General features: G+C 47.7%; 15 protein-coding genes and 1 long non-coding RNA gene across 29 annotated transcripts; 11 read left to right on the top strand and 5 right to left on the bottom strand.

Annotated features, from left to right (window-relative positions):
• Positions 1-20,360: 20,360 nt before the first annotated feature.
• LOC117837927 (uncharacterized) lies at positions 20,361-24,706 on the top strand. Its single transcript, XM_034717745.2, has 2 exons — positions 20,361-23,717; positions 23,953-24,706. Exons 1-2 carry the CDS (start codon positions 20,429-20,431, stop codon positions 24,318-24,320), a joined length of 3,657 nt encoding a protein of 1,218 aa, XP_034573636.1. The 5' UTR covers positions 20,361-20,428; the 3' UTR covers positions 24,321-24,706.
• Positions 24,707-27,118: 2,412 nt separating this feature from the next.
• LOC140221116 (putative transcriptional regulator tpeD) lies at positions 27,119-29,142 on the top strand. The gene is made up of 2 exons (XM_072290439.1): positions 27,119-28,367; positions 28,517-29,142. Exons 1-2 carry the CDS (start codon positions 27,119-27,121, stop codon positions 29,140-29,142), a joined length of 1,875 nt encoding a protein of 624 aa, XP_072146540.1.
• Positions 29,143-29,667: 525 nt separating this feature from the next.
• On the bottom strand, positions 29,668-31,341 carry LOC117837928 (uncharacterized). The gene has a single exon (XM_034717746.2). It carries the CDS (start codon positions 31,270-31,272, stop codon positions 29,884-29,886), a length of 1,389 nt encoding a protein of 462 aa, XP_034573637.1. The 5' UTR covers positions 31,273-31,341; the 3' UTR covers positions 29,668-29,883.
• An 8,864-nt stretch (positions 31,342-40,205) lies between these two features.
• LOC117835916 (uncharacterized) lies at positions 40,206-43,515 on the bottom strand. The gene is made up of 2 exons (XM_072291052.1): positions 41,511-43,515; positions 40,206-41,426 (listed from the first exon to the last, which is right to left on the bottom strand). Exons 1-2 carry the CDS (start codon positions 43,435-43,437, stop codon positions 40,321-40,323), a joined length of 3,033 nt encoding a protein of 1,010 aa, XP_072147153.1. The 5' UTR covers positions 43,438-43,515; the 3' UTR covers positions 40,206-40,320.
• Positions 43,516-48,362: 4,847 nt separating this feature from the next.
• Positions 48,363-51,212, top strand: LOC117836141 (protein NRT1/ PTR FAMILY 5.3). Its single transcript, XM_034715517.2, has 3 exons — positions 48,363-48,663; positions 48,780-48,997; positions 49,517-51,212. Exons 1-3 carry the CDS (start codon positions 48,531-48,533, stop codon positions 50,951-50,953), a joined length of 1,788 nt encoding a protein of 595 aa, XP_034571408.1. The 5' UTR covers positions 48,363-48,530; the 3' UTR covers positions 50,954-51,212.
• Positions 51,213-62,178: 10,966 nt separating this feature from the next.
• Positions 62,179-66,480, top strand: LOC117839010 (protein NRT1/ PTR FAMILY 5.2). Of its 4 annotated transcripts, none has more exons than XM_072290684.1 (4): positions 62,412-63,763; positions 63,866-64,129; positions 64,282-64,499; positions 64,901-66,480. In XM_072290684.1, exons 3-4 carry the CDS (start codon positions 64,302-64,304, stop codon positions 66,398-66,400), a joined length of 1,698 nt encoding a protein of 565 aa, XP_072146785.1. In that variant the 5' UTR covers positions 62,412-63,763; positions 63,866-64,129; positions 64,282-64,301; the 3' UTR covers positions 66,401-66,480. The 4 variants fall into 4 exon arrangements, with proteins under 4 accessions (XP_034575129.1, XP_034575131.1, XP_072146785.1 ...); XM_072290683.1 differs by having other exon boundaries at positions 63,858-64,129; XM_034719238.2 differs by lacking the exons at positions 62,412-63,763; positions 63,866-64,129 and adding an exon at positions 62,179-62,405.
• A 1,869-nt stretch (positions 66,481-68,349) lies between these two features.
• LOC117840650 (putative cyclin-dependent kinase F-2) lies at positions 68,350-69,333 on the top strand. The gene has a single exon (XM_034721165.2). It carries the CDS (start codon positions 68,350-68,352, stop codon positions 69,331-69,333), a length of 984 nt encoding a protein of 327 aa, XP_034577056.1.
• Positions 69,334-76,095: 6,762 nt separating this feature from the next.
• LOC117840421 (putative cyclin-dependent kinase F-2) lies at positions 76,096-77,082 on the top strand. Its single transcript, XM_034720927.2, has one exon. The coding sequence runs from the start codon at positions 76,096-76,098 to the stop codon at positions 77,080-77,082; it is 987 nt and encodes a 328-aa protein (XP_034576818.1).
• A 4,788-nt stretch (positions 77,083-81,870) lies between these two features.
• On the top strand, positions 81,871-86,165 carry LOC117838072 (uncharacterized). Of its 2 annotated transcripts, XR_011897012.1 has the most exons (4): positions 81,871-82,234; positions 82,393-83,643; positions 84,390-84,590; positions 85,887-86,165. XR_011897012.1 is itself a non-coding variant. In XM_072290651.1 (2 exons), exons 1-2 carry the CDS (start codon positions 82,013-82,015, stop codon positions 83,506-83,508), a joined length of 1,338 nt encoding a protein of 445 aa, XP_072146752.1. In that variant the 5' UTR covers positions 81,871-82,012; the 3' UTR covers positions 83,509-83,892. The 2 variants fall into 2 exon arrangements, 1 of the variants encoding a protein (XP_072146752.1); XM_072290651.1 differs by lacking the exons at positions 84,390-84,590; positions 85,887-86,165 and having other exon boundaries at positions 82,393-83,892.
• A 10,463-nt stretch (positions 86,166-96,628) lies between these two features.
• LOC117835371 (protein unc-13 homolog) lies at positions 96,629-100,005 on the top strand. Its single transcript, XM_034714733.2, has 5 exons — positions 96,629-97,132; positions 97,242-98,108; positions 98,219-98,683; positions 98,778-98,964; positions 99,062-100,005. The coding sequence occupies exons 1-5, from the start codon at positions 96,629-96,631 to the stop codon at positions 100,003-100,005; spliced, it is 2,967 nt and encodes a 988-aa protein (XP_034570624.2).
• A 2,101-nt stretch (positions 100,006-102,106) lies between these two features.
• On the bottom strand, positions 102,107-107,706 carry LOC117841046 (very-long-chain aldehyde decarbonylase GL1-5). The gene is made up of 9 exons (XM_034721612.2): positions 107,552-107,706; positions 106,621-107,077; positions 104,539-104,758; positions 104,007-104,382; positions 103,761-103,868; positions 103,083-103,283; positions 102,892-102,990; positions 102,590-102,766; positions 102,107-102,505 (listed from the first exon to the last, which is right to left on the bottom strand). Exons 1-9 carry the CDS (start codon positions 107,609-107,611, stop codon positions 102,344-102,346), a joined length of 1,860 nt encoding a protein of 619 aa, XP_034577503.1. The 5' UTR covers positions 107,612-107,706; the 3' UTR covers positions 102,107-102,343.
• Positions 107,707-114,699: 6,993 nt separating this feature from the next.
• On the top strand, positions 114,700-116,966 carry LOC117838119 (cyanate hydratase). The gene is made up of 4 exons (XM_034718012.2): positions 114,700-115,151; positions 115,837-115,908; positions 116,334-116,442; positions 116,662-116,966. The coding sequence occupies exons 1-4, from the start codon at positions 114,877-114,879 to the stop codon at positions 116,704-116,706; spliced, it is 501 nt and encodes a 166-aa protein (XP_034573903.1). The 5' UTR covers positions 114,700-114,876; the 3' UTR covers positions 116,707-116,966.
• Positions 116,967-117,460: 494 nt separating this feature from the next.
• Positions 117,461-118,255, bottom strand: LOC117838120 (uncharacterized). The gene has a single exon (XM_034718013.2). It carries the CDS (start codon positions 118,110-118,112, stop codon positions 117,615-117,617), a length of 498 nt encoding a protein of 165 aa, XP_034573904.1. The 5' UTR covers positions 118,113-118,255; the 3' UTR covers positions 117,461-117,614.
• Positions 118,256-118,378: 123 nt separating this feature from the next.
• Positions 118,379-121,959, top strand: LOC117838122 (uncharacterized). 9 transcript variants are annotated; one of them, XM_034718021.2, is made up of 6 exons: positions 118,379-118,794; positions 119,320-119,402; positions 119,618-119,647; positions 120,914-120,986; positions 121,084-121,125; positions 121,717-121,959. In XM_034718021.2, exons 1-4 carry the CDS (start codon positions 118,547-118,549, stop codon positions 120,982-120,984), a joined length of 432 nt encoding a protein of 143 aa, XP_034573912.1. In that variant the 5' UTR covers positions 118,379-118,546; the 3' UTR covers positions 120,985-120,986; positions 121,084-121,125; positions 121,717-121,959. The 9 variants fall into 9 exon arrangements, 6 of the variants coding, with proteins under 6 accessions (XP_034573912.1, XP_034573906.1, XP_072147156.1 ...); XM_034718015.2 differs by having other exon boundaries at positions 119,581-119,647; XM_072291055.1 differs by having other exon boundaries at positions 119,320-119,418.
• A 919-nt stretch (positions 121,960-122,878) lies between these two features.
• On the bottom strand, positions 122,879-131,951 carry LOC117839447 (DExH-box ATP-dependent RNA helicase DExH1). Of its 2 annotated transcripts, none has more exons than XM_034719783.2 (16): positions 131,608-131,951; positions 130,793-130,938; positions 130,486-130,585; positions 130,192-130,395; positions 129,974-130,069; positions 129,270-129,545; positions 128,527-128,730; positions 128,278-128,430; positions 127,958-128,050; positions 126,819-127,033; positions 126,021-126,180; positions 125,663-125,936; positions 125,370-125,562; positions 124,546-124,732; positions 123,610-123,978; positions 122,879-123,212 (listed from the first exon to the last, which is right to left on the bottom strand). In XM_034719783.2, the coding sequence occupies exons 1-16, from the start codon at positions 131,917-131,919 to the stop codon at positions 123,081-123,083; spliced, it is 3,114 nt and encodes a 1,037-aa protein (XP_034575674.1). In that variant the 5' UTR covers positions 131,920-131,951; the 3' UTR covers positions 122,879-123,080. The 2 variants fall into 2 exon arrangements, with proteins under 2 accessions (XP_034575674.1, XP_034575675.1); XM_034719784.2 differs by having other exon boundaries at positions 130,486-130,589; positions 131,608-131,950.
• Positions 131,952-132,175: 224 nt separating this feature from the next.
• Positions 132,176-133,838, top strand: LOC117839449 (uncharacterized). Its single transcript, XR_004636827.2, has 2 exons — positions 132,176-132,726; positions 133,302-133,838. It is a non-coding gene; the product is annotated as an uncharacterized lncRNA (long non-coding RNA).
• The last annotated feature ends 4,652 nt before the right edge of the window (positions 133,839-138,490 follow it).

The raw sequence follows: 138,490 nt of genomic DNA, 5'->3' as shown, positions 1-138,490 counted from the left end.
GATCCGACGGATGCTGAGTTGGCGGCGGACGCCAAGTCGTCGATAGCAGTGGTGGAATCGAAATCCACCGGCATGGTCCCGAAGCGAAGTTGGATCGGGTTGGTGAGGATGTCCTTCATGCTCTCGGGGAAGATGACGCCGGGGCGAGATGCCATCAAGCTCGCTGGGGAGGATCTCATAATCACCCCTACGTGGCGTGCCAACTATCGGATTTAGTAGCCTAGCAGTCCACCAGGGGTTACCCAAGTGGTTGATTTGTAAGCAAAGAGGATCGCGAGACAAGAACTTGAAGGTGATCACAAGAACATGAAGGTTTAGATAGATTTGGACCTCTAGATAGTAATACCCTACGTCTCTTATTCTGATGGGTTGTATTGCTTTGCGTGGGTGCGAAGTACAGATTGGATTGGATTGCCGTCGGGAGACGCCTTTGGCCGCCTTATATAGCTGACGACCTAAGGTTACAAATCGATTTAAATCTAATCTAGTCGGTTGTTACATGGGAAGCAATCCCACTCGGATTACAACAAGTATCCCGCACGGCCTCCTTAACTTATGCTCCAAGTATCTTTACGTTCTTAACCCACACATTCTGATCGGATGGACCACTTATCAGGACCGGCAAGTATCCTAGTCGGTGGGGACCCATGAGGTACCCATATCTCTCACACAGATTATGTGAGATTGACAGGACGTTGTTCGGTCATCTCTGACCTGAAGAACCACTCACTGGGTCTGTTACTCTGGCCTAACAGCTGCTTTGCACGAATTAAACTGCTGGGCATGGCGATCCATGCACACCGCATGAGATTTCTTTGTGCCTATACCCATGTCGATGAGCGTGGTAAGATGGCCGCACTTTAAAAAGATCATCATGGCCGGGCTGAATGGTGCTCTGCCTAACAAAGGGTGTGATTTGTGATTCCGGAGCGTCTAGCATGGAATGAACTGGGGATGCTGGAAATTGCCAAACCTTTTGCAGTCAGCTGTTTGCTTACTCTTTCGTCAGAGGCCTTTTAGTCCCAGCTGCTTGGTGTTTGCATGCGGATTTGCACGGTGGAAGCTGGAAATTGAGCGTGTGCTGGGATGGATGATGATGAGACGGCAACAGCCATGGAGTTATTTTGGAATTAGCATGGGCTGGGTTTGTGGCCCGTGTATCCTACTTTGCCCATGTAAAGGCCCATCTGGAAAAGCCGAGGCCTACTTTCGGTAGTGGTACCAATCCCAAAAGGAGAGAATGGCATTTTCCAGAGAAAGAGATTGGACAGTCAGATAGAAGCACTAAAAAGAAGATTAGTACCAATCATGTAATGCTCGGGATTTTTATTTTTGAATTCCACATGACTACTATAGATTCTACCTCAACAAATCTAATCAACTTAGGATGGGATTTTGACTCCAGCTGTCCTTCATGGGATTCCATGTGCAAGAGGTCGTTACTGAATGCTAACCATGCCTCTCCCTGTCCAGATTGTTCAGGCGCCCTGGGGTCTCTGGTCACACGGTGGCATGTGATTCCTAGGTTGCCGATCCTGTTTTCCTGGCGACCTGCTCGCCACCCTTTGAGTTTACTCGCCGCTATATATGATACCACTATACAACCAGTCACTGTTGACTGGCCGCGATCTCATCGATCGTCTTATATTCGTCGCCGCAGACCGAGGGCCAGGGGCCAGGGCCCATGGATTAGGGCCGAAGAAAGAGCCCTTGAAATTCTGTCCCGGCGATAGCTTCGGTTGCGTGCATGCCTGACTGCACACGGTACATAAGCATTTGCTGGCTGCCTGGCCTGACATCTATCCGAACATCCACGTCGATGCCCAGGACAGTCCACGTGAATACGTGATCTTGCTAGGAGTCAGTGTTTCATTGTGTTTTTTTTAAAATATTATTTTGGATGAGTCAGAATCGAGTGACTTTTCATCAAGTCTGGAGACATCAACGGAAGTGCTTCGGTTGTGGTGGGCTGCAGTGCTCAACAGGAACTCTGGATTTTCCATCGTCAGCTCAACCTGCATACCAGAACGTACCATGGGTGGTTGCAGAACGTACCATGGGTGGTTGCGGGGAGAGGTGATCGTCGTCATTGCCATTCAGAGGGGTGGCCGGATTGCAGCGCGGCCTTACCTCTGGGGACGCTTCACGTGGCTGTGGACGAGGACGGGGCTCCGATCTTGCTCGTCGTTCGGTGCGTCGACGTTGATAGCGTTCACGGCTGCGGCCACGCATGCCGCGCTCGTTGGGAGCCACAGCATCCTGGGAAGCTTGGTGGCTGCTACGATGCTCTAGGATGGGGCCGTTCTTGGCCTCGCCACCCTCGAGCAGGTGCCGACGTTCGCCTGCTGCATAGCTCCTGTCCTGGCGATGGCCCCTTCTCGATTCCGAGAGCTCCCGTTCCCGCTCCTTGGGAGCGCGCGAGAGGCTCCGGAACAGGTGGGAGCTCCAGCTTTCCTCCTTGCGTCCGCGGCGCTCGTTGTTGTCGTCGCTGTAGTCGTCATCGTCGCGGTGATGCTTCTCACGATGGTCACACGGAAGAGGGTCGTCGCGATCCCGTGGCACACGCTCGCCGTCGATGATCCCGTAGTGCCACTGTTAGTTTGATCTCATCTGACTCGGTCCAACGATCAAGTCAGACTCCTCGATTGCGCCCTGATCGGGAGCGCCCAACCAAACATGGTTAGCGGGTCTTCGTCATGCAGCGCTATAAAAAGAGAAGGTGGGGGCCGAGGGCATGCACGCCAAGGTTCGCCGTGCCTACCAGACCCACCGACCAAACCCTAGACCCGATCTAACTAGTACTGAAGCGGCGGGAAGCACCGCCGCCACCTCGCCACCACCATCTCCGCCCTTGCCGTCAACGCTGCCGTCACCGCCATGGCGAGCTCGTCCTTCAAGCCCGATGGTGGTGCCTCTACTCTCTCTACTCTCCCTCTCTCTCGGTCTTCTTTATTAGTCATAGTACACATTGTTTTAACCTAAGAATCAAGTTATTTACCCGCTAGATTCACACCTAGAGATCCTATATATCTATCAATGGCATCAGGAGCCTAACCTAGTGTGTAGATCTAGTCGGGGAAGTTTGCACCGAAGCAATTAGAAGGAGATATTTCGAATCAGAGGAAGAATTCTAACCCTAAGCAGAAAGGGGAAGTGAGAAAGAAAGAGGGTTGGGGGAGCTTACCTTCACCAGATCCACTCTGGGAACACAACAGAGCCGCTGCGCGGCAGGATGCCTAGGGCACCGTTGCTAGAACGTTCGACGGCGGCGCACTCACCCTAGGGTGAGCACGCGTGCCGACGAGGGGACCGGCGGTGGCGCCGCCACTCAAGCGCACCCGCCGGCGAGGGGACCGGATCTCCTCCGGGAAGGGGCCGCCATGAAAGGGGGCCGCTGGGCTCTGGTTTGCTGCACCACCGCCTTCACCTGCTCTGCTTGGCGCCGCCGGCTCACCCGCGCTCCGCTGCTCTCGCTCGGTTAGGGGCAGATGGAATGTGCTAGGGTTCCGGGGGAGATGGCGTGGGCGTCGGTTTTGATCCGGTCAAATCGTTGGACGGCCGTCCGATCAAGATGAACAACCAGCACTAGCCGGACCGGCTTTCGGCCCAGGTGGGTGACGAGTTTGCCGGCCCAGGCCCAGGTTGCGGCCTGGGGAAGCCTTCGCGCGCGTTAGCGCTGCTAGGCTGGGCCGCTTCCTCGTGTGGGCTGGTAGAACAGTAAGGTTTAGGCCCAAGCGGGTGCCAGGAAGGATGGGTCGTGTTTTCGCTGCCCTGCGCGCTGGCACATGCAGGCCGTTAGCTGGGCCATTTCCGCGAGTGGGCAAAAATCAGCCCAGGCGGAGGGAGGAGGCTGGGCCGGGTCGTATTCTCGGTCAGGCAACATGAACAGTAGAGATTGAGCCCTTTTCTTTTTTCTTTTTCCAGTGAGTTTTCAATTTTTTGAAAATTGAATTAAGGCTCAAATAAAATTAGTTTTAAGGAATTTTCCTATGGGTAAAATTCAAAATTAAGTCTAAGTCCCAGTAGCAACCTTTTGCTAATTTTTTAAGTATTTTTGCATCTATTTTTCTGATTAAATTGGAACCAACGTGAAAATTTAATTGGAAAATGGATTAAGAGTGAGATAAGATGAGAATAAGTAATGTTATTATCTGTCATATCTTTAAGTTCAGAAAATTATCCTAAGTTTCCGCTGTGTTAAGTTTGAGATAAGTTGGATTTTTGGCATTATTTGCCAATTTATGGATTAAGTTGAAGTTGTTGATAAGGTTATTATGGTAATAAGTTTTATTTTACCATTATTGATTATATTTCTGCCCAACGATGATATAGAATCAATATTAAGAAGTTTCATATTTTAATTTGACCAACATTGAATTAACTCAATTTTTTCTGAATTTTTATTTTCAGGCAATCCTTTGAGTTATATCTCATTGATAGAGCCCCTCAATGGAGGGAATTATGGCTCATGGCAAGAGAAGATTGAGATAGCGCTTGTGTTGTCGTACATTGTTCTAGCACTGACTGATCCCTGTCCTATTGCTCCTGAGGATCCCGTGAGGGGCGAAGAAGATTTCAAAACTCGAGTGCATGATTATGCACCAATTAGAATGAAGTACGATCTTGGTCGTGCGTAGTGGGATCAGTTAAACCAAAAGTGCATGATGGTGATTAAGAGCTCCATTGTGGAGGCAATAAGGGGAGCAATCCCAGAGTTTAACACTGCTAGAGAGTACCTCAGGAAGGTGGAGAGTCAGTTTACCGGCTCTTCAAAGGCTTATGTAAGCACTCTCATTAAGAGGCTTGTTACTGAGAAGTACACTAGTGGTGTAATAAGGGAGCACATAATGAGGATGAGTAACATGGCATCCAAGCTCAAGTGTGACATATCAAGTAATTAAGAACAAATCAAGAGCAATTAAGAAAGAGATTAGAGACAAATCAACATTTCTAAAGATCAAAGGCTAATCAAATGTTGCAAGTGTCAAAACACCCCTTAATGGTGCTCACTTGTGAAGTAATTAAAAACAGATTCTACATAAGAACTTAATTTTTGGCCAATATAAAGGTGGTAGATCTCTTCAAATTGAACAACTTTCATAATTGGCACTTTTTCTGATTTTGAGTGGAAGGTATTCAAAAACTGGGTTGAAGTTTGGCCAAAAATTCAAATTTAATTCATAACCGGTTTGGGCGATGTTCCACCAAAGTTCCCTCATAATTATCTCCAAATTCAGCAAGCTTTTCACCTATTGTCCTTTGTAGAAGTTGGAGCCTATAGTTTGGTCTCAAGCATTTGTATTTGAAGTTTCTCTCATGCAGTTCAAATTTTGAGAGAAAATCGGCACAAAAGATCCGCCCCTCGCACACCACATGGGAATGCCATGTGCGCTGAGTGCGGTCCGCACGCCGCGGTGAGTTCGATGGCACCACGTGGCGCCACATCTTTGCCACCGCCGCACTACCCAACTGCCAGCAAAACAGCAACAGCACTGGGCCAGCAGCTTGCCCACTCAGCGCGCGCATGATTCTCCCCTTGGCATGCCACATCCCCGCCGCCCAACCCACGACCGCGAAACACCGTGCGCCGGTGCAAGCCGCGCCACCGTTGGCTACTCACGCGTGCCCGCCCATTGCCGCCATCGCGTGGCCACTGCCTACCTCGCCAATGTGCGAAGACCCTCGCCATGGAGTCTCACTCCTCCTTCATCCCCTTTGCCGCTATAAAAGGGCCGCTGCCCAAACCGCCGGCCATCCTTCACACCTCCGCCGCCCGCCATTGACACCGCCTCATGGAGCCCTCCCCTCCGGCCACCACCGTCACCGTCCAAGCACCCGAGATACCTTCCCGACCCTCACTGCCCCTCCCTAGCCCCACAGCCGGGCACCACCGTCGCCACCCTCGCTGGAGTCTGAGCCGAAGTGGCATGCCTGCCACTGCTCCGCCGAGCACCGCCGTTGGCCACCCTCCGACCTCAAGCTTTGCACCGGCCAAGTCGCCGGTGAGCCCCTCATCACTGTCTCGCCCTTAGCCTGTGCCCTCGCGACCGGACCTCGCCAGAATAGCGTCGCCCGCGTCGCCGGCCAGCTCCAAGGGCCACATTGCGAGCTAAAGTTTTATCCCAGGATCTTTAGTGCACAAACGTAGGGGTCTCACTGTGAGATTTTAAAAAGCCTAAGGGGGTTCTGTAAAAGTGAAAACTCAAAGTTGAATAAAAGGCAATTAAATGGCTGCAAACTTCAAAAATGCATAGAAAATTGTAGAAAAATGATAAAAATGTGAAACTTATTTTTTTGAGTTCACGATGATGTTAGGTTATTTAAAAAATGTTTAGGTGCATGTCACTATTGCATATCTGATGCTATAATTTATTTTGTTCTGGACTTGTTAAATGCCTTACAAATCATGTGATGGTCTAAAAATTGTGAAATAGATTTTGTTAGTTTCCATTCAATATGTAGGTTCCAGATCTGCAACTTGTGTTAGTAGAATCTATGGTGTTTATACTATTTTTAATTTGAATACTTATTTGCTATCTTAATAATGTTATTTGCATGATAATTAGTGGAAAGTTGATAAAAATGCGAAATAAATTTTGCTAGCTACCTGATGCTAATATCTGACTAGTAAAAATACTTGTTCTTGATAAATAGGTGTTCCTTTGGCTTAAACAAAGTGCATGACAATTAATCTCCTTATTGTGGACTAAATAATCCTCATGCTCATAAAATCTTGAAAAGTTTACAGTAGCATATATTAGTGTTGAAAACCCTTCTATAAAATTTGTAGCACTAAACTGATGATAGAACTCTAGATGTAAATCATTCTTTATATCTGCAGAATAACCATATTTGATTTTTAGTTAATTTTCTAGTTGTCAAATCCATCTTAAATTTTTACGGTAGATTTCTTATCCAGAGGGAAAGATCCTGTAAAAATTCCATTTTCATTTTCTGAAATATTTATTCAGGATTGAAAGCTAGTTTAATTATTATTAATAATTACTATTAGAACTTGTAGGCTCACAAGTAGTTATTGTGCTTTTCATCAGTAACATGATCACTCCTAAAAAGGTTGCCAAACAGTACCAACATGACACCACCTATTATGTTTTGAATAATAAGTTTCTAAGAATTTTATATGTGTACACAATCACCATCAAAATAAAAGCTATATTTTCTTCCCAACCAACCTCGTTTTGTGAAGAAAAGAAATATTATAAACTTGTCCAAGTGAATGTGGCCAAAAGGAAAGAAAGGTTTATAAACTTGTCTAGGTGAATGTGACCAAAATATACCATATGCTTTTGTAATGATTAACGAGGTGAAACCTACGTCGGGAAAGATTATAAATGAAATCTTATGCATATGCATCTCGTGTAGAAGCTAACCTCGTGGACGGAACTTACGAGCTCGAAGAAGGACACTTTCCTATTGAGCTGAACTTGATCGAGGTGACTCAAGACCCGAATCAAGATTCGAAAGAGCCCTAGGCTAACCTAGGACAAGAAGGCAAGCCCTGGAGCATAACCCTAGTTTCCAAATTTAAACAATATTCTTGTTATTTATGTTTGTACATTAAGTTCATAGGAGTTGTATTGAAACCCTAGTTGCATGCTTCCTAGTACCCCTGTTTGGAATACTAGCATGTTAGGTCGCTTAGTTGCCATGCTAAATAGGGACATGGTAAAAGTTGAGTGATTTTCTATCACTCGCGAGCTATAGGAGTTGCCTGTGTACTTATGTTGGAATCATAAGGATGGCGGGCGGGGCTGGATGCAATGTTCCTGGATTGGTTGATGCCTCGTATGTATAGAGGAAATTGCTAAGGTCGAAACATGTTAGTTGATTCGGGTCTTGAGTCGCCTCGATCAGGTCCAGCTCAGCAGGAGAGTGTTCTTCTTCAGGTGCCGGGACGAGCTCATAAGTTCCGTCCGCAAGGTTAGCCTCTACACGAGATGCATATGCATAATATTTTATTTATAATCTTTCCTGACGTAGGTTTCACCTCGTTAATCATTACAAAAGCATATGGTGTATTTTCGGCCACATTCACCTAAACAAGTTTATAAACTTTTTTTTTCCTTTTGGCCACATTCACCTAGAATGGTTAATAACATTTCTTTTCTTCACAAAACGAGGTTGGTTGGGAAGGAAACATAGCGTTTATTTTCATGGTGATTGTGTACACATATAAAATTCTTAGAAACTTATTATTCAAAAGATAATAGTTGGTACTGTTTAGCAACCTTTATAGGAGTGATCATGTTACTGTTGAAAAGCACAATAATTACTTGTGAGCCTACAAGTTATAATAGTAATTATTATTAATGATTAAACTAGCTTTCAATCGTGAACAAATATTTTAGAAAGCATCCATTAATATATAAAAATGGAATTTTTATAGAAGCTTTCACTCTAAACAAGAAATCCACTGTAAAAATTTAAGATGGATTTGACAACTACAGAATTAACTAAAAATCGAATATGGTTATTTTGCAGATATAAAGAATGATTTACATCTAGTTTAGTGCTACAAATTTTACAGAAGGGTTTTCAACACCAACATATGCTACTGTAAACTTTTCAGGATTTTATGAGCATAAGGACTATTTATTCCACAATAAGGAGATTAATTGTCATGCACTTTGTTTAAGCAAAAGAAACACCTGTTTATCAAGAACAAGTATTTTTACTAGTCGGATATTAGCATCAGGAAGCTAGCAAGTATTATTTCGCATTTTATCAACTTTCCACTAATTATCATGCAAATAACATTATTAAGATAGCAAATAAGCTTTTAAATTAAAAACAACATGAACACCATAGATTCTACTAACACAAGTTGCAGATCTAGAACCTACATGTTGAATGGAAGCTAACAAAATGGGTTTTACAATTTTTAGACCATCACATGATTTATAAGGCATTTAACAAATCCAGGGCAAAATAAATTAGAGCATCAGATATGCAATAGTGACATGCACCTAAACACTTTTGAAATAACCTAGACATCATCAGGAACTCAACAAAACAAGCTTCACAGTTTTATCATTTTTCTACAATTTTTTATGCATTTTCTAAGTTTACAACCATTTAAATGCATTTTATTCAACTTTGCGTTTTTGCTTTTACAAAACCCCCTTAGACTTTTTAAAATCTCACAGCAAGGGCCCTACGTTTTTGCACTAAAGATCCTAGGACAAAACTTTAGCTTACAATGTGGCCCTTGGGGCCGGCCGGCGGCGCGGGCAGCACTATTCCAACGAGGTTCGGCCGCGGGGGCGCGAGCTAAGGGCAAGAAGGTGATGAGGGCTCACCAGCAACTTGGCCGTTGTAGAGCTTGAGGTCGGAGGGTGGCTGGCGACGGTGTTCGGTGGAGCAGTGGCAGGCGCGCCGCTTCGGCTTGGACTCCGGCGAGGGTGGCGGCGGTGGTGGCCGGCTGTGGGGCTAGGGAGGGGTAGTGAGGGTCAGGAAGGGCTCTGGGGTGCTTGGACGACGATGATGGTGGTAGGAGGGAAGGGCTCCACGAGGTGGTGTCAATGGTGGGCGGCGGTGGTGTGATGGGCGGCCGGCGGCGGTATGGGCAACGACCCTTTTATAGCGGCAAAGGGGAGGAAGGGGAAGTGAGACGCTAGGGCAGGGGTCTTCGTGCATTAGCAAGGCAGGCGATGGCCGGGTGATAGCGGCAGCGGGCAGGCGTGCGTGAGTGGCCGACAGTGGTGCGGCTTGTGCCAGCGTACAGTGTGTCGCAACTGTGGGTTGGGTGGCGGGATATGGCGTGCCCGGGGGAGGATTGTGTGCGCGCTGAGCGGGCAAGCTGCTAGCCCCGTTTTGTCATTGTTTTGCTGGCGGTTGGGTGGCACGGTGGTGGCAGGGCTGTGGCACCACGTGGCACCAGCGAACTCACCGCGGCGTGCGGACCACGCTCAGCGCACATGGCGTTCCCGTGTGGCGCACAAGGGACGGATCTTTTATGCCGATTTTCTCTCAAAATTTGAACTGCACGAGGAAAACTTCAAATACAAAAGTTTGAGATCAAATTATAGGCTTCAACTTCTACAAAGGCCAATAGGTGAAAAGCTTGATAGATTTGTAGATAATTTCGAGGGAACTTTGGTGGAACGCTGGCGATCCTGGTTTTGAATTAAATTTAAATTTTGGCTTAACTTCAACCAGTTTTTGAACATCTTCCACTCAAAATTAGAAAAAGTGCCAATTATGAACGTTGTTCAATTTGAAGAGATCTACCACCTTTATATTGGTCAAAAAATGAGTTCTTATATAGAATCTAATTTTAATTACTTCACAAGTGAGCACCATTAAGGGGTGTTTTAATACCTAGCAACATTTGATTAGCCTTTGATCTTTAGAAATGTTGATTTGTCTCTAATATCTTTCTTAATTGCCCTTGATTTGTTCTTAATTACTCGAGATATCACATCAAGCCTATGGACATGGAGCTCAAAGATGAGTTTGTAGTCCATTTTATATTTGCCTCCTACCCAAGGAGTTTGAAGCTTTTGTTGTTAATTACAACTCACAGCCAGACAAGTAGGGCATGAAAAGTTTATAGCCATGTGTGTGCAAGAATAGGAAAGAATTAAGGGCTCAAGTGATGATTCTATCAACTACGTGAGGCAAAATAAGAAGAGGAATTATCATAACAATAAGTCTAAGCCACAAGGGAAACCTTAGTGGGACAATACCTCCTCTTCTAAGGCACATGGAAAGGCTCCACAAAATGATTACCATTAGAGATCAAACCATGAAGAGGTGGTGGACAAGGACACTTGCAAGTGGTGCAAGAAGAAGGGACACTACCAGAAGGATTGTGTGGATTCCCTGAAGCATCTATGTAAAATAGGTGAGGAACTTTACATTCGTAGATGAGTCCTTGTATTTAAGTTATTCGAAATCTACTTGGTGGATTGATTCAGGTGCAACTGTTTATGTTGCAAATTCATTACAGGAATTCCATCCGAGGAGGACCCTGCAAAGAGGAGAAAGAAGGATTAAGGTAGCAAATGGCGTCGAAGCTGAAGTCGAAGCCATTGGAGAACTCCCATTAGAATTAGTTGATGGTTTTGTACTTCATCTAAGAGATGTTCTCTATGTACCCTCTTTGTGTAGAAATTTAATAAGTGTCTCGCACTTAGACAGTGATGGATTTGTTTGTCACTTTGGTGATAGACAATGTAAGATTAAGTTTAATAGCAAGTATGTTGGTCTTGCCTTCAGACAAGATGAACTTTATTTGCTATCACTTTGTGAGAATGTGAATGTTGTAAGCGTTGAGAACGTGAATGCCTCCTCGTCCATGAATGTAAGAAATAAGCAGAAAAGAATTGATGATGTATCTTCAAAATTATGGCACTGTTGTTTAGGTAATATTTCAAGGTGGAGAATTGAACGATTAATTAAGGAATCAATTCTTCCACCCTTAGAATTTTCAGATTGAGAGCAATGCATCGATTGCATTAAGGGAAAGTATGTTAAGAAAATTAAGAAAGACGTCAAAACAAGCACAAGAATTTTAGAAATAATTCACATAGATATCTATGGTCCGTTTCCTGTGACATCTGTGGATGGTTATGATTCCTTTATAACATTCGTAGATGATTATTCATGCTATGGCTATATTTATCCAATTAAGGAACGTTCAGAAGCGTTAGATAAATTTAAGATATTTAAGGCTGAAGTAGAAAATCAACATAATTTAAAGATTAAAATAGTAAGATCCGACAGTGGGGGGGAGTACTACGGTCGACGTACCCCATATGGCCAAGTTCCTGGACCTTTTGCAAGGTTTCTACAGGAAAATGGCATAGTTGCTCAGTACTCCACACCGGGTGAGCCTCAGCAGAATGGAGTAGCTAAAAGACACAACCGTCATTAATAGACATGGTAAGAAGTATGATAAGTTACTCCACTTTACCAGTCAATTTGTGGATGGAGGCATTAAAAACCACCATTCACATTCTTAATCGGGTTCCTAGTAAGTCGGTGTCTAAAACACCATATGAGTTATCGACTGGATGAGAGCCCTCACTAAATTATTTGCGTGTGTGGGGCTGTCCAGGTGAGGCTAAAGTATTTAACGCAAATATTGGTAAACTAGATCTTAAGATAGTCAGTTGCTATTTCATTGGCTATCCAGATAAGTCAAAAGGTTTTGTTTCTACTATCCTGACAGACATACTAAGTTTGTAGAAACGAGACACGCTGTCGTTTTGGAGGTTGAGATGATCAGGGGAGCATGGTAGCTCGAGAAGTAAGCCTTGAGGAGAAACGGGTATACGTAACCACTCTGATGATTCAGGAACCGTTTTTCTCGATACATGTTGCTGCTGCACCGACAGTGCAGGACATTATGGTAACAACACCTATTGTTAGTTCTCCCATGGCAACAACAAATGAAGATGAGGAACCTATCCTTCAGGATCCTATAGAACCTGTTGTCACACACGAGGAAGACCTGCAATAGCCCCATATGGAAGATGTGTCAAATGTTGAGGCCCCCAGAAGGTCTCAAAGAGTTAGAAAACCAGCTATTCCTGATGACTACGAAGTCTATATTAGCGAAGAAACTCAAATGGAGGGAGATACCACCTCGTTTGAAGAAGCCATAAGAAGCGCTCACTCATCAAAATGGCTTGATGCTATGGAAGATAAAACGAGATCTATGAGTAGCAATAAAGTCTAGGATTTAGAAGAAATTCCTAAAAAAGCCAAAACAATAGGCTGTAAATGGGTCTACAAAACTAACTGTGACTCCAAAGGGAATGTGGAAAGATATAAAGCGCGACTTATGGCAAAAGGCTTCACGCAAAGAGAAGGAATAGATTATAATGAGACATTTTCTCTAGTGTCATGTAACGATTCCTTTAGAATCATAATAGATTTAGTGGCGCACTATGACTTAGAATTATATCAGATGGATGTAAAGACAACATTTCTCAATGGGGATTTGGATGAAAATGTTTACATGGAACAACCCAAAGGTTTTGTCGTAGAAGGAAAAGAATGTATGGGATGCCGCCTGAAGAAATCCATTTACGGATTAAAACAAGCCTTTAGACAATGATATTTGAAGTTTGATGAAACAATAAGAAAATTTGATTTTAATGAGAATAAGGAGGACAATTGTGTTTATGCAAAGTTCAAGAATGAGAAATTCATTTTCCTCATCCTGTATGTAGATGACATCTTACTAGCTAGTAGTGATGTTAATCTGCTATTGGAGATGAAGAAGTTTTTGTTCTCGAATTTTGATATGAAAAATCTCGGTGAAGATTCATTCATTTTAGGAATTGAAATTCACCGAGATAGAAGAAAGGGAGTTTTAGGATTATCGCAAAAGGCATACTTGGAAAAGATTCTAAAAAAATATAGTATGCATGCGAGTAAACCTACGCCTGCTCCCATAGTCAAGGACGATAGATTTGGGAAATTTCAGAGTCCCAGGAACCAATACGAGATCGATCAAATGAAAGCGATTCCATATGCTTCAGTTGTCGGAAGCTTAATGTATGCTCAAGTATGTACACGCCCTGACTTAGCTTTTGTGACCGGGATACTTGGTAGATATCAGGATAATCTAGGAATAGATCACTAGAGAATGGTAAAGAAGATATTGCTTTATACCCAAGGCATGAAAGGCCTCATGTTAACATACAGAAGAACTGATTCCCTAGAAATAGAAGGGTACTCAGATTCAGATTTTGTGAGAGAAGTAGACAATAGAAAGTCCACGTCAGGTTATCTATTCACTCTCGCAGGTGGAGCCATATCTTGGAAAAGCTCCAAGCAAACCATCATTGCATCATCCATGATGTATGCCGAGTTTGTAGCATGTTATGAGGCCACGGGATAGGCAAAATGACTAAAGAAATTTGTACCCGAGTTGAAAGTGGTAGACAATATTCAACGGCCACTCAAGATGTACTGTGACAATGAGCCAGCAATGTTTTATGCTCATAACAATAAGTCAAGTGGTGCTGCCAAACACATTGACATCAAGTTTTATGTTGTGAAAGAGAAAATCCAGAATCATACCATTAGTCTATAGCATATAAGAACAGAGGAAATGCTCGCAGATCCGCTCATGAAAGGCTTACCGCCCAATGTGTTCAGAGAACACTTAGCCGGCATGGGTTTACGGGAAAGCCTATGAACCCTGGATACTAAGGGCCTAGAATAAGTTGAGAATCTATTTCATAATATAAAGGTGTATTGTAGCTGTTAAATCTGATAGTACGTAACCGGCTATTATGACGAGGCATGCTCTATACTCGGATCTGTAATGAAACGGGTGCTAAGTTAAGTATTCTAAGTTTGAGACTAAGTTTAAGTACAAGATGAAATCAAGGGGGAGAATGTTAGTTTGATCTCATCCGACTCGGTCCAACGACGGAGTCAAACTCCTTGATTGTGCCTTGATCGGGGGTGCCCAACCAAACATGGTTGGCGGGCCCCCATCACGCTGCGCTATAAAAAGAGAAGGTGGGGGCTGGGGGCACGCACGCAAGGTTCGCCGTGCCCACCAGACCCACCGACAAAATCCTAGACCCGATCTAACTAGCGCTGAAGCGGCGGGAAGCACCGCCACCACCTCGCCGCCGTCGTCTCCACCCTCGCCGTCAACATTGCCGTCACCGCCATGGCAAGCTCATCCTCCAAACCCGATGGTGGTGCCTCTACTCTCTCTCTCTCTCTCTCTCTCAGTCTTCTTGATTAGTCATAGTACACATTGTTTTAACCTAAGAATCAAGTTGTTTACCCGCAGAGATCCTAGATATCTATCAGCCACTTGTAGTCGTGGATGTCGGAGCGGCCATCCCTGTCCGCTGGGTCCTCCACAAGATCTAGGTGCACAATCACCCGGAAGGTGAGTCCACACTTGCTGCGACTGGATGCTACCGGCGGGGCCATCATGTACCATCACTGACCTGCCAGTGAGGGTAAGCCAGGTTACCTTGGGGATGTCCGAGGGGTTGCAGGTCTAGGCCCAGAGGTTGAGGGCCCTTGTGTCTTCCTTGTCCTTGAGTAGGGAGTCCAGGTCGTAGGTGGTGGCCAACACCCGCTTGGCGATGCTCTCGTTCTATGCGTGCAACAGAACCCCCTCCAAACAGAGGCGGACGTGGTACTTGAGGTTGCTGTTGTCTCCATGTGTGGGGAGCTGCCACTGCCGGATACGGATGTCGAGGTTGTCGTAGAGGAAGTTTCATTGATTGACAGTCGCATCCCAATGGTGGCGATGATTGAAGTCGATGAAGTAGTCTTCCGGGAAGTGCTTCACAACGGTGTGTCGTCTGGTCGCACAACGAAGTAGGAGCAAAAGGCTCGCTTGATGACATCAAGGCCCACAGTCGGCCGGTCCTTGCCAAGCCAGGCTAGCACCGCATAGGAGGACAGGCATGCCAGTTCGCGTTCCATGTCCCTCCGTGGATGACGCCACTGCAAATGCATCCATGTGGCGCGCCGACAGGTCGCCGTGCTGAACCATGGCTGAGGGCGAGAGGGGTGGGAAGTTGGTGTCGTCGAGGTGTGGTGGTGGGAGCGGCGAGGGCGGGGAACAAGGAAGAACAGCGGCAACGCTGTTTCTCTTGACGCACTAGTGCGCTTTATGGCTTGAGCGACCACAACAGGCACACTTCACTGGATCCCTGCAGTCCGCAGCAAAATGTCCAACGGCCAAGCAACGAAAGCATTTACCTCTCATGCTTACCAGGATTTTGCCGTTGCTTTGGATGTGCTGCGAAGGACTCCCGGTGGTTGGACGACTTGAAGATGGCGTATTGACTCCCTGTCTGCGTCGCCAGTCGCTCGACCTCACCTCTATCCACCCCTCCAGCTTGGCTAAGGGTACCTCTTGCTTGGAGTAGTGCGCTTCTGAAGCAGCAGGGGGATGGGCAGCTTCGGTTGCAGAGGGTGGAATTGAATGTCCCCCTGATATCTTAATAGGATGGGAGCCAGTCGAGTGGGGGAAGCCGCAGTCAATGCAGATATGAGGCAGGATTTGCTGGCTCCCGGATCTCTAGCGCTTGACTAGGAAGGATGCTCGGTGGTTGGAGAAGCAGTTAATTTGAACCGAACCTTCTTGATTGGCCCGGAATTGCAAGGGAGGACGATCGATTTGTGCGGGGGCGAGTGATCTGTGCGTGGTGATGGTGCCACCATGATGGATTTGAGGTGGGGCTTGGTAGGGCGCAATGGCTACTGGGGTGGGGATTAGAGCTAGATCTCGGAGGTGGGGGCAAGGTTTTAGGTCGGGATGGTACTGGGAAGGGAAACTGGGCATGGATCTGCAGGGTTTGGGAGCTTGGATGGGAAGTACGCCGGCAAGGAGTGGGGGATTCAGCGGTGGCGGCGGTCTTGGGCTCCGCCGCCGTGGGGGGCGACGCGAGAAATGGGGAAAGACGAGGCCATCACCTGTGCTGACGACGATCCTCCACCTACATTTACTGAGGAAGGCTTCCAAAGAGTTTCATATCAGGCATTGTTGAGAGGAACGAATTGCTGAGTCCTGGATTCGTTGATGCTGGATGACATCATTATTTTGGATGAGTCAGAATCGAGTTAGGCCATGTTTAGTTACCCCCACTTCTAACTTTGACACTATGCAAAAAGAAGATTCCCCATCACATCAAACTTGCGGTACATGCATGGAGTACTAAATGTAGACGAAATTAAAAACTAATTGCACAGTTTTGTTGTACTTTGCGAGACGAATCTTTTGAGCCTAATTAGTCAATATTTGGACAATAATTCACAAATACAAACGAAACGCTACAGTGTGCTACAGTGCTAGCATAGTAATTTTGCATCTCCCAATTTAGCCAACTAAACAAGGCCTTACTTTTCATCAAGTCAACGGAAGTCCCGGGGATGGGATTTATTTTGTTTGCTAGGCGACAAAGGAAAGGTGATGGGATCGTCGGACGAGGAGAGATTAGTTGGGGGGTTTGGAAGCAAAGTGAGCTCGAGATAGCGTTAAACAGTAGTAGATCAAAATCCGGCCGCCGCTAGCTTCGGAACCGTCCCGGCCGGACGCCCCCAGGCCCCAGCCGCGCTCGTGCCCGCGCGGCGCGGGGTGCGTGCGCCGAGACGACCGGTCACGGGCGCCGCCGCCACACCGCCGGGGTCCTCTGCATTCCCACTCCTCCGTACCCCTGCGCAAGTGCTGACCAGTCGTCCGCCCGCCAGGCGCCAGCAGCCACTCCTGTCGGCACGCCGCACGCGGCGCGGCCGGCTGCTGGCTGCTGCTGCCACACGTGTTGGGATCGGATCTTGCGTTGGCTGCATGCTGCGGTGCAGTGCAGGTCAGCAGCACTGGGGTCAGGACTCAGGAGAGGGACCCTCGGCACAAAACGTGGACCGTACCGTACCAGTACCATACGGTGTGCATACGGAGAAACGGAAACTACCCTATACATCGGCTATTTCTGTTTGTCACTCTCCTCCCCACTAACTTTTCAAATAAAAAAAACTCTCCTCCCCGCTAGTACGCACGTGCTCGCGCAGGTTTTTTTTTTAATTACGAATTTGGAATCACAAGTGCGGTCTTTCCTGGAATCAGATATATTTAGAAGTATAACCATGTTTTAAGGACTCCACCGAGAGAATCACCTGGTGTGGTTGCGCTATGTTTTTTAAAAAAAAAAATCAAGAGCTGCTGATTATATTAAAGAAAAATAAATTCAGATTGGTAGAGCAATAAATAACAGCACCGGTCGGTTGGATTGGGATATCAACGCAGCCTCACAACTCTATCGGACTACTCGGCTCAAATAATAACACCGCACGGTTATATTGGGACATCAATACGTGCCGCACCACACAAATCATCACTCTCGACACAAACAGAACTATCTCCGTCCAATTGGGTTGGGACTTCAACTATGGCACACAATGACTTCACTCAGCTGAGGCTCAACAACAACGTTGCCTCAGGATCTCTGTAGCATCACAGCTACCACTCCGCCAGAACACCTCACCTGCAGAGAGCCTGCACCACCAACGCCTTGTCGCCACCACAAGCTTTCTTTTTTCTCTTTCTTCTTCTTTTTTTCTTTTTCTTTAATCTTTTATTTCCTCTTCCTCATAGGTAGCAGTGGCCAGAAGGCAAGAACTTCCTGAGCGACGTCTCAAAGGAGGAGTATGACACTATTGGCGCCACCGTCGCTTGACTAGATGGTCTTGGTGTTTACCCAAGAAGCACGAGAAGCACAAGGCTAAAGGGGAGAAGGGAAAATTCGATAAACACTTCCAAGAAAGTAAACAGTGCCCAAAAGTACCGTCGTCATCGGCCTGTAGAACAAACAAGCTAATCCCACGTGCAGCCCGCCCTAGCAAAGCTATAAGAGCCACCGACCCTGCCGCCAAACGCCAGTGACGCACACATGTGTCCTTGCAGTCACCAAATGCCACCACGCACGCTGCAAGCAGCAGTAGTGGCAAAATCAAGTCATCAAGCATCACCGAAGCCGTGAGCAAAACCAGCCAGCAAGACCTCCTAGAGCACAAAGGCGGCCTAGCGCTGCCAGCAACGACTCCATGACGTCACTAGTGCGCCCTCGCTTGGCCGCCGCCCGCCACGCCACCATGGTGCCACTAGCGCACGCCCAAGCAGACTGCTGCCGGTCGTGCCACCTCGATGCCACCAACAAACCTCCACGCAAGGCCTCCTATCGCACAGACCAACTGACGCGTGGCGGCACATTGCCGCTGAGACGCAAACAACTCCGGCAACAGCGGAGGCAGGGAGAGAGGCCGGCGGGGGCTGGAGACGAGGGAGGAGGGGTGCCCGTGTCGCCCAGCTCGAGCGACGTGGGGCAGAAGGGGAGTAAGTGTTGCGCTGTGTTTCATCACCTGCAAAAATCGATGAGAAAGCCTTACACAAGCCATGCAACAAGCTTCGTCGGATGTGGTTTCATTTCGTAGCTAGGATTTTTCCTCCTAAAATGATTCGGGCTTTAGGTTATATATTTGAGGAATAGTGGTTGATTATTTTTATAGTTTTTCCAATTCCCATGCATATATAATAAACCCCACTTGGATCACTATTCCTTGGCAATTAAACAGTTGACCTGCACACATGCGGTATGATAGTCTTGCCTGGCCCGCGCCGTTTTTTTCGTTTGCTGCCATGTGCGAGTCCACCCGGAAGGCAGAAACAGGGCACTTGATTGGTACTCCTACTAACCACGAGCATGCACGTCAAGCTAGCAGGCCCAAGTTTTCTAGGCCGGTTTTGTCTTTTGTCGACGGTAGTGGTACATTATTACTGCCAGAGAACGACCAAAGCACATTTAATCATTCATCCCCCAAAAGTCAATTGGAATGAACAAACTACAGACTCCGTTCCAAATTATAGATCATTTTAACTTTTCTAGATTAATAAATATTATTATGCATCTAGACATAGAGTACATTTGAAATTTGAAATGAAGGGAGTACTATGTGTGCATATACATACATACATACATACATATATATATATATATATACACGTCGTATCATATATATATATATATATATATATATATATATATATATATATATATATATATATATATATATATATAGGGATACGACAGGATTTCTTTGTTTCGGTCAGGGATTAGTTCCCTGCTCACTCTGGCTATCGTGTAAAAGTGAGCACTCCGGCATTGTCTAGATTTCATGGGCGTGCTAGGACCGTTCAAGCTGGCTTTAGTTTGATGGACAGCCGCACTAGTTTAGTGCGGCACACCATTGTTTACCAGTTTATTATTTCAAGTCAAAGCATGGAATCAATTCACGGTGTTCTCTCTGTCCATCGGTGTACAAGTATTTTAGTAGAATAATGTCTTCAGGAAAAAATAATTTGACTTTTAACTCTTTTGGGTACGTTGTCAATCGATCACCTTAAAAGTTCCTTGAGTGCGAAAAAAACTGACGCCTTTTTATGCTGAATATATATTATCTTACTTTTTACTAAGTATAGAAGTTTTACGACCTCCAAATTAATCGACTTTTATTTATTTTTTTAATAACCGTAGAATAAGGGAATTACCCCCACATACATGTTTTCCTGTTTCTTGTCAAAACTTAGAAAATTTGTTTCTTCGAGATGGATGGATTGGCATCACAATTCAACAGTTTCACACAGGCTGTCACACTTGATGACCAAAAATGCAAGGCGCCCACGGCCCCTTCGCTTCCCATCCGCGAAGACAAATCCCATGTGCTCGCTAGTCAACCCACCCCGTTGACCGACGCTCCGTAAGCCACCCACCAGCCAGCCGTGAACGCCGCGAGCGAGCAAGCTCAAGACAAACCACGCGCTCCCTCCACCCCGCGTCCCCGCCCCGCCCCACCCCACCGCACGCACGGCCACGGCCACGGCCACGTCGCGCTCCGCTCTACCGCCTCCGCGCGGCCAATGCCGACGCCACCACCCGCCCCCGCGCGCCTCCTCCACCTCGCGGCCCCGCTCCTCGTCGTCCTCGCCCTCGCCGCCGGCGTCGCCAATGCCGCGACGCCGCCGTCCCCGGCCGACGCGCTACTGGCGTGGAAGTCGAGCCTGGGCGACCCGCCGGCGCTGTCCACCTGGGCGGACGCGGCCTCGCTCTGCACCGGCTGGCGCGGGGTCGCCTGCGACGCCGCCGGCCGCGTCACCTCCCTCCGGCTCCGCGGCCTCGGCCTCACCGGCGGCCTGGACGCGCTCAACGCCGCCGCGCTCCCGGGCCTCACCTCCCTCGACCTCAACGGCAACAACCTGGCCGGCCCCATCCCGGCGTCGCTCTCGCGGCTGCGCGCGCTGGCCGCGCTCGACCTGGGCAGCAACGGGCTCAACGGCACCATCCCGCCGCAGCTCGGCGACCTCTCCGGCCTCGTCGACCTCCGCCTCTACAACAACAACCTCGCCGGCGCCATCCCGCACCAGCTGAGTAAGCTCCCAAAGATCGTCCACTTCGACCTGGGCTCCAACTACCTGACCAACCCCGACAAGTTCGAGTCGATGCCCACCGTCTCGTTCCTCTCGCTCTACCTCAACTACCTCAACGGCAGCTTCCCGGAGTTCGTGCTCCGCAGCAGCAACGTCACCTATCTCGACCTGTCGCAGAACACCTTCTCCGGGCCGATCCCGGACTCGCTGCCGGAGAGGCTGCCGAACCTGCGGTGGCTCAACCTGTCAGCCAACGCGTTCTCCGGCAAGATCCCAGCGTCGGTCGCGAGGCTGACGAGGCTCCAGGACCTGCACATCGGCGGCAACAACCTCACCGGCGGCGTCCCGGAGTTCCTCGGGTCGATGTCGAAGCTGAGGGTTCTTGAGCTCGGCGGCACCCAACTCGGCGGGCGGCTCCCGCCGGTTCTTGGCCGGCTCAAGATGCTGCAGCGTCTCGACGTGAAGAACGCCGGTCTGGTCTCCACTCTGCCGCCGGAGCTCGGCAACCTCAGTAACCTCGACTTCGTCGACCTCTCCGGTAACCACCTCTCCGGGAGCTTGCCGGCGTCCTTCGTTGGGATGCGGAAGATGCGGGAGTTCGGCGTATCGTTCAACAACCTCACCGGCGAGATCCCAGGGGGGCTGTTCACGGGCTGGCCGGAGCTCATATCGTTCCAGGTGCAGAGCAACTCGCTTACGGGCAAGATCCCACCGGCGCTCGGCAAGGCGACGAAGCTGCGAATCTTGTTTCTCTTCAGCAACAAACTTACCGGCTCTATCCCGCCGGAGCTTGGAGAGCTAGCGAACCTGAACGAGCTGGATTTGTCAGTGAACTCCCTCACCGGGCCGATACCCAACTCATTCGGTAACCTCAAGCAGCTCACCCGGCTGGCGCTCTTCTTCAACGGGCTCACCGGCGAGATCCCGCCGGAGATCGGCAACATGACGGCGTTGCAAATCTTGGACGTCAACACCAACCACCTGGAAGGAGAGCTGCCTTCCACAATCTCATCGCTGAGGAACCTCCAGTACCTGGCATTGTTCGACAACAACTTGAGCGGCACCATCCCACCGGACCTCGGCGCAGGGCTGGCATTGACCGACGTGAGCTTCGCGAACAACAGTTTCTCCGGCGAGTTGCCACGGAACCTTTGCAACGGCTTCACGCTGCAGAACTTCACCGCGAACCACAACAAATTCAGTGGCAAGCTGCCGCCTTGCATGAAGAACTGCTCGGAGCTGTATCGGGTGCGGCTGGAGGGGAACCAATTCACCGGCGACATCTCGGAGGTGTTTGGGGTGCACCCCAACATGGACTACCTGGATGTCTCTGGGAACAAGCTGACCGGCCGACTGTCAGATGATTGGGGGCAATGCACCAATATCACGCGCCTGCACATGGATGGCAACCGCATATCAGGCGGCATTCCGGTGGCTTTTTGGAGCATGACAAGCTTGCAGGACCTCAGCTTGGCTGGGAATAACTTGACAGGAGTCATTCCACCTGAGCTTGGTTATCTCAGCGTGTTGTTCAATTTCAATCTGAGCCATAACTCCTTTTCTGGGCCGATTCCGACAAGTTTGGGCAACAATTCCAAACTGCAGAAGGTTGATTTCTCAGGGAACATGCTTAACGGGACCATACCGGTGGGCATTAGCAATCTTGGTTCACTAACCTATCTTGATTTGAGCAAGAATAAGTTGTCAGGGCAGATACCAAGTGAGCTCGGTAACCTGGTTCAGCTGCAGATTGTGCTTGATTTGAGCAGCAACTCACTGTCTGGTCCTATTCCTTCAAATCTTGTGAAGCTGATGAACCTACAGAAACTGAATTTGTCACGCAATGAGCTCAGCGGTTCGATTCCAGCAGGCTTCTCTCGCATGTCGAGCCTAGAGACGGTTGATTTCTCTTACAATCAGCTCACTGGTGAGATACCGTCAGGCAGTGCTTTCCAGAACTCTTCAGCTGCGGCTTACATTGGGAATCTGGGGCTTTGTGGCAATGTGCAAGGCATTCCTTCTTGCGACCGCAACGCCTCTTCAGGGCATCGCAAAAGAACAGTCATTGAAATAGTTCTCTCAGTAGTTGGAGCAGTGTTGTTGGCAGCCATTGTTGCTTGCCTCATCCTATCATGCTGCAGGAGACCCAGGGAACAGAAAGTGTTGGAAGCGAGCACAAGTGATCCTTATGAGTGCATGATATGGGAAAAGGAGGGCAAATTCACGTTCCTCGACATCGTGAATGCCACTGACAGTTTCAATGAATCCTTCTGCATTGGGAAAGGTGGGTTTGGGAGCGTGTACAAGGCCGAGCTCACCAGTGGGCAGGTCGTGGCGGTGAAGCGCTTCCATGTCGCTGAGACAGGAGACATATCGGAAGCGAGCAAAAAGAGCTTTGAGAATGAGATCAAGGCACTGACAGAGGTCCGTCACCGGAACATTGTCAAGCTCCATGGCTTCTGCACAAGTGGAGACTACATGTACCTAGTGTATGAGTACCTGGAAAGGGGCAGCTTGGGAAAGACATTGTATAGTGAGGAAGGCAAGAAGAAGTTTGACTGGGGCATGAGGGTGAAGGTGGTCCAAGGGGTTGCCCATGCCCTGGCCTACCTGCACCATGACTGCAACCCAGCAATTGTTCACCGGGACACCACTGTGAATAATATCTTGCTTGAGTCAGAATTTGAGCCGCGGTTATCTGATTTTGGCACGGCAAAGCTCCTTGGGTCAGCCTCTACAAACTGGACTTCTGTAGCAGGATCATATGGCTACATGGCTCCAGGTTAAACTTGCATCTGTTTTCCATGTAGCATACAATTTGTACATTAGATTTAAAAGTATTACATATGATCTGAACTATTAAGGACTTCAGCAACATAACATCCCTTCAAGTGCTGAAAAATAATGTCACACAAATCAAAATATCAGATATTTTCATTCTCATTCGGACACTTTGATAGATAATATTTTGTGATACAGCACACTGACTTGCGGCAGCTCTTATTGTACTCTTGCAGAATTGGCATACACAATGAGAGTCACAGAGAAATGTGATGTGTACAGCTTTGGAGTAGTTGCTCTAGAGGTGATGATGGGGAAGCATCCTGGTGACCTCTTAACCTCCCTGCCGGCTATCTCTGCTTCAAAAGAAGATGACCTGTTACTCCAGGACGTACTAGACCAGCGGTTGGATCCTCCAATGGGGGAGATTGCAGAGGAAATTGTGTTTGTCGTGAGAATTGCGCTTGCTTGCACACGGGCAAATCCTGAATCACGGCCTTCCATGCGATCAGTGGCTCAAGAGATATCAGCGCATACTCAGGCATGTCTTTCTGAACCGTTCCGACAGATCACAGTAAGCAAGCTAACAGATTACCAGAAGTGATGTTTGCCTGTGCAAAGATGTGCAGCTCAACAAGTGAAATCGGATGATGCACTCATGCACAAGTTGCACAGCAATTGTTTTTTGTAGAATGCTGTTTGAGAGGAGTAAGTTTCTCTCAGTTTTAATGCCAAAGACGAATTAGAAAAGCGTATTGGTTTAACTTGTTGATAGATAGTGAGCTTATTCTGAAGATAGTCAATGGCAAAATTCCGTATGTACTTGAAGTTAGCATACTTCAAATTCGTTGTGCTTTTGTTCTTTTTTCGCCCATGAAGGGCTAAAGCATGTAACTGTAAGATAGTAGAAAAGCAAGAACTGTAAGAGAAGTGTCCTTGAAATCAGTTTCAGTTTTCTTCTCCATGCGAATAAGAAGACTTTTCCCTGAATGGGTAACGACTCATATGTGCCACTGCTTGAATAGCTTCGAGTACATATTGCATCAACAATTCCATTGAAGTTAGAAAGAAATGCTGATGGATACAACGAAAGAATATTAATAGGAATTGTTGATGCATCTTAGTAATACGAACCACAAGTCCTAGTTGGGGGATTTCCTTGGTTTGCCCTGTTTTAGCCTCGCCTAGTGAATTTTCGCGAGACTTGCTCAGATTGATTTCGAGGAAAATTTAGAGTTTTTAGTTCCTAGGACATAGGGAACATCGCACATGACTATCTAGGCATGGTCCTCATTAAAAAAAAAAGGCATGATCCATCCCTCAACTTTTTTTTTCCTCACCTTCATAAGTCATAACATCTTCTGAAATGTGGCAAAAAATTTTTGAGGAAAATTGATTTGTTGGAATATGTTTGTTTTGGATGCCTGCAAGGTTTTACTGCATTTGGAGTTTATCTGATTTAAGTTTTGATCAACTTTGGAACTGGTCGGCTTTTGTCCGTGGCTTCACACAGACCAGGCCACACCGCGGGAATTAGAATTTTGGCTGCCTGGGTCTACTTCCACAAACTGGACTTCTGTAGAAGGATCATATGGCTAGTTGGCCACGATCCAGGTTAATCCTGCAGTTGCTTCTTAGTCATGCAGCACAACATTTTGCAATTAGGCTTACAGAGAATAATGTCTTCATGATATGAAAAAGCAATAGTTCAGAGATTTTCATTCTCATTCAGTCTCTTTGCTTGATAATAATGTCTCTCGACACAGCATTCTAACTTGTGGCAGCTCTCTGATTTTACTCTTGCATAATCCGGCATACACAATGAGGTTCGCATAGAAATGTAATATTGTAATGTATACAGCTTGGAGTTGTTGCTCTAGAGGCGATGATGGGGAAGCATCCTGGTCTCCGTGCCAGCTATCTTCTCTTCAAAAGAGGAGGATCCGTCACTCGACGACATACTAGAAAAGCTGTTGGATCGTCAACAAGCGACCTTGCAGAAGGAATTGAGTTCATTGTTTCGGATGGTGCTTGCTTGCTAGTAGGCAAATCCTGAATCGCCGCCTTCCATGCGATCAGTGCCTCAAGAGATATCAATGGACACTCAGGCATGTCTTTCTGAAATGTTTAGACAGTTCACAGTAAGCAAGCTAAAGGACTACCAGTTGTGATGACTGATGAATGCCAGTGCAGTGTGCAGAAGCCCAGCAGTTTCAGAACCTCAAATTTCACCGGTTCTAATACCAAAGACAAGAACTAGGAAAACGTATTGGTAGAGCTGGTTGATAGATGATGAAATTATTCTCAAGATCGTCAATTATGAAAATTAGTCTGTAGTCAACTTAGGTGTTTTACTTTATTACTTGGACGGCCTACTTGCTAGTATAGTACTCCCTCCGTCCCAAATTACTATTCGTTTTGACTTTTCTAGATACATAAGTTTTGCTATGTATCTAGACATAGTACGCATATAGGTGCATATCAAAATGTATATATCTAGAAAGCTAAAATGAATAGTAATTTAGGGCGGAGGGAGCGAAGCAACAACTTTAAGAGAAACTATCCTCTCAGAAACACGGGTACGGCAATGAAGGTGCGTATCCGATACGGATACGCCTGGGATACGGTCGGGATACGTATCCGCGGCGTGTCGGCGTATCCTTGCTTATTTGGGCCGGAAACTAAGGAATGGAAACGTTTCGGCCCAGTCGATACGGCCCAGCCCAACTTACCACCACCCAATCTTCCTTTGCCCTACTCCTGACCACCTCACACGCAGCCGCCTCTGCCTCACACGCGCAGCCGCCTCTGCCTCCCGTCCGGCGGCCAGCCTCCGCCCTCGCCGGCGACAAGAAGCTCCCGGCCCCCCGCGACGGCGACGAGGAGCTGCGCCCGGCCGGCCCCCCGCGACGGCCGGCTGCAACGCCGCCGAGCCCCTAGCCCCCTGCGAGTTCTTCGAGCCCCTGGCCCCACTCATGCCTGTGAGTTCCTCTCCCTCCCCAATCCGATTTAGAGCCAGTGCACCCTGCCGGCCTGCCCCATTAGGCCAAAGGCCATTACCCCTTCCTGATTACTGATTAGAGCCTTATTGATTTTGTCCAATGTTCATTGTCGACCAGTATGGCATCTCCAAATTTGAGTAGTGCAAGTAGTGGTAGTGCTACTGCTAGTGGTAGTGTGGGATCTGGATCCAGAGAAGCAACTGATATCAAGGCTCCGCTGTGGGATCATGTCACCATTTTAGAGAGGCCTAAAGCTAGTGGAGGAAATGCTTTATGGAGATGCAACTATTGTCCATTGGAAAAAAGCAGCAGCTACACTAGAGTTGAAGCTCATTTGCTGCAGAAATAAGGGAAGGGGATTAGCAAATGTCCGAAGGTTTCATATGAAATGCTGAGTGAGATGAGGAGGGAAGTGGAAAGGTGCAAGGAGCTGGTGGAAAGAGCAAAGACACGCACCGTTGCTTTGCCAGTAGCTCCTTCTTCAGCCAATTACAACAAGAAGAACAAGAGGGGACCTGCTTCTATATTGGAAAAATCTTGGACATTGCAAGACCGCAAGCACTTGGATGCTTTAATTGTTAGAGCAATGTATTCTGGAGGGATATCTTTCAACTTTTTGAGAAACCCATATTTTAGAGAAGCTTTTGCATTTGCTTGCAGCCACAATTTGCAAGGTTACACAATCCCTGGGTATAACAGGGCTAGGGAATCACTCCTGAAGCAAGAAAGAAGGCACATAGAGACTCTATTGGAGAGTACAAAGAGCACATGGCCAGAGAAAGGGGTCACAATCTGCAGTGATGGTTGGTCAAATCCTCAGAGGAGGCCAATCATCAACTTCATTGCTGTTTCTGAGAAAGCTCCAATGTTTTTGAGGGCTGACAATTGTGACGGAGAATACAAGTCAAAAGAATATATTGCTGAGAAGTTGAGGGCTATTATTGATGAAGTAGGTCGACAAAATGTGGTACAAATCATCACAGATAATGCTGCAAACTGCAAAGGTGCGGGTATTTTAATTGAAGCTGAAAATGATCACATATTTTGGACACCTTGTGTAGTGCATACTCTCAACCTTGCTATGAAAAATATATGTGAACCTAAACTGCCAAGGACACCTACTGATGAGGATATGCATGTTTGGGGACAACTAGAATTTATACATGATGTTAAAGTTGAGGCTAGTATGATCAAGAATTTCATAATGAATCATGGCATGCATCTTTCCATGTTCAATGAGTTCAGCCATTTGAAGTTGCTTTCTATTGCTGAAACAAGATTTGCATCAGTTGTATGTATGCTAAAACGGTTTGTTGAGGTAAAAGCAGCTCTCCAACACATAGTGATTAGTGACAAATGGAGCATCTACAAAGAGGATGCTTCAACTGCCCAACATGTAAAGGAAAAAATACTAAGTGATGTCTGGTGGGGCAATGTAGATTACATTCTTAGGATCACTACTCCTATCTATGATATGATACGCTTTGCGGACACCGACACCCCATGTCTTCACTTAATCTATGAGATGTGGGATTCAATGATTGAGAAAGTGAAGAAAGAGATATATCTGTATGAAGGGAAGGAACCAAATGAGGAGTCAGACCTCTACTCTGTTATTCATGATATATTGATTGCTAGGTGGACAAAAGGCAATAATCCACTACATTGTTTGGCTCATTCACTCAATCCAAGGTAACACTATACAGTATACACTATACAGTTCAGAATTCAGATTCTTTGCCCTTTATTTTTTCAGTTGCTCATGTTCTAAATTGTAATGCTAAATTGCCAAATGCAGATTTTACAGCAACAAGTGGCTTGAAGAAGGTGCTGGTCGACTACCCCCCCCCCCACAAGAATAAGGAGGTATCACAAATGAGGATGACTTGCTTCAAGAAGTTCTTTCACATACCGCAAGAGTTGGCTAAAGTAAAGGAAGAATACTCAAGGTTTTCTAGTTGTTCAGAAGAATTCAATGATCCTGATTCTATACATGATAGATGGGCTGTTTCCCCAATGACTTGGTGGACAAATCATGGACAATCTGTCCCTCTATTGATGAGTTTGGCCTTAAAATTGCTGAGCCAACCGGCCTCCTCTTCTTGCTGTGAAAGAAACTGGAGCACATATAGCTTCATCCATAGTGTCAAGAGAAATGCCTTAACTCCTGAGCGGGCTGAAGATTTGGTCTTTGTGCACTCAAATATGAGGCATTTGTCAAGAAGAACTGATGCATACAAGACAGGAGAGACAAGGATGTGGGATGTCGGAGGAGATTCTTTTGATTCCCTTAGTGGTGTAGGTCTTCTTGAAGTTGCTGACCTCTCCATTGATGAGCCTGACTTGCAGACTATATCATTTGGATTGGGTGATCTTGAGGTTGAAAGTGTGGAGGAGAATGAGGAAATCGAGGAAGAAACTTGATGTTGATGGCTTGATGCTATCCTTATCCTATATTGCTAGTTTGCTACTACCTTTTATTAATTTCCTAAATAAAAACCTGCTATCATATTATTCTGAGTGTAATAGACCTTAAATGTCTATCTGTTGAACTTGAATATCTATTTTGCAATTTAATATGCATTGTTATCTATTTATTAATAAAATAGTTAAAACGTATCCGCGTATCGGGTTATTTAAGAAATTGCCGTATCCGCGTATCCGTATCCTTCTGATACCGATACGCGTATCCGTATCCGTGCTGCTTAGACTATCCTTTCCTCACTTTATTTTTGTTACTCTTTTAATTTGGTTGTGCATGACGAGTTCTCTCAGAATATTTTAGACGACAGAAGAGCAGCTCCCAGCCAAAGTTTTCCCTGCATGGATTGCGGATATATCCACCACTTCTTGAAAATAGTTTCGTGTAGATGGTCTTTTCATAGCGGTAGTAGGCTCGAACCAAGTACATTAAAATAAGAATTTGTTGTTCCTCTGCTAAAAAACATATAAGAAAGGAGCACGTATATATGTATTGAAATTGCTATATGACAGTTGAAGAGAATGCTTTTGGATATCTTCTCAGTATTACACCTTATAATATACAAAGGCAGCAAATTAAATCTCCTGCCGTACTTCGGGAGAAATAAGAGATTGCATTGCAATGCACAATAGGGAACGTAGTATACTTCATTCTTCAGCTTGATTCATTTGTAGAAAGCACATCTACAGAAGTGGATCACTCTTTTCTTTGGAAAGATATTGATCGATGGGCTGCAACTTTAGCATAACCTTGTATTGCATGCGATCAACAAAAAAGAAAACAGAATGTCTCCACTTTGGAATGGAAAGGATCATCCCACACCATAGCCAAAATCCAAAAACAATTCCAGCAATCACACAGTAGTACAGCCATTGGTCACAATCTTTACCGTCTTTCTTGTCCAGTGCAGGTGAAGCATTTGTGCAGGGAATATCCAAAGGAGGTCCACAGAGCCCAGGATTGTTGCTGTAAATCGATGGGTCATTCAAGGTCTGAAGTTGATTCCCTGTGGGTATTTGCCCCGATAAATGGTTGTTTGAGAGATTCAATGTATTGAGGGATACCATATTACTCAAGCCTACAGGAATGACTCCTGACAGTTCATTCAATGAGAGGTCAAGGGACTCAAGAACATTCAAACTACCAATATTTTTAGGAATACCGCAGGACAGATTATTTCTTGACAAGTTTAGAAATCGAAGGCCTTCAAGATTGGTTATCTCTTCTGGGATGCATTGAGACAGTGAATTGCCTGACAAATCGATACCCGTCATGAGCTGAAGAATTCTTTGGAATATCAGCTCTTGCCCCTTCCAGATTATGTCAATTCTATCCTGATAAGTGGACCCGTCTAGCGATCCTGTGGAATTAATTATCGGATTCCTCATGGCAGTTAATTTCCCAAACTCTCTTGGGATCGGTCCTGTCAAGCCGTTGTTGGCCAAGTCTAGCAACTGAAGCTGCGGAAGCTTCGATAAGTCCGGAGGAATTTCACCAGTGAAATTGTTCGACCTAAGTCTAAGAATTTTCAGAGCTCGATCTTCACCTCCAATCCAGGGAGGAATTGTACCAGAGAACTGGTTGTTCCCAATATCTAGAGTGGCTAGAGATTCACAGCCCTGGACGACCGATGGGAAGACCCCGGTGAAGCCATTGCCGGCAAGATGGAGCGACTCGAGATAACAGTTGTGGGTCGGAGGGGCTTCAGGGATCTGACCTGAGAAAGAGTTGTTGGAAAGGTCCATGAACTGCAAGGCCTGCATCTCCCACCAGCAGTCCGGTAGCTCCCCGGTGAGCTGGTTGTTGGAGAGGTCCAGTATCTGCAGCGACAGCAGCCTGCAGAAGGCCGCACCGGACCTGTTGGAGGAAGTGTTGCTGTTCAGAACGTTGAGGCCTCGTTCATCATATAGGCGCCGTGCCGGTGCCACCTCGTCGTAGAAGCTGTCGTCGAAGAAGTCGTCGTCGTCGAGGTCCATGCTCATCGCCAGGTGCTCCGAGGATGATAGGAGGAGGCACAGGCACAGGCAGAGGCAGATGAGAAGGGCTCGGGAGCCCTGTGCGTGCTCTGCCATGGCTGGCTCTGGATTTGAGTCCTGGGGACCGACTAGGGTGGATTTTTCTACTTTTTGTCTTCTGGTTTGGAGGCCACTTGTATGATTAAGTAACTGGTGATAGGTGGTTGACGACGACCATGGACTTGCGGTCGTCGTGGAATTTCGGAGCACATGGAGCATGGCTAACACGGCATTTGGACTGGAAGTGGAATGGCCGGCAAGACCGGGGTGGGGACGCAAAGGAAAGCGAGAGCAACGACGCCAGTACCGAGTCAAGGAAGAAGTGCACGCACCCTGTTTCAGACACGGGGCGCAAACAAATCTGTGCAAGTGCAGCTGCAATCTCATTCGCATAGCATAGGACGACGACATGTAATGTAAAGCGAAAAGGAAATTAATTTGGCACAAGGGAGTTTTTGGGAGAAGTACCTTGAGAACGATGAGGATGACCCGGCCGTGCTCGAGCCGATGCTCCTCGGTCCCTTCCGCACCCACTTTCCCCAGCCGTTTCGTCATTTCGGCGAGCACAACAGACGCGTCCGATAGCGCCGCGCCTTGGGTTTTTCCATGAGAAATGCGGGCGCGCCGCCGGTGAGGCGTTCCGCCGAACACCATCCGGGCGCGCGTCCGGCAGATGGACGCGAAGCTCTGCAGACAAAAGATGGTTCATCCGGGGGCTGGCTCCTGTATGGCTTGTGCAAACAAAAGATGGATCATCCTTTTGAAGCCTCCAGGTGATTTAGGATTCAGACACTCACGAAAAATAGAGAAATTTCAGAAATTCTCAAAAAAAACAAAACATCTAACCATCAATCGGTAGACTAAAATCATCATAGTTATTGGATCTATTATGTTTTTTAAAAAAAAATTACCCACCTATACCATTATCAAAATAGCCAAAAGTAACCCCTAAATCTATATCTAAATTACCCACATCTACCATTATATAAAATTAACTAAAGTAACCCCCTAATCTTCATCAAAACTACCCACTTATATCATTATAAACAATATTTAAAATAATCCCCCTAAATTTGTAACTAAATTTCCCACCACTAATACTCCCCACATTTGAATCCAAATCACCTTAATTAAAAAATATACATCAATATATGATTCTAAATCGTCTATTTCTTACACTATTGGTATATGATATAATAATTAAGATATATACACATGATGTGTGTCACTATTGATAAAGATATAGAGGAAGTGATGAGAATATAGATTTTTATATTAAAATTATAGCTCAAACTTAGGGTTCATTAAATAAATTCAAGTGCACACCTCTGATGCAAAGTGAAAATTTAAAGATTATAAATATGGATGAAAATATTATAGAGTAATTACTAACTAAAATCTATCACAATTGGATGAAGATAAGAAGTATATATCTATATAAGTATTGTGTTCGAATATTTAACGAATGAGAGGTATCTCAAAGTAATAATTATGTAGCAATGCGGTCTCAATTTTTTTCATTGAAGACTCTGCATTAGTTCCTAGAGAAAAAAGATAAATTCTAAAAATTCTCACAAAAATAAGAAATATCGAACATGAACCTTGTAAACTCTAATAATCATAGTCATTGGTCTATTATATTTTCTAAAAAATTACCACCACTGTCATTATGGAAATATTTAAAAATAAACTCTAAACCTATATCTAAATTACCGAGCTCGACCATTATAAAAATAATCTAAAGTAACCCATAATCTTCATCTAATTTACTCATACATATCATTATATAAAACATAACTTAAAATACCATTCTAAATTTGTATCTAAGTTACCCACGTATGTCATTAGTAAAAAGAACCTAAAGTAAACACCTAAATCTTAATCTAATTATCTTCATGTTCCTAATACAAAAATATCCAAAAGTAAACTAATATATGATTCTAAATTACCTATTTATATCATTGTTCTTACATAAATACTAAGTTAAAGTACATACACATGATGAGTGTCACCATTTAGACCATTTATACATGTATGTGAGGAATTGATGAAAAATATTGAATTTTATGCTAAACACAATGTAAGGAGGTGCGATACAAAATGGAAAAAGTATGAATGTGAATGAAAAAGTGTATAGAGTAATTACTAATTAAAAGTCAATCACAACTGGACAAAGATAAGTACATATCTATATGACAGATTATGTTGAAGTATTGAAAAAAATAAGAGAGTAGTAGGTAAACAATTTTGATTATTAGTTAGGAGTATAATTTTTAAATATAATAGTTTTAAAGAACATTAGCCCGTGCAGGAGCGCAAGTTGATGGACTAGTTATGCTTAATTAGGAATTCAAATCAACACTTCTACTAACCAGATTCAACATTTCATCAAACTAGATTCAACATTTTTGAAAGTTAGACCAACATTCAAAATATTAGATTCAATATTTCTTAAAATAGAGATCAACATTTTACAACAAAAAACAACATTCAATATTTTTCGTTGTGAATGTCAACCTTTGGATAAACTGGGTTCAACATTTTTGCCAAACACGAATCAACATTTTTTTCTTCTTCTTCAACCTTGGGTGCGGTAGGGCCACCTCACTCGGCAGGCAGCAAGCGGGCTGACGCAGCCAGCGTGGGCGGAGCCGCATCCTAGGGTCAGCGGCGCGCGGGACCTCACCCGCGGGGCCGGCGGTTGCGCAAGTGGCCGGCGGCGCGCGTGGCCTCGTCCTCGAGGGCGGCAGCAGCACATGGATGGCAACGAGCTGGGGGTAGCACAGTGGCGCGTGAGCTTAGGGTGGCGGTGGCGATGGGATCTGGATGGGGGAGCTGGCTTGGATTGGGGGAGAGAGGAGATGCATCCAATAAATACTATTGCACGCACGAATCTCAAACACTTATAGTCGGGTAAGAAAAAAACTTCCGAAAGCTATATAGGTTTCCCGGGTTCATTGACAGGGGACCAAATGGGCCTTATCCAGCCCAACCTCATTTGTCTTGATGCCAATTAAGCCCAAGATGTGTTAGGATTGCCAAGGAAGAGGCACACGAGGTTTTTTTTTTCTTGGGTTTGGCGCAAGTGGAGGTTAGTTTTGTTTGGATTGGTACATAACTAGAATATCACAATTGGATTATACTAGTCCATCAACCCGTGCTCTCGCACGAGCTAATATTTTTAAAACCTTATAAAAAATAAATTCCTAGCTAATAATTAAAATTGTTTACCTACTACTATCTCATTTTTTCAATAATTCAACATAATACTCATATAGATGTGTACTTATCTTTATCCAGTTGTGACTGATTTTTAATTAGTTCTTTACTCTATACACTTTTTCATACACATTCACACTTTTTTCATTTTGTATTGCACCTCCATACATCATGTTTAACATAAAAATCAACATTTGTCATCACTTCCTTCACATACATGTATAAATAATCAACATAGTGACACTCATTGCAACATCTCGCTTTTTAGAGCATTTAAAAATATGATCTTTTTAAAAATTTTCTTTAAATTAAACCTACTTCCTTTTCCCAAAATATTCAAAATCATTTTACAAATAAACATTGCATAAAATATTGGCATATGTGTTGGATCTGAATTCCTTTAGAAAACCTGCCCTCTTTCCCTAAGAAATCCTAGAAATAAATCCCTTCAAAGTATCTTTTTCCTTGAGAAACCTAGAATTAATATTCAAAATTAATTTGAATATTAATTACATTTGAACCCTTTTAAGGTTCATAATCGATCTTAGTTATTAAACCCAGAACTCCTATTTCCATGCCTACTCCAAGCCTATACCTTAAATCCAAATCAAATTTGAAATTCATTCCAAATTTGATATCCAAACTATATTCAAACAAATAAGGAAAAACCCTCAAACTCTTCTTGGGTTGGGTTGACAACCTCCCAATCGACCCACCCTTCCATTTAGCCTGGCCCGCCTCCACCACCTTCTCACGCATAGCCGACCCAGCGCACCTCGCAGCCTAGCAGCACTCTAGCACAGTTAGCCTTCCAGCCCAACTCGCTAGCCCACATGGCCCGCTCCCTCTCACCCGCGATCAGTGCCGCCGCCGTCGTCGACATCCCTTCCCTACCATCACGCCGCACCACCACACTGCCTTGCGCCGCTGCAAAATGCGCCGCCGCCGGTACCCTCCCCTATTTTCCTTCGCGCCCAAGCTCCTTTCCCAATTTCCCTTATCCTCCCCTCATCCGTCTGACAGCCTAACAGCCTACCACCCTAGCCCTACCACCACCGCCCGCCATTAATGGTGGATGGCCCAATCCTCACTAGACGCCGGTGCATCCCCCTCGCCTGTGCCACCATCTGACACCCGCTGCCCGCCATCAATTTTGACCGTTGAGACTTTCCCCCAGACGGCCTCATCGCCTCGCCACGCTAGCGCCTCTTCCTTGGCTGCCAAGCATGCCTCGGCAACGTGGCATCGTCGCCAGCCCTCCTCCGCGCCTATAAAAGGCGCCTGCCCCCTTTTCTATCCCTCCACCCCTGTTCCGCCGCCCCAACCTTCTTTTCTTCCCGCGGCTAAGCCTCTCCTCTTACTTCTCCACCGCCACAAAACCCTAGCCGCATTCCCCTCACTCCCCTCTCTCTCCTAGTGTCGGTTGCAAGGCCAGAGGTGGCCGGAGTCACCGAAACGGCGTACTTCGGTGAGTCCTCGCGGCAGCGCCCATTGCCGCCCGGCTCCAGCCAAACCGGCACGTGACGTGCCCCGCCATTTTCCCCTCTGTCACCCTTCCACTCCCCTCTTTAGTCTGACAGGCGGGCCCAGCCGTTTGACGCCGTCGCCCGCTGTCTACCCCTCCTCCTCTCTGGTCCATGCGCGCGGTGCATGTGAACCACCCCCTCAACCCGCGCTCTAGTCCACGACCTCGGACCATGGGTCCACCAAATAGTAAACCGTGAACCCAGCCACCTGTGCCAGCCGTTCCCAAAATGCTACGCGTACCCAGCCGAGTGTACCCCAATTTCTACTTAGAGTCCTTCCTTCTCTAAAAATTTCCAAAATTGTCATTCTCTCGCATAATAGAAAAACCCTATTATGTGTACACCAAATGTCATCTTTCTATATTAAGCTCTTAGAGCTCTAACTCTTTAGGAAAAATGCCACACCGCCTCCACCTGCCGTCGTGCCCTAAACCCTAGGTGCCAGGCCAGGTCGAAGTTGAGCGCGCTGTGCGGCCATTTGCCACTTTACCCGTGATGTAACAGCACACAATCGGCTATTCCTCACTGCCCTATCATCACCGCTAACCCCTATCATTGTCATGCATCTGCTTGATCTTGTACCGGCCCCTTTGTCGCCATGTGTGCTATCCCCTAGCACCGGGACAAAATAGTGTCTGTCGTACAAGCTCTCTGGTTTTTATCCCACTTGATCTTGCCCGACTGCATCTGTCGCCATGTATACTATCCCCTAGTGCTGGGACAGACCAACTGTCCCACAAACTCTCAAGTTCTACTCTTTAGATCATTCCACAAACTCCCTACTGACCCCAACTCCTTAAGGATCTACTCAAACCTTCGGTCCGTTCCACCACATAGCCGTTATGCTGCTCAAGTAGAACCCAAGATAACCCCCTAGCATAACCGTTATGCCACCCAATTGAACCCTCAAATATCATACCAACCTAGCCGTTATAATGCCCAACCAAAACCCTAATCCTCAACCCCATCTAACCATAGTGTTGTCCATCCAAAGTCTCAAATTATCGCCCAAGGCTGGCCGTTATGCTGCCCGTCCAAAACCCTAGAAAATCCATTCATAATTTCTTAGAATTCTTTTAAAAATACGACCAATCTATCCATTAATTATTTAGAAACTTATTTATAAATAATCAATAAACCTTTCACCCTTTATCTAGGAATTCACCTTCAAATGTCAGGTAATTCCCTAAATGTCCATCATCCTCCTTTCTCCCCATTCTCTAGGTATTGATTGATGAATTGTTTCATTGATTGTTGTTATTTACGCCTATGCCAGTCGGTAGAGACCAAGCTCCACCCCAAAGCTGAGGATCCAGAAGGACGAGGAGTCAACACCCTGGTCATTCTAAGAAACGTTAAGGAAACGTCAATGTAGGCAAGTCCTAGCACCAACCTCCTTGAGAATATTTTGTCCTATATTTTTTAGAAATAATAAAATTCACCAAGATAATAACTTGACTTGCATTTTTTGAAAGGTTATAGGAGCAACCCACCTCTACTCTTTTTCTTGCCTTGACTTGAAGCCACTTCTAGCCAAAAATCCCATAAATGACCCCGATCACGACTTGAAGCCACTTCTAGCTAAAAATCCCATAAATGTGCAACCATACATACCAAAAAGGTACAGCCTTTGGGAGTGCCTAATCATGTGAGTCCTTGATTCACACCCCACCAACTGAACCTAGTAAACCATCTTAAGAGGACACGGTGGGCAACAGGTAGACTGGAGCAGGATCTTCGCATAGTCCCAGGTCCGGTCGGCATGGGTCATAGGTTGAGGTCCAGAGAAACTAATGGCATTGTATGCCACATTATGATGCATCTGTTTCCCGGGATAGTGTCCAAATGTGGATGTAGTAGGGCCCCTGTTTAGACCCCAGACCCAGTTGTACCTATGGATGGAGTTAGAGAATGTTATTTAGAGATAGATGCTGGTGGGTACGGGTCTCGTAGGTGAGTACCGCCTTTCGCGGAGGTATAGGCTAATCAAACGTATGGGTAAAGTGTACACCTCTGCGCAGAGTCATAAATCTATCTAGATAGCCGAAGCTCATGGTTACGAGCCCACACAGTCAAAGCTCCCATCGATTAAAATCATAACTTGAGTGTGGTAAGATGGGGCCAAGACCCTAAGAGAGTAATTTGAAATAAGACGTAAGCCGGCCCAGAGGGACCTTGATGGTCCATGGTGCTCTTTAAAACTTGGGAACTGGTAGGGGAGGTAAGGTTCCCCTCTAGGGCCAACAACTTAAAAGAATATGCTTTCTTCCTCTTCTTTTTCCAAAACTCACTCACCTCGCATAAAATAGGTTTATTATTAAAATCAAACCTCATACCCTTTTCTTGATCACCCCTACATATAATATGATTTCAACATTAGAATTTGCTGAGTACCAACCATAAGTGTACTCATGCTTACTTTTATTTGTACAGGTTTAGGATTCCCAGTGTTGCATCCTCTTTTGCCAGTGGAGTGGGCGGCTACGCCACACTCTGCTGCTTAAAGGTGAACACCTATATATACCTTTGTACACACCTTTTATTGTTACTATACTAATCTGTGATGAGAACTGTATTAGCCTACTAATCTAGGGACTAATACAGGTAATTAAGGGGACCTTCAGAGTAAGGCCCCCACACTCATCATGCGTATATTTCTTAACTTAGTATTTCTATATTAACAATGACATGAATATGTAATTTAGAATCATAATTAGTTTACTTTTTTAAAAAAGCTATTGTATTTTAAAATTATTTAGCAATTAAACTCCTAGCTAATAATCAAACTATTTACATACTACTCTACCTTTTTTTGATACTTCAACATAGTACTCATATAGATGCCTCTATCATTTTTTGATACTTCAACATAGTAGTCATATAGATGTGTACTTATTTTTGTCCAGTTGAGATTGATTTTGCATCAGTAATTACTCTATACACTTTTTCATCCACGTTCATACTTTTGGATATTTTCTATATGTTGCACGTGAAGATAATTAGATCAAGATTAAGATATTTCCTTTAGGTTATTGTTAATAATAATATACGAGGGTAACTTAGATACAAATTTAGAATGATATTTTAGGTTATGGTTTATATAGTATGCATGAGTAAATTTGATGAAAATTATGGGGTTGCTTTAGATTATTTTTACAATGGCAGAGCTTGGTAATTTAGATATAAGTTTATGGTTTAATTTAAAATATTTTGGTGGGTAACATTTTAGAAAATATAATTGCAATGACTATGACTATTAGAGTTTACAAGATTGATGTTTGATGTTTATGATTTTTTAAAAAATTTCTAGGATTTATGTTTTTTTTCTAGCGCATCATATGAGAATTTATGCGGAGTCTCCAATGGGGAAAAAATGAGACCACAATGCTAACAAACTATTACCTTGAGCTACCTCTCATTTGTTAGATATTCGAACACAATACTTATATAGATATATACTTATTATCTTCATCCGCATCTGATATATTTTAGTTAGTAATTACTCTATAATATTTTTATCCACATTTATAATATTTAACTTTTCACTTTGCATCACAGGTATGCGCTTGAATTTGTTTAATGGATCCTAGGTTTGAGCTATATTTTCAACATAGAAATCTATATTCTCATCACTTCCTTTGTATCTTTATAAATGGTGACACACATCATGCATATATACCTTAATTCTTATATCATATACCGACAATGTAAGACATATACGATTTATAATTATATTTTGGTGTATATTTTTAATTAAGGTGATTTGGATTCAAATTTAGAGTTACCTCATGTTATTTTTAATAACAGCATACATATGTGGGTAATATAGATGAAAATTTAAGGGTTACTTTATGTTATTTTCTAAGTATTAGTGGTGGGCAATTTAGTTGCAAATTCAGGAGGTTATTTTATTTATTTTTATAATGGCATAAGTGGGTAATTTTGATGAAGATTAGGGGGTTACTTTAGTTTAGTTTATACAATGGCAGAGGTGGGTAATTTAGATATAGATTTAGGGGGTTGTTTTAGGCTATTTTCATAACGGCATAAGTTGGTAATTTTTAGAAAACATAATAGATTCAATGGCTATGATTTTTTGAGTCTTCCGATTGATGGCTAGATGTTTTGCTTTTTTGTGAGAATTTCTACAATTTCTCTCTTTTTTTCTAGAGTTTTCATCTTGGCTTCACCTCAAGGATTCAAAAGGAACCTCCAATTAGTAATAGTAAGATTATGACCAGAGAATTCTCAGCAAAAAGGCACATCATCTGCCTTTATGTCCTTCTGTTTCACATCTGAACATAAATTTTTACTTCACATATGAACAAAAAATTTGATTCATGACACTTTTTGCATAACCTTAGTTCGTTCCTATGCAATCAGCAAACTGGAAAACCAAAAACCTCCAGGACTCCAGGAATACTAGAGCTCCAAACCAAAGCCAGGATCCAAAAACGAAGCCAAGAATTACAGAGTAACATAACCATGTAACTTCTCTACGGTCTTCAGTCATCCCAAATTTATTCCAATCAGAACATGGTACACTCAAAGGGGGGCCACAGAGCCCCAAATTGTTTCCGTAAATCGATGGATCAACAAGCGTCTGAAGCTGGCTTCCTGTGGGTATCTCACCCCACAATTGATTGTTTGACAGGTTTAACATGCTGAGGCACGACAGTTTTGAAATGCTCCGAGGAATGACACCTGAAAGCTCATTCCACGAGAAGTCAAGGGACTCCAACAGATTCAAGCTGCCAATTCCTTCTGGAATACTGCCTGATAGATTATTTCTTGACAAGTTCAAAAACCGGAGACCTTGAAGGTATGCTATCTCTTCGGGGATGCCATCAGAAAGTGAATTGCTTGATAAATCAATACCTGTTACAAACTCAATAGTCCTCTGAAAAGTTTGTTCACTGCCTTTCCAGAATATGTTAACCCTATCTCGATACTCATCATTAGGGTTCTTGGGCTCAGTCCTCCTTGAAAACACGGAAACCCGACTTTCTTGGACCAATGCAAGCAAATGGATATCAAGCTTTTGAAAAGATTCCATGAAAGCCTTTTCTGGTTGTTTCATTGATGATAAGTTGCCAAATGATCTCGGGATGGATCCTATGAAGTTATTATTGGCTATGTCAAGTAAATGAAGATCAGAGAGTTGAGATAGCTCCGAAGGAATAATACCAGTGAAATTATTTGATCGAAGCCTGAGAACTCTTATAAGTGGAACACTTGTTCCAATCCAAGACGGTATATCGCCAAAGAAATTGTTATCCCCAAGATCAAGGGTCCTGAGCATCATGCATTTCTGAATGATCGGTGGAAAAACTCCAAAGAAGTTGTTCTTACCAACATGAAGCAACTGGAGAGGCAAATCATCGTTTGCTGAGGCTGGAAATTCACCTGAAAAGATGTTGCTAGACACATCCATAATTTCCAAAGCTTGTAAATTCCACCAGCAACCTGGGAGCTCCCCACTCAATTGGTTATTTGAAAGATCCAGTGACCTCAGAGAAGATAATCTACAGAAGGACGCATCAATATTACCAGATATGTTGTTTGCCTTGATGAATAGAGATGCGAGATTGTTGCATTTTGACCAATCCGATGAAAGTCTCCCTGTCAAATGGTTTCCTGAGACGTCCAAGTAGTCCAAATTGGGATGGACACCGAATGCCTCTGAGATGTCGCCAGTGAAGTTATTCTGATCTAATCTCACACGGTACAGATCAGTGCAGTTCCGTAGGCATGGTGGCAGCGTGCCGCTGAATTTGTTCTGGTTCGCGGTGAAGTTCTGCAGCGCAAAGCCAGCGCAGAGGCTCCGTGGCAGCTCGCCGGAGAAACTGTTGTTCGCGAAGCTCACGTCGGTCAATGCCAGCCCTTTGCCTAGGTCCTGTGGGATGGTGCCACTCAAGTTGTTGTCGAATAATGCCAGGTACAGGAGGTTCCTCAGCGATGAGATTGTGGAAGGCAGCTCTCCTTCCAGTAGGTTGGTGTTGACGTCCAAGATTTGCAACGCCGTCATGTTGCCGATCTCCGGCGGGATCTCGCCGGTGAGCCCGTTGAAGAAGAGCGCCAGCCGGGTGAGCTGCTTGAGGTTGCCGAACGAGCTGGGTATCGGCCCGGTGAGGTAGTTCACTGACAAATCCAGCTCGTTCAGGTTCGCCAGCTCGCCGAGCTCCGTCGGGATAGAGCCGGTAAGGTTGTTGCTGAAGAGATACAAGATTCGCAGCTTCGTCGCCTTGCCGAGCGCCGGTGGGATCTTGCCCGTAAGCGAGTTGCTCTGCACCTGGAACGTTATGAGCTCCGGCCAGCCCGTGAACAGCGCCCGTGGGATCTCGCCGGTGAGGTTGTTGAACGATACGCCGAACTCCCGCATCTTCCGCATCCCAACGAAGGAAGCCGGCAAGCTCCCGGAGAGGTGGTTACCGGAGAGGTCGACGAAGTCGAGGTTACTGAGGCTGCCGAGCTCCGGCGGCAGAGTGGAGACCAGACCGGCGTTCTTCACGTCGAGACGCTGCAGCATCTTGAGCCGGCCAAGAACCGGCGGGAGCCGCCCGCCGAGCTGGTTGCCGCCGAGCTCAAGAACCCTCAGCTGCGACATCGACCCAAGGAACTCCGGGACGCCGCCGGTGAGGTTGTTGCCGCCGATGTGCAGGTCCTGGAGCCTCGTCAGCCTCACGAGCGACGCTGGGATCTTGCCGGAGAACGCGTTGGCTGACAGGTTGAGCCACCGCAGGTTCGGCAGCCTCTCCGGCAGCGAGTCCGGGATCGGCCCGGAGAAAAAGTTCTGCGACAGGTCGAGATAGGTGACGTTGCTGCTGCGGAGCAGGAACTCCGGGAAGCTGCCGTTGAGGTAGTTGAGGTAGAGCGAGAGGAACGAGACGGTGGGCATCGACTCGAACTTGTCGGGGTTGGTCAGGTAGTTGGAGCCCAGGTCGAAGTGGACGATCTTTGGGAGCTTACTCAGCTGGTGCGGGATGGCGCCGGCGAGGTTGTTGTTGTAGAGGCGGAGGTCGACGAGGCCGGAGAGGTCGCCGAGCTGCGGCGGGATGGTGCCGTTGAGCCCGTTGCTGCCCAGGTCGAGCGCGGCCAGCGCGCGCAGCCGCGAGAGCGACGCCGGGATGGGGCCGGCCAGGTTGTTGCCGTTGAGGTCGAGGGAGGTGAGGCCCGGGAGTGCGGCGGCGTCGAGCGCGTCCAGGCCGCCGGTGAGGCCGAGGCCGCGGAGCCGGAGGGAGGTGACGCGGCCGGCGGCATCGCAGGCGACCCCGCGCCAGCCGGTGCAGAGCGAGGCCGCGTCCGCCCAGGTGGACAGCGCCGGCGGGTCGCCCAGGCTCGACTTCCACGCCAGCAGCGCGTCGGCCGGGGACGGCGGCGTCGCGGCATTGGCGACGCCGGCGGCGAGGGCGAGGACGACGAGGAGCGGGGCCGCGAGGTGGAGGAGGCGCGCGGGGGCGGGTGGTGGCGTCGGCATTGGCCGCGCGGAGGCGGTAGAGCGGAGCGCGACGTGGCCGTGCCCGTGCGTGCGGTGGGGTGGGGCGGGGCGGGGACAGCACAGGCGGGTCGTCGAGGTTGGATTTCCACGCGAGGAGGGCGTACGTTGCATTATTAATTAGACAATTGCTGTATTAATTTTCGAAATAAATAAATCATGATAAGAGATAATTCTATGTAAAACACTAATATACTAGACAATAAAAACAGCATAATCATGATCTCAAAAAATAATATTAACAACTAGATCAGATCACGACGCACGTACCGGGAAGCCATGATGACGAGTAGCGCTGATGGAACGACGACAGTGTTGCAGACGGATTGCAGCAGCCGGCGTTGAAGACGATGGTACGCCGCGACACGAAGATTAGACGGAGGACGAGCCGTGGTGACAAACTTGAGCAGTCACGCGAAGCGCTTCAAAAAAACCTTATTCGCCCTCTCCCGGCGCAGGATCACAAGAACGACCGATTTCGGAGACCTGCTCTCCCGTTCGCCGGTGCACGCCAACGCAACGGAACGGAGAACACTGTAGTGGCGGCGCAGCAGTGTAAGGCAAAACCTAACTCGTATAGACCACCTAAGGATACCCTAACCTGGAGGACTTCCCGTACAGTAGTTTATGGTGCATCTTTTTCATGAAGGGTGGTCATATTTATAAGGAGGGAAACCTCCCAACACCTTCGGCCCCGTTTGGAGAGGGGGTGCTAAACTTTAGCACCCCACTTTTTAGCACCTTTTAGCACTTGGGCTCTCAAACAGGAGTGCTAAAAGGGGTGTGCTAAAGTTGAGCACTCCCATTTTCTTTAACACACCCAAGGAGTGCTAAAAGGTGCTAATGGGTGCTAAAAGTGGTCCCAAGCCCACTTTCCCCCGTGCTGCCCCCCCTCTCTCTTCTCTCCACTTTTCCCCAAGCTAGTCATAAATAAGGGCAATATAGTCATTTCTCACCCAATGTGCTAAACTTTAGCACTGTATCCAAACAACCCCAAGTGCTAAACTTTAGCACTCCATTTGAGGGTGCTAAAGTTTAGCATTGTGTATCCAAATGGGACCTTCATCTATTAGCAATACATGACTAATCTCTCTTATGTTACATTAATAGATTTTAAAGATTTATTCAGAAGTATTTATATGAACTAAGATCCTTGTATCCAACGTGCAGTAGGCACGACGGCCAGCAGGAGCAGAACCGTGACGACGAGGGCGAGGCGCTCGGCTGGTCTCGCCACGTCCGAGGCGAGATTGTCCGTCTCGACTGTCTGAGTAGGAACGAAGCTCACTACCGCGTCACGGTGCATATGATGGGAAAACGACGAGCGTGCGCGTGGATTGGTCAATGACTTTGACTCAATGGTGGTGAGCTGGCGTGCAATGGTGCGAGTCAGTAGGTCAGCACCAGCAGCAGTGTACGGTGACTGAAATCAATGCATCCCGCGTGCCGGCATCGCATCGCCTTCGGGGAACAGAAAGAAGCGAGCAAGGATTCACATTTGACAATTCGAGTACCAGATACAGTAAAAGAGTACTTTTTTCTCGAATACAGAGAGCTATGCATGATTGTAAAGAGTTACATCAATAAGCGGGATCATTTCTTATCAACATTTTCGTCAGACTACACTGATGATTACACATACGTTAAAAACTTAAAATGATAAATTGAAGGTCGTTTTAGCTTTTCTAGGTTCATGTATATTATTATGCATCTAGATATGTACTTGCACCTAGAAAAATCAAAATGACTACAATTTGAAATGGAGGGAGCACAAAGCAGTGTACCGTAACAGCAAGCAACAACTAGAAGGCTACTATACAAGGAGTTTGCTAGACTGGCACTGGGAAAGTAGGAACACAAGCAGCACTTGTAAGAACATTCAGAGATGGCATCTCTGTCCACTAGTTGCGCAGCCTAGTGATGAAGATTGTGAGCTTCCACGATCCAGGAGTTGATGCAGCGCATCAAGCAAGAGATCGACCTCTGGGTGGTGGCAGACGCTCGGCGTCTAGGTAGCCTCAGCGCCTGTAGATCCCTGGCCTGCTTCCTAACTTTAAACCTGCAGTCTGAATGTGCTTGATGCCATATCGATAAGTTCAGTTTCTATAAGCATCGATGTGAAATGTGTGATTAGTGTCCGCATTATCATGAAATACTATCAACTGAATAGTGAAACTGGGAGAAGCTTGAAGAAATAACGGTAGATGTGTTTCCCTTACCTGCTGAAACAGAAAATCACCTGTAGCTGTCCAGATGGACCAGAGTAGATAATAAAACGTAAACGTTTGATACGAAGATGTAAGGACATGGGGCAGTTTGCTCTGGTAGAAGTATGCGATTGAAACCAAGCAGATCTAGCAGCAAAAGTGAAGCGAAAGAACTTTTGTCCATCATCTTCATTGTGTTCACATGTAGCACAGTCTCAGAATCTTTGTGTATACGTGTATACAGACTAACATACACTCGTTTAGCAACTACTAGAAGGTAATGAGTAATAAAATGCCAGCCGATCCATAACTTTTATCACTTCGAGCTGTTCGCAAATCTAAGTTCCAGTCTTCCAGAGCTGCTGCTTCTCTCCTACTTACAATTTTGTATGGTTCTTGTCCTCGCCTATTCATCGTTGTGCCTCTCCCTTCGCTCCACTCCGCTCCTCCAATGGTCGCTCAGCGCCAACAGGTGGGTCCTTGTAGTGCCCCTCCGCTCCACGCCTCAAGTCCATTGTCGATGCCATTGCTTCCATTTTGTTGTTTCGCTGTAGCCGCCAACAAAAGCCGCCGCCAGGCCCTTCTCTTCGCCGCCGCCTTGGTCCCCCTCCTCTGTCCCTCCAGTGGCCTCGCCGGTGGGTGGAGGAGCGGGGACCCATCCTCTTCACAAATCTAGTCTTTTAGTCTTTTTTTTTTCTTTTAGGGTTGGTCCTTCAGCGACATTGACGAGGTGGTGGCGACGATGACCTTTTGGAATAAGATCTCTCCGGACTCTCCCTACCTTGACGATGTCCGATTCGGCGCTGACGAAGGGCTAGTGAGAGTTGGTTCTGCCAGATCTATAGGTACTCTCCAAATCTTTGCAGTTGGTGTGTCAATCAGGAGATACAGTTGGCTATCTTTTGTTGTGGCGACTTCGACCTCTTCTTTCAATTTGTTCTGCGACAAGATTCGGTTTCTTCAACCCTCTGTTTTGGTGATGATGGATTGCAAGACTCTGTTGCTTAGGGTGTTACCCTAGCCGATATTTTTAATAACATTTTTCATCAAAATTACAAAATGGCACGTCACATTTCAGAAATATCAAAATTGTACCTCAATCGTCTACCAGTAGACGAAATCCTAACCGAATAGATGAAAACAGCAGTTTTCATCCAACCGATAGACGAAACTCATTTTTTGTCGAGTCGATAGACGAAAATAGGCAGCCCGAACCAAGATGCTCCGGGGCCCATATTTCGTCGGCCCATTAGACGAAAATGGTCATTTCGTCGGACCGGTGGACGAAAACCGAAATTTCGTCCAATGGGTGGACGAAATCTTGGGCTATCCGTTCGAGCCGTGCGGTCTGGCTGCCGACGCGCTCTCTCTCTCTCTCCCATCTCCCTCTCTCGGTGCGGCGGCGGGTGTTGGGCGGCAGCCGAGGCGCGCGCGGACATGGGTGAGGGTGCGGCGGCTCGGAGCGTAGCATGGGGCTAGCGCGCGGCTGCCTGAGGCCGAGCCTCGTGCAGCGGCAGGCCTGGGCAGGGCGCGTCTGGCGGCGCGCGCGCGGGCAGGCTGCTGGCGGTGGCGCTGCGGCCGCGCGGCAGGCGACTGTGGGCGGCGGGCGGCGGGGCGGCCCAGTAGGGGGCAGTGAAGGATATTTTTTTTATTTTTTTTTATTTTGTAAACATTGCTCTAATGGATCCCTTTAGATCTGAAAGTCATTCATGATAAGATTAGATGAAATGGTAACCTGAATAAGTCTTGATCTGTTGCATAGTTGCATGTATATGTTTTCAGTTTTAGTTTAGGTCGTTGATGACGCCATGCGTACGGTGCAAATTCAGCATTTGTTTCCAACTGAAGTGGGGCATTCAAGCATGTGGTCCATTATTTTTTTTTAACATGGAACCATATTTCGTCAAGTGGGTGGACGAAATCTTGATTTCATAATGCAACTAGTTGGGTGATATAAATTTCGAGTTCTGGTTAGACGAAATTATAATATTTTCGTTCACCTGGTGGACGAAATTGATATTTCGTCTACTGGTTAGACAAAAATTCTAATTTCGTCCAACCATCAGTCGAAATCTATATTTCAAAAATATTCTGATATTGTTTCTTCGAAAATATTTAAATTACTTGTTTTGAAAATTTTATTTGAAGTCATGAACTATAGAAACAGTTTGATTTATCTCCTTCGCGTATAACGTGGCGCCAACGTCGGACAAAACAAAACTGCTATATGGCCTGCTTTGGAGTGGAAAAAATAACAAGTTTTGAAGGTGGTGGAGTGTAAACATTCTCTCTCTCTGTTTTTTTTAGGAGACAAGTTCCTCATTGTTGAGGGGGTCAAAAAAAGATTTATTTTTCCCTTTCTGAAACGTCGAACCCTCGAACAGGGCTTGGGCTGCGCCGCCGCGGTTTTGCTCCGATGGGCCCTGTGCATCCCAGTTTCGTATTTTCTGGACGGTCCATTCGGCCCAGATGAGCAAGGCATTGCGAAGGAGAATGACAAGCTCCCCGTCCGGGTTTCTCCTACAGTGCCCAGCGCGACGCTTACTCGGCCACCCTACGTTGTACTAGCACCTGCTACTAATCGTACACGTTGGATTCCTGCGGTGGAAGACTCAACGCTAGTGCACCGTGGTAAATGCTAGTGCAGATTTGCAGAGCGCAGTGAATGGCTTCAATGCAGACATGCAGGGGGAGCAGAGCGGTAGGAGGGCACGCGTCGCTACGGAATTTAATGCGCGCATCAGAAGCACTAGCCGCGAGCTGCTACATCCAGAGCGTAGCAGGACGGCCCAGGCTGCCAGGCAGCTCGCTCCTAGTCTCACTCTCACGTCAGACCTTGAGAGGCAGCTGCTGCTGCAGGCTGCAGCCATGGCGGAGAACGGCGGCGAGGGAGAGGGAGGGGAAGGCGGGGAGTACACCAAGGACGGCTCCGTCGACCTCCGCGGCAACCCCGTCCCCCGCTCCAAGCGCGGCGGCTGGCGCGCCTGCACCTTCATCGTCGGTACGCGCTCCACATTGCTCTTCATCGTCACCAGACTAAGTGCTGTCTCGTTTCCGGCCGGGATTTGCTTTGCTTTGCTTGGGACTGCCTGCCCATGGATCTGCGCGTGCACGCAGTGTACGAGCTGTTCGAGCGGATGGCCTACTACGGGGTGGCGTCGAACCTGGTGATGTACCTGACGGAGCGGCTGCACCAGGGCACCGTCGAGGCCGCCAACAACGTCACCAACTGGTCGGGCACCGTCTTCCTCACGCCGCTGCTCGGGGCCTTCCTCGCCGACGCCTACCTCGGACGCTACTGGACCTTCGTCGCCGGATCCGCCGTCTACCTAATGGTACGGACAATACGTTCCATGCACATTAATACCAGTAACATCCTAATTTCGAGTACTGTACGGTAGTAGAGTGCACAAGCGTGCTGTTAAATGAGATCTCGGAATGCCTCGTTAAATGAGCTCAATTCGACATTGAATAAGTTGTTCCAGTTAACGTAGAATGGAAATTGTTTGGAGTCTGATAAACTTTTTTTGAAGTGAAGATTAGTAGGAGGTATGATTCATGAGAGGCTTATCTATTCGACATTTAATATGAAAGTTTCTTCAGTTAACTTTAGAGAAGCACACATATTTCAGAGAGGTGGTGTTGTATCTTCGGACTCCGGGGCCGCAGTTGGGCCTAAACTGTTGGAACCACACAACTTTAGCTCATGTAAGTCTTGGTTGGAAGCCCAACTAAGACTTAGCTTCACGGAATCGTGTAGATCGTAGATCGTCCAATACAGCATCGAGGCCGGGCCGCGAAAACGCAACATGGATTCAGTTTCTGACGGCTCTGAATTACCGGAACAAATGCAGGGGATGCTGCTGCTGACGCTGGCGGTCTCCGTGCCGGCACTGAAGCCGCCGCCCTGCGACGGCGCCGGCGCCGGCGCCACCTGCCCGCGCGCCTCCGCGCTGCAGCTGGGCGTCTACTTCGGCGGGCTGTACACCATCGCGCTGGGCCACGGCGGCACGAAGCCCAACATCTCCACCATCGGCGCCGACCAGTTCGACGACTTCCACCCACCGGAGCGGCTGCGGAAGCTCTCCTTCTTCAACTGGTGGATGTTCACCGTCTTCACGGGCATCCTGTTCTCCACCACAGTGCTCGTCTACCTCCAGGACAGCGTCAGCTGGTCGTGGGGGTACGGCGTGCCCACGCTCGCGCTCGCGGCCTCCGTCGCCGTCTTCCTCGCCGGCACGCCGCTGTACCGCCACAAGCTGCCGCAGGGCAGCCCGATCACGAGGATGGGCAAGGTGGTCGCCGCGGCCGTGTGGAAATGCCGTGTCACGGTACCCAATGACCTCAGCGAGCTGCACGAGGCGGACCCCGAGTATTACACGGGCAAGAAGAGGTTCCGCGTGGACGCGACGAGCTCCATGAGGTTCCTGAACAGGGCGGCGGTCAAGACCGAGGACGCCCCCGGGTGGGCGCTGTGCACGGTGACGGAGGTGGAGGAGACGAAGCAGATCGGCAAGCTGGTGCCGCTGCTCGCCACCATGTTCGTGCCGTGCGCGCTGATGGCGCAGGTGGGCACGCTCTTCGTCCGGCAGGGCGTGACCCTGGACCGCCGCCTCGGGCGCGGCGCGTCGCCGTTCCAGGTGCCCCCCGCCAGCCTCGGCGCGTGCGTCACGCTGACCATGCTCGTCTGCGTGGCGGTCTACGACCGCGCCCTCGTTCCCTTCCTCCGGAGGCGCACCAAGAACCCGCGCGGGATCACGCTGCTGCAGCGCATCGGCGCCGGGCTTCTCCTCCAGGTCGCGACGATGGCGATCACGGCGGCGGTCGAGAACCGGAGGCTGGGCTTCGCGAGGAGCCACTCGGCGGCGCGTGGGGCGCCGCTGCCGCTGACCATCTTCGTGCTGCTGCCGCAGTTCGTGCTGATGGGCGCCGCGGACGCGTTCCTGGTGGTGGGCCAGATCGAGTTCTTCTACGACCAGGCCCCCGAGAGCATGAAGAGCCTCGGCACGGCCATGTCCCTGACGGCCTACGGCGTGGGCAGCATGCTGAGCAGCGCCGTGCTCTCGCTCGTGGAGCGGACCACGGCCGCCGGGAGGAGGGGCGGCGCGCCCTGGGTGGCCAACGACCTCAACGCGTCGCGCCTCGACTGCTACTACGCGTTCCTCGCCGTACTCGCCGCCGCGAACCTCGCCGCGTTCGTTGTGCTGAGCTGCAGGTACGAGTACAGGGCGGAGTCCACGGAGGCGATCGGCGTCACGGCGAGAGTGCAGTCGGAGCCGGCGGCGCCGTGACAAAGCAGGGGTTCGATGCTTTTCGGCTCGTGGGACTGCAAATTTAGACGATGGACGTGGTTGTGACTTGTGAGTTGTGACCATCGCGTTGACGACGAAAATTGACACTTCGTGAGTAAGATCATGTGTTGATTGAGCAACGTAGTAGTAGCCGAGTTAACAATCGTCTTGAGTACTTTAATTAGGCTGTTATTAGGAGGATAACCTATATATGTATTGCTTTGTCTGGTAGCTAATTCAGTTGTTAATTGGTTATTAATCATGGGCCATGCAACTGGTTTTGCGCGAGGGCGAGTCTGCGACAGTGCAAGGCCGTGTGCGCACTCAACTAGTCATCATTGTTCATCGAGAAAATCACGATGAGCATCTCCTTGGATAAGAGAATCTCGGAACGAAGACGACGGACGACGGGGCTTCTCGCATGCGCGCTGCCAATGGTCTGCCCAATGGCCACACAAGGCAACCGCCATCCGCGACGAGCAAAGCATGCGACCCGGGCTGGAGTGCTGGACTGTGAAGTCTGAACTCTGATGGCGTTGCGTATATACAACGCAGTAGCTTTCGCGTGCGAATTTGTCATTGCATCGTCTTGCTAGGCCCTCTTGTGCTATTCTATTTTTCTCTTAAACAGGAGCATATATACTCACCCCAGCAGCTGTTGGGATAATGAGAGCGCCTACTAATCGTGACATCGAGGGCTAGGCACGCACCTGCTGCTTGTTTTCTTTTTTTCAAACAAGTTGCTCGATGCGCGCGTTGCATGTTGCGGACTTGCGGTGTGGCATCGTGGACCGACCGGTGGTGGTGTGGGCCCGGCCGTGAATATTGGTTTCTCCCCTCCAATTCGGTCCATTATTCCCATGCGCGCGAAACGTGGGTTCTATTCTGAGGACCAGCGACGGGGGACGCAGACGCACGTCAGCGTCACTCTCGCGTTTGACTTGCGGCGCCTAGCTTGGTTGGGTTGTTGATGTAGCTAAAACGGCTCTCCGGCGGCTAATCTGGTGGAGCGATTTTTTCTCTCTAACTTATCTGGTTGGTTTGGCAAAACAGCTCTTTCATGTAGTTTAAAATGATAGATAAGACAAAATACCAATAATACCCTTCCTTTTCTTTTCTTTTCTTCTATTTATTTTCCTTCTTCCTTTTCTCTTTCCTTCCCAATTTTTCCCTTCATTTCTCTCTCCCCCATTATAATTCAATATATAATGTGATTTTATATAGCATGAAAAGGAATATTAATGAATAGAATTATAGATATTTTTTAATTGTTATTGCACCCTTTTCTTTTTTTTCTTTTCAACATATTCTTTTACTCGATCTTATCCTCCATGTATGGTCAACGCTGCTCATTCCTACTTGTTCTTTCTCCTTATCCACTTAGATCTCGTGACGCCTTCAGCGGCACCTCGGCGGCATGCTCCTTGCCGCTCGCTGCAGCACCCCGCTCTAGCCTCACCGCTCCCCTGAGGCGCTCGCAGCCCGCACCCATTTCCAGCCGCCGGCGAGTCTAAAGGCATGCTCCTGCGCGCGGATGTCGACGGGGATCCGCTCCTCAGCGATGCGTGTGGCGCACCTCCTCTGGCGAGATGGCGTCCATGGTGACCCCGCTGCGCAACGTCTACACCGTCCAATGGAGAAGGTACAGGGTTGCAGGGCAGTTGTGTACCATTGCGTGTGGGGATGGAAAGGAGCCGTGGGGAGCCGGTATTTTAGACTCAAGCTCCATTGGAATGCATGTCTCAACAGCAGGTTTTCCAGGGCTTCTGATGGCTCGGGCCGTGAAGCCGTTTTTCACAGCTCCTAACGAAGCTGGTGGAGAAGCCACCAAGAGGACCTAAGTTCACTTGGCAGTACCGTACAAAAGGGTGAACCTCCGAGAGTGGCAGCCAATACCTAGGGGGCACTATTCATTACTCCCACTACGTAGTCAAAGTCGACTAGTCAAGTCAAACTAGTGTCTCGCCTGCCTGATCCGTTGACGTGCACGGGCATGCTGCTTGCTGCGCATGCATGGGCGGGGCGCATGGCCCGTGCGCGCATGCATTGCATATCTGATCCAGCGCGTGCAGAAGCATGCATGAGCATGATGGTCTACGGGACTACGGCCTACAGGTACTGAGGTACGTACGCTCTGGGTAAATATGTAACCTAACCTAGTAGCGCCTGTCGGCTTCCCAACAAGTTGCCGGTAGTAGATAGCCCAAGGCTTTGGGAGCCATGAAGAATGGAATCATCAACGCTCTGCATTGCTTCCACACGGTGGACTTTCCGGTCGGGCTAAAGCCCGTGGTAGGATGACACGTCATATCGATAGATCATGCATCCATCTAGAAACGGGAAGGATCAGCAGAATAGCTGGAGGCAAAGTTACCCCGGGAGGCGAAGTCGTAAGTGTTGGTCATCGGTAGGGACAAGGTGTCCTTGTCGTCCAATCCTTTCCCTAATGGTACTATACTGCCGCAGTCGCCAGTGACTTGTTGCTCCGCGATCTGCTAGTAAAAGTGAATGGTAACTAAAATTCAACCTCATACACGCAAGCTAGTAGTAAGACGTACGCATGCATCTTGGAAGAGTCAGGGATTGAAAATACTCCTAGGTTTGGAGGCACATGTTCGTTTCATCTTGGAGAAGGATTATTCAGAGCGGGTGTATGCAAGCAACAACTGAGCACACAAACAATGGATGCCCTCGGGATCATCCAAATCCATGCATGTATCCAGCTAGGAAACCCCAATCAGACCAATAATTGAAAAAGGGTACTGATTGCTCCTGAATATATATGTATATATAGTGATAAGCCCAACTACATACTTAATATGATTGCATTGCTAGCTTGATTCTACTCCTAGTTATTGATCTATATCACTCTGGCACAAAACCTTGTAATAAAGATACACATAACAGATACGATTATGTGTAGCTATCGTGGCTGGGGAGTCCATGGGTTCATCCAAAAGGGTCACTGTCACTCATCAAGTTAATTCAATCTGTGTGAAGCAATATATCTTTGACTAATTTATAGTGAGCTTATTATCCCTATTTCTACTTCCCCGTTCTCACTTCTCGTGTACTGGTACTAGTACTACCAGTACTGCTGACGTAACGTTGTACACCTACTAAACTTTGACCACTACTTAGCACAAGAAATGTATGCACAAACTAATGTAGCAAATTTACTTGATGCATGGATCAATCGGAACATGAAAAATAGATGTGCTGATCGAGGCAGTGGTGATCAAGGTTTTAAACTGTTGGTTGAACGCAATCAATCGGAATATGACATAACGTTGTACTACTGTTTTTGGTTTTGGCAATGACGACAATATATATTTGCCCCAGATACGATGATGACGCCGTCGATCGTACACACCTCGTTTGGCCAATAATGGCATGTGAGCTTAAGATATGGATCGATAACATTTCTCGCTTGGCGCTTCCTAGCTATGGCTCGAGATCGACGTGATGTGGACAAGGTTTATTTGGAGACAACGATTAATCTTACTATTACTAATTGGAGGGCTTCTTTTGAAGCTTCCAGATGAAGCCACCCAAGATTCTAGATGGACACTCTATAAATTCTAGAAATTAAAAAAAAAGCAAAACATTTGGCCTCAATCGATAGACTCAAATCATTATAGCCATTAGATCTATTATGTTTTCTAAAAAAATACCCACCATGCCATTATAAAAATAGCCTAAAATAATCCCCTAAATTTATATCTAAATTACACGCATCTGCCATTATATAAAATAAACTAAAGTAACCCCTTAATCTTCATCAAAATTACCCACTCATGCCATTATAAAAATAATTTAAAACAACCCCCTAAATTTGCAACTAAATTGCCTACAACTAATACTTAAAAAATAACTTAAATTAACCTCTTAAATTTGCATCTATTATTACCCACATATGCCATTATTAAAATAACATGAGGTAACCCTAAATTTTAATCTAAATCACCTTAATTCAAAATATACACCAATATATGATTCTAAATCATCTACTTCTTACACTATTGGCGCATGATGTGTGTCGCCATTTATAAAGATATAGATAAAGTGATGAGAATATAAATTTCTATATTAAAATTATAGCTCAAACTTAGGGTCTATTAAACAAATTCAAGTGTATACCTGCGATGCAAAGTGAAAACTTAAATATTATAAATGTGGATGAAAATATTATAGAGTAATTACTAACTAAAATCGATCAATTGGATGAAGATAATAAGTATATATCTATATAAGTATCAATTGGATGAAGATAATAAGTATATATCTATATAAGTATTGTGTTTTAATATTTTAACAAATGAGAGGTAGCACAAGGTAATAGTTTTATAGCTATGTAGCCTCATTTTTTCCATTGGAGACTCTGTATTAGTTCCCACGAGACACACTAGAAAAAAAACAAATCCTAAAAATTCTCACAAAAATCAGAAACATCAAACATCAATCTTGCAAACTCTAATAATCATAGTCACTGGTCTATTATATTTTCTAAAAAGTTACGCACCACTATCATTATAAAAATATTCTAAAATAAACCCTAAACCTATATTAAAAACTGAACTCTACAATTATAAAAAATAATCTAAAGTAACCCCATAATCTTTATCCAATTTACTCATGCGTATGATCATAAAGCATAACTTAAAATGTCATTCTAAATTTGTATCTAAGTTACTCACATATGACGTTATTGAAAATAACATAAAGTAAACGCTTAAATCTTAATCTAATTATCTTCATGTGCCATAAATAAATGTCCAAAAGTAAACTAATATATGATTCTAAATTACCTATTTATATTATTATTAATATAGAAATACTAAGTTAAGGTACATGCACATGATGAGTGTCACCACGTAGACCATTTATACATATACATGAGGAAGTGATGAAAAATATTGATTTTTATGCTAAGCACAATGTATGAAGGTGCGATACAAAATGAAAAAAGGTGTGAATATGTATGAAAAAGTGCATAGAGTAATTATTAATTAAAATTAATCATAACTGGACAAAGATAAGTACACATCTATATGTTGAAGTATTGAAAATGAGATAGTAGTAGGTAAATAATTTTGATTATTAGTTAGGATTCTAATTTCTAAATAATTTTAAATTATGATAATTTTTAAAAACATTAGCCATGCAGAAGCACGGGTTGATGAATTAGTACATTAAATCAGCCGCAACAGTTGAAAAAGCGCGCAAATATTTTAGAGGAAGTTTGGGCTGCGCCAGAGACTAACTGCTAGCCAAGACAAAACGAAACGGGCCAAGGAGCATACGCACGCGTGGCATACGTGAGCGTGATCCACCTTTATTTGATAATAATCAACCATCAAATTGAAGTGTTCATTTCATTCTGAACCGGTGCACTCTGTGAGGTACTAGCCGCCGTAGATTAGTAGTACTCCAGCCTCCAAAGTCCGCTAATTTCGTACCAATTTGTTTCCTCGTAAGGAATTGGTACTCGTCGCTTAAAAGGGATAAGGGTGAATTAGGCAAATTTAAAATCCTTAGCCTATAGCTTCTACTACTTGCATCAAAATATAGACTAGATCATGCTATCTAGATGTGCAACTAAAGATGATCTAGTGAAACTTCCCACCCACAAAGAGTTTTGCAACCTAGAGCCAATCCTAATAAGATACTACTCTAGAAAGTAAAGGCACTCAAGTTGCATGTATGAAATGTGGAAACGTAAAGGATTGGGTTAGGAAGGATGCAAACTCGGCACGACGATTTTATCCCGTGGTATTGGTAGGCAAATGCCACCCCTAGTCCATGTTGGAGCTTCACCAAGGATATGCTCCCTATCACCAAGTCTCTCTCGGTCAAGGTATTGGACTCCCCACAAAGGCTCTCGCCAAGCCGGATGAGAAGCTTGCCACTAAGGCAAGGCTCACCACTCCCTCTCTTCCGGTCATCTTGACGCCGTCTCCACTACGTAGTTTCTCCACAAAGGAAGGGGTTTCCTCGTCCCCTATACATGGTCATCGTCGTCGCTCCGCATCAAGACGGAGGGTCGAAGACTTGCCGGCAAGCCACCAAAGCTCCAAGACGCCAGCACACCAAGATTACAATGGTGGTTCACTCCTTGAACCAATCACAAGGTAGCAAGACCTTTACTCACTCTCTCTGGGCCTATCCTAGCACTAATCTCTAAGCTTGTGCTAATTGCCTTTTGATGATGACTTTAGCACTTTGGTGACATGGATGTGTTCTTAATAAGTCTTGATCTCCAATGGATGTGTGGATACTCCAGCAACTCCAAATGGATGAGTAGAGGGGGTATAAATAGCCTATGGACCTCAGAGAGCCATTACTCCAACGGCTAGTAAAATCTGTAGGCGCTAGAATATCCGGCACTGTATCGGAATATCCGGTGGTCATATTTCTGGTATTGCCGGAATGTCTGGCACTGCACCGGAATATCCGATGGTCATAATTCTAGCAGCGTCGGACGTTCCAGTGCACACCTTTTTCCAACTAGCCGTTGGCTTCCCTCACACCAAAATGCTTCGATGCATTCATCCGATGGTCCATCGGACCTTCCGGTACTGGTATGTCGTCTTTCAAAACCTCTCTGGACGATTTGAAAGAAAATATGCTTAGTCCGACGCTATCATCACATATTCCGGCACCCCATGGAATATTCCGGTGGTCCCCTTCCTGAGTACTTGTTCAAACCTAAAAATTATACCGTTGGATATTCCGGTGGGTACTTGGACATTCGTGTAATCTATTTTGGACATAACTTTCTACACCGGAATTCAATTTTGATGATTTTGGACTCTATGGAAAGCTTGTGAAGTATTATACATGATTCTACAGAAATCCAAGCCATTTGATCCACCCAAAAATAATTATTCATAGGATAAGTCTAGTTCATTCCTCTCGCTATCCCGTCTTCAATGGCTTTATTTATGTTGCATCTTTGGAACCTATGAAATCCTACAAAGTGCTCATTCTTGATACACATGTTAGTCCCAATGATTATGTTGTCATTCAATCACCAAAATTACAAACTATGGTCTAATGGGACCACGTTGCTTACATTTCCACACTAGGTCTCTAATGGCTACTACTCCTAGACTCGAGACGCAGGAGATGTATACTGCGAAGACGAGGATTATTGGCGAGCTGGGGGAGCAGGTCAATGCATCAAACCAGCCGCGACAACGCAAGGTACAAGTCGCAACTGCTACTCCAACTTGCATGGTTTTACGTTGAAAAGCCACGAGTGCTTTTTAGCGGCAGCTCTGGACTGCGCCGGCAGCAGACAGGTGCTTTGATGTGCCGAGATCAAACAGAATACTAGCAGAGGTTATACTGGAGTCGTCATTCCCACTACGTACTTTGGCAATTGGCATGCATCCTAGCTAGCTCCCATGTCAATTCAACCACTGTATTTAAATGTCGGAAACTATCAGTATTGCCTCTCCCTTGTCCTGGAAGCTTTGGACGCATGCACGGATATCCTCATATCATATCCAACTGCTAGCATATGTCCAACATGCCGTCGCCCGCCCGTGACAGCGGCACGAAGCACCGGGGAAGTCTTGGCAGCAGGAGCTTGAATATCCTATGGTTTCTTTAATTGCGGGTTGGGGTCAGATTCTTCGTCGTCTGCATCTCCCCCGGCCGAGGGCGCGGGGAATCTCCCGGTCAAGCTCGTGCGTCGACAAGTTGTCGTCGTCCCGGCGAGCACATCCGCGTTACTCAATGTATTGCAACTTGCAACCTGCAACCTGCAAAGCATGGGCAGGCGTAAGGCACAGTTGAATACGAGTAGTTGATTGACTGGCTGATTGAAGCTGAAAGATATCCGACCATCAGTTCATCGGCTCGTGCGGCTGCGGCGTCGTCGTCGGCGAGGCTGGCTTGCGCGTGCGGCGTGCCGGCGTGCGTGGGGACCCGCTGCGCGCAACCGGGCGTGAATCTGATCCGGCGAGGAATGGGATCATCCAGCCGGTGCATGTCACGCGAGCGGGCGAGCGAGACGTTCGTGGATTCGAGCGTGGTCCTGGCGCGAGCTGGCACGTTGCGTTCGTGAGGCGACCTCGGGGAGTTGGGGTCGTCGATCGGGCGCGGGCGAGCCGATTCGATCTAGAAGGCAACGTTTGAACGAGAAGGACAGTCAGTGCTGCTGCCTGCTTTGACAGTACTACTTTGCTGCTCGTGTAAAAAGTGCTTGCTGCCAAGTCCAGATCACCGAAGGCCAAAGGGACCGGAACGGAGCCGATTTTGATGGCACACCACATGTGCAGGACGGACTTTTTTTCGCATCCTGCTAGTCCACCTGTCACAGACAGGTACCGCTGAAGCTTTGGCAAAGCAAAGTCGTGGCCATAGATTCGTCGATACGACGGTTCGCAAGTGTAGGTGTGCAGCAAATCCGGTTTTACAAAGCTAGGGGTCGTGAGTTGTGACGTTGACATGAACATGCCCAGATCAAGGTGCTTAAACGCCGCCAACTGAGTTGTTTATTGTGGAGATACCCGACGGAGTTTAAGTTCTCGAATTGGAACGGACACTCGTATCTTTTTGGATTTGATTTAGAAGATTTTTTTAGTGGTAACTGACGTGCTCATCGGCCGTGAAACTTCCTTCGATGATTTCATCAATCTTAAGATCTACCAGCTCATTCTCTTGGATGTGCTTGTATAAGATTACATATGTGTATTTATAAGCACTGGCGGAGCTTCTCAAAGATCAATAGGGGTCATGGTCCTCCTAACCTTATGCAACATACGTTAGTCCATATCTTTTGGTTTGATAAAAATAGGGGTTATAGCTTTGTTCGTAATTCCAGCAATTCTCTAAATAGCCTCCTACTCCAAGTTTAAAGGGTCAAGTAAAAAAACGCACTCCAGCAGGCCTTCTACTTGGCTCCCTATTTTGAGGAGGCCTCCATATTCCCCCCTCCACCCTCCATTCCTGGAGGGTCTCTAGTAGCCCTCTATCTATTGATGCTATTGCTGGACTGGAGATATTTTTATGGTCCTTAAAAAATAGAGAAAATCCCATTTGACCTTTAGGGGTTTTGATTTGAGGACTATTACTGGAGTTGCTACTGAGTTTTGGAGCGAGCTACATCACTGTTTATCCGTGTATATGAGGTGTTCCATTTGTACTTATTGTTTCAAGGAAAAAAACTGTAGCCCAGCGGTCCTTATTCCTTAATGAGATTCTCGTTGGTTGCGAAGTTCCACCACTTTTAGTGACCTAAATGGCGATCCTTTTGCCGGACGAGCGAGGACGGTCGCCGCAAAGCACTAGGAAATTGTTTCTCGAAGGGGCTTGGACGTCCTCTGAGGCTCTGATCTCTTGGTCAAGCTCGGGCATTGACAAGTCTTCGGCTAGCTCAGCCACCAATCGGAGGGCTTGCTTGGAAATACAGCTAACTCATGAGCCTATATCGGTGGACTTTGTACGGTAGATTTGGACTTTTGAAGTAGAAGGTCCTGCTGCTAGCTCCTCCTACTGCTACCGGATAAAGCGACACGAAAAAAATCGCCAAAAAGGATTCTCAGTCGACGCGCCGAGACGGCGTTGATTTGTCGAGTTCCCTTGCCGAACCTCGCTCGGCCCCGTTTTTCCCTTGAGAAGACTATGCGACAGCGCTGCCATGCCCCTTTCGCGACAGCATCGAGCCATCCACACGACACGCCCCCTCGCCGTCGCCGTTGGCTTCCCACGGGAGCACGCGCCTTTTACTTTGCAGGGCAGGCCAACGAGCGCGCGCCGCCTCAACCCGCCGCGCGCCCCGGTCGAGGTCGACGTGCACACGAGCGCGCGCCTGCGCCTGCCGCCTGCGCAGCGCAGCGCAGCGCGCGTGGCCCGGGAGGCTCGGGCGGCGCGCATGCGCCGACGCGCTCGCTCGGGCGCCGTCGCGCAACGAACTCTGCCGGCCCGTGACGCCGAGGGGGAGGACGGAGGACCCCCGTGACCGTGAGGCCGACCGGCCGGGAGATCAGGTCGCACACCCGCTGCCACGCAAGACGAACGAGACGTGGCCTGGTCCTAGCTAGTGTGGCTTCTTTGCTCGATCGGTACCGCCACTGGAGCAAAGGATGACAGTGTCCTGACAACCTTTGCTCGCATGGAGTAGTTCTCTCGGGCGACCTCTTTTCAAGCACGCACGGAGCACGGCCCTAAGCTAGAGTTTATTTTTTTCCCCCCTCCATGAATCGATAAGATTTCCGTCACTTTTAGGGGGTGATTGATAGCTTGAATACCGTGATCTGACACACCATCCTGCTCTGTGCCGTGTATGTTGACCTTGATTGGTTGCTACACCCGCATGCTTCTGTTGTATCGTCTCGTTCATATTCTTTTTGAGCACTGCATGATATAAGACGAAAAGAAGTTTATAGAGTTACATGATAGTGATTACATTTATATTATTAGGCTCATACTTAGAAAAATAAAAGTGACGTTAAGATTCCCTCCTCCATCCTGCACCGCATGCTAGGCAAGATTTGGTCTTCCCTCGCGAGTTAGGTTGAACTGATATGGGCAAGATCATGGGCTCCACTTGCAGCCACACAAAGCAGCCCATCGCACAGTCAACCAATTAACAACTCTCTCCATCCTAGTTTAGGTCATTTGAAAACCAATCAAACCTGCCTGTATGCTTCTATACTGACCACCCTGAATCTGAATCTTCTCACCGTCCTAGTCCGCTCCTTAAACCAATCACACCTTTAGTGGCTGTGTAAACGGCTGCTGCAGTTCGGTAACTAGGGATGTTGTAGACGAATGGGGGAACATAATGTTGCAACTCCCATGTTAATGTCAGTGTGTTACCGACACTATTTCTCGATGTTTCCTGATGTGTTAATTTCTAACATTGCCCATCAGCTCTGCGTTTCAATAAAATCATTCAGGCATCTTGCCTGTCATTGTTTCTTCAAAAAATTTCCATCGCGTGAAAAATGGTTGAATTTCATACACTTGGAGTATTGACTCCCTAACTCTTTTTTTTTTACTTAGATTTCGACGATTCTATTACGAGATCCGTGCACCACAAGTTTATTATTTACCCAAACTATTTGCTGGCTTCCAAACCTTTTTGTGTCTGGTTCTGTGTGGCGCCCAGAGACGGGTCCAAACGACTCGCCTCGCAGCAAGTCTAGTCCACTCAGGCCTCACCATTTGTTGACCGCTGGAGCACCGGGCCTATAAATGGATGAGCGGCTGCCAGAGCTCACACACACAGGTAGCGGCCCGCGGAGCTAGAACCGTAGTGCCTGTCATACCCATCCCTCTCGCTCGGGGAGCTCTCGGCCAGCTCCAGCCATGGCGGAGAGGCTGGAGGCGGCGCCGGCCTCCGGCGACGAGTACACGCAGGACGGCACGGTGGACCTCCACGGCAACCCGGTGCTCCGGGCCAAGCGCGGAGGGTGGAAAGCCTGCGGCTTCGTCGTAGGTACGGTCCAGCAGCCATCCTCAATCTTCATGCCATGGTTTTTTGACCTCCTGTAGAGTTACAGTTGTTCGAAACTTTCTGACACGCTTGTTTGTACTCGGGTTCGCACATGTCAATTTGATGTGTGAAATTTGTATCGTCGGGTTACGCCGGTAAACTTAGCTTCGCAAAACGAAATAAAGGAACTAAAAGTTATAGTGGAGTAAACAGACTGTTTTTTCCTCTAAAAAACAAGCTTGGCTAAACAGGCTAATGTTAAGTCCTACTAGCACAACTGTGCAAGATTGGAGTTTTGCTCTGGTGGTCACATGCACATCACACAAAGTTATGGTCCGGACGCAGGATCGATGGTAGGCAGGCTGTAGCAGCGCGCTGAGCCAACCATGCTGCTACGGGGGAAACCGTTCTCGCCAGAGCAGCCCGGATTCCTCCCCCCTAGGCCCTAGCTGCCATCGGAGCAGTGCTTGCATCTAGCTCGCTCTCGCCGCATTCCCTGCTGGACCAATTGCTCTCCGGCCACCGCCGCAGCCGTCTCTTTGCTTCACGGATGAGAGATTTCGATACTTGGATCCCAATTTGCATGTCTTGTTGTAACTGGAAGGTCACTCTGAGTCATTGACATGTTAGTCAGGGTGTCAAATTCTAAAAGACTTGCGAATTAGGACCCAAATAATGAAATTTCTCCATGCGGACACGCCATGCGGACACACGAGAGCATGGGAGTTTGCCCATCCACCATTTTTCAGCAGAGCATGAAAGTTTCTCCGTGCTGAGCCAGAGTACATCGGCAGTATGGCTCAGCGTAGTCAGCGAGGACGATGTACAGTATATCGTATACTAGGAAATTTCAGATAGTTCAGGCCCACTGAATTTATAGTAGGTAGATCAAGATGCATGGCGGAGCATGTACGAGGCAGTAGGTCGCGGGAGATTGAAGGAGCTCAACACAAGTCCACGGTGCAAGCCCTACCGTTTCAATACAAGGATTTTTTTTTCAGCGTTTTCCCCTTTAAGAAAGAGTAAGTGAATAAGAACGTTGCTCAGTTCTCGCTGATCGAGGACTGAGCCAAGAGATTCTCAAAGTGTATTTTAGCAGCCTGTCCCCAATAATTTTTGTCGACACGTGAGCACAAAATAATGCCTCTTTCTTTGGAGCACCCTGCTGAGGAAAAGCGCAGTGTAACTGCTGGGGAATTGGGGGAGATGCTTGTCCTGTCCGCAAGCGTTTGGAGTTAGCCTTGTACCAAGCGAGGGTTAGTGGACCCGCTGGCCGCTGCTGATTGATCTGTTTGGAACGAGGCATGCCTAGCTTCTCCATCAGACTTGGACTTGGCGTCGTGCTCCCCATGACAACCAAGGCACGTTCTATTCTGTTTGTCCATCTCCAATCATTTCAGCCATACGCATCCTGTGCCCTCTGTCATAGCTTGATTTTTATATCTGGGCAAAAAGGGTTGTAGGTTGATATTTGAGACCAACACGACATCGTCTCTCCAACTGGGAGGCCACCAACTTGCTCAGAGATTTTTGCCGTCGAATTTCATCCTTCTCAAACAAGGACTTGTTCAGAGATTCCCGTATGAATGCCCTTGCGGTTTCGTGTGATGGCTATGGTTTGGTAAGAAACGCTAAGCTCATGAAGGGAAGTCATCTGGTTCCGATCTGGAAAAGAGGTCGGCGAGGCTAGCGGGGTTCCAAGCTACGGGAAGAAAGAGCAGTTTGCGGTATGATTTGCAGGCCATCGCTTTCGAATCCGAAAGACCTATCGGAAATGCTAAGCTAACAATTCGCTAACAATTTATCAAAGACCCGACCAATGCATTTGTTGAGACGGACCCTGAATTTCTCCTTCTTTTCGCATTGCTCACGCGCGCAGTGTACGAGGTGTTCGAGCGGATGGCGTTCTACGGCATCTCGTCGAACCTGGTGCTGTACCTGACGACGAAGCTGCACCAGGGCGTGGTGCCGTCGGCGAACAACGTCACCAACTGGGTCGGAACCATCTGGATGACGCCGGTCATCGGAGCCTACGTCGCCGACGCGCACCTCGGCCGCTACCGCACCTTCATGGGCGCCTCCGTCATCTACCTCATCGTAAGTCGCCGGCCGTCCCGCCCCGTCCGCCTCCGCCGTGTTTATTTTGCCTGCAACCCTGCAGATTTTCCCGTTTCCTCTGTTGCTTTCTCTTGGCTTCTTTCTTGGATGGTGCTTTCTTGTGTTGTGGTAGCTGTTGTTGTCAGCGTGCTTCTCGTGATTATAATGAGAAAAAGGTGTGCTTGTCGTAACTCTGGAGGAGTCTAATGACTAACCAAGGGATCGTGATGTTAAGTGTGGTGTTTGAGTTTTTTTTTCCGGGAAAATATGTAAATGGACCGACTACGGCACAAAGCCCACGACGACGATTTCCACATGGCCGTGAATCTTGTGACGAACGGAATTGGAGCCCATGACGACAGTGCTTTTCATGTGTGCTGACCCGTGTGCCCATTGCGCAGGGCATGATCCTGCTGACGCTGGCGGTGTCGCTGCCGGCGCTGCGGCCGCCCAAGTGCGGCGACGGCACGGCGGACCCAAACTGCACGCACCAGGCGACGAGCGCGCAGCTGGGCGTCTTCTTCCTGGGCCTGTACATCCTCGCCGTGGGCACGGGTGGCACCAAGCCCAACATCTCCACCATCGGCGCCGACCAGTTCGACGACAACCACCCGCGGGAGCGCCGCCACAAGCTCTCCTTCTTCAACTGGTGGATGTTCAGCATCTTCTTCGGCACGCTCTTCGCCAACACCGTCCTCGTCTACATCCAGGACAACGTCGGCTGGACCGTGGGCTACGCGCTCCCCACGCTGGGCCTCGCCGTCTCCATTGTCATCTTCACCGCCGGCACGCCCTTCTACCGCCACAAGCCCACCTCCGATAGCCCCTTCGCCAAGATGGCCAGGGTCATCGTGGCGGCGGCCAGGAAGTGGGCCGTGGCCGCGCCCGTGGACCCGCGCGACCTGCACGAGCTCGATGAGGAGCACTACGCCAAGAAGAACGCCGCCCGGCTCCCGCACACGCCCAACCTGGCGGTGCTGAGCAAGGCGGCGGTGAAGACGGCCGGCGCGCCGGCGGCGGCGTCGCGGTGGTCGCTGAGCACGGTGACGCAGGTGGAGGAGACGAAGCAGATGCTCAAGATGCTCCCCGTGCTGGCCATCACGTTCGTGCCCAGCGCGATGATGGCGCAGATCAACACCCTGTTCGTGAAGCAGGGCACGACGCTGGAGCGGCACATCGGCCCGCACTTCGAGATCCCGCCGGCGAGCCTCCAGGGGTTCGTGACCATCTCCATGCTGGTGTCCGTGGTGCTCTACGACCGTGTGTTCATGCCCTTGGCGCGGCGGGCGACGGGGAACCCGCGCGGCATCTCGCTGCTCCAGCGCATGGGCGTCGGGCTCGTCATCCACATCGCCATCATGGGCATCGCGTCCGTGACGGAGCGGCACCGCCTGGCGGTGGCGCACGAGCACGGCATCTTCACCAGCAAGGACACGACGATCCCGCTCACCATCTTCGTGCTGCTCCCGCAGTTCGCGCTGATGGGCGTGGCCGACGCGTTCCTGGAGGTGGCCAAGATCGAGTTCTTCTATGACCAGGCGCCCGAGGGGATGAAGAGCCTGGGCACCTCGTACGCCATGACCAGCCTCGGCGTGGGGAACTTCCTCAGCAGCGCGCTGCTCTCGACGGTGTCGCACGTCACGCGGCGGGGCGGCCGGGCAGGGTGGATCCTCAACAACCTCAACGCCTCGCGTCTGGACAAGTACTACGCCTTCTTCGCCGTGCTAAACTGCGCCAACCTCCTCGTCTTCTTCGTCGTGTGCCGGCTCTACGTGTACAACGCCGAGATCTCCCGCGTCGTCGACGTCGGCAGCGGCGGCGGCGTAGCCAGCAGCGGGGAGAAGAAGCGGGAGGTCGCGATGCAGCCAGCGAGCGTGGGCGCCGTGGAGATCACCCTGTAGCCTGTAGGGAGTGTTCCAGCAGAAATGTAGTTTCCAACCCCCCGTACGTGACATATGGAATGGATGTGATGGCTGACGAACGTGAACTTTGGCGACGGTGCCACATCGGGCGAACTGACCGCGTGGGGAGTGGGGTGGCACGTTCTGCTTCCGCTGAAAGGCCATGGCGAGAAACCGCGATGGGCAAAGCAGCTAGCAGGGTGAATTTGTCATCTGACTTGTCACATGTGGGCTCGACGGTACCAAGTCACCGACGTGTGCCTCCTGATTGCGAAGGATCCGAAGGCCCGACCCAAAATACTTTGGCCCAAAATTTGTTTCTTGATGAGAGCTTCGGCCCAAATTGGAAGCCAGCTAAAGGAAGCCCGATATAATAACAAGGAAAAGTGTCCACTTTTTTTTTCTCGAGTGAGGATAAACACAGTCTCTGCATGCACCTCAGACAGAATCATGGCTTCCTTTAGATGATTTTTGATCAGCTTAAATTCAGGGTTGTTGAAGTGAGTATAAATGAACTTTCATCAGCTTAGATTTTTCTTTTTTTGCAATTAGTTCGTGCATGCACCTCAGTACAGAATCAAGGCTCGAGGTCCCAACTTTGAATTCTAGATCCTATTTCAAATTCGCATTTTTCTAGCAAATTAGGCTTTTGGATGTAACTGCCTGGTGCAATATAGCTCAATATTTGGAAAACCCGGATAGAGCCAACTTGCACAGCGGAGATTGTATTGTTCATCTAACTTATATGTAAACTTCAAACTTATTTTTATTTTAATGTGCTCTTGATAGACCTGAGCAAAACTCAGGTTGGGCTACATCATTTTCTCGTTTTTTTTTTCACTTTACCCTTTTCTATTCTTGATGACATTTCTCATCCAAACATTATTTGAATTGCAACTTTGATCTCTTAAATAGATGTATTGCCTTTACTTTTTTAGCAAGTGTAGAAACTGGTAATGGAGAAGCATATAGCAATTTCTTTCATAATGAGAGTGGCGGATGATTATAGGTAGTGATAAAAGGCATTTTGGTTAAATGTTTTTGTTATGATAATCAACTGAACATGGGCCTCCGGTGAACGGTGCCCTTTTTTTTATAGGTAGTAATAATAACTGTTCAGTTTCCGGCAAAAGCACGGTGGTCCAAACTCCAAACAGTAGCTCTAGAAGTCAACAACAACAAGTGCCCGGGGGGCTCACATGTCAGCTCGTAGAGCAAGCATTGTTGTAGCTTTAGGGTGTTCGGATCTTTAGTTCGGATTAAAATTCATGTCATATTGAATATTCAGAGGCTAATTAGGAGGACTAAATATGAACTAATTATAAAACTAATTACACAGACGGAGACTAATTCGCGAGACGAATCTATTAAGTCTAATTAATCCATCATTAGCACATGTTTACTGTAGCATCACATTATCAAATCATGAAGCAAATTAGGTGTAATTAGTTTTATAATTAATCTATATATAATACTCCTAATTAGTATCTAAATATTCAAATGTGACAGGAATTTTAGAAGGTTCTGAATAACCAACACCAATACTCATACCAGGCCATCAGGCCGCGCCGCGCCCGGCCTCCCCCGTCTTGCCGAGTCGGCCATGGCGCCAAACCGTGATGGCCAAGGAAGCGAACCAGCGGCAGCGGACGCGGCAACAGAAATCCCCGGCCGGGGCTCCCTCCTTCCCTCCGCCTGAAAGATTATTCGATTTCTTCCTCATGTTCCGTGTCTTCTTTTTTCCTGGTTGGATCCAAGAAGACTCGGGACGGCGCTGCTGCCTGCTGGTATTGATCGAGTGATCGGACTCCGACTCCGACTCCAGTTCGATCTGCTGTGTATTTAGTTCTCGAGACTCCCCAGACGCCGCGCCCCTTCCCTCTTGCAAGAACCCCTGCCCCCCACACTCTCGGTTCTCTCAGCGCGGCGCTCGGGTTGGTGTGCCGCTCATGGCGGCGGCGACCCGCCGCAAGCGCCCGGCGCCCACGGGAACCTGCTCCAGCTGTCCCGCGGCGGCCGGCAAGAAGCGGCCGCGGTACCAGTTCGGGAGCATCTACAACTACGAGAAGCTCGAGGTGCTCGGGGAGGGCACCTACGGCGTCGTGGTGAAGGCGCGGGACCAGCGCACGGGCGAGACGGTGGCCATCAAGTGGATCCGCCCCGACGACGACGGCGCTGGCGCGACCGACCTCCGCGCGGTGTTCCGCGAGGCCGGCTGCCTCGAGGCGTGCAGGGGCCACCCCTCGATCGTGCAGATGAAGGAGGTCGCCGCCGATGAGGTCACCGGGCACGTGTTCATCGTGATGGAGTTCGTGGGCCCGAGCCTCGAGAGCCGCCTCACGCGGCCCTTCTCCGAGGCCGAGACCCGCGCGATTATGCGCCAGCTCCTGCGCGGCGCCGAGAAGCTGCACGGCGAGGGCACGGTCCACCGCGACATCAAGCCGGACAACATCCTCGTTGGCCCCGGCGGCACGCTGAAGATCTGCGACCTCGGGATGGCGGCGCCGGCGAGGCCCGCGGGTGAGCCGTACCCGGAGGAAACCGTGGCCGCGCTGTGGTACCGCGCGCCGGAGCTGCTGAGGGGGGCCCGGACCTACGGCGCCGCCGTGGACATGTGGGCGCTGGGGTGCGTGATGAGCGAGCTGCTCACCGGCGCGCCCCTGTTCGAGGACGCGAAGACGGAGGATGACGTCCTCCACAGGGCGCACGACCTGGAGGACGCGATGGAGTTCACGGACCTGGCGTTCGGGGACCTGCCAGAGCTGTCGGAGGCCGGGCGCGAGGTCCTGCGTGGCCTGCTGAGCTTCGCGCCGGAGAAGAGGCTCACCGCGGCGGAGGCGCTCAGCCACCGGTGGTTCGACGGGGAGGACGCGCCCCTGTCCTCTGCTCTTTGTCCTCGGAAGGATCGCCGTGGTTTCATCAGTTTCATCTAGTGTGCAGAATACAGCATATCAGTAGCATTAGGACAGAACCGATTCTTGTAGTCTTGTTGTGTCGATTTTTTGTAGCTTGACTTGATTGGCAAGAACCAATCCGATGTAACCCTTTGGGGATCAAAGACAATGAATCGTAATCTCGTTCTTGTACTAACCCTCTAGGGATCAAGAACTGATTATTGCATTCTCTTATTCCTGTTTTTTAGTTTTTATTTTATATTATGCAAGAACCAATGCCTTGTATATTGTAATATGTCTCCTGCTCATTGTCCTCAGAATGATCACCCGTGGTTACGCCAGTTCCATGATTGTCAATGGTCTATAACTATAAGTTCGCAATGCAACATCTAATCATGACGTGAGCACAATTATTCTGGATTAGCGCGGGCAACATTGCTTTGTCACACTTTGTATTATACAATGGTTAGTTTCTTTAGATTTCTAGTTCTAGTTCTAGGTCATTTTCTCCTTTTACAGTCAAGTAATTCGTTTTTTCGAAAACAATAATTATTCTTCGTCGGTCACTTATCTTCTATGCACTTATGCTGTTCTAGAGCTACACATTCACCCGGAGTTAAAAAGGCAAATCCTTTGATTACGTTGTTCAAGTAATTACAAATACAAATACAAGATATACATATTAAGCAAAACATAAATTTCACTAGACCCACCAACATAAAAAAAATCAAATTGGAAAGGCGCATCATCCATGCTCCGTACAAGCACCTAAGTTTCTTGGTGTAAGGACACTTTGACCTGTTGTACGTTCTTAGCTACTACTCATCCATCCCAAATTATAAGTCATTCCAAGAATCTTGGAGGGTCAAAGTATATCAAGTTTGACCAAATTTATATGATAATATAATAACATTTATGATGTTATCTAAGTATCATTAGATTCTTCATCAATTATATTTTCATAGTATACCTATTTGATGTCATAAATCTTTATAATTTTCTCTATAATTTTGGTCAAACTTGAAATGCTTTGACTCTCCAAGATTCTTGGAATGACTTATAATTTGGGATGGAGGGAGTACTAATTTTGAATTCATTCGCTCCTCTCAAACTTTTGTTTTAATAGAAGCAGGAGCGCTGCTAATTCATTTAGTTAAGAAGAAATTAGAAGGTCCAGGTTACAGGTATTTCGATATTGCATAAACGGCCAAACTCATGTAACAATAACATAATTAACTTAAAAGATCTCTAACCCACAGATGGGATACCACACGCTCGACGGCGCAAAGCTACATCTCCTCGAATCAATGCAAACACTCCAATAGTTGTCATGCTCTTCCCTCCGAAAACTCGTCGGTTCCTCTCTTTCCATATATTCCACACCGTGTAGTACATGATGATTGCTACCATTGATCGCCTCTCCTTCCTCCTGAAAGGCGCAAGCATGCTAATCCACCAACCTTCCACGCTAATCATGTGTGAAGGCTGTGCTACCAAGCGTTTCCCTATCCAGTTGATCACCATATGCCAACCTCCCTTGAACAGCAGCAAGTCAAGCACAGATGCATTTGCAGTTTCCATCTCTTGATCACACAAGGCGCATTGTATATTACATGGCCGATTTCTTGCCATTAGCTTATCTGTTGTTAACAACTTGCTTTGGACTAGTAGCCAACCAAAGAACTTTATCTTCCCTTCAGCATGAGCTTGCTAGATTGAATCACCATCAAAGGAACTGAAGGTATCTTGTAGCTATGCCAGGTATGCCGACTTTGAGTTGTAAGAGCCATATCCTATCCATCTCCAAACATTTTGATCGTCCTGGTCCGTTAGTTGAAAGTCTTGCACCATATACTCCATAGTGTGATGAATTCTGCCATCTCTTCAACATTATTCATTCTTCACAGTCCCCTCGTCCAATTATGATAAGTGAAAACCTCTCTAACTGTTTTATTTTTTTCTCCACACCATTTTGTAGAGATTTGGAGCAATGTCACTTGGTGCCCTTCCATTTAATCATGAACTTTGCCAAAACTTTGCTTTGTTTCCATTGCCCAATGTGACCATCATGTTGACCCTGAATAACTGTGTCAACAGCATTACATGGTGGTGTCGTGCCCACCCAGAGTTTGTCTGGCTCCATCCATTCATACCAGAGCCACCTTAACTGGTTAAGTGGTCGCTCAAATATGTGTAGGTCCAGGATTCCAAGGCAACCCAGATCCTTTGGCAGCATCACTTATCCCATCTAACAAGACAATGATCTCCACTAGCTTGTTCTGAGCCCCTTCATAAGAAAGTTCTTCTAATTCGACTAATCTTCTTTAATGTCCATTTTTTAGTGAAAAACCCGTAAGGGAGTAGATTGGCATGGAAGTGAGAACCGCTTTCACGAGCGTCAACCTTCCAGCTTTATCCAAGAATTTTCCTTTCCATGATGGCAGTTTTGCAGCCACCCAATCAATAAGCGGTTGGACCTCAACTCTTCTTAAACTACGAAGACTCAAAGGCAGCCCCAAATATATATGTGCACTCATCTCAAAGTTTGGAGTGATATAATGCCGGCAGTATATTATTCCTTTATGGCTCAGTAGTGTTGCATAGTACATGATAGCCTCTGTGCCAAACCACGGTAATCTATCAAGCAGGGATGGAGCCTGTAGGGCGGCTGGCCCCCGTCATTTTCTTTTTCCTATTAATAAATACCTTTAGACTAAGAATAAATTAGATGCATATTTAGTGCTTGATCTGTGAATTAACATAGTTGCGCCCCCCCCCTTTGGCCACTGTTTGGTATGGCACCAACTCCAAACTCCAGTCTGGAGTTGAGTGGAGCTAGCCAAACACCATAACTCCACCAATTTGTGGAGCAGCCCAATTCCATGGAGTTTTTGAAGCTCTAATTCATTTCTTTAGAGCACCTCTTTTGCAACTCCAACAATCTCGAATATGAACCTAAACGTGGAGTTGGTAAGTAATTACCCACCACTTCCACTGGTTACTAAAGATGGCAACGGGCGGCATTCCTCGCCCACGAGCATGGGTGTGGGCATCATCCTAAACCCAGAGGATACTTGTTCGTGGGCGAAGAAAATTGCTATCCTCGCCTGCATACCTACCAGACCTGCTCCACAAGTCTGACAAGTAGGACCTACAAGTAAGTAAATATATATATATATATATATATATGTGTGTGTGTGTGTGTGTGTGTGTGTGTGTGTGTGCGTGTGTGTGTGTGTGTGTGTACATAGGGCCTGTTTGGTATGGCTCCACTCTAGAACTCTAGCAAAAATTTCAGCCAAACACCCCAGCTCCAAAACTCCATGGAGCTGTCGTGCAAATGGGGGTGAAATTTTGAAGCACCTCTTTTGCAGCTCCAAAACCACCTCTTTTGAACCTCCTCGTGGAGTTGGTGGGTAATTACCCACCAATGCCACTGGTTAAAAAAACGATTCGTTCTTTTCCTCCCGAGACCCTCCCGCGCCTGTCTTCCTCCCCTGCTATCTTCCTTCCCCACGGAACACCGCCGTCTTCCTCCACCGCGGGTGCCGTCCACCACCGCCGCCTGTCACCCCGCCTCCTCCGCAGCTACGCCCTGTCTTCTCCCTCGACGGCCGCACGAGCTCCCCTGTCGGGTGTGCCGCCGTGGCCCCATCCTGCATAAGCTCGGCTGCCGTCCCCACCCCCAAAGCCGCCGGACCAGGCTGCCTCGAGGTCGCCCGCCTCCACCGCTGGACCAGGCCGTCGGTCCCTCCCTCACGCCCAGCTCTTCCCTGGAGGTGTGCCCCTATCCTGAGAAAGAAGAAGATGGGGATAGAGAGGATGAAAAATGGAGCCTGAATTGGGGGCAACAATGGCAATCCACACTAAAATCGGTCTTTTTTGGAGCTGAGAGTACTCTTCCAGCCAAACACCCCATCTAGACCGCTCCAACTCCACCCAGAGCTGGCTCCACATGGAGTTTTAGAGTGGAGCAGCTCCACCCAAAGTTGGAGTCATGCCAAACAGACCATACACAGATCCTAGGATTTCTATCCCCAGCCCACCCCTTAGGCCCCCACCCATCCAGTCCCCAACCGCCCCCTCTCCCCACCACCACGCGCGAGGTGAGGCACGAGCCCGGTGTGACGGCACCAACCTCCTCGGTCCTCAAGCCCTCCCTACCACCATCCTCCCTTCAAGCGCAAGTGCCGGAGCTGTGCGCCGCGAGATGAGGCTTTGAATGCCAGCACAAGCCGCTCGGTCTTTGTCCAAAGGCAGGAAGGCAACCAGAGCAAGGTACCCAAATCGTCTAGCCCACCCCGCGTCGCCGCCGGTCTCCAGCCATCCCGCGCGCGGCCGCCGCCCAGCCCGCGAGCCGCTTCCGTCCACCCCGCGAGCCGCCTCCGTCCTCCAGCCTGTCCGCTGCCCATCCCGAGCCGTCTCCATCCTCCAGCCCGTCCCCCGCCGTCTCGCACCCTGCGCACCGCCACCGAACCCTGGCCAGTGCATCGTTGTCACCCTGGCCGCCTGCCGCTGTCGCCCACCAGCTTGCGCGCCGCCGCCGTCCAGCCTACTCGCAGTCAGCCCTAGCCCGCCGCCGCTGCCCCTCTCTCCACTCACGAGCGGAGTTGCCGACGGCCAAGCTACGAAGAAGATAGTTCAGGGAGCACTAGTGGAATTTTGATTTTTTTTTCATTTCAAAGAAGAAGGGGATTGAGAGACTTACACATGGGACCATGACCAAGGGCAGCAATGGCAATCCAGCCTAAAAACTCTCTTTTTTGGAGTTGGAGGCACCCTACTAGCCAAAAGCCATCTTTAGGCCCTGTTTGGCATGGCTCCAACTTCAGGTGGAGCTGCTCCACTCCTGAACTCCACATGGAGCCAGCTCCGCTCCAAAACTCCAGAACAACAATGGGGTGTTTGGCTAGATGGGTGCTCTCAGCTCCAAAAAAGATCGATTTCAGTGTGGATTGCCATTGTTGCCCCCTAATTAAGGTCCCATTTGTCATCCTCTCTATCCCATCTTCTTCTTCCCCTTTTTCCACTGCACTGTGCTGCACATGGGAGACCCTCCACGGGCAGCGGGGTGGGTGGCGGGCTGGGCGGCGACGGGCGGCGGGGTGGGCGGCGGGCTCGACGGCGGGAGGCGACGGGCGATGACGGGCGGCGGGCGGCGACAGGCGGCGGGCGGTGGGTGCGGCGACGGGCGGCGGGCGGCGACAGGCGACGACAGGCGGCAGGCGACGGGTGCGGCGACGGGCGATGACGGGCGGCGGGCGGTGACAGGCGGCGACAGGCGGCGGGCGACGGGTGCGGCGACGGGCGGCGACGGGCGATGACGGGCGGCGGGCGGCGACAGGCGACGACAGGCGGCGGGCGACGGGTGCGGCGACGGGCGACGACGGGCGGCGGGCGGCGACGGGCGACGACGTGCGACGACAGGCGGCGGGCGGCGACGGGCGGCGGGCGATGACGTGCGACGACAGGCGGCGACGGGCGACGGGCGCGGTGGCGGGCGACAACAAGCGGCGGGCGGCGACGGGCCGCGGGCGGCGACGGGTAGCGGGTGGCGGGTGGCGACGGGCGACGGGGGCGGCGGCGAGCTGCGACGGGCGCGGCGACGGGCGGCGGCGGGCGGCGAGGCCGGCCGGCCACGGGGGCGGCGACGGGCGGGGCTCTGGCGGCGAGTGGGGCTCGAGAGAATAGAAGGGAGAATAGAATGAAACGTTTTTTGTGTAACCAATGGCATTGGTGGGTAATTACCCACCAACTCCATGAGGAGGTTCAAAAGAGAGGTTTCTGGAGCAGCAAAAGAGGTGCTCCAAAACTCCACCTCCATTTGCACTACAGCTCCATGGAGTTGGTAACTCCATGGAGTTTTGGAGTTGGGGTGTTTGGCTGAATTTTTTGATGGAGTTGCTGGAGTTTAGGAGTGGAGCCGTGCCAAACAGGACCTTAGGCAGCTCCAACTCCATGCAGAGCTAGCTCCAAACAGGGTTGGAGCTAGCTCTGAAGTAGTGGAGTGGAGCAGCTAAATTTGGAGTTGGAGCCATGCTAAACAAGATCTTAAAATCCTAGCTTCGTCCTTGCGATCAGGGCGAATTAGAAAAATCTAGCTAATATATTTTGAAAACAGCTAATAAACTAGATCAGATCTAGACATAAAAAAGCTTCATTTTCATCCTCATATGGCCATATGGCTTATACAGTAGCCGCTCCGTTTTTAAGTTGGCAGTATTAAATAAGTACTAATTATTTATTCTAATATCATACTTTATTTTTCGCAAAAAATATCATACGTTGGTGACACGTTTAAAGACATGAAAGAGTATGTTGCAAAGTCCCGCTCCCGCAAGCAAAGTACCGTGAGTAATCACGTTTTCGCTGTTACGTTCCCGGCACAAGCAAATAAACCAATTTGATTCGCATCCAATGGATACAAAGCCATCGGCACCGCTGACTCCGGATGACGGGCCCACAAGTCAGCCAGCTGTATTAACAACTCATACCGCCCGGGTCGTCCTCTCTTCCAAAGTTCCAATGGCGGTTTCGGCGAGAAAGCCTTGACGGGCAAGGAAGCAAGCCAGCTAGCGCTCGAACAGAAATCCCCAATCTGACTGCGAGCTCCCTTCTCCTCCAGATCTTTTCGACATCGCTGAGCGCTGATCGGAGTCCGACTGCGACCGCGACCTCCAGATCGATCTCTCGCGTATATAGCTCGGCGCTCCGCCGCCGCCGGCGCATCACGCTTCCCAGAACTCTCTCGCCTACGCTGCTTCCCCCGCTCTCGGCTCTCTCAGCGCACGCACGGCGATCATGGCGGCGGTGATCCGCAAGCGCCCGGCGCCGGATGGATTGCTCTGTCCCGCGGCGGTCGCTGGCGGTCGGAAGAAGCGGCCGCGGTACCAGTTCGGGAGCATCTACAACTACGAGAAGCTCGAGGTGCTCGGGGAGGGCACCTACGGCGTCGTGGTGAAGGCGCGGGACCAGCGCACGGGCGAGACGGTGGCCATCAAGTGGATCCGCCCCGAGTACGGCGGCGGCGGCGGGGGGGCGCCCGACCTCCGCGCGGTGTTCCGCGAGGCCGGCTGCCTCTCCGCGTGCCGGGGCCACCCCTCGATCGTGCAGATGAAGGAGGTAGCCGCCGACGAGGTCACCGGACACGTGTTCATCGTGATGGAGTTCGTGGGCCCCAGCCTCGAGAGCCGCCTCACGCGTCCCTTCTCCGAGGGCGAGACCCGCGCGATCATGCGCCAGCTCCTGCGCGGCGCCGAGAAGTTGCACGGCGCGGGCACGGTCCACCGCGACATCAAGCCGGACAACATCCTCGTCGGCCCCGGTGGCGCGCTGAAGATCTGCGACCTCGGGATGGCGGCGCCGGCGAGGCCCGCCGGCGAGCCGTACCCGGAGGAGACTGTGGGTGCATTGTGGTACCGCGCGCCGGAGCTGCTGATGGGTTTCCGGACCTACGGGCCGGCCATCGACATGTGGGCGCTGGGTTGCGTCATGGCCGAGCTGCTGACCGGCGAGCCGCTGTTCGGGGGCGCGGAGCCTGCGGAGACGGTGGAAGAGATGTACGCGAAGGTGCTGGAGCTGTGCCTGTGCGGGGTGGACGTGAGGATCCTGCCGGAGCTGTCGGAGGCCGGGCGCGAGGTCTTGCGTGGCCTGCTGAGCGTCGAGGCCGAGGAGAGGCTCACCGCGGCGGAGGCGCTCAGCCACCGGTGGTTCGACGAGGAGGACGCGCCACTGTCCTCAGCTCTTTCTTCTCAGCCGGATCGGTGTGGTTTCATCAGTTTCTTCTAGTGGGCAGAAATACAGGAGGTCAGCAGCATTAGGACAGAACTGATTCTTGTAGTGTAGTCTTGCTGTGATGAGTTTTTGTAGCTTGATTGGAAAGAACCAATCCGATGTAGCCCTTGTGGATCAAGACCATGAATTGTAATCTTGTTCAGATGCTCTTGTAAGATCAAGAACTGATTGTTGCAGTTTCTTTCTTAGTTTTTTTTTCCTTCCAAGAATCAATGCATTGTAATCTTTTATTGTTGTTTTGTCATTTGTGAAACCATCGGTGCTAGTTGTGTGCTTGCTTCAATCTTCAGTGCTCGCTTCCTGAATAAGACACGCAGGACGCCAAAGCCTGGCCAACTATTTGCATCGTCAGTATCTGCAGCAGGCCAGCAGGGTAGCTACTTAGCACGGATCTTGCGCTCCTGAATAAGTTACCCATCTGTCTTCCTGCATTTGGCAGATTTTGTGAAGAAAAGTACCAGTTTTAAGATTGCTATATTGAATGGCTAAATTTCTCTACACGTATGTTGTCCAAAGAACGTGGTTAATTGTTAATTTCTCTAATCTTTTCTTATCTATACGAGCTGTAGTCATTTTTCCAAGTAACTAAGCGATACGTCTTGTTTGTTTAATTGTGTGAAATTAAGGAGCATGGCTAAACCTACTTTTTGCGGCGAGACAACAGCTTAATCCCAAGAATCGAACCTGGGCGGAAGAAGTACACACTGCCGGCTTCAGCACCGAGGTATACGGTATTCTCGTAGCAAGTTCAGTCGTGCAGTTAAAAAAAGTATGATAATATTAGAAGATCAATTTAAATATCTCATTTATAAAAGTTCAAAAACATAAACAAACAATTTATAGGTTAGCTGGGTTGGTAATAGAATTTGTATCACATCCATCTTAGGTGTTGTTTGGTCGAGGAGTATAAACGATAACGAGGGAATTGATACGCTCTCTAAACGTAAATAAGTTAAGCGATTACTTGTTTTGTTTGGTTCTGCTCTAATGTAAACATGGCGCAAAAAAAAAACAATGAAAAAGGTACAACTGCCATATAAGCTTGTGTGGCAGAGCATCCAAAGCAGCTTCTAATCTGAATTTACGAGGAGCTCCGCCAAACAGGCTCTAAAAGAAAAGTTCAAATTACTATCGAAGTCTAAACTATAAAACAGTTTATTTAACCCCTTAAGTTTCCAAAACCAGCTCATTTTTCACCTTTAGCACCAATCAAAACCGGTTTTGCCCACATAAATAATAAATTTTAATTATTTTGATGACCGGGACCATGGACACAACATGAGTCATTAACCACATCTGCCGCCGGCTGGTGCTCTCTCTCTTCTTCTCTCCACCGCCACCTGTCCCTCCTGTTCTCTTCTTCAGCAAGTCAGCGGCACCTTGGCCGCCTCCAGTTTCCTCTTCTGCTCCCTCCAGTACGAGCTCCATAGCCACCCCCTTCCCAATTCCTCCATCTGCTCCTCCCTACTTAGTAAGAGCAAGCTCCAAGTCAAGCACCAAGAGCATAGCAGCACCCAGCACTAAGGGGGCGTTTGGTTCCTTTGCTTATTTTTAAGCAAGTGTCACATCAATATTTAGATACTAATTAGGAGTATTAAACGTAGGCTATTTACAAAACTCATTACATAAGTGGAGGCTAAACAGCGAGACGAACCTATTAAGCCTAATTAATCCATCATTAGCAAATGTTTACTGTAGCAGCACATTGTCAAATCATGGACTAATTAGGCTTAATAGATTCGTCTCGCCGTTTAGCCTCCACTTATGTAATGAATTTTGTAAATAGTCTACGTTTAATACTCCTAATTAGTATCTAAACATTGATGTGACACTTGCTTAAAAATAAGCCAATGGAACCAAACCAGGCCTAAATCTCCAGTCTTCTAATTCCCTCTAACGAGCAAACAATCTAATCCATGGAGGCCAAGGACACCAGCACCTGTACTCCTCTCCATCACACAGCTGCTGTACATACATGTCCAATTTTGACAGCTTTAGTACCACCTTACTCTTTCATTTCGCCTCTCTGATTTCCTCTCTCCGCCAAAGCAACCCAGCAGCTGCAGCTCCAAGCCGAACCGGCCTTCTACTTCACACAAGCAAGCAGCCAAGCGGCCAAGCCCCAAGGTCAGCTCATGTGCTTCTCTCCCTTGAGGCCACGGACTGACGGGCACTAGTACTGCAGCGCCTTTCACCCATTCACCCATCGCGTCGCTCCCTGGTGAGAGCGTTACGGTTCAGATCTGCACCAAGCAGGCCGAAGTTCGACGGCCAGCGTAGCGTCCCTGTGCCGGAGCTGCGGCGATATACTGTACCAACCAGTCACCTCTACGGTGACCAGGAGCTCGGCACCCTGATGATGGAAAGCAAATCTTCCGAAAATACATCCGGGATAAAATAATTGAGATGCAAGGGAGTTTAGTCCCGGGTCATTCACGCGAACTAAAGGCCCCTTTTGTCCTGGTTGGGAATACCAACGGGACAAAAGAGTTTTCCAAAAAAACTAAAAAAAAGCACCGTCGGGCGGAGCCTCGGCTCCCACGCCGCCCGCCTCGGCTCCGTGCGCCGCCGCCGAGTCCCCGCGCCGCCGAGCCACCACGCCGTCACCCGCTGCTCGTCCCACCTGGCCCTAGCTCCGCCCCGCGCCGCCGCCAGCCCCTACCACTGCCGCCCTCGGCTGGGCTCCCCCGCGTGCCACCGCCCGCCCTCGCCCCGCTGCCGCTCCTCACTACTAGTGAGGGGCGAGCGGAGGGGGAAGGGGAGGGGCAGCAGGGGGAGGGGCCGGCCACCCGCGCCGGAGGGAGAGAGGAGGGGGAGGAGAGCTCCTGTGTGCATGGAGGAGAGGAGGAGAGGAAAACAAGACTTGTGCGCATGAGGAGGAAGGGAGTGAGACAGAGAAAATAAGGCCGGTGGAGGGGGGCGCGGAACGAGGGAGGGTTTTTTTTCCGGTTGGAGTTTCCAACCGGGATAAGAGACCCCCTTTTTTATCCTGGTTGATAATTTTATCCCGATTGGTTCCAACCGGGACAAAAGCCTCACCCTTTGTCCCAGTTGGAATTACCAATCGGGATAAAAGCCTCACCCTTTTGTCCCGGTTGGCCTACCGTGGCGTGCCCCTCTTTTGTCTCGGTTTAAAGTTATCCCGGGACAAAAGAGGACGCATGGAAGGTCAATTCTCTACTAGTGAAGTCACAAGTCACGCGAAATATGCGCGTGCGCGGTACGTGGGATTCGAAACCACGACCTCAAGCCTTGCGCGTAGCTTCTTTACCATCCCACCTACACAGCACATCGGACTATATAGGGGATGCAATCCTTTTATATTAACTCGTGGGGAACCCTTTAGTCTCGGTTTGTGTTACCAACCGGTACTAAAGGGGGTCTTTAGTCCCTGTTAGTAACACAAACTGAGACTAAAGGGTCCGAGAGCTTTAGTCCTTTTTCAACCACCCATGAGGAAGCCTTTTATCCTAAGATTAAATGGGGGTCTTTTATTCTGGTTGGTGTTTCCAACCGGGATAAAATGCCCCTCGGGATTTTTTTTCCACTAGCCTTTGCAACCGGGATAAAAGGTCCCAGTTGGTGAGCCCCCGCCAGTAACCGAGCTTTAGTCCCGAACTAAATATTAACCGAGATAAAAGGGGGTGGATGGAAGATGAGTTTTCTACCGGTGACAGGCCATCTGCTAGCCCTTCATGGAGCCCTCACTCTTTGGTAGAAGGTTGCGTTTCTCGGCGCCAATAAGGTGTTGCCTTTGCTCTACCAGCCGTTGTCCACCTCATCGAAAACCGGTTTTGATTGGTACTAAAGGTGAAAAATAAGCTCGTTTTGGAAACTCAGGGGGCTAAGTAAACGGTTTTATTCTTTAGGGGTTTATGTGGACTTCAGTCGTAATTCAGAGTAGTAATTTGGACTTTTTTCAAGATTTTATATAGCAGTTGTTCCTCGTTGTCCTCTTTTTATGCCATATGTTTATACAATAATGAGCGGAATCAAATAAAAGAAGTGCTTTGACCTCGTACTTCCGCCATGGCAGCAACTTTGACCACGTGATGAATACGCTGCTACGAATGACAACAACGATGTCAAGGTACTATACTGAGGAACAAATCGGATCTGATTTCGTTCCTGGTGCTGGATTAACCATCTAGAAAAAATCGTGAAACAAAAGGAAACAAAATCAACTAATGATTTAATAAAATCTTTGAGATTTCGGCGGGATTGGAGAGATGCAAAAGGTGAACGGTGACCTGGCCAACGACGTGTCAGTGGAGGTGGTGGCAAGAGTTCATGATGCAGGCGTGCAGTTGGTTAGGTTGAAATAAAATTGAAAATTAATCAGACTAGTACACTAGTGCTGAGGTATATATGAGATGCGCCGATCCGAATAGGAGTAATACCCGTCGCTACCTACCTCTCCCACATTCTGAATAAGAAGGGGATGACCACTTGAAATAGAGCGGAGATCGTATTGATAATGACGACGACGCGAAGATATCCTGTTACACTTGGTAGGCAGCGGTATCGGATTGCAGTAACTTACACGTCACACTCGCGTTAAAATAAATATGATCTACTTGCTTGGTTTCTTGCCTAAGAGATTAGGTTTTGAAAAAAACATCATCTTGCTGTACAATCATGGACACATAATTTTGACGATATCTCCTAGCATAACAAAATTGTTCAACACCATGTATTCACGTTGTGACAAGTTCCGGCGCGTAGAAAAACCTTCCAAACCAAAAGCCCCACGAAAACCCTCCGTCCCGCGGCTCCTCCCGGTCCCCACCACGCGCCCACCGTAAAATATCCCCAGCCCAAACCACTCCGCCCCCAAACCCCAAATCCGCACCCCCGAAATCCCCAATTCCGCTCTCCCTCCCCCGCAGCAGGCGAGAGCGCGAAGCGGAGCGGAGGCGGAGAGATGGAGTCGGACCAGGGCAAGCTCTTCATCGGCGGCATCTCGTGGGAGACGACGGAGGAGAAGCTGAGCGAGCACTTCTCCTCCTACGGCGAGGTCACCCAGGCCGCCGTCATGCGCGACAAGCTCACCGGCCGCCCCCGGGGCTTCGGCTTCGTCGTCTTCGCCGACCCCGCCGTCGTCGACCGCGCGCTGCAGGACCCCCACACCCTCGACGGCCGCACGGTACGGCGACATCCCCGCCTCTCGCCCCACTCGAAACCCTAGGCCGAATATTCGCGACCCCGCTCGGAATATTCGCTTCGTTCGACTTCCGATCTGCCCCACCGGCTGAGTTTGACTAGAATTTCTTCCGTTTTGCTGGTACTTTTGTTGCCGCCCAGGTCGATGTGAAGCGGGCGCTCTCGCGGGAGGAGCAGCAGGCCACCAAGTCCGCGAACCCTACCGGCGGGAGGAACTCTGGCGGCGGCGGCGGCGGAGATGCCGGTGGTGCTAGGACGAAGAAGATCTTTGTGGGCGGGCTGCCCTCTACTCTGACTGAGGAAGGGTTCCGGCAGTACTTCCAGACCTATGGTGTTGTTACTGATGTCGTGGTGATGTACGACCAGAACACACAGCGCCCCCGGGGTTTTGGCTTCATCACTTTTGACTCTGAGGATGCGGTTGACCGCGTGCTGCACAAGACCTTCCACGACCTGGGTGGGAAGATGGTGGAGGTGAAGCGTGCGTTGCCTCGTGAGGCCAACCCTGGCGGCGGTGGCGGGCGTTCTGGAGGAGGTGGGGGCTATCAGAGCAACAATGGCCATAGCACAAACTCTGGCGGCTATGATGGTAGAAGTGATGGCAGGTACGGGCAAGCGCAGCAGGGTGGTGGTGGCTATCCTGGCTACGGTGCGGGAGGTTATGGTACTGGTGCAGCTGGGTATGGATATGGTGCTAACCCTGGGGCTGGATACGGAAATTATGGAGCTGGGGCATATGGAGGTGTTCCTGCTACTTATGGTGGACCTTATGGAAACCCAAGTGCGGCTGGATCTGGTTACCAGGGTGGTCCTCCAGGCTCAAATAGAGGACCCTGGGGCAGTCAAGCTCCATCTGCTTATGGTGCTGGAGGCTATGGTGGCAATGCTGGCTATAGCGCTTGGAACAACTCTTCTGGTGGTGGCAATGCTCCCACAAGTCAGGCACCTGGTGGAGCTGCAGGCTATGGGAGCCAGGGCTATGGGTATGGTGGATATGGAGGGGATGCATCATATGCTAGTCATGGAGGATACGGGGCTTATGGAGCGCGTAGTGATGGTGCTGGCAATCCTGCTACCGGTGGAGCATCTGGATATGGTGCAGGGTATGGGAGTGGGAGTGGCAACTCTGGTTATGCAAGTGCTTGGAGTGATCCTTCACAAGGCGGTGGATTTGGTGGCTCAGTCAATGGAGGTCCTGAAGGGCAATCAAATTATGGCAGTGGCTACGGCAGTGTGCAACCCAGGGTTGCTCAGTAAAGAGAGGCTATTAGAGTGTCTTTGAAATGAACCAGCACATCTGGGCATTCTATGTATTGTTTTGTTACTCTGGCCTCGATTGTTCTCAGCCTCCTGAAGATCACCCATTTGCTGGTTAAATCAGTATTTCTCCGGGTTGGAATGCTTGAACCTTTAGTGGCTTACTACTAGAACTTCTAGTCAATAAGTAGCTATAATGTGGAGTAGCAGTATCTTGCATTATTTTTAAGTTTAGCTTTATCCGTCCGTGTGCTTTTCCATGAGTGAAGTTTCAGGTTGATTCGTCTCTAGTTTAAAAAGCTAGAGTAGCTTGACTGCTTCTGGGCAAAACTATCTAGTTGTACCTCTGTTCTACAGATCATATATTTGTGTTTGACAGTAGTATCTATGCTGGATCTTGTTCTACTTCTATTCTGGAATGCTCTGTATTTTGTGGTTGTGTTGACCTGTGGTGCTGTGCTTATCCATCTGGTTTAGCTCAAGTTGGAGTTATGTTGTTATGCCACATTATCAACATTCCTGGTTTGCAGATGCCAACCCTGAAACTTCTATGCAGTGTTAGTTATATGATACTGTAGTTTCTTCTAACAATATGTTCCACTGTAGTGCAAGTGTTTTACGTAGCTGGAATGGTACATCCTTCAAGTATATCATGAAGCTATGAATTCCATCCATTTGGCCGTAGATTTCGATATTTTCCAAGCAGCAGTAAGCTTATTAGCAGCAAGATTGTAGCGCCAAGTTTCTAAGGTAGTATAGATAACAGAGTTATCTGTGAAGCTACTGGAATGGTATAGGGGTAGAAACTGTATAATTAGAGCAGTCAAGGCATTTGGCAAGTGGAATAATTGTCCTTCCTCCTACCTTTCCTTTCTGTACAGGTTGAATCGGATGACATTCCTTTTTAGTGATGCCCAGACGAGGGCTACTAAATCAACCATTCAAAAAGGCAGGTGAAATACACCGTGTTTACATGATGAGCTGTTGGAAAGTTTCCATCTCGGAGAGCTGACAGAGTGCAAGATGCCAGCTTGAGTGCTTCGTTTTCTGAAGGGTCTTGTGGGCTGTGCTACAAGATAGTGGTATGTGGAATCAAAGGTTCACTATATTAGTGTTTCATTCAGCAAAATCTTTTTGACTATGGAACTTGCCAAAGTGAAGCTCTAGAGTCTAGACGACTTTCTAGCTTTGTTCCTTTAAGATTTGCTCTAGTAAACCATATACTTTGGTGATAGAAAAGATTGATCATGAAACATTGTCAATTGAGCGACAATATTGTTCTAGAAAAATTAATCATGAAATATTGTCAGTTGGGCAATAATACTGTAGACTAGATATTAGGTTGCCCAAGTGATCAATGGTTCAATGTATTTACTGTTGAAAGTGCATGGTTGTTTTTCCATTACAGATTTAGTAAAGTTACTGAATTTTGTAAAAGAAAAAACTTGCAAGGGACCAATGCTAACATGATTTGGCATGAACAGCTTTGCTGGCTTATTTCTGTGCTCACTGCACCGCTAGCCTCATGCATGCATATGCATAGATGGGCTCATCATCATGTCTATTTTCCCTTTTCTCGGTGTTCTGTTGACTGTTGATGAGCAGTTGATTTTTATTCTGTTAAGGTGCATAACATGTACATATGCCATCTTTTAGGCTTCTAGTTTTGAAGGCTTCGTTGTCATGATGCCTTTTATCACTTCTGCAATGCCATATTATACTCAATATATACCCCTTGATATGGAATCTCCGCTGATTTATTTCACATTTATGGTTGTAGTTCTTGACTTGGTAAGAGTAGTTAGACTGAGCAGTTGAAAACGTTGACACCGCTTATTCTATGGACTATTGGCCTTGGCTAGCTTAAAGATTCACATAAAGTGGCTCCAACATCTAGTGTGCTGTTAGATCATGTTGCAGAAATTGTGCTGAGCAATATAGTTCTTTAATCATAACTCAGATGCTAAATAACAAAAAGTTGAGACAAACACAAACCACACTCATTGCTACAATTTGCCATCTTTCTGATACTGTGATCTAAGGATATATAGGTGGGATTCTTTCAGCATATACTAGCACAGCGTAGATTTGCAAATTTGATATTCTTCTCTGGAAATAGTATATATATTTGCTACCCTGACAACTTGGTTCTTGTTGTCATTAATCTCTAAAGATTAGTTATTTGATTGTGTTTTCTTCAAGTTTTTGAAAGATAAACTAAGGATTTTGAAAATGAAAACATGTACTTGCATGTGATACCTTGCCTCATATGGCCAAGTTCAAATTTCACAGTTGAAAATCAGAGTCAGTTTGCATTTTGGGCGTAATGTTCCCCCCCTCTGAAGTGCAGTTTTTAATGCCAAAACTTTTTTCAACAGAGTGCACGATGAGGTAACTGAAGGCAATGCCGCTGTGTTTGGGAATCATGGGCAAGGGCTTGGCTGCGTCTAAAACAATGCTGCTGTGCATGAACCGTAATAAAGATGGTGGCATTTTGCTGTAGCAACTCCATAATATATAGGTGACCTTTTGTTTAAGAGGCTTCGTTTTGTTGTCATGATGCTATACCACAGTACATTGTTGTATAATGCAATAGTACACTCACAATGTAGTTATATCCCTTGATATGCAAGCATTGGTGCACTTCTTGTGGTATAGCTATTTATGCTGAATTGTCTACTCTGGTATAGCTATGCTCCGCTTGCTGCATTTGCTTGCCAGTTACGTTATCTCAAATCTTAACCAATTACACACTGTTGATATTTTGGCACCACTTGTGATGGTAAAGGCTTGATGGGATACAGATTTATATAGGAGGTATTTTCACTTGAAGTTACTTCATACCTTCTGGTGCCTGTAGTGTAATCAGGACCCCTCGTGCATGGGACAACTAAGAGCAGAAATCTGTTAATTTGGATGAAGAAATTAGTGGAGCAGAGCAAACAGTTACTGAAAGAAGGATAATTGGGTAGACATGATCGATGATGTTCATATAACTCGGCAGAAACTAGAATAGAATCATGTAGTCCGGATCCTAGGTCGTTTTAGGTGCATAGTTTTTTTTAATGCTCTTAGATATAGGTTATGTCTAGATGCATAATAATATCAATAAATTAAAAAAAGTTAAAGCGACCTACAATTTAGGATAAGTATTATTTATTAGAGGTTAGCAAGCCTGTCAGGCAATGACCGATGTACTGACCCTGATGTATGTGAGAATTATTTCTTTGAAACAATTCCACTAAAAATATCATGTCTCGATTGTACATGAGTGAGATTATGAGTGAGATTAGTACGATAGTTTTCACAGGCAAAGCCCTGCTGATCCGGTGTTCCACCAGTTTGGCAGAATTCAGTTCGTTCCATCTTTGATGCATTAACATTCCGCACAATGGCATGCCACCACCCCGGTACTGATCGGTAAGAGCTCAGAATTCCGTTCTGTCAGAACTCGGCTCGTTAACGAGAACCCGGAAACAGTAGCACAGCTCTCATTCTCTCAAACACCTCCACGAACTAGTACCAGCGCCAAAGCTTGCAGCTTGGCACGGACAGAACAGAAAGCGACGGACACTCAAAAAAGCTTGCTCGCATCCCGGATTCATGCACCAAGGGCGAAGCTTGAGCGGAAACGAGCACGACTTCAGCTGTTCAACCCCACCTTTTGTCCTCCTGATAGAAGCAGGGGAAGAAGGGAAGGGAGAAAGAAAAGGGGAGGCGGGAGGCTGCCATGCGGGGCCCAGGCATCAGCGGCTGTGTGGGGCTGCAAGGTGTTGGTGTGTTTGGGCCGGTGAGGCCTACGTGTCGGATTCGGCTTGGCACGAAAGAGAGAAGGAACAGGGAGAGGAAGGGAGGGAGAAGGTTTTGGTCCAAAATAAGTTTAGAAATCTTTGGGGTTGATAAACAAGGTTTGCACCTAAGATCATATCCAAGAATGCCTAAAAAATAGTCTTGAAAACTTAGTTTTTGATCTTGACAAAAATTATTAGGAGGAGAAAAATACCCTTCCAACCAACGATTCTCAAAAAGATGCAATTGCTGCCATATCATCCATCCGTGGGCTCAACACCTGATTTTTCTGCCTCGAATTTTTTTCTCCATCGTTTTTTCCGTGGAATGGGGAGCACAGAGAGGGGGCAAATTTGGCTCGGGATGATGGAGTCATTATTGGACATACGAAAAAGATGGAAATTAGACTGGACAACTGTTGGAGCATTGTTTTTCATTTTTGCTCAAAAAATAGTTATTGGAAGTGTTTATTGAGTACTCTTGGAGGTGCTCTAATAGGAACCTAGTTGAGTTTTGAAAAATTTCAAAAACATTTTCCACTCAAAACACTATGTATTCAGGTATGGATGTAACCACATATTTTATAACCTATATAATTCCTTTAATTTATCTACAAATAATTACATAGACTTCCTTATTAATTCTAACAAATTTTATACAAAATAAAATCCTAGAAAATTTGAACTAGGGTGTTATATACCATCAACTACCAAAATACAAATATGATCCTACATCTCGACTATATCTTCCTAGCAATGTGGGATCATCGCAGCAACAAGATGCAATTGCTGCCACTTTAATTTATCTAACAATAGTTTTATTTTGAAATAATTACATAGACTTCCTAATTAGAGGGTAGAGGGTAGACGGGTCGGAGTCCGGATTTACGACGTAGCTCCCGAACGTGCATAGAGTTGGAAGCATGAATACGAAGCATCAATCCATCGATCCAAAACCAATAGCGATCGATCATGGCGGCTGAACCAGAAGCAGCGACGACGTCGCCTCGATGCCTGGACGACGACGTGGTCACCGAGATCCTGCTCCGCCTGCCGTCCTCCTCTGCCGTGCCGTCTGCAAGGCATGGCGCCGTATCACCACCAGCCCCGTCTTCCTCGCCGCCTACTCCCACCGCTGCCCCCTGGAGCTCATCCTCCAACGCCATGGCTTCGACGAGGAACTACTGGACACCATCCCGCTTCCCACACTCGACGAGGCAAGGCGCCGGTGCCTCCAGGTTCCTTACTGGAGAGGCTACTCCTTGATCGGTTCTTGCGATGGGCTCTTGCTGTTCGAGAGGGGTCCTGGCGCGGATCACTTGGTCTGCAATCCGGTAACGGGACAATGGACGATGCTGCTGCCTCGTCAACCTGAAGGAAGCTCTTCGCTGGTCTGCGGCTTCTACCTCCACAGGCCATCAGGCGAGCACCGGCTCCTGTACCTCACATACAGCCGGCAAGAATCGCACCATGTTTACTCGCTCGAAGCTGCCGAAGCTCGCCGGCTGGGACAAGCGTTCCCTGTTGACGCGTTCTGCAGCGAGCGTCCCTTCGTTTGCCTCAACCACCGCGGCAAACTCCATTGGCAGCGGCGCCCCTTGGTTTTGTTCTCAACAGATAACATGCATATGCAGCATCGCGGGGTGGAGGACGCGTTCAAGATCGTGGCGTTTGACACCGAGTTGGAGACGTTCCGGAGGATATCACCTCCGCCGCCGCTGAGTAACCGGCACGAAGGGGCGCTATGCTTCTTAAGGGTTCGATGGACCTTTGGGTGCTGGAGGATTACAACAACGACGAGACCTGGACTTGCCGCCTCCGGGTGGACTTGCCGCCGACGTTGTGGCATTCAAGGTTCGTGGCGGTGAACGCTGGTGTGGAGGAGGTGCAAAATATGATTCTTCTGGTAGACGGCTGGAGTCATTCAATATGGCTCTACGATCTGACAGAAAGAAGGGTGTCGAAGCAAATACAATTTGGCGGCACCCGCTTGAATGTTGGGATACGAGGTAGGCTACACTAGCGCAAATCAAAATTTCTACCGCGTAAAACTAGGAAGAACTGCCGTATAAGGATCACGGGATTACCACTCGACGCACTACTGGTGCGGAAGATGTAGATTTGCGTCGATGCAGTGAAGACGATCAACATAGTCGTACGTAGTCGATCAACGTAGTCGTACGTAGTTGATCACGTCAACGTCCAGCAGCTCCTCAGCAGCTCGTCCACGTGCAGCAAGATCGCCCTCGTGCCGCGGCTCGTCATGGCTCGTCGGCGGCTCGTCGTGGCTCGTCGGCGGCTCGTCCAAGTGCTGCAGGCGCAACACCTCCAAGGTATCCACACGTGCAGGGAGGAAGCGTCGCAAGCCGGATTGCTAGATCCGCGAGTTGCAACAGGCGAGGGCGTGGGAGGCGCAACAGATGTGTTTCGCCAAAGGTGTAAACCATAGGGCGCCCCCACCCCTCTATTTATAGAGGTTCCTAACGAGCCTCTGGGTCCGAGGCCCATTATTACTTCTAAACCTAATCCAACTTGGATCACATCCGAATTGGACTTCCAGCCCCTTAAGTGTGTGACCCTATGGGTTCGAATACGTATAGACATGGCTCGAGTACTCCTACTCGGCCCAATAGTCGGTAGCGGCCTCTAGCAAGACGTGCCAACTCCTATACGCACATGAAGATCATATCAGACGAACCATCACAACATAATATACATGCTATTCCCTTTGCCTCACGATATTTGGTCTAGCTTCAAGCCGACCGCTCTTTCTCGATCCTGTGATTCGGAATCCCTTTGTAGGTTAACTCTTAACCGTACGTAGCATGGCCATGCATTTTCGGATCCGATCACTCGAGGGGCCCAGAGATATCACTCTCAATCAGAGAGGGGCAAATCCCATCTTGATTGACCATGTCTCATAGCATGCTTCTTGACAAACCCGAAAGCTACCTTTATAACTACCCTGTTACGGCGTAGCGTTTGATAGCCCCTAAGTAGGTCGATCCACATCTTGAATACATGCGACAATCTCAGGTCTAAAGACAAAGAGTAAATGTTGTTTAAAGAGAGAACTACTTCTCGTGTTGGGTCAGTCCTAGCACATGTCTCCACATGTGCCCACATTATTAGTTCAACATCTCCATGTCCATGACTTGTGAAACATAGTCATCAACTAATACATGTGTTAGTCTAATATTCATGTGTGTCCTCACATGAACTTCGACTAGGGACAACTTTAGAATAACCATACAAGTAAAGAGTTTCACACACAATTCATATAATTGCAAATCAATTCAAGTAGCCTTTGATGGATATTCAAGGAACACAATATAAATCATGGATACAAATGGAATATCATCATCTCTATGATTGCCTCTAGGGCATACCTCCAACACTGAATGCGCTTGCTTTTAGAGAAAGCCTTAAGCGACATGCGTTCTTTGATCGTCAGGACCCCGAATAAATCCCACCCAGTGGCTGAACAAATTTTTCTAGTCCCCTCACGGGCTAGCAATTTCAATTTTTAGTTTATTAGAATTTAGAGTCCAGTGACTATATAATGTGCGCTGGGCCTAATATTTCCTTTTATTTGAGATCACTAATAAAAGCTGAAAGCCAACACGAGAATTGTGAAAAATGTTTTTTTTTGCATGATGGATAATAAGTGCAAATTCTTGCTTCGCAACGGCTCTGCAATCTTGCAAAGAGAAAACCCTTTCCATTCAAGATCTAATTATTTCTAGAAACTCCAGATGCTCTAGCACATTCAGCTTATGATTTCCATGAAGAATGTTACCACCAAATTAGAAATAATCTTGTAAATCCACACTCCGCTGAGCCAGCCCAATCCTCGCCGCGTGCCAGCGGCGAGGAGCTGGAGAAGCTGAGGGGCGGGCGAGCGCCACCGGCTTATCCTCGGCGCTCAAAATTAACAGGTAATGAGGAGTGAAAATTGAAATGTTCTTCCGCATAGATCTCGTAGCATAGGACAAATTTCTTCTTCTTCTTAGAGGACGGTTCACCAATCACCATGTAGCTAAGCACCGTACCCTTTTTATGCTCGAAAAGATCCTTCCCCTTTCTCTTCAAAGTTTAATAACCTGCTTGTTGTCTCCCATTGGTCCTTTTCCTTCACGCTGGTTTATATATAAAAAAGGCCTGCATTTAGCCTTATAAAAAAAATGCCTGCACTTGCGGCACTAGGGACCCCACCACGAGAGCCATCAACATTCTCACTTCACAGCCATAGTCCCTTACGGCTCAAAACTGCCCGTCGTAAGCCTGTAATTGCTACCGCATCCATGGTCAGCGCCGCCGCTACCACCAATTCCGCTCGCCGTTGCCATGCCACACACTTGCAAAAAGCCACCGTCGGCCCAGTTGGGAGCCCATCCACCATTTCTGGCATTGGGCCTACCTTAATTTCTAGCCTGCCACTGATGTCGGCCTAGCTGGGAGCCCATCTACCATTGAGTTTGAAATTCCGGCTAGCGGCAAATTCGGATCGATGCGATGATCACGCTGATGGGGAATCGGAGTTTCTGATCCGTGTTCAGCATCTCTCATCTTTGGCAGCAGAAAATCCCCAAGAGTAAGAGGTGGTGAGCGCCTAGGGTTTTGGCAAAGGGGCTTTCCATTCTTTCCTTTTGCTCCACAGCCAGCATTATTTTGCTTGCTGACCTGTGGGCAGCCATCGTTCATCGATGTGATGGCTAGTCGGCATCGAGTTCTCAGGATCTGCAATCACAGGAGTACATACCTGAAGCATCAGCCACCTTGCCGAGATCATCCTCCACTTCAAAATCAAACTCGGCCCAAAATCTACCCTCCACTGCCCCTTTTCATGATACGGTTCTCATGATGTTTTCGATTGTGGCAGATAGCCTGCATCGTGCATTCACTACATCCTCTGCCTAATCTTCCCCTCCAATCTCCATCGGTCCAGTGAATTCTCAATGCCATTCGGATGGATCGAGAGAGGACTCCATATCGTGGCCACATTATTATACAACTAGGTTGCTCAAAAATGGAGAGCAAGTCAAAATTGGAGCGATCATGAAGCGGGTGGTGATATGGTTAAGCGACTTCATTCCAAGCAATATCCTAATTTCTCTTGTGGGAGAAATTTAACATGTACTTTGGTTCTATTATCTGGCATCCCCAGCACACTGAAGTTATAAACTCTATATGCTTTGTATAAAACTAGAGGAAACTCCTTAAAGAAAAAACACAGCACGAAACATTCACGCACCAAGACAGCCATCATTGTAATTGAGATAACGAAGTGCTCCTATATGCAAGTGTCCTCTGTGCAATGCGTATATCAATCAGGAAGAGCATGTGACCTTGTGAAAGAAATAACAATCGACAGATACTCTACCTAATATTTAGATAGATAAAACAAACCACAGAGTAATGGCATGTGCATGGATTCTATTTTCTTGAACAGCAATCAAATTCTCAAACTGAATTCTTCATTACATCGTACAAAAATGTCATAAACGACAACCATTTCGGTAGTTAGGTTCATAAACTGAGTGCCACAAATAACAGGAAAGTACTAGGCATGGCAGACGGCAACCTCACATTCAATTTAGGAATCCTAGGTAATGTTGCATTTAGCTTCGTACAATAGCAAAATCAAAGTACATGAATCTAAGGGTAAAACCAAATAGGAGGCAAATAAGAGAACGGGGCTAAGGCCGGGTAGACGAAGGTGAGGACACTCTGAGGGGGCCTGAGCATATAACGTCGTCGCTAGAGGGGTACTTCTTTTTGTAGCCACTCTCAATCATAGGTACGTGCTCAAAACAATCGTCATTGTAATACACGCTGTTGAGAAATCGGCATCCTGAACTTGACACCAACTTAAGTTCACCGACTTCCTAGAAGTGGCATCAAAGTAGTGTGCTACCATTTCTTTTGTAGACCCTTACTCACACTACTTCGAGAAGACCTTCACACTGATACCAATGCGGGAGACCAACTCTCTACAAGGAAACTCAAATATTTATTTACTACTCAATTTGATACAAGACTCACTTGCACACTCTTTGTGTGGCTATCCTACCATGACACCACTACACTACATGGCTACCTTGCAATCTCCTACTTGATACCTCTTATCCCATGGTATGGCTAGGAGGGAGGGGAGCACCTCTATTTATAGGTGCTCATGGTCCTTGTGGTGTTGCCATGTGGTAACTTCCACACTCTTCTTTACAAATATCTAACTCTAAAACTTTCTCTCATCCTTATCTTACAATATAAATATCTTGTTCTAGAGTATTCATAAGTTGCATGATGGCAACTCTAAGCTCTTGACATCTTCAAAGTCTTATAGAACCTTCATACTTTGTCATGATCTTATCCTTATGCATGTCAAAGTCGATTTCCAAAACCTTCTAAAATATTCCAAGTATGCATTGTATATTTCAATGCACGTGTTCCCAACCTGTAAAATTTTCTACCTTGTAGGATCTTGAACATCCGTGGCTGATGAAGATCATGCATCCTTGGAGAGCTTGCACTTCATTCCACTCCATATGGGCAAAATCAGCTTGGAAAACCCTGAACCTTGAAGTTCGCTTCTCAGCATCTTGGGACATCCTGACAATCAACCATGAGAAGCTCATCTCAGGACACGAGATAACGACCCTTCACGTACTGTCTTCCGAGGGGCACTGGGTTGAACTGCTGTGCGCTGATCACACCTTGCAACTGGTCCAGCAGCGCTTTCTCGTCGAACACGGGCTTGCACCAAAGCAGGTGGCCTTCCCTGGTGAGGTAGTAGAAGCAGCCACGGTAGAAGATGACGTCCTCGACGTCCGACTGGGGATCAAGCCAACAAGAGATTTGGCGACAACCCATAGCCAGAGAGCTAGTCGATTGGGGAAGTAGGGTGGGATCTTGAGGGCCACGATAGCCGCAGCGACGCAGTTGTCACCCGGACTCGGCGAGCAGGAGAAGGTTGCGGCGAGCATGATTATTCCCACCTCCATTGGTGTGGATGGATGGTCGAGCAGCATGGGGGCGAGGAAAGTCGTCCTCGAGAAGATTGCATCGGGAAGTAGCTCCCTCTCGTGGTTGTGCAGATTGAAAATCTCATGGCGGCTTGAATTGCCGTAGGCAGAGAAGATCCAGCCCCCCGGGTAGAAACCGAAGAAGCGGGCGCCGCCCATATCGAGGGGGACCTTGAAGCGGCGCGTGATGTAGTCCTCCACGCAGAAGAAGCGTCCCAGGCTGATGCCTCGCCACGGGTGCTAGTAGACGCGACGGTACGGGAGGAGGAGCCACGGCAGCTGGGGCGGGTGCGGGCGCAGTTGCTGCACGCCAACGCGCCACGAGCGGCACTGCCTGGACATCCGGACGTAGTCTGCGAAGAAGGGGAGGTGGCTTGCGATAAGAACGGTCAAGGATGAGCTGCTCAACTTAAGCTGGACAAGAGGCCTCGGGCGTATGAGTACACTGGAACACTTGGCTGAGTTCTTGACACTATGGGACATGCTTCAAAACATACAACTAAATGAGCAGGAAGATAGCATCCAGTGGCGCTGGACATCTACTGGAAACTACACAACCAAATCAGCATATTTGATCCAGTTTCAAGGAACTTTCCCATCCCTGAAATGAGTCTTTATTTGGAGGGCACATGCTGAGGGAACACAATTTTTTTTTGCTTGGCTTCTTGTTCAGAGCAAAATTCTTACAGCAGACAAATTGTTAGCAAGACAGTGGCCATGTTCACCAATGTGTCCGTTGTGTGATCAGCAGCCAGAAACGGCAATCCATATCACATTGCAATGTTGTTATGCAAAGGAGGTTTGGTTCTTGGTGCTGAATTGGATCGGATCAGCAGCAACCTTGCTGAATGGTTCAGAAGGCAATAGAGTTACAGCAGACGCACCTGATATTCACGAGTGGTGGCACAGGGTGCTAACCCCTTTAAACGCTAAACAAAGGCGATCGGTTGCGGCAATTGTAATGTATACTACCTGGAACATATGGAAGGAAAGGAATCGGAGGACGTTTGACAATGTTACAAGGCGACCGGATCAGGTGCTGGAGCTCGTCAAGACTGACATTCTAACACGACAGAGAGCCTACGGGACACCGCTCTTGGGAGAGGAACTGCTGCTTCAGTAGACAATCTAGCAGCCCAGTACTCTAGAGTCAATGTGTTTCAATTATTTCTATGTAATCGCCAATCATTTGTACTTATGAACTGCTTTCTCTCTTAAATGCAAGGCAGTGCTCCTGCCAATGTTTTCAAAAAAAAGATTATGGCGGTGAGGTCCTCTGGGAGCTCATCCCAGTAGCGCCGCAGCTTAGCCATATCGCCCGGAAGAGGGGGGCGGGGCGGAGGAGGGCAGGGAAGGTTTTGGTCGGTGGTTCGGGAGTTGTCGGATTGGGAGGAGAGAACAGGGAAAGACGACGAGGAGTTCCTTTTTGTTCTGGAAGCCGGGGCCAGCCGGGGCGGGGCAGATGATGACAGGCTGTCAAGGGAGGGGAAAAACGGTTACGGGAGAGCTTTCTTGTCCATCACGAAGGTAACTTCTCTATTCAACTGAAGCAGGTGGTTTTGACATCAACTGTATGAGTTCAGTAGGCAAGTAAGTTGATGGTTCATTCCGGAGAACTAGTATGTGACAATTGCCAGAGGTTTTCCTTTTCCATGTTCTGTATATCCTTGTCCATCAGCTTATATTTACCAAAAAGCTATTATGTGGGAACTTCATGATGCCTGCTCATTTGTACCAAATTTGTTCCTTGTAGCAATAGATTTGATCGTCTGTTGTTCTATTGGAAGACTGAGAGGTGTTGCATACTTGCATGGCACATTGCATGTTTGAGTTCTTTGTCCAATTGTCCTGTTTGAAACCTGTCTCTGCATTGCCAGGCAATTCAGTGCCTGAAAATTATTGGGAACTGGGTTTTTGAAATTCCGGATGGGTTTCTGAGTTCAGGCGTTATGCCGCGCCTACGCCTGGCAGGATGTGCGGCTTGTAAAATTCCCAGTTGCATGTGGGTTTTTGGCAGAATGAAACAATCGCGTCGCTAATTTGAATGCCTTTGTTCTATTCCGTGCAAAGCCAGCAAGAACGTGAGAATCTCTGGCAAAGCCCAAGCCCATGGTTCCCCTGCAACGGCGGCGCGGAAATAGCTGGCTCCATTTTTGGTCGCAGCATTGCACTGGCCCTGGCCGTCTCCGCCTTGCAATTCCTGGTCACTTCTCTCGGAGTCCTCGCGGGTCTCCCCGCTCCCAAACTCCCCATCGCGCGCGCGCGCGCCCCGGCCGTCTCTCTCGGTGGCTCGGCCGTGCCGGGAGGATGATGGGTCGCCACCAGCGCTCGCGCTCCGCCTCCGCGAGCTCCACGGCGACGCGGTCGGACATCACCGAGCTCGACTTCGCCTCGGCCGACCTCGACTGCCCCTTCGGCAGCGTCGACGCGCTCGGCCCCGTCGAGCTCCGCGAGACCGCGTACGAGATCTTCTTCATGTCATGCCGCTCCTCCGGCGCGGCACCGAGCAGCAGGGGCGGCGGCGCGGCGGAGGGGGAGGTGTCGTCGCCCATGGCCGGCGGTGGCGCGAGGGGCGGCGGCGCCGGGGGCGGCAGCCGGGTCAAGAAAGCGCTGGGCCTCAGGCCCCGGCGGCTGTCGCCGGGGGCGCAGCCCATGATGGCGCGCACGCTGAGCCAGACGTCGGGGCCGGGGTCCCCTGGCCGCGCGCGGCGGCCGATGACGTCGGCGGAGATCATGCGGCAGCAGATGCGGGTCACCGAGCAGAGCGACGCGCGCCTGCGTCGCACGCTCATGCGCACCGTCGTCGGGCAGGTCGGCGCAAGCATATATATCATGGCATCGATAAATTTCGCTTAACCATTTCTTTTTTTGAAAATCATTAATTGATCATTTCTTGACGAGGTAACTTTGATTTGCACAGGTGGGCAGGAAGCCGGAGACGATCGTCCTGCCGCTGGAGCTCCTCCGGCAGCTGAAGCCGGCGGAGTTCGCCGACGCCGAGGAGTACCACCAGTGGCAGTTCCGGCAGGTCAAACTCCTTGAGGCCGGCCTCATCCTGCATCCTTCCCTCCCGCTCGACCGCCTCCACTCTGCCGTGCTCCGCTTCCGCGAGGTCATGCGCGCCACCGAGATCCGCGCCATCGACACCGGCAAGGGCTCCGAGGTCATGCGCGCCCTCACCAGCGCCGTGCAAGCGCTCTCCTGGCGCTCCGCCACCGCCGGCGCCGCCGTGGAGGCGTGCCACTGGGCCGACGGGTACCCGCTCAACGTGCTCCTCTACTGCTCCCTCCTCCAGGCCATCTTCGACCTGAGGGAGTGCACCGTCGTCCTCGACGAGGTCGACGGGCTCCTGGAGCTCATCAAGAGGACGTGGCCGACGCTCGGCATCAGCAGGACCGTGCACACCGTGTGCCTCGCGTGGGTCCTGTTCCAGCAGTACGTGATTACCGGCCAGGTCGAGCCGGACCTCGCCGCCGCGGCGCTCGCCGTGCTCGTCGACGTGGCCGCCGACGCCAAGCAGGGGAGCCGTGACCCGGTGTACGCCAAGGTGCTCCTGAGCGCGCTCGGCGGGATGCGGGAGTGGTCAGAGAAGCGGCTGCAGGATTACCACGACAGCTACGAGAAGTGCATCGGTGGCGCTGCCACGGAAAGCATGGAGATCCTGCTGTCCCTGGCGCTTGCCGCTGGCAAGATCGTCGCCGACCGGGAAGGCGCCGGCGACGGGAACTTTGCTGGTGACCGAGTCGATTACTACATCAGGTGTTCGATGAAAAGCGCCTTCACCAATGTAAGTTCATTTGGACTGGGAAATGGCATGCATTCTGTTCAGGTGATCTTCGGAACTGGTGCAGAGTATTTGATCTGGTCATGACCATTTTGTGACCGATCCGAATTCAGATACTCGAGAACGGGCTCGGCGAGGCCGACAGCGTGATCGTCGACCGCGAGAATGACCCTGCCTCCGTGCTGATGCAGCTGGCAAGGGACACGGAGCAGCTGGCCATGTTCGAGCGCAGGAACTTCAGCCCGGTGCTTCGGCGGTGGCACCCCGCGCCGGTGGCGGTCGCCGCGGTCACCCTGCACGGCTGCTTCGGCGTCGTGCTGAGGCAGTACCTCGCCAGGGTGACCATCCTCACCGAGGAGCTCGTCCGCGTGCTCCACTCGGCGAGCAGGCTGGAGAAGGCCCTGGCGCAGATGACTGCCGAGGACGCGGCGGACTGCGACGACGGCCGGGCTAAGGCCGTCGTCGGCGACATGGAGCCCTTCGAGGTGGAGTCCGTCGTGATGGGATTGCTCAAGGCCTGGATGGACGACAAGCTTGGGCTCGCCAAGGACTGCGTCCTCAGAGCCAGAGACACTGAGGTTCTTTCTACTCAGACAGGCACCTCGACGGCGAGCTGGAATTTTGCCAATTATTCCATCGGCGAACTTACGAACGTGCGTGTGTGTTTTGCAGAGCTGGATTCCGAAGTCGAAAGAAGAGCCCTTTGCGGGGTCCGCCATGGAGCTGATGAAGCTGGCAAGGTTCACCATCGACGAGTTCTCCGAGATCCCGGCGAGCGCGAAAGAGGAGGTGGTCCACGACCTCATCGACGGCCTCGAGGCGATCTTCCAGGACTACATCTCCTTCGTGGCGTCTTGCGGTAGGCTCAGCCTCTGCCCCCGACTGCGAAATCAAGAATGTCTTTGTGGTGCTCAGATGCAGAAGCTTACCAAGTTACCATGCATGGCGTGCCGCAGGGACTAAGCAGAACTACCTCCCTCCGCTGCCGCCGCTGACGAGGTGCAACCAGGACTCGGGCTTCTTCCGGCTGTGGAAGAAGGCGGCGCTGCCGACGTGCCAGGCGCCGGATGGCAACACACGCGGCGGCGGCGGCTCGCACCACACCCCGCGGCCGTCCATCAGCCGGGGCACGCAGCGGCTCTACGTCCGCCTCAACACGCTCCACTACGTGCTCACCAACGTCCAGGCCCTCGACGCCGCTCTCGCCTCCCCGTCCTCCGCAGGCCTGGACCGCGCGCGCGCCGCGGCGCAGGCGTCCATCCCCGCCGTCGCCGAGGTCGCCGCGCACCGGCTCATCTTCCTGGACTCGCGCCACTCCTTCTACCAGGGCCTCTACGCCCGCGGCGTGGGCACGGGCGGCGACGCCCGCATCCGCCCGGCGCTCCGGCTGCTGAAGCAGAACCTGTCGTTCCTGGTGACGGTGCTGGCGGACCGCGCGCAGCCGGTGGCGGTGCGGGAGGTGATGCGGGCCTCCTTCGAGGCGTTCCTGATGGTGCTCCTCGCCGGCGGCAACGAGCGGAGCTTCGCGCGCGGCGACCACGCCGCGGTGGAGGAGGACCTCCGGAGCTTGAAGCGCGCCTTCTGCACGTGCGGGGAGGGGCTGGTCCCCGAGGACGTGGTGGCGCGGGAGGCCGAGACGGCCGAGGCCGTCGTCGACCTCATGGCGCGCTCCACGGACTGCCTCATCGACGCCTTCAGCGCCGCGACGTGCGAGTCCATCGGGACCGACGGCGATGGCGAGGACGAGGACGGCGGCGGTGGCGCCACGCCGCTGCCGCCCACGACGCGCAAGTGGGACCCCGCCGACCCGAACACCATCCTCCGGGTGCTGTGCCACCGCGACGACGAGGCCGCCAACCAGTATCTGAAGCGCACGTTCCAGCTCGCCAGGCGGCGGTGATGAAATGAAACACGGCCAGAGCACAAATGTGATGAAGTAATCGTCGGTCGGATCACGTCCCGGAGCACGACGGACAGAGTTGATTGATGTGGTGCTCGGTGCTCGCAGTTTCTGACTAGAAAATCGCATGGGAATAGACGGTGTTGCTCGCGTTCGAGCCTTCGAGGGGAAGACAATAGAAGATTTTGCAGTTCATCGATGCCAGATTGATCAACCTTGCATTTGCAGGAACCGATTCTCGAGATTTTGCAGTTCGACGCCAGATCAGTGCTACCCCTGTGCACAAATTTTGTGAAACTGAATGCAAATGCTGAAAGGAAAGAAAGAAAAAGGAAAAGAAAAGGACAAAAAAAAGAAGGCCCCCAGTGGGCCGTAAAGAAGGATCTTCTTCGTAGACGACACTGAAACCCAACGGACCCTCAGCCCATTATTGGCTCCTGGACGGGCTCAAACGGTAATACCAACGTTCTGCGAGGGGTCGCGCACAATAGAACCATTTAGTAGTATCGCCTCTATGATCTGAGCCGCCCCGTGGCGATCCAACGTCTCATGTGGACGCAAAGTAAAAGTACCGTTACGTGCCCCACCTGCACGCGCCCACCGCACGCCGCCGCCGCTGCCGGCGACCATGGGAGACGCTGCGCGTCGGCGGTTGCCTTCCGGCCTGCGAGGCGCGAGCCCTCTCCAGCCACGGCTTTACTTCCGCCACTCGCGCCATCCAGCTAAGAAAGGCCGTAAACCCTTGCCCTGAGCCGGCGCCGGCGCCGTCGTCGCGCGTCGAATCATTCGAGCCGTCCGCGCGGCCTTGCTCGCTCCGCTCACCGCTCCAGTACACTGTGACATGTTTTTGCTCTCGAATTTTTTCCTTTTGCTCCCCGCTAGCGAGTTGGGTTGGTATATTTTGTGAATTTCGCTCGGATACGATAAGAAACCCCCCGAATAGTAGAAAATTCGGATTCTGCGTGGAGTTCGCTGTGGTAACGAGAATAATAATGTTTTTTTTTCTTGAATACGCAGGAGAACTGCGTATCATTCAATTAAGAGGAAGTGATAATAACGCGGGCCATTAACCGGGCTCTCGCACGCGCTAGGGGGATGTTTTAGACAGTGTGATTACATTGGTTAATAAAAGCTCCTTCTAGAAATTAAGGCCTAGGCTTAACGGTAGCTAACGATCAGAAGGCTTCCAACCGAAGGCTTCAAGGTTTCGGGCGCCACTTTGAACCCAGAGCGACGCCTCATCGGCGATGAGCGGCAGGAGTTGTTGTGGCGTCCTAGCAATGTCAGTTGCAAAGGCTCGGCCGTTCCGCTCTTTTCACAGCCTCCAGCACACTAGCATGATCGTGGAATCCAGACCTCTAGCTTTGGCATTGATCATTGCTCGACGGATAGACAGCCACCAGTCGATCAAGGTAGAAGCTGAGTTGAGACTCGGGAATTGGTTGTCGGTCGCTTGGCCAACCTGAAGCCACACCTGACGGGAGTAGTCACACTGGCCGAACAGATGATCCACCTGAGAATAATAATGTTGAAATTGTGAATGTTGGAATGCCACAGGAATTGGGTGTTGCGAATGTGGAGTCACTGATTAGTGATCACCTTTTTGCAGTGCAACTGCAAACCAAAGTTTTCCCCAAAGTTTCATCACCTCAGGGGCACATACTAGCAGACAGTTTATAATATGGTTAGCTTCACAGCTTACCCCACTGCCCCCTGACACTGATATATAGTTTTGTAAGTCTCCATTTCAAAAGTTTTTTGCATGATATATATGTACCACAAAACCCTTCGTTTCGATAATTAGTATTCAACAAATACTATTGCATCTTGGAAGTTTCAGAAGAGCTTATGCTACGGCAGTTTTATCAGTACGGCATGGATTGGTCGTGGGGTTTATTTGTATTCGTCTGGGGCAATATGGGGTCACTAGTACTGAACAAATTCTGTGCTGAAGTTGTTGCATGAAAATTGCCACCTCTAATTTCTGTGGATTATGATCAAGCTGAAGCTTTGAACCGAATCTGACATTGCCACCTGTTTCTTGTTGAATTACACATTAAGGGATGGAGAAACACCGGTTCTGAATCATCGATCTTTGAGCTTATCAGAATACTTCTATGCTCCCATTCCCGCTTATCAATATAGAAATACATTTTCCAGCTCCTGCAGAATGGTTTTATACTAAAGGAGTTCGTCTTGACTATATACTTATATAGATAGCCAAGGTCTTAAGAGATAAGGAGTAGAGGGGGGAGAAATAGAACATCAACATCCTAATATGCTTGTAGCATAGTTTTCACGAGAACTTATTGGATTGCATTGCATTGGCAACTGGATATCAAACTTGAGCAACAGGGCGGAAACCATGCAGAATAGCAGCAGACCATACTTTCTCCATGTCTAGCACAATATCCCCGCACTCGTGGTCGTTCCATCCCTCCAATGCATGAACCATTCCAGCAATGCGCCAGGCACTCATAACCCTCCTTGGCAGCCAATTCTGCAAAGTGTTCAAATTTGTAGGCTCAATTAGATCATGCACTTAAGTTCCTGCAGAGATGCAGTTCAGTAGGACTTTATTTACCTCGCAGGAGTGCACATTCTGTAGTGTTTTAGGCACAGCCATTGCAGGAGTTGTTGAGTAGGTGCAGCTGTCCTTGCGTACCATTCTTGGTGGCAACTGTGAATATGGGATAAACTGGGTTCCTTTCTGTGCCTTGAACTGCTCAGAAGCATCTAGACCTTCCCCAAGTAACCACACCTGCAAAATTTGAGTCCAACATGTGATGCCATTTGTTGATTAGATTTTATGTTCATTTTTAAAAAATATGGCATCTCCTGCCCATTTTTTAAGAGACTGGACGAGAGTTAGAAGTCTGCTTTTACCTTTGCAGTAGCTGTTTTTGAAAACACAAAGTTATCAGCTGCGTCTACTGGCATGTTGGGCTTAAGGAAATGATAATCCTGCTTGTTTGTCATTACCACCTGAGCAAGATGTGTTGGTTTCACATATTAGTACAAAGTTTATTTTATGCAGGTGATCAGCATGAAGCTGATGTGCCTTTTGCATTTCTTACCTTGACATTCTTCTTGCACAATGCTGCAGCAACAGCACGAGCAACCTTTGAAATATTTCCTGCAAGAACAACTTGATCTGTGCCGTGGGGAATACTATTCACAACCACTGCAGCAGCTAAGCTGGTGCCATCCACGAGTCGTACCCCCAACTTTGGATACTTTTGCAGGTAAAGTTCTCCATTTCCATTGAGGTTATGTGCCTGTGGACAAAGATATTATTGTTAATCATGATTTCTATGGTGCAATCTGTTGCTAGAATAACTAGTTACTAGCCTTGCATCTGGATAATTTAGTCAATGTCAATTAGACTGAATGAGTACTATCATGAGGAAGTGAGCAGAGGATCAAGAGATCTCATGAGTTTGACTTAGGAAATCAGTATTGTTGAGAGTTGAGATAACTATGAGATCATACTCTATAATGCCATTGCTAGGTAATTCACTCACAGATAAGCACCATAGGAACAAGTTCTCCATTGCTTCTTTTCTGATAATTTTTTTTATTGTTAGTTGTTTGCCTGCTTTAGTTTATGCAACTAAACCTTTTTGTTCAGTTAGATCAGTAATGTGTTTCTTACTGACTTCCAGAATAACAATACATGCATACACATGCAACCTCCATTTAAATGACAGGTATTATTGAGATGTATACCTTCAATAACTGATTAAATGACGTACCTGATTAAGAAGTCCGAGGCTAACAACTTTTGCCCCTTTCTCGTCAGCTTCACATATTGCCTTTTCGATCAGGTTATTGATTGCTTCCTTCTCCCAAGTCAATCCATACTGCAGGACAGTGAAAGTTGGCAATTTTGTTAGATTCTTTTCTGAAACAATATGATTTGGTTAGAATTAGGAGACACCAGCTATACTGCAAATTGTAAGGGAAAAAAACAGATGTTGTGAATTACGCATGATCATTACATGGAAACTGTATCTCGGAATGGCCCATGACTGCATCTTGAGTTTCTTCATGACGTTCCTCTCAACAGTGAATGAAGAGCCATATGTCCACGTCAGAACCATGGAAAGCCATGATACAGGCCACATCATCCGCATGTACCACTTGGAAGTGTAAGGCTTAGAAGCGTATTCGGCAAACCCAGGTCTCATATGATAGATGGACTGCAGGCTGGTAAGATGGGTAAGATGAACCACGTCTACTGTTTCCTCTTTGCCCTTGAGTGATTTCTCATACAGCTTATCTGATGACTTGTCCATGGTGTTATATATGTAGTCATAGAATGGCATGAAGAGGGAGTAGTTTGTCCTGAATTGAGTGTGGTGAAGAGAATGGAACCTAAGTTGCAAAGGTTCATGTATACACTCAGCACAACATATAGAATCATGGAATTAACTTATAAACAAAATACAATATTATTGATTCAGCTCTGCTTCCCTTGGTTAATAAATTATATCAGTGGTGAAGAGCAACAGTTATATATGAGATACTTACGAGGGTGTGTACATGAGGTACTTGAGAGGAGGGAACCATTTGAAGAGCCAATTTGGCACCAATTCAAAGTTGCAGTGACCCATATTGTTCATGAAGTCGATGTAAAGCACATAGATCTCAAATGCAAGGATGGAAGCAGTTCCACTCAAGGCGCATGAGATCAATGGGATCGCAAACAGCAGTTCGTAAGCCACGAGCTCAGCAAATGGATGGATGACGGCTGCACAAACAGAACAAGATCGTTGTTATCTTTATATGTTGTTCTACTAGTTGCTTCAAAGAAACAAAAATAAGAAGAAGCACCATTTGGATGTAAAAAAAGGCATCTTCCTACAAGGCAAGGAAATGGCATGCGATATGTGATAATAGTTTGGGTAAAAGTTGTCTTAATTGTTGACGTCTTTCTGCTTGCTAAGACCTGCAGGGAGGGAAGTGTGTGTCTTAACACGTTGGAGAAGAGCAAGAAGCAAGCGTTACCCTGAGACCTCTTTTGATCTGTAAGTCCTACAACGTGAGGTTTTTGCCATGTGGATTGCCTAAGCTCCTGTTTGTATGCTGCAGACTTATGTCTCTGTTTTTGCAGTTCTGTGATATGAGATGCATATTGTTAAGTATGACCTTGTTCGAAAACAGATTAATGGGAAGAAGAAAAAAAGAACGAAAATTTATCTATTATATTGTAACTTCTCGCATATACATGGTTTTCATGGCTAAGGCATGTTTAGTCAATGCTACTATTCTCTGTTTTGCATGAGCTCCATAATAATAGTTTATTACCAAACTACTGCACTAATTGCCAGTTTTGATTTACCTATTTGGTTTTCCTGTCCAAAGCTACGCGTATACGATTAACTGATTCTACCAGCAGAAATTCATCTCTGATGTCTGAACTGCTATTTAGGTATTATCTTTTCTAAAAGAAATATCCATCAGAAGCTCCTTACAAATAAGGACGCGTGTTCTATCTCCTACCAAAGCTCCTGTGTACGGCTGTACTGCTGCCGACGCCTAGCTGCATGGTACTGGACCGCAGAGCTCTTCCGCTACACTGAAGGTACGCACTACAAGCTCAACCATATGTACTCTATATATTTATTGATCTTCTTTTTCATTTTTAAAAAAAAAAATGCATCCCTCCTATTTTAAAAAAATACTTCCTCTGCTATTTTACTACTGAGGTTATCGTTTTGAAGATCCTTTTATTGAAAATTCGAAATCAAGATTTTTTGACAATGACATAGAAAACACCGGTTTTGCAAATCAACTTTAAAGAACAGGCCAACAGGTCTGGTTGCCTTGCGTTCAGTCGGTAGATTTTTGCACTGGAGGTCGGCTTGAGTTTAAAGAAAAAAACTTGAACCACGTACGGATTTGAACCCTACCTTGGGATTCTATTTGTCCGGATGGGGAATGGGGAAGTGATTGGTGGTGTTTGGCACCGCAGGCGACTATCATGTTTCCATTCGGTTTTGGTGTTGGAAGCTGGCACATGCAGCAACCAAGCAGCATGGCTTTCGCATGGTCCCGGATTTGTTCGTCCTTGCCGTCACCATCAAGCCAGTGGTCACTTGGACTCGAGGACTGATCGAGCCAAGAGGACAGGGCAGGCGATACCGATTGACAGTGCCGTTACCGGTCAGTAAAAGTCCTCTGAAAAAGACAGGCGGGGTCTCTCTTTACTTCCCTTTGGAAGGAAAGGTCTCTGTTCCAAGAATCAGTCACTAAACTGGAGCATGACCACCAACAGTGGTAAAAGGACCGGCTGGCCCCGTTGCCCATGCACCCATGCACGCATGGAACTCCGGATGACGAGATCCGATCCGGGACTAGGACAAAGCCAATGTTCAGCTCATAGACTCTTGTTTTTAATACTATAATAGAGTTTTTAAGTTCAAATAAAATGGACCTGCCGAGCCGGAGCTCTACCAAGGAACCAAGTCTGGACTACACTACATTTAACCAAGTTGAGTTCATCAGGTTCTAGATCGAGGTGAAACCCAGCCAAGAGTCACCACCCACAACAAGGCCAACTTGCAAGCATATAATTGGCAGCAATTTGCCGGAGAAATCAAATTAACTTACAGGTGATGGGCTCGGTGACGATGGAGGCGTGGTGGTGGGAGTGGTAGCGGGTGTAGAGGAAGTGGTGGTGCAGGGCGCGGTGGAACCAGTAGTAGATGAACTCGACGGGGCCCGCGTGGAGGAGGGCGATGAGGAGGAAGCCGTCGGCGCGCCACAGCGGGAGGTGCTGCGCGCCGGGCACGTAGAGGGCGCCCAGGTAGAGCAGGATGCCGCTGAGGAGGATCTGGTCGTCCCAGTTGCGCTCCCGGTCCACCTGCTCGAACTCGATGCCACGGTCCACGATCTGCCGCCGGCTCCGCGCGTTCTGGACGCGGGAGACGGTGATCCAGACCTGGTTGTGGAGCACCCGGAGGAGCAGCGACGGGAGGATGGCAAGGTACCCGACGTCGGCCGCCCGCCAGCCCTTGGTCGCCGCCAGGTAGCCGCCGTGCGCCACCCACGGCGCCAGCAACAGGTACTGCATGCGAGGTGAGCATGGCACTAGTAGGTTAGTTTATTGTTCAGTAAAAAAATTAAAACAAGAGACGGTAAAAGTAAATAGAAACGTGTTGGATCTAGCGAATGAATTAGCTAATTAAGCTCTTCCATGCTCATCAGCTGGAACTTGGAACATGCATGAGACGCACAGTAGCATGTGCAGTATATTCATGAACTGTGGATTTGACTGTGCTGTGCATAGCAAGTCCATGCATGCGTGTTCCTACATGTGCAGTATATGAGTTGTAGAGCTAGAGCTGTACACGATGACCATGTAGGTTGCGGAAAAGCTAAGATTGCTATCGGTGACATACCGGCGGGCCGGTAAACAACAAGAGTTTCCGGCCGGGATGAGACGACGGCCATATACATATGAATCCCGGCCGAAGGACGCGTTGGCTTGAGCTGCCTACAGGGATGGAGATGGTGGTGCATGGGAGCCAAGGTACAGTACCTTGAAGTTGCCGAGCTTCTTCCATGGCCACTCGGTGAAGAGCCCGGGGTTCGTCGCCATTGCAAGCTACTGCTCTTTGCGGACAAGTGCGTGAGCGCTACACCCCTTTCTTCTCAGCAGCCAGCAGTGAACTGGCCTGCCCTTGGACAAGCTACCTCAATTTATAGAGCTGTTCGTGTGTGTGTGTGTGTGAGCGAGCGAATTGGCCCCACACTGGAAAGTGCAATAACTACTCGTACACTCTTAACCTTCAGCTCCTTCAAGTCAATTATCTGTTGTCCTCAAGAAGGAATTCGGTCTTATTATATGAACGAAAGCAGTTACTGATCTTCTTCATTGGGTTGGCAATTGGCAATAGAGTAGTAGAGTGTGCTACGTGTAACACTTTCGGGACCCACCAGACAGTGACGCCAAAGACTTTTTGCACACTGCACATCATTAGTTCTTGACCGACCTTTGGGATTGGTGATACGAGAGGATAGGCCTTGAGTGAGAGTGTGCATGCGAAATGCATGTAGCCAAGCAACCGCTTCGGGGTGGAGTGGAACCGGGGCTGCTGCTGCTATTCACCGAATAATGCAATGTGTGCAAAATGACAGTGGTAATATGTTTGTAAGTTTGGCCCGATTAATCATTTCTTCTCTAATCGCAAAAAGAAATGGTGTTCTTTTCTTACCTCACCTCTCTGACTATCAGAAAGGAGCAGCAGCGATTCAGAGACGTCGCCGAAGTAGCTCCAGTGAGATCGTGTAGTTGCGACGCAGATCTACATGCAACGGCAGATTTTATCTATGTGCATGGGACTGGCGATCCCAGTCCCAGTACCAGCACGGGAGCATAGAGTCCATGCCACTTCGCTGCGCCTGTCGATCGATGAACGTGATGAATTCACTGTTCTGCGAGGAAGGAGCCTGATCACCCCATCTTGGTCAGACTGCAGGCCACTGGTAGTACAGAGTACAGGCCCAATGAACTTTCAAGCCAGCCGGTTAGCTTTCTTATCATGCAACTCTGGATTTTTTTTTAAAAAAAATATTTGGTTGATTGACGTCGTTGAATAAGTATCGGCCACGCATGCATCACAGTACAAGGTAGGTGGCAGGTTTTGGGCATAAATGAGTCGGTGACATGGGATCATTGATCGACGAATGTATCATATCATCTGCATGGGTCGTGCCCGTGTATACCACCGCCAAGTTTTTTCAGTATCGCTATCGATCACTGCTCTCTGCTTAGATTGTTGCCGGCTTGCCACACGGCACCAATGATCGGTGCTCCCTTTGATGGCATTTGGCAAGCGCCGCAAAGCATTGGCCATCTCTCTGGACATTTGGAGCGATTGTTCTCTTAGCTTGATGGGCATTTGGCACCAAATCAAGCATGATTCAGACCGCATGGTTTACCATCTTGCATTGCCGCCTCCAACTACGATGGGTGTTGGTTGAACAGCTTTCAGGTATGTGTCAAGTATGAAACCTTCAATAGGTGGCGCCATGATTTTAATTCCTCTGTTGCTTGGCTGCTCTGCTTGCCCATCATCTAACTCATGTCTTTGTCGTTCTAACTCCCACCAAAGTACCAGGATTCGAGTTTGATCGGTTCTGAATTAGGTAACAGGATTCGCCTATACCCTATCCCCTAGACACGACCTGTTAGCAGCTAGCCACAAGGGACGTTAACAAGATTTTCCTTTTGAGGAAGATCATGAAGGGATTGAAGTGGCTAATGTTGGAGGTGTAATAATTATTTACTTGCAAATTCCACATGCATATTGGGGGTGTCTAGGCCCGTAGACATCTCAAGCCCAAATAAATTAAAAGGGGTAAAAAAAAACTGATAAAATCTGCATAAAAGTAGGAGAACGAACTCTGGATCAAACCTGGGCACAATGCCCAGGTCGGCCAAACCCGTATCAGGTCGGCCAACCCAGCCAAGTTGTCCCCTCTTACTTCCACTCATCAAGAACTTTAACTAACGCATGTGGTAAAGTTCCCGCATGCTAATGGATGGTGTAGTGGTTAAATGCTAACAGGTGAACTGAATGTTTCATCCAATATCTAACAACCCATCCAGTTTCTCGGTGTACCCGGCATGGCCACGTCAGCACACCTCCAAGAACCGAGCACACGGACCTTCCGATCACCGCCACATCGATCGGCACGCAGCTGTCCGCCTCCGATCCACCTCCAGTCCGTGTCTCATCAACACTAATAATAAATCCTGACGAGGCCGGCCAAAATCAGGTCAAGAATGCTGCTGCCACTTATTCCTTCCTCAACGCCGATTCAACAAAGTTCACTTTTATCGACTTACATCTAAGCTTTCAATTCCAAAGTCGGCACCCCATCACCCCATCAGCAGGCCAACAGGAAGAGGAGGATACATTTGAGGGTCGAGATTTTTTTTTAAACAATACGCAGGAGAGCCGCGTATCTTTGTATTAAAAAGAAGATAATAGTTCAAATTACAACGCGGGTCTCTTGGGTACACGCACACGGTTCGGTTTTCTTAGATATTACATTTCGAAAACAAACAACCGAAGGGTTGTGGCCTTAACAAGTTAGACGTTGAGCTTCCACTGGTGCCGGCCAACCTATGATGGAGGGCTGCTTAGCGCCTGCGTAAGACCAAAACAGCGCCTCCTCCAAAATACTTTGCACCAGCTGTGCCGGTAGCTTGAATGTGCCTCCGGTGAACAACCGATTATCCCGTTCCTTCCGAGGTTAGTATAAAGGTGGAGTGCAAGGGGAGCACGATCCTGTCGCGCTCAGGCTACGACGTACACCACCGATGCGAGCTAGACGTCTGATGCCCTCAATCAATTGCCCCCTGTACACACGTACGGCGCCGCCGGTCCAATCAAAGAATCGACTCGATCGACCGTGGCGTGCAGTACAACACGCACTTGCCCGGTTCGATCGGTTCACGCGTCCACGTCGATCGGGCAACGTACGGATACCCAGCTGCTTGCCGCGCGCTGGAAGAAGAAGAAGACCCGCGCGAGTTCCACGAAGGAAGATTGCTCCATTTCCATGCGAAACCCATGCGCGCGCGCTCGCTCGTCGTCGAAACCACCAGCGCCCACCGGCCGCGGCTCTGGCCTCTGGCCACGCGGGAGGCATGCATGCACGCGGCTCGGGGAGATGGCCGGCCGGCCGGTCAGCCGGGTTAATTTCTGGCTACAGGCTACAGCTGACGGCGGCAGGGCGAGGCGGCCCTGCCACCGGCCGGCCGGCCGACGAGGTGGCTGCACTAGCAGCCTAGCACCACCGGACCACTGAACTGTACTGTGCTCTGTGGATGGGATTCGTGTGGGCGTGCATGCGTGCGAGGGCAACTTGCCGCGGGAGGTGAGACATGTGGGGTACCGCAGTGGGCCCACGGCGGTACCTCGACCCGAATCCGTGTAAGTTGGTGGCGAGAGTAGTCGTGTGTACCTTGTGCGTACACATACGTAGGGTAGTTATGGCAATTAATGTACTAGATAGAGTACGTACGTACCAACGGCGCTGGCACCACATACAGACGGATTAATTGGGCGGAACACGGGCTGGTCGACACGGCATCACTGATCACTGGTACGCATGGCGGCCGAGCTAGGTGACACGCATGAATTCCACGACGAACGTGTTGATCTGTATCTATATCTAAATTAAACACACAGCTCGTCGTCGTTGCTGCAACACATGTCTGCGGATCGGAGCACCCAACTGCGCACCAAGTCCAGCCGCCCGTGCACCCGGCCCGGCAATCTCATTCATGTCGAGTGACATCAGACCTAGATCGCCGGCAATGGTAGCTAGGCTAGGTGCTGTTTGATACTAGGGCTAATGCCTCCGTCACATCGGATATTTGATATTAATTAAGAGTATTAAATATAAATTAATTACAAAATTAATTGCATAGATTGAGGCTAATTCACGGTACGAATCTATTAAGCCTAATTAGTCTATGATTTGACAATGTGGTGCTACTGTAACCATTTGCTAATGATAGATTAATTAAGCTTAATAGATTCATCTGCGAATTAGCCCAGAGCTTCTGCAATTAGTTTTATAATTAGCTCATATTTAATTTTTCTAATTAGCAATCCGAACATTTGATGAGACAAGATCTAAACTTTAGCACGAGGATCAAACACGCCCTACCTCTGGCATCTAGCTGCAGCTAGCTACCTCATCGACCAGCCGGGTCGGGTTGGTGCTGGTACGAGGTAACGTCGTCACTGCTATAGTACTGTACAGTGTACGTTTGGTCGCTGCTGCATCATATCGATCAGAAAGCAGCTTCGTTTTCCATTGGGCGGCCCTCTAGCTAAGCTAGCCTTGGCTGGCTCATCAAAACCCATGCCTCATTGACCGTGAGAGCGACCTGTCTGGAGTACCGAGTACTCCCTCCTACGTGTGTTGCTGCGAGCACAAGCAAGCAATGGCCATTGCCATTTGCCATGCCATGCGTGCATAGACCGTCTGGATTTGCCAGCAGGCAGTCGATGGCCGGGAGAGCTAGAGTTTCCGTCAGAACATTTTGGTTTGTTTTACAATTTTATTGAACGTATGTTTTAACCACCAATCTTATTGTTCAATCAATGCCATTTATTTATGATGGCGTAGGTTGTGGTTCCCTGACAGGGACTTTGGTTAACAGGTTAAGACAGTCAGACAGAGGGCATTAGCCGGGACCTGACTGCCAGGGCATCCTTTATTAACTATAGTACGGCGTGCACTGTAACCAGTTGCCGTCAGCCAAAACGAGCGAGCGTACGCGTCAGAGGAACTGTTCACTGTCCCGCCGAGGACGACCCGCGGAACAGGAACATCATATCAGTACGCATTACCTCTGTACTGATTGCACAATCTTTCATACCCAAAATGATGCGCCAAAAGAAATGAGCACTGATCCCTGCAAACGTTAATTTCATTTTATTTTCAGTTTTTTGGACGGGCTGCACTGACCCCTGCAAAGTGGTTGTTGTGGAATTCCTGCGTTACAAACATAATCCAAAGAACAAAACTGCATTTTACACTCACGGCAGGCTTCGTGTCCTACTCCACACCAGTAGTAGAGAATGTTTGAAAATTTTATAACGAAACCTTTAACCCTGCTGGTATGGCCTAAAACCCTGAGGCAGCTGATTGGCCATCAACCTGCCCCGTCGCATGGAAAACATTCAGGCATTGCAATTCGCCAGACAAATTAAAGGAAACGTACATCCGAGGACTGCAGCAACCGTTTCTTCAGCTGAATGCGAGAGTCCCCCTTCCAACCAACCGCCCGCATTAAGGGCAATCCCATGTGGTGTTCGCCTCCCCGATCAAAGGAGAAAAACATGCTTTAACTTCTAGAAACTAGTTGGCCTAGCCGGTTTGCAAAAAGAATCATGTGCGCTCTTGCTGACATGCATGGTAAATCGTACTCCAAGCTAAGCAGCACAACTGCTTCTGAATTTCTTCGGAGTTAAGAGGGGAGAGCGACACGTCCTGGTGCTCTCTAATGACAGGTCTGGTGCTGTTTGGCGTGCAAGCATATGGCATTGGCATATCCTGGCGACCATCGCGAGGCCAAACAAAAGCTTGTAAAATCGCCGTCGCCTGGGCTGTCGGGCCGAGGTCGGCAAGGCAAACAATAATTCTGTGGATCGGCAGAGCTCTCATGTCAGTTTTATCTGATCGGATCGGATCGGCAAACAATAACTGCAGCGCTGAGTGATCAGGGGAGTCATGGCATCGCACATTCTCAGGGGAGTGATGGCATCGCACATTTCCGCATCCCGTGTGTTGGTGTGCATCTATCTCCAATCAGAGAGTCGTGCATGGCAGCGCCACCTGCACTGCGCAGTGTCGCATCAGCCAGCGCTCGGCACCGAAATATCTTCGCATGGAAAGCAAAGCTGTTCTGTTATGTTCGCCGAGTTACCGTAAAGGTAGACTTGAAAAGGCATGAGTTTGGATTTTTTTTCCTTTGTTTCTTTTGAAATTTGCTGAACAAATTGGCTTTTGGCTTAAAAATGACGCAAACAAGACCTTCTGGACCACGGGCCGTGAATCCCAACAAATTATAAAGCCGCACATGGCAACCCAAGATGGCTCAATCTGTGCAACTGCATGCGAGAGTCCAGTTTCATTCACGGCAAGAGGACACAGGGACCAACGCTTGATCTGCCAATATGCCACCCATGGCTGACCGGGAGCGTGGTTGTTGCTTCGACAGAATTGGCCTGCAATGAAGGATCGCCAGCTCGGGGTACGGCGTGTTCTCTCGGCCGAGCAACGGTTGCCTTGCCTGGACTGTGCGGTCGGTCTCGGTTGCCCTTGAAAAGCAGGGCGTAAATCGGAGCATGATCCCGTCGATCTTGAAAGCCTCCATGAATCCAAGTGGAAAGGTACCGTGGTGTCGTGCGGTTTCGGGCCATCCTCCCATCACTCCGGCAGCGTGCTTCGTTGTGGGTAGAATGTGTGGTTAGTACTTAAGTAGAAGGGAATGGGCTAAGCAGGCTAATCATGAGGTAATACTTGTCTAGTACTTCCTCTATTTCAAATTTACATTTCTCTATTTCAAATTATAGATTGTTTTTAGTTTTACATATACATTACTTTTGCTATATATCTAAACAACATGTATCTAGGTATATAGCGGAACCTATGAATTTACAAAATACAACACGACCTATAATTTGAAACGGATGGTAACGATGACTTTAAAATTAAGACTGTAAATTTCTTAGGGCTTAATCTCCGACTCAGCACAAATGGTATTTTACTAAGTAATAACAGACGACAGGTCCGTTAAATAAAGTTTCTGCGTAGTTTTTTTATTGTTTTACAAACAGACTACAAAATCATCCGAGAGAACTTTATTACCTTTACAAACTCCTTAAAAATAGCCATGGGGCTAACCATCGTCCCTGTCTGTTACAGTACACGACCCATGCGCAGATGCGCTGCAGCAACTTACTTGGACCCTCATGGGCTGAACCGACAAAAATTTTGGGCCTGGACCTTTTCCTTCATGGGTGGCTTCGCCAGCGGATCAGCCCGACGCTAGCCCACGGCCCACTGACGACCCCCAGAGGCGGAGAGAGCCGTGTCTCGGTTCGCGAGCTCCTTCCTCCTCCAACCGGCGGCTTACCCACCCCGCCGCGCGGCAGCCAACCACAGCCACCCACCTGGCCACTACACGCCGCGCGGCACACATCACCACCGGTGCCGTCTCGTCTCGCCTCGCCTCCACTTGCCACTCCTACTTCCTCGAGCACCTCGTGAGCAGCGCGGCGGGTCGCAGAGCCAGCCGAGTGCGGAGAGGGGTCGGAAGGGCCGGGGGGAAGCATGGAGGAGAGCGGCGTGAGGGCGGCGGTGGTGCGGCGCCTGATGGCGGCGAAGGCGGAGTCCGGGAAGAGCTTCTCGGACGTGGCGGCCGAGACGGGGCTCACCAACGTCTACGTCGCGCAGCTGCTGCGGCGCCAGGCGCAGCTCAAGCCGGACACGGCGCCCAAGCTCAGGGCGGCCCTGCCCGCGCTCACCGACGACCTCGTCGACCTCATGATGCAGCCACCGTTCCGGTCCTACCACCCCGACATCGTCCACGAACCCGCCATTTACAGGTGCCCCGTGCCCCAATCCCCTTCTTCTTCTGCCTAATTTTTAATTGTCTCCGTAATACTTGTTCATGTCAAATTGTCAATTGACCGTGGACCTGTGCACGCGCAGATGTAGAATTGTCAATTGACCTTTCCGAGTGACATAATTACCCTCCCAGAGAGCAAATTGGTCTTAATATAAGGATTTGGGTACAGCTTTTCTCCACCTAGACAGACTTTTGGAATTTCAAAAGACTGAATGTTAATTCGGTAGTGTGGTCTGATATGCTACAGTGGTGAATTGGAGACACGAAAGAGGCCAGAAGGCAAGTTGCAAAATGGCGCTATGTTTGACCAAAATGCGTTTTGCTTAAAACTTTTGCACTAGTAGTCTGCTTGAAACGTTCTCCATACAAGTTAAAAACTTAGAATTAGTGTACAAGAATGTCTACAGACTTCAGTCCACCATCCACATAATAGCTAGATAGCTTCGAGTCCCAAGACCAATGCCTCCATAAAAAGATCTTCAATATTCTTGTCAGCAGCTTGCTTAAATTGTACCATGTAGCTTTTATCCAGATCTTCCGTAGTTCATGACATGTTATTTCTTCCGTCAATTTTAGCAGTATATAACTTTTCAAAAAAATTATCAGTATTTTACCAGATATTATAATAGTGTTCTTACAATGTTATTATATATTGCGCACAGATTGAATGAAGCTGTTATGCATTTTGGAGAGAGCATCAAGGAAATCATCAATGAGGAGTTTGGTGATGGAATGTAAGAGATCCACCTATGCTTCATTTATGCACAGATTGCTGTTCCTGGTAATTGGGCATGAACTATTGTGTGATATTCTAGTTAGTAAATCCATTTGTTATGCTTAAGAGAGATACAAAGTCCTTCAAAAGCACTGCCATTGGCTTCACCTTCAGGTTTCCTTTGTGGTCTGTATGATGTCTCTGAGTTTGTGTGTCGACATTTGTTAGAATTTGGAATACTTTTAATTCTTGTGCAGCTTCATTTGTGCCTGTGCCTGACAAAAACCTTGGTAAATACTTGAATCTGTGCATTTAGCAAATATATCGGTGGAATCCTCTGCCCATAAAACTCCATTGAATGATCTATCAAATGTTGAAACTGTATTATATATCTTATCTTTGTGAAATGACATATTTTCATAACTTCATTGCTTCTTATTGCAGCATGTCAGCCATAGATTTCTACTGTTCAGTTGACAAGGTTCAAGGTGCTGACGGCAAAGATCGTGTTGTGGTCACATTTGACGGGAAGTATCTGCCTCACACTGAACAGGTTTGTGTCTTCCTGTTTTTGCCTGTTGCTCTGTTCCTGGAAAGCTCATGGTGCCTATCTGCTTGCTACCAACACCAATTACAATTTTTATCAGATATAAATATATAATCCTTGAATGGATCGGCAGATCTTTTTGTATGATTAGAATGGTCACTATACGTTGATATCATCTGACTTGGCCATCTAAGCACACAAACTTATGCACTTTCGCATGTGCAGAAATCTGAACACATGATGTCAAGGCTGGCCCGCAAGACATCTTAAGATGGTTGATGGCGGGGAGAAAGATGCTGTACCTACATGGAGCTACTATGTAGCAATTTGTTCACTTTTCATATGTTGTGGGTTTGGAAAGGAATCAAGGATCGATCAAGCCTGTTTTGTTGTTTTTCCAAATAGTCCGAATGATCAATAAAAGTAAACAGATCCTGAACTCATGCACACATGGACTGCTAAAAGCCTGGTTGCACCCTTGCTGGCTTTACGGTTCGACAATAAAGAATAAACACATAATTGTTGCACTACATTTGATGATGCCGGGATTTAATAAAAAAAAGTTTGTTTTGCGTGTAGAGAGTTGAGACTCGAGAGAGAAGAATGAACCGCAACTGTATTGATCGCTGTAGGTGTTCGAACGCCTGCCGCTGCACGCTGCCTGCTGCTGCAGCAGCTGCGCCTGCGCTGCTCTCACCCGAGCAGCAGCAGGCAGCTGCAAAGCAGCGCCCCGAACACGCTGGTTTAACCATTTATAGATGTACAGGGGTCCTATCGCTAACAGAATGAGCGAGCAGAGCGGGAGCGCGCGTGCGCGGCGAGCGCGTCGTGGCGAGCGAGGGCGCGGCGTGGCGAGCGAGCCGGGCGACGCTCGACGTGGCCAATTCCCAGTTGGCATGCTACAAGAGCCAAGAATCGATGTACGAGCTTCCTGTCCTTGCAGATAAACATCGCATTCGCGATACTCAGTTTAAGCTACAGAGTTAGCCAAACTCCAGTCTATCTCCGGATCTAAGAGAAGAAGTGCACAAAAACGAGAGCTCGAATTGAAACACTACAGATCTACAATCACTGACGGACACGCATATGTACTGTAGTTAAACATGTACTAACAGGGTAGACTCAGCAACACCCAACCATACACAGTTCTGCAGCCGGCAACGAGATCAGTTACAGAGTCAGCCAAAGCACTGCTCCGACGGCAACGGACCGGGGATCGACCCCTGCTGGAAGAACTGCAGGCCGAAGACAACGGCGATGGCCGCGACGGTGAGGTAGGCGACGCCCTCGGCGGCGCCGAGGAGGCCGTAGGGGCCAGCCGGGAGGCCCGACCCGGTGCGCGCCTTGGTGGTGACCGACCACCCGACCAGGCCCGCCACGACGAGGTAGCTGACCCCCTCCGCCGCGCCGAGGGCGCCGCCGGGGCCCGGGGGCAGGCCGCAGCCCGTCGTGTTGAGCGTGTACAGGGACCACGCCACGGTCGCGCTCGACGCCAGCCCGGCGGCCCCCGCGGCCAGCTCGAGGGTGCTGTTGCCGCCGCTCGGCTCCGCCTTGCAGGTGATGATGGTGCGGCGCCGGCGGGGTCTGGTGGCGTGGCAGCAGCGGGAGCCAGCGGTCGCGAGTGCCGTCGAAGCGGCAGTGGCCGAGATGATGGGGCGGAGGGCAAGAGACGCCATGGTTATCTTGCCTTGCTGGGTTGGAGCAGACGAGCGGGAGGTTCGCCTGAGTGGACGGGGGCTTGGGGCTTATCCTGTCCCGTCCCCTGAACGGGAGAACTGGACAGAAACCGCAGAAGCAGCGTCAGAAGTAGGGCCCTAGTCGGAAGCCTCAAAAACATGAGTGTAGACGCTCCTTTTCCGAATAAGATCAAAACGTTTTTGAATTCTCAACATTTTAGATTTCATTAATAGTTCAAAACTTTGCACCCGGAATATAAAGCTGAAATAACTCCAGCTCATAAATCACACTGAAAACTTTGTACCTGGAACTAAAAGAAGGTAGCCCCCGCCGCCCCCGCCTTCCTGCCCGGCTCCGGCGGCTCCCTCGCCGCCGGAGCCGCCACCCTCCACCACCGCCCAAAGCTAATCCCCTCCAATGTTTCTACTCCCCCATGGCTTCTTCGTCAAGTTCTTCCGAGCTCCCCCGCCGCCGTCAGCCCCCCGCACGGCTCCGGCGGCGCAACGCCGCCGACGCGAACCAATTGAAGATCGACACCCCCGCCACCTCCACTGCCCAACCGGGGGTCCCCCTCCGCCCGGCTCCGGCGGCGCCTCGCCTCCTCCGCTCCCCGCCGTCTCGACCGCCACCACCGTCGGCCGGCGAGCCCCCCGAGCCTCCTTCTAGGCCCGGAGAGCACAGGTAACCCCAACCCCCAATCCCCAATCCCAAAACCCAACCCTGAAGGCTCGTCGGTGCCATTGCCGGAGGTGGAGAAGAAGCAGTGTCGTGGCCTTCATCGATTGGCCAAAAATTTCGAGTGTGAGAACTCCACAAAACACTCGAGTGTGATATAGCTTTCCCCCAGCTAAATCCTGATAAACAATCTAGCTTCATTTTCTCGGTGGTTGAGATTTTTTTTTTGTCAATTTTCATGTTCTGGCATGTGTTTTCAAGACGATATAAGCTGATTCCTCACTATATTACCATCCATGATATCTGCTTTCAATGGTTAACTTCTTAGTTAAGTATTGTGAGCAGACCTGCTCTGTGATTTAAGCCGCAGGTTACTGAACATAGCAATATATTTTGTGTTACTGTCACCAAAGTCCTTCAGTGCATGCTTCAAATGAAATTATCCATTATTTGAGAGGATAAATCAAACTTATTTCTTCCTACACGATCAACTTATGTTTTCTGTTCTACTTTACAATCTTTTCTTTGCAGGAAAAGTGCTGCTGAACCGTGGCATGGAAAAGAGAGGACCAAAGTTGAGGGAAGGAACAAAAATAAGCTCCAGCTGGAAAAAGGTGATTCTTTTGATAGGTTAGTACTTTTGTTTCCAAGTTGCGGATATAGAAGCTCTTGTGTGTGTACACACATTATCGATTATGTGGTGTACCTGGCTTTAATATTGTATTTTGTTAGACAATAACTCACGAGACCTGATGGATCTGAGATGTGCTTTTATGTTTTTTATGCATGTAGGTAATGTGATTTCTGATCCTACAGTTTTCCCATACAGGAGATTGCATTTGGAACTTTACCGGCGAAGGTAAGTTGTGTCTCTTTTTTTGTTCGGTTGTATGTAGTTCTTAGCGGATGAGTGGGAAGGACAATTTCTATTGTTTTCAATGGTAGTATACAACATCTGTATGCCTAGTACTTTTTTAGCTTCACCCAAGATTGCTAGCTAGTGCGTGGATGCTATCTTTTTACATTCTTTAATGAATGAATTTCTAGTGTGGATACATCATATTAGATGAATTTATAGAGTGAATGTTCCTGCTTGTTCATCAAAGTTACCTTTACACATGGTGTATCTATCATAGTTACCTTTACACATGGTGTATCTATCATATTTTTCCTGTACTAGCTGTTTTTCAGATATGTAGGCAACTTATGTTAATTCAATAGATAAATTATCCATCATATATTAGCATTTTTGTTTTCTAATCTAGCACTTTCTGTATTTGCATGGTCATGATCTGAGAAATTTTCTGCTTCCGATAATAAAACTGCAAACATAGTTCTATATGAATATCTTCCCCCATTTTCTATTGGGCAATAACATAGCTCTGACTTAGGCAATACTACAGGTAGGCAATAACATAGTAGTAGTGGGTATGCATGGAAATGTTTCATCTGCAGCAGATGCACTCCCTCTTACATGTCCATGATTTTTAGATGTAACTTATTTAATTTAGTAAAATGAAGCATGTGCATGTGCTTATTGTCCAGCAACACACTTCTGGGATTTTTTTGGCTGGTAGTGCTTGTGGCGGCAAGGATGGATGCTGGGTTAACAATCATTACCAATGATTCATACAACTCATTTAGCAAGTGAGAAGAGGAAGAAAAGAGAAAAAGAACGCCTAGAAGTTCTACGGTGGCTTATGATTAGAGAAATTGAGAAGTTTAAATTGATTCATAGAAAGAAATCAGAGCGGGGTACAATTTATGACTTATGACCAACTTCTCCATCTTTAGGGAAATACACTATTGCTGAATCATAGAGTTGCAATTCCCTTAATCTAACTTAAATCTTGTTCTGGAATAAATAGCTTTTGAACACAAATTAGTGTCTTCTTACATAAATCTGAATCAAGAGCTAGATGTTTGTTTTACTGTACTGAGCATAATTTTCTCTATGGCTTTTTTGGGCACTGTGCTAGTGTTAGTATTTAAGCAAATAAATGTGCTTGCCACTTTCATACTAGTAGTTTTGAAGTCCTTGTCTCTATATGTGCCTTAAATTTTCCACTTTCATACTGGAAAATTGATTGGCAAATTGACCTGCTTCATATTTGTTTGTGTGCAGTTACTGTTCAGAGGACTATCATGTGGCTATATCCAGAGGATCTACTTGTATTAAGACTTCACATTAGCTAAGGGTAAGGACCCCACCTCCTTGCTATGTTCTTTTATTTTTTTCCTATTTGTTGCCATGTTCATAAGGTTTTCGAGTTGAGTGTTTTTTTTTTCTTTCAGAGAGGTAGGCAGTTTGGCATAAACTTCTAAGCATTTTAATTGGTTAGTTACGCCTTTTTCCAGTCTGATATAGGCAATTTATGCGATGTACTTGTTTATGAAAGAAAAAAACAATGTACTCCACTTGTTTAATTCCCCTAGATCAGTCTCGCACAAAGCCAATGATGCAGCAAATCCATGCTTTTTTTGGTGCTAGAGGATGAGGGGTGACGACTTGTTTCGTATGTATTTAGACTTATCATTTGGTTTATGGTACTGAGTTAGATATGTAGACTACTTGCTTTTTTTTACAGAATTGGAGTTCATGTGATAATGGTGTTGATAGTGTGATATTTGTGTGAGCTAGGGAAAGTATTGTTCTCAGTTAGTCAAAGTATGCTTAGGCAAATCACTATTATCAGTTAGGCAAAGTAATATTATTAGTTAGGTAATTTTTTTTGTTACAAACAAGCAAAACAATAATTTGCAAAGGCAATTTTTTGCTGGCCTTATTTTCTTAGTGCCTCTGTTGATTATCAGGATACACAAGCTAGTTCTTCACCTCATCCAACTAATTTTTTCTTAGTTTGTCCTTTTATTATTTGCTACATCCTAACTGATTTGGTGCTTTTTTTTCCCTCAATTGTATTGTAGGTCATAAAAGAAGCTCATTTGTTACGCAGGTAGTAACCCTTCTGTGAGATGCCTGTGCAATCCCATGAATCATGACATTCAGTTTTGCCCGTGATGTTGTATTTTTTGGTTCAGGGCAGGAGGGTGTGGCAAATTTGTTTGTGTAAAATAGGCTATTATGAACCTTAATTTTGGCAGACTAGGTTCTTGTATTTGCACATAAGATCTGGGATCTTGTACTGTGCATTTTTTGGTCCTGGGCAATTTTTTCTGTGTTGTGTGCTTGCTGTATGATTTATTTGCGCTCCCTCTCGAAAGCAGGTAAATTGGGAGGTCGGAGAGACAAAACCTGTCTGGTTTTCATTTTTCTGACACGGTCACGTGGGCTCATGACAAAAAGGGGAAGCCGTTTGCTTTTTCTAATCATTGTAATCCAAAAACGGTTCGACCGTAGGATCAGTAGTAAATTAGCCGTGTCCTTAAAAGAAACTTTGAAATAACATATTTACTACTCCGTTTTAAAACCGTAAATTAGCCGTGTTAAACTTTGAAATAACATATTCACTACTCCATTTTAAAATGTAGATTGTTTATTTGGAAAAAACAAAAAACCTACATTTTGCTACATTTTGGAACATTTTGGAACAAAGGGAGTAAAACTTTGTCCATCGTTGCTTTCAAGTTACAAATAAAAACCATGTACTCAGAATACAAAAGTTTGAAACTGCATATTCGATAGTTTGTACACCTCCAGCTTCAAATTTGCACATCGGAACATTTAGACCTGGTTTGGTTGGTTTGCTTATTTTTAAGCACCCGTCACATCGAATGTTTAGATACTAATTAGGAGTATTAAACGTAGATTATTTACAAAATCCATTACATAAGTGGAGGTTAAACGGCGAGACGAATCTATTAAGCCTAATTAATCCATAATTTGACAATGTGTTGCTACAGTAAACATTTGCTAATGATGGATTAATTAGGCTTAATAGGTTCATCTCGTTGTTTAGCCTCCACTTATGTAATGGGTTTTGTAAATAGCCTACGTTTAATACTCCTAATTAGTATCTAAATATTGATGTGACACTTGCTTAAAATAAGCAAAAGGAACCAAACGCCCCCTTATATCTGAAATGAACGATAACAAGATTCGCTTCTGCCTAACACATTAGATGGCTGATGATCGAATTACCACATTGATAAATCTTCTGTGAGACAATGACAAGAGCTCAAAATTTCCGGCCTACATGAATTCGGAGGTACGGAACCAACACTAAAGAAACCACAAACGTCTGAGTAATAAAACTTCCATAAATATTACAGAATGTGTATCACTTCTGTCTAGTGCAAAAAATGCCCTTTTGAATATGTATATGTAGCATCTAGTGGTACTCATTTTGACTGTGTAACAGTTCTACAGCTGCCGCCACAACACCCATTCCTTCCGAAAAGATGTCAACTCCAGGTTCCTCAATCTTCCTCTGGAGGAGTTTGTCCAATTCACCTCTTAATCTCTGTTAAATGCAAATGAATTCCAAATTAGCACAAAGAACACATGGTAATAATCTTATCATGAAAAAGCTTTTTTATCCATCAATTGTCAATCGGTGTTTAAGATTCAATGAATCTTATCCTGAACCAGTTCCTTGGTTCCTATAGAACAATGGGCAAGCACCAATAATTAATTTGGATGAAAGGAACTCCTGGAATGTTTAGGATTCAGTTCAAAGGATTTGAACACATGCTCAGTAAACTGGGCCAAGAATTGTAAAGCTTGAGTCTAAAATTCCACATTTATCATTTCTAGATTTCAAGCATAAGCATATTGTAACAAAAATCTTTCTTTTCTTTTCTTTTCTTTTTGAGCAAGAGTAACAAAAACAATTTCTATTATACTGAAGTTGGTAATACCTGAATCAACTCTATGGTACGCTTTGGGGCCGAGAAATGAAGATAACCCCCCAGCATCTCAATGCCTTCTCCAGTTTTGCTTGGACTAAGGGAACCACCAAAAAGTAAAAGGGCATAGTCCGATATGTTTGTTGAGTCCCTCACATAAATGCTAGCCGTCTTAACCTTCTCACTATACACCAAGTAAGGCAATGGAAATTGGTTCACAAATGCATTGACTGATGAAGGATGAATGTCCACTTTTCCCACATCTTTGGTGTAGAAGGCTGTCCTCTTGCCTCGCCTTTTACATTGTACAACATTCGGGTAAAGCCCAGCACACAATACAGCACAAACCATCTCCAGATCACTACCATACTGGTTATATGCCTGAATCCATAACATGGAAGTAAGAAGCCAATACTGGACTATTTAAAAAAAAAATGTAGGCAATCATGCGTCCCAGAATTCAAACTACAAATATTTGACAGGTCTGGTTATTAGGCACCAACTTAGTATTGTTCACATAGGTGTAAAAGATAATCCACAAAACACAGATAGCAAAATTATTGCAGCTGTGTATTCAATAAATCATTTTATTTAAAGAGGGATGGAAGTACTGCATCACTGGGAGCTCCAGGAATGTAAAGTCCCTAGTTCAATGTAATGGATATCTAAAACAAAACGGGTTGAATGTGCATCACACCCTAAAAATAGCCAGCGCCTTGCCCTGGATTGCCAACTATTGGGAAATTTTAATCAGTGCTTGTCACATCACAGGCATGGATATGCTACTAGAAACTAGTGTGCACGCTACATGTTTGAAATAAAACAGAGGTGGATAACAAAACAGTCTAAGGTAGTTATATAGTAAGATCAAATCAATCAACTACATGTTTGAATTTTGAAATGAAAGACTATGTAATTACATAAAAGGGCATTTTTGAAATGGAGTACCTTAACTCCTCTTGTCTTGCTAACAAACCCAATATCAGATAGTAGATCAAAAAATTGATTCCGCATGTCATCCATCATCTTCAGGGTCATGGGGGACAGGAAATTTTCCCAACAGAAAGAACGTTCCCTGCCACTCCGTTTTGCTTCGTTCCATGCTACAAACGCCTTAAGAAGGGCAATGTGATCACTGGCAAAAGAAGTTACAATAAATTATCAGCCCCGCGAAGCCTCATGTAACTTTTGGCATTGAATGTCATAGCTGTGTCAGATGGGTCTGCTTGGTTGTTTTGCCCAAGCTTGCCCACTAGCCTTGCCAGGCAAGGCTTGGCAAGGCAAACCTTGCTAGGTGGGGGGAGCCAATTTGGCTCTCTCTCAAAAGCAAGAAAATCTTTGCTCACCTTGCCCAAATTCAAACCAAGCAAAGCAACCAAACATGCTTGCTTGTTCTCTAACCTTGCTAGGAAAGGCTAGGCAAGGGTTAGCAAGAGAACCAAGCAGACCCGAACTTTCCTCTAGCAACATGTAAGAAGCAACTGTCCTACAGGTGCTACAAGTGAAGTAATATCTGCACTACTGAAGTGATACAAGACGGCATACATTCAAGTACTACAAATTTTTTTTTGCTAAGTTCAAATAGGCACGGGACAAACAATCACAGACATGGTTTCTTTTCTTTTTCCTTTTCTTTTAGCGAAAGTCATAGACATGGTTCTACTGAGTATAATCTATGGTTGTAGAAATACCATCTTGTTAGTCCAGGTATCCAAAAATGCTTCCTTAATCCTAAACAAATATCGAAGTAACAAAACTGTTACAATAATTACCTGCAGGAGTTACCAGCAAATGATCTTTTAACAGCATCAGCTTCTTCTTTTCTATCAATTGGGAGCACAAATGGATTACGGTATGCAAGAGCAGCAGCAATTGTTAATACTGGGTCCAGGCACTGGAATACGGATCCCATAAGCAGCATTTTTCCAAGGTTTGGATCCAGTGGAAGTGTACAGAGATGTCGTCCTGCACAGAACAAAACAAGGATCAGCAAAGAGCACATGAGCTGGAATAAAATCAGATAGGCTAGAACACTTATATGCCAGTTAGCAGCAAAGCTTCATACCTAGAGATGTGAGTTCCTCCATATCATCGAGCGCGCCAATGGTTTTAAGAAGCTCAATTGCATTATTGACAGAAAGCGGATCAGGAGGCTGCAGTGACTTTGCCAAAAAGGAAGATACAGCTCCAAGCTGTAAGCTTTTGATAGTAAGGCATAGTTCTTGCAAAGGAGTCCTAAGAATTTCAGGCAATTGAAACTGCGGCATTGCATCATGAATGACTTTTGGATAAAGCCTATAGCAAAACCCTGGCTGAACGCGGCCTGCACGGCCTCGCCTCTGTGAAACAAAACAAAAATGGGTAATGTTAATCATTTTTCAAATTTGCCACAATGCCTAGTTACATTGCCAGCAGCACCATACCTGATGAGCAGAAGCTTTTGATATCCACGATGGTAGAAGGCATGCAAGCTTGTTCAAGGCATCATAGCTTGTTTCCTTGGCCTTACCACAATCAATTACATAGACAACATCATCTATTGTAATACTACTCTCCGCAATATTGGTTGCTAGAACAATTTTTCTGAAATTACATATATAATCGTTAAGACAGTAAGGCGTGTAAAGTAGCTAAAACAGAATGCTATTGGCATTACAAGATGTAGTTAGGATGAATTGTTAAACTAAAGAGTCGTGCACGAGTGCACAACATGAAATAATTTACATCAAGAAAAAACATTGAAATCAATCAGAATGGTAAGTTGGCATCAAGAAAAAAATGAGAATGATAAAAATACATTTATGCTCAGATGTGGTCCAAATAACATAATAAATTGAAATATCCCACATAAAAGGGTACTGGAAGGGAAATGGCTGAAGTAAATTTCATTGTTAATATACTCATGCTTTGCTGAAAAAATTGTCGTAATTTTGTACCTTCGTCAGATCAATACCTGACGGTATTTTTAACTATGTGCTACATATGTATGAGAATAAAATTTTGCTATCAAAGAGATGTAGAGATATCAAAGAAACATTAAGGCTATAAGGGTAAGAAAATCAGCATATTTCTACGACTTTCTAAGCAAAGCATGGTGGTCAAAGATACCCAGGAGATGTTGTGCAATTAAAAGAAAAACCTTGTTTGGAACATATGCATCACAATCATGTACCTAATACACTGAATATTCGATTTTCTCGATACATAGCTAAGTGATTCACCTCATATTTGCTGGCGGTCTGTCAAAAATTTCACGCTGATTGACAGTTGGCATAGAGCCATGCAAAGGAAGAACAAGGAATCTGTTCGAACTTCCAAGGAAAGTATTCCCTTTAATCTTGTCAAGAAGTTTCGAAATTTCATCCCAGCCAGTAAGGAACACAAGGATTGCACCTTCTGCTTCATAGCGACAAATATACTCAATTGTACTTTCTACCTAAAATGTCAACAAGAAGGCATTAGCTGCACAGATAGGTTATAATGTGTTACTGAAATAAGTTCCTAGCATGGAATGTTTCTTCTTGGATATGGTAACGCCAAACCATAGGTGTCGTATCAGACCAAGATTGTGTAAAATGATGATAGAAACTCAGAATTATGTCTTCCATGATGAGTGAAGAAAAAGAATACATATGGTTCTCCAATGAATATGCAGAGCAAATAAGTGGGGGAAAAAGCATGGCAGGAGTTTGGAAAGCTCTTTTCGCTAGTTACTCCGGTTTTATTGTAAATATCTCACAACACACAAGTGAAAAAAGGTTGATAAAAGCTGATGATTGTACAATCTATATCAATTATGTGGTGGATGGCCCCATGTTCTTTTGAACAACATCTAGCATATATATCCAGTTAACCACAGTGATATATTCAAGAAACTAGTTTCACATCCACAATTATACCAAAAACATAAAATTTCAAGCTACTCCCTCCGTTCGGATAGACAGGACGCCATTTTTTTGGCTTGAAGACCGAAGATGTTGCTCAATGGGGCAATATTGCCCTTGCTTAGTGTTAACTGCGCATGAGCTGCTAGCCTGTTGATGCCGGGTTTGCTTTGGTAGTTAATACAGCCGCATGCATAGCTGGGCACCAATAGCATCTTTAGTTTGAGCTGCATGCCTGCCCATGCGCTTACAGAAGTGACTGCTTAAGAATAGCGAGAAGTTAATGCCATCGCAAATGCTGGACCTAACTAGGGGTATTCAATATTCATGTACATTTCTGCATTGGGAAAAATGTGCAACCTCTATATCTGAACAGCTAAACAAAAAATCTGCACCTGGTAAATCCAAACAGAGGGAGTAACTGTTGAACCAAATGTATGCACTTGAAATTATAGAGCAAAAAACTAAGTACATACAAGGCTCAAATCTAGTTCAGCAGCAGACCAAGCTTCAAGGGACTGCCTCGTTGTAATGCTGTAATTTCCATATTCCTTATCAATGTCAATGTCCTGGGAAAACACAGTAAGTGAGCAAAATAATGTTGAAGGAAAACCAAGCACATCTGGTTTCTGCAAAGATTTGGTTCTCAGTTTTTTATCTGGATTAGAGAGAGAAAATGCAAAATCAGTATGACACAATGCACATATCGAAAGTACACAATTGGACTAATCCATGCACATCAGTACTAAATTAAGAAAAAAAGGGGTTGATGTGACAAGAAAAAAATGAAGATTACCTCAAAAAGATCAGATAATGGATCACTCTTAACTGACGAAAGCCTCTTTCTTCTCGAACTACCTGCAGAACTATCATGTTCGGACTTGATCTTGTAACGAGTCTTTTCTAAGACATCTTCCAGAAAAAACTCAGCAACAGGAAAAGTGAACCCCTGTTCAAAAATCAAAACACCTCATCTTAAATATAACATTAAGAAATATTGAATCGATCATGTCTTCTATTGATGTTGTTCAAGAAATTTCAGTACCGGGATGTGCATTATTGAAGCATCTCCAAAGTACTTGGAAAACAGTTCTGCATTTATAGTTGCACTCATCAATACAAGGCGAAGGTCTGGACGTCTTGGTAGAAGGTCACGCAGTATTATGATCAGAAAATCTTCGTTCATTCCACGTTCATGAATCTCATCAATTAGTAAATGACTTACACCAACTAAGTCTGGCTCTTGAGCCTACAGTAGTATATCATTTACAATTAAATCAAGTCTAATGAAACCAAAATGACAGCATACAAAAAAAAATGTTAACTAGCTGGTGCATTGAACTGCCAGTGCAAGTCTTAAGGTGGAAGTGAGTGAGGAAAACTATGCCAGTACACATTCAGTTCAGAGATGGTATTCATAGGTATGGATTCCATAAGTCAGATAACTAAAAGCTCATGTGTGTAAATCACAAAATCAGATAAATGCATTGAGATGTCTGACATTGCTTGAGAGTATAGAATACTTTCACCGGTGTTAAGAGGCATGTTCACTAAAGGAACTTAGATTTGAAATAAATTTACAATATCAATTATGCAGCTGCTTCTATGTAAGCTATGTAGAACCAAATTACCAATTCCAATATACAACAAAAGGCAGCCATCACCAATAAATGAAGGAAAAATACACTTCAATTTAAATTCAGAAAGCAGAAAAATGAAAACAAGCAATGATCAAGTGGCATGGGTATCTTAGGACATGATACATCAATTCTGTAAATGAAGTCATACCAGTCTTCTAAGCAAAACTCCAGTAGTGCAGAACAGCAGTCGTGTTTGTGCAGACCGTTTTGATTCTAGGCGAATCTGGTACCCAACAGTCTCACCAAGCTCTTCACCTCTTTCAGCAGCTACTCTTGCTGCTACTGATATGGCAGATATACGGCGGGGCTGAGTACAGATTATGCTGCAATCAGCACCACAAAGGTTATCTATTTCTTCTTCTAGAATGAACTGTGGAAGCTGGGTTGTTTTACCACAACCTGTCTCACCAGATATGACCAGAACCTGATACAGAAAAACCCAATAAGTTTTTTTAAAAAAAAAAGAAAACCAAATTGCCACAAAAATAAGAGCAATTCCATCTAAAAAAGAACAATTATAGAACCCTACAGTATACACATTCTTGAACATGTGATCAAGTTCACATCTGGCCCACATGACAATCACAAGCAGCATAATACTAACCCCGTAATCATTTTATAGTATGAACATGTCAGGATCTGTGCATCAATTAATTTTGAAAACTCATGTTAATTATGTCCATCCATTCACAAGATAACTTTCTGAATAAAGGGAAAACAAGTAATCACTAAGGAAAATAGCAGGGTGTACAGTGGAAGATACATGCTACTGAGGCTATAAAGCATGCACTGTCCAGACAGAACATTCAGTGGATACACAACAAAGTAGAACAAACTTTGGAAGTAGCTTACCTGATTAGCTGCTACTGCTTTCAGAAATCCTTCTCTCATGTTGAATGCAGGTAATTTCTCCCTGAAAGATTGCATTGATCTAGCACTTGCCGCCATCTGAAAGAAAACATAGATGATAGGATCCCTGAAGGAATGCTCTTAAATTGTTTAAGGAGGGGAGGGGGGGGGGGGGGGGGGGGGGGGGGGGGAGGGGAGGGAGTCGCAGTCATTGACAGTACCTTCCTTGAATTCTGCAAATCCCTAAGCTGAGAACTGAGTTTTTCTTTATCAACATCTGTTGCTCGTTCAACAACTGATGAGGATGTGCTAGGCAAAGATTGCCTTATTGATACATTAGAAGTGCTTGCAGAATCGCTGGTATTCAACTTTGACCTGGATAAGAGATCTTCCACTCGCCTCTCTGTCTGATTAGACATCTTAATCTGCCCCAGTTAAAAATAGAAACAACAATCAACAAACTGACACTTATAATCATGTTATTATACAGTATCAATGAGACATCACCATAGCACCTCTTTTTGAGTTGATCCATGCCTCTCATCAAGATCTGCTCGATAATCAGGTAGTGGAACCTTACTGAAAACAAGTGTCTTCCCTTTGTTGTACGCATTACTATCTTCCACAGGTTAAAACACAAGCCAGGTAAAGTAGAATTCGTCAGCCTTGAAAGTGTGATTCATAGGCAAAACAGAAGGTGCACAAAATAGATAGAACTACCAAACTTTAAGAACAGAGATCATAGCCAGGAATTGCATCTATTTATGCTAGCTGAGAATGGTCGTAAAGATGTGAAATGCAGACTAGTAATGTGATACATACAAGTAAATCCCTTGTCTCTGGGCCATGTCTGCAAGTATATTCTGTCCATCCCGTCCAAAATTCCGCTTGACTACTAGCTCCTGTTGGGTCCCTTCTCTTAATTGCCCAATCCTGTTCCACCATTCATTCTCATCAACCTTTTCCACCTGAAGATTATGAGTATGCAGAACTTTGTAAGTAACTGCTACAAGACGAGCAAAAGCTTATGTGATGTGTACAACAAGTGAAGCAAATTTAGTTGAACCATACATCTCAGTCTAACTGCACGCCTAATGGCCTAAGTTTACCAAATCAAGCGGGTTGAGAGCAAGGCAGTATCAACTGCTCAACTGCTGTCCCTAACAACAAACTAGGACTGAACAGGTTACATCAGAAGAGATGCAACCAAGCTGTGTTTTATGATGGATCCAACTGGCATTCCACCAGTGTAGCAAGGCAACCAGTAAGCAGAGTTTGGAACTGTGGAAATGTTACTACAAACTGTGGAAGACTACATGACTATGCACGTTAATCTCTGGTCGTTAAAGCTTCAAAGAGAAAACAGTACCAACGAGAAACGGAACTTGTGTAAAGCTCTGGTTCAAACCAACATCTAGGAAACTTATATATTATAAGTAACATGGAAGACTTATACCACATCACAGGTGCTACGAACTCGGTAAAACTAACGCAAAATCCAGAGTTCGGAGCGTATCTTAAAAGCACAAAATCATCGCGACATCACGATCCATGAATTCGCGGCGTCAGCGCGGCAACATCTGCACGAAGCAACCAATCGCATCACCACGCCGAGGCGCGGGTGCGAGCATCCTCACCTCCCCATGCATCTGCCGGAGCCGCTCCGCGCGCCACTGCGGGTCCCACCACCTCTGCTCCCCGCGTCCCCCGCCGCCGCCGCCGCCGCGGCCTCCCCTACCTCCGCCGCCGCCGCCACGCCCACGCCCGCGGTGGGAGTTGGGACCGCCGCCCCCGCGCCCGCCGCGGTACGACATGGCGGCAAGGGTCCTGAGCGCGCCTAGGGTTTTGAGAGGGGCGGGCACGAGAGGGAGATGGAGGAACCGGCCGCTGATGCTGCTACAGGAGGAGAGGAGGTGGCTGCCGCGGCAGGCGGAAGAGTGGAGGAGCATCTGGGGTCGCGCAAACGGAGCAGAAAATAAACCGGCCGGGTGTGTGCCTCCGTGACGCGTTTGGGGGAGAAGGGAGAATTGATTCGTTGGATGGGCTTATGGGCTTAGAACTTTACATTTTGGTGGAAATTTTAAGTGGGCCGATGGGTTGGAAATTTTTGGTCCAAGTTTCATTGGCCCGACGGTTGAGATTAGGGCCGAATGATGGCACGGCGAGGTTACATGGCGCCAGGTGAGGGCATTGTCTGTGGCATCGTGCGGTGCGCTTCTTGGCCGCAGAGCTGGCGTACTTGACAGTGACGACCAAATCCAAGTGCGACGTGTACAGCTTCAGCGTGGTGGCGCTTGAGATCCTGATGGCCAAGTACCCGGACAGGCGGACACCAGTGAGCAAGGCGTCCGACCGAAAATCCCTTCCGGAGGTTACGTACCGGGGAGGCGGTCTTCCTCACCGTCAGATGTGATCCCGTGGCTGATGGAGTTGTAGGGGCAGTACAAGCTAGTAGATTGTAGGGGTGTCAGGAGGAGAGAGAGGGATATTTTCACGACCCCTCGCATTGACCGCTTGACCCACCGTCTTCTTCCTCCACGCCGCCTCGTCTCTCGTACTGCTGCTGCTGATCCGTCGGGTGCTGTCCGGGGCCGAGTGGGCCGGCGGACTGACCATTTCTTCGTCCTCGTCGCCGCTTCCCTTGTGCTGCCGGTTCGTGGTATGATCCGGTGACGATAGGTCCGGCGGCGGTTCCCCGGTCATCCTCCCTGCCGCGCGGGCGCGGCGAGCAAACATTTACTTTGGTGGTGCTTACGGTAAGATGCATAGACATTCTGAGCCATCTAGGTTCCAGGTAAGATAAGATTATCTGCCGCCGGCCCTGTGCTAGGACATGCCCCTTTTGCCGTAGCTCAAGCGCATGGAGGTGTTAATTAAATCCATGTGATTTATACCAGGCATTGTTATTAATTAGTTTAATAATCGTTCCTTCATGTGCTGATTCTACCACATTCTAACGGGCTACATGGATTCGTTAGCTTTAGTTATTTCTCCTAACAAATGTTTGCTTATTATGATTCCTTCTTGATATAAAATCTTGCAATTAATTTCTGAATTTGGTTAGTCTTCGCGTGAAATGTGACCTTCTCAAGAAACCTTATAGTCCTGGCAGCATTCGTCAGGATGTTTGCTGATTACGATTCCTTGCTGACATGATATTTTCCAATTTAATTCTGAATTTTGTGTGATTTTTTTTGTCACTGCATGGTAACTCAGTTTGATTCACTGCACGTTATGTCCTTTTCAAGATGCATCTTAATTCTCTATCTCCTAAAAACAAGCATCAACAGTAAATAATGTGCGCTCATTGAAATTAATTTTCTATATGCAGGAAGCAAAGAAGACCTGTTTGCAATGTTCGGAGATCTCAAACAGAGGATTATTTCAGCTGTCAACAAATGATCTTTTGGCACATGTTTAGGATTCACAACCACCATGTTATTAGGTTTTCTCATTTTCTTTTCAAACATTACTGATAGGGTATACCTAAAGTTCCTTCTGATGGGACCTTTATCACTCCAAAGCTTGGCTAGCTTGCTTGTTAAGTCTTTATGTGTATGCAGTCGGTTAAAGCCTTTAAAAAGATGAAATACGATGAGAATGTTCTCACGCTGACTGCAAGTTTTGATGGACTATCTACTCCTGTCCAGCAATCATCAATTCAGACACCAAAGAGAAAAGTTGAACCGCAAATGTTAAGCTCGAAGTGCCTTCGTGACAGAGCTGCATCTCAACGACGCTATTTGTTTCATGAAGTCATATTTATACTGCATCAAGTTACATTTCTAAACGAGAGGAACAGATTTGTACGATGAGTCATATACAAAGTGTAGTATCCCCTTGAAAGAAAAGTAAGGTTTTTTACCCACTGATTCCAGCATTCCACTGAACATGATGTCAGTCAACATAAAGCCCCGAGACACTCATTCTTCAGGAACAGATCTTTACATTGCACATGTCGCTACAATATGCTACATACATAGAACAACAGGAACATCTGCATCTTGCAATCAGCAACAGCTAATGAAATTGTTGGCAAAGAAGCAACATCTACGACAGAGACCGAGTACCTTACGCCAAGGCCATTGCAGGCAAATCTAGCCCCTTGTGCTGGTTCATGTAGTTCTGAAATTGTTGGCAAAAAAAAAATGCATGAGAGAACCATTGTGCGGAAAGATAACAACAGACTGTACTTGGTCTTGCGTCAGTCTAGCAACATCTATGACAGAGACTGTACTTGCTTCATAGCCTAGGAACAAATGATTATCGTTCATGATTATATTCCAACTTGATTTGCTACTTCTTAACTATCTTGAGGCATTAAGACATAGCTCCATCACCGAGGAACAAGAGAATATATTATTTGCTACTTCTTACCAAATCTTAAGGCTTTAGTAAGTGTTCGGAAATATTCCTAGCCTTGTGGAGATGTGGCAACTACCCCTCTTAAACTCCTAAATGTACAACAAAACTAAGAACAGTTTAGCATATTTACTCATTTTCTCCTGTCTCATTTCTTTGCATTTTTTCTAACTCATGTCCACTCAATTTACTTGATTCATAATGTTTTATCGTTGAAAACTACTGATTCCTCAGGAACAGATTTTTAATCCATTTTCCTATACTTGATTGGACCATTTGTGAAGGGGTGTAGTTCTAATCCATTCTTTTACTTGGGCGTATCACTTTTTGTGCTTTTACATTCTCAGTTACCTGTTTGCGTTTGTTTAATCTTAATTACATTGAAATTTCCAGCACTAAACATATTAAAAAACATTAACTTGAGGTTTCATTTTAATTTAAACTACACATCTCAGCACTAACTCACCATATCGTTTTTTCCTCCCAATTAAGAGTAAAGGTGTATAGCAATTTCTGCGCACTCGTATGGTCCTATGAACTTGGACAAAATCAGTGCAATCCAAAGTAAAGATGCACGCACTTCTCACAGATATTTGCCCAAAAAAATAGGCCATAAGCATCACTGTTGAGTTTTGATTCGCATATATGTGCCGAACCATTAAAAATTTCTACAGATCAACGGTTATGGGGAATGGGGAATCATGAATCGTACCTGTTTACCCGATTTCCTCTGGCCTGACAAACTAGTCACCGTGTCCCTTTCCATGGCACTGCATGTGACCCGCTGCTTCCCGCTCCTCCAAACTACTAGCCCCGTTTGCTTAGGAGACGTTGCTAGAACCGACTAGTTATTATAGGGAGAGACGTACTTGGTGCCTTGCGCGGCACTAACCGCGTAAGACCAAGTTTTGGCAGTTGTTTGGCTGAGAACAAGGTAGGCCGTGCATGCGACATAAGCTAAGAATCTGTTAAGCCACCCCTCCCTAAAGCAACCTTGCTCGGAGAAGCTCTTCTTCGGTTCTAAGGATTTCTAGTTTCTTCCAGCTTGTTCTCGGTTAAAACCCAATGCTTTCTCTGTCCGACCCCTGATCTTTGGAGTCCATCTCACGTGGTTTTTGTTTCTTGGTTCCAGATGGCCGCCCCCGGACCTGTCCTGTATGGAGCGTATGGCACCTTCCATTCAACGTGTCTACACTTCGAGGGCTTTCCCGCGATCTTGTGGGATACCTTGAAATAGTTCGGTTACCAGTCCCCACCGTTGTATGCGGGATGACTGTACCTGGAGCGAGGCGTCCAGACGTGCAACGTACAGGCGGTAGTACCTCCTCCTCCTGTGTGGCCCGACTGGCCCTCGTTCGGGATATCAGCATATGGTCTTGCTCCGGAGGACACATGGGAGTCCGCCGCTCTTCAGCTCCTTACTCGTTTCTGTCAGCTGCACCCACTGGAGGTCACCCTAGACCCCATCGGCCTGTTCCCTACCAGGAACCGGTTGGACCCGGCGTGGCTCGACCGCGTCGGCAATATTGAGGTGCTGGCCACCACCTACTCTATGGTCACCATCTCCACCAACATCCGGTATATGACAGCCCTCTATCGGTTGATCGAGCTCCAAGGACGAGCCATGACTCTTCTTGCTCGGACCGCCGTGGATGCCCAAGGACACCTCCAGGCCGCCAGAAGAGACCTGGTAGGCCAAACCTATCAGCTCATCCAACGAGACGTTCTGATTCATGACATGCAAGACAGAATCTCTGAGCTCGAAGGAGAAGTAGCCGACTTGGACGGCATGATCGAGCTATCAGAGGAGAAAATGGAAGTGGAAGTGGAGCTGGCGGCTGCCAATGCTCAGCTGGACGAGCATCACGTCGAGCTCGACGATATGCACGCCCTCCATATGCAACTAGAAGCTCAAGAGGACCCCGAGGAGGTTGAGGAAGCATCCAGTATGGACATTGAAGAGGACGACGCCCCTTCTCCTACTCATAGTGTTCATTTGTAGATGGAGAGTTGCAAGGAACCCATTCTTTTGTTGTACTCCTCGGCAGCCTAAATTTTGGAAAGATCTGTAATAGGTTAGCCTTAAGTCGAGTACTCCCTGTGTATGGAACACCTCTGTAAAAAGCTCCCAATGAAATCAAATCCCGAGTCTGACCTTTAACTCTTTACAAAATGTTGGAATGTTGAACGAAGTAAGTTGTGCGGTGGCCACACACGTCGTTTTCTGTGGGTCTGTTCAAGTTTGGCTGACCCCGGTTCGCGAGATCGGATGCACCCGACCCCTCGAGGCAATCTCCGCCTCGCCCGACCCCTTTTTGGTGTGGATCGTTGCCGACCCCTTTTTCTCGGGATGATCGCCTAGCCCGACCCTTTGAGGCGCTTCTCCGCCTCGACCGACCCTTTTCTTGTGCGGTTCGCTTCGCCGACCCCTTCCTGTGCTGTTTCGTCTAGTCGATCCCTTGGCCTAAGATTGGATATAACGGAATTCCTGGAATCTGGTTATGGTTCTCCCGAGGTCATGTGCAGAACTAAGGGAGTTGCTAGCTAAGATGGCAAGAAGAAGTGTGTGTCTCCTTTATAAGCTGTGTGTTTTGCATTGTCGGCAAGAGTCGCATTGAGGATTTAACATGTGCGTTCCCATCTGCTTGGAGTACTTCTGAGGTTATGAAATTAATGGAACGGTGATTCTTGCAGATGGCGCATCGCACCAGATCCGGCTCTGTGCCCAGCAGCAGTGAGCAAAGGCAGGATCTTCCCCCGCCCCCACCCCCGTCTCCGCTGGAGGCGATCTTAGCGGCTCAAACCGAGCTGCTGAGGCATCTTGTACAAGGACAACAGCAGCAGCCCCATGGGGGAAGGGCTCAGCAGCAGCCTCATGTTGCTCGCTGTGAGGACTTCTTGGGGACGCAGCCCCCTTTGTTCCAGAAGACGCAAGACCCGCTCGACGCAGACGCCTGGGTTCGCACAATCGAATCCAAGTTCGAGCTCCTCACCGCTCCATGCCCCGACCACAACAAAGCCCGGTTTGTGGCTCAGCAGCTACGTGGTTCCGCCCGGCTCTGGTGGGATCACTACCACGCCATGTTGCCGGCCGACCATGTTGTTAGCTGGATCGAGTTCAAGACAGCGTTCAGAGGGCATCACATTCCAGACGGTCTCCTGGAGCGCAAGCTCAACGAGTTCCTGGCTCTTACCCAGGGAAACCGAGATGTCCTGCACTACGCCCAATCTTTCAATGATCTGTGTCGTTATGCCAGCTATCATGCGGACACAGACGAGAAGAAGCGGGACAGATTCCGCAGAGGTCTAAGTCTGGAGCTTAGAGAGAGGCTGAACCCCATTAAGGTGGATACCTACAGCGAGTTGGTCAATCTGGCCATCTCCCAGGAGGATTGCATGCAGGCTCTCAAGGCCGACCAAAAGAGGAAGGCCTCCGTGGCATTTCCGAGCCAGCCCGCTCGAAGGTTCCGGATGGTTCCTCCACAGGCACCCAGCCGGCCCTAGCCGTCGGGAAGATGGGTTGCCCGACCCCCGCCAGCAGCAGCGCCCCGTTTTCCTAGCTTCCAGCCACAGGCGCCCCGGCCGACCCTACCACCACCACCCCGCCCTGCAACTGGTAACCACTGCTTCACCTGCGGCAATGAAGGGCATTTTGCTAAGGACTGCCCTTGGAATAGAAATCAGCAGCCTGGCTAGAACCTCATGGCGAACAGAGGAAGAAGGCCCAAGGTGCAAGTTCGACAAGGACGGCTCAACTACACCAGCTTGACCGAACTCCCCGAAGGTGCGCCAGTGATGACGGGTACTTTCTTTGTTTTAAATCAAACTATTGTTGTCTTGTTTGATTCGGGAGCCTCCCATAGCTTCATCGGGAGTAAAACTAGAGAAAGATGTGAGCTGAGTGTCGGTCACACTCAAGGATCATATGTGATCTCCACTCCGGGAAGGAAGATAGCCTCAGACCAGATCGTTACTCTTGTACCTCTCCAGCTAGGCCAAACTCTTTTTAAGGAAAATCTTATCATCCTTGACCTAGAAGGAATGGATATCATCCTCGGGATGGATTGGATGACCAGACACCAAGTGGTTCTAGATACAGCTGCCCGAACTCTCCACATCAACTCACCCTTTTATGGCAGTTCTACCCTGTTCTTCAAC

This window comes from Setaria viridis, chromosome 9, assembly GCF_005286985.2.
Source record: "Setaria viridis chromosome 9, Setaria_viridis_v4.0, whole genome shotgun sequence".
NCBI lineage: Eukaryota > Viridiplantae > Streptophyta > Magnoliopsida > Poales > Poaceae > Setaria > Setaria viridis.
The sequence above is the reverse complement of the archived record's forward strand: the minus strand, read 5'-3'. Positions and strand labels throughout refer to the sequence as shown.

Coding starts and splice junctions, on each gene's coding strand:
- LOC117837927 (XM_034717745.2), top strand. CDS start 20,429: ATGCCGACGCCACCACCCGCCCCCGCGCGCCTCCTCCACCTCGCGGCC. Junction 23,718..23,952: donor ATATGGCTACATGGCTCCAG/GTTAAACTTGCA, acceptor GTACTCTTGCAG/AATTGGCATACACAATGAGA.
- LOC117840650 (XM_034721165.2), top strand. CDS start 68,350: ATGGCGGCGGCGACCCGCCGCAAGCGCCCGGCGCCCACGGGAACCTGC.
- LOC140221116 (XM_072290439.1), top strand. CDS start 27,119: ATGAGGAGGGAAGTGGAAAGGTGCAAGGAGCTGGTGGAAAGAGCAAAG. Junction 28,368..28,516: donor GATTGCTAGGTGGACAAAAG/GCAATAATCCAC, acceptor TGCCAAATGCAG/ATTTTACAGCAACAAGTGGC.
- LOC117836141 (XM_034715517.2), top strand. CDS start 48,531: ATGGCGGAGAACGGCGGCGAGGGAGAGGGAGGGGAAGGCGGGGAGTAC. Junction 48,664..48,779: donor CGCCTGCACCTTCATCGTCG/GTACGCGCTCCA, acceptor GCGTGCACGCAG/TGTACGAGCTGTTCGAGCGG. Junction 48,998..49,516: donor GATCCGCCGTCTACCTAATG/GTACGGACAATA, acceptor GAACAAATGCAG/GGGATGCTGCTGCTGACGCT.
- LOC117838119 (XM_034718012.2), top strand. CDS start 114,877: ATGGAGGAGAGCGGCGTGAGGGCGGCGGTGGTGCGGCGCCTGATGGCG. Junction 115,152..115,836: donor CACGAACCCGCCATTTACAG/GTGCCCCGTGCC, acceptor TATTGCGCACAG/ATTGAATGAAGCTGTTATGC. Junction 115,909..116,333: donor GAGGAGTTTGGTGATGGAAT/GTAAGAGATCCA, acceptor TTCTTATTGCAG/CATGTCAGCCATAGATTTCT.
- LOC117838072 (XM_072290651.1), top strand. CDS start 82,013: ATGGAGTCGGACCAGGGCAAGCTCTTCATCGGCGGCATCTCGTGGGAG. Junction 82,235..82,392: donor ACACCCTCGACGGCCGCACG/GTACGGCGACAT, acceptor GTTGCCGCCCAG/GTCGATGTGAAGCGGGCGCT.
- LOC117838122 (XM_034718014.2), top strand. CDS start 118,547: ATGGCTTCTTCGTCAAGTTCTTCCGAGCTCCCCCGCCGCCGTCAGCCC. Junction 118,795..119,319: donor TCTAGGCCCGGAGAGCACAG/GTAACCCCAACC, acceptor TTTTCTTTGCAG/GAAAAGTGCTGCTGAACCGT. Junction 119,403..119,580: donor TAAGCTCCAGCTGGAAAAAG/GTGATTCTTTTG, acceptor TTATGCATGTAG/GTAATGTGATTTCTGATCCT.
- LOC117839010 (XM_034719238.2), top strand. CDS start 62,276: ATGGCGGAGAGGCTGGAGGCGGCGCCGGCCTCCGGCGACGAGTACACG. Junction 62,406..64,281: donor AGCCTGCGGCTTCGTCGTAG/GTACGGTCCAGC, acceptor TCACGCGCGCAG/TGTACGAGGTGTTCGAGCGG. Junction 64,500..64,900: donor CCTCCGTCATCTACCTCATC/GTAAGTCGCCGG, acceptor CCCATTGCGCAG/GGCATGATCCTGCTGACGCT.
- LOC117835371 (XM_034714733.2), top strand. CDS start 96,629: ATGATGGGTCGCCACCAGCGCTCGCGCTCCGCCTCCGCGAGCTCCACG. Junction 98,109..98,218: donor TGAAAAGCGCCTTCACCAAT/GTAAGTTCATTT, acceptor ATCCGAATTCAG/ATACTCGAGAACGGGCTCGG. Junction 98,965..99,061: donor CTCCTTCGTGGCGTCTTGCG/GTAGGCTCAGCC, acceptor GGCGTGCCGCAG/GGACTAAGCAGAACTACCTC.
- LOC117838120 (XM_034718013.2), bottom strand. CDS start 118,112: ATGGCGTCTCTTGCCCTCCGCCCCATCATCTCGGCCACTGCCGCTTCG.
- LOC117837928 (XM_034717746.2), bottom strand. CDS start 31,272: ATGGCAGAGCACGCACAGGGCTCCCGAGCCCTTCTCATCTGCCTCTGC.
- LOC117839447 (XM_034719783.2), bottom strand. CDS start 131,919: ATGCTCCTCCACTCTTCCGCCTGCCGCGGCAGCCACCTCCTCTCCTCC. Junction 127,034..127,957: donor CTGAACTAGATTTGAGCCTT/GTATGTACTTAG, acceptor TTGACATTTTAG/GTAGAAAGTACAATTGAGTA. Junction 126,181..126,818: donor AGACCGCCAGCAAATATGAG/GTGAATCACTTA, acceptor ATGTAATTTCAG/AAAAATTGTTCTAGCAACCA.
- LOC117835916 (XM_072291052.1), bottom strand. CDS start 43,437: ATGCCGACGCCACCACCCGCCCCCGCGCGCCTCCTCCACCTCGCGGCC. Junction 41,427..41,510: donor CAAGGCAAACAACATATCTG/GTAATATTGATG, acceptor GGGAGCTCCCAG/GTTGCTGGTGGAATTTACAA.
- LOC117841046 (XM_034721612.2), bottom strand. CDS start 107,611: ATGGCGACGAACCCCGGGCTCTTCACCGAGTGGCCATGGAAGAAGCTC. Junction 104,383..104,538: donor TACCTCATGTACACACCCTC/GTAAGTATCTCA, acceptor TTTGCAACTTAG/GTTCCATTCTCTTCACCACA. Junction 103,284..103,760: donor GCCTCGGACTTCTTAATCAG/GTACGTCATTTA, acceptor CTTTGTCCACAG/GCACATAACCTCAATGGAAA.
- LOC117840421 (XM_034720927.2), top strand. CDS start 76,096: ATGGCGGCGGTGATCCGCAAGCGCCCGGCGCCGGATGGATTGCTCTGT.